This window comes from Blennius ocellaris, assembly GCF_963422515.1.
Source record: "Blennius ocellaris genome assembly, chromosome: 7".
NCBI classification, from domain to species: Eukaryota; Metazoa; Chordata; class Actinopteri; order Blenniiformes; family Blenniidae; genus Blennius; species Blennius ocellaris.
Window position 1 is genome coordinate 8,665,029 of NC_137656.1, and position 144,179 is coordinate 8,809,207.

Genomic DNA, 144,179 nt, shown 5'->3' on the forward strand with positions numbered 1-144,179 from the left:
TCACATCCATGTTTTTGGATCATGGGAGAAAAGGATCATGGGTATTTGAACCCAGATCTTCTCGTTGTGAGGCAAGAGTGCTAGTCACTGTACCACCATGCAGCAACTAGTAATACTTATGGTACATTAATGTTTTGTTTGTTTGTTTGTTTGTTTTTTACATACATTTTGCTTTTGATCAAATAATTCTGGGAAAGAACAGTCAGAAACATGAGCTTGTACATACAATCCATCGTATTCTGTTTTTTAAATGCGCTTCTAAGTGTTTAGTGTCTCTAACACTTTAAGTGCTGTTGTGGTGATTTTGTTTGAGGTTTTTTCTGATTCAGTTTTGTTTTGTTTTGTTTTGTTCTTTATATGATTTTGTTGTTCCTTCACTCCCCATCTTTGATTGGTTTTCTACTTTTTTTCATGTCATTTTTCGTTATTGTCTCTGATATTGATAATTGTTGGATCTCTGTATGACTGCTTGTTTTTAGTCCTGGTTTTAAGCCACCACGTTTTGGAGTTGTAGCCACACTGTGTCTCCTTGAGACTGCTGCCATCTTTTCTGTGTCAGATGTAAAATAGTTTCCATCATAATTTAGTCTCGTGTGTTTTTGAACTTATTTGTGGGAGCCTTGTTTTTCTTTTGTTATCTTATTATTGTTATCTTATTTGTTATCTTACTATACTATATAGATAAAAAAAATATCAAATAAAAGGTTGCATTAGGTCATGTTTATGGCTTATGTTTGATATATTTCAATTGCAAAAGTGTATCTATGAAGTTTTGCCTTTAAAAAGGGGCACGGTGGATTTTTCTGCTATGCTGTGCTTTTGCCACTAGATGACAGCAAATATTCGGTAATACACTGAAAAATAGGCTAGACCAGAATAGAATAGAATAGAATAGAATAGAATAGAATAGAATAGAATAGAACAAAATGCCAAAATATCAAATACAAATTTAAAAAAACCCAAATAAGTTAATATACAACATTAAATATGCACAAGGCTTAACAGTGACTAATGCATACATCACAACAATACATCGAAATACACCAAATTATGAACAATCAGCACTGTGTTCATCCAGGCAATAATGTAAAGTTTTTGATTGTTGGTGCTGCACTGCTTTAGTACAATTATCAGACACATCACAAGATTCGCAACACTGAGACGTGGATTGAATAACTAAATGTTGAATAATGTTGTCATCAGAACTAGCATATTACGACATGAGCAGATCAACTGTGTGAGGATGCATTTGTGAAAATATCCACAAACACTGCATAAATCTTGTATTCTGATGAAAAAAAGGCTTAGTCCAACATAAGGGAGGAGAATGTGTCAGAATGAATATTTTAGGTTGCACTTATTTGCAAAACGATCTGCATTAGATGCACGTTCTTTTTGGATTTATAGTCATAATCATTTGCTTTAACAAATATGAATTTTGCTGCTGTGGGTGTTTATTGATTATTATGCTGTATATTTACTTACAGATTGTATTGAACTTCAACTGACAAACTGAACAAAAGTCAGCTGGATAGAAAAATACAAGGAACACTAACCACAAGTCGGACTGACAGCTCACTACAGTTATGCAATTAGATTCCAGCATGTTGTTGTTATAAGGCTGACATTTTTTTTAAATTAAGGAGCATAAAGAAGTGTAACATACACAGCAACACCTATCATGTCTAAAATACTGAGTTTCTCTATGGAACCTGAAACGAAAGACACCTGTATAAACATGCACGTGCCACAAAAACCGGAATAGTGGTGCTTGGTTTGAGTTGTCCATGTCACAACAGTGGAAAAGCGGCTATTGGTTTTAGTGAGTCGTAAAGATTAAAGCTTGATTGTCAAATGACATATGTAGAGGAAAGGTTTGTTTGAGTGGTGGGAGTGTATTCAGAGAATGTGGTTAACACTGCACCCAGGAAGGCTTGCCGTGACACGAGGCCGGCGCAGACTGTACGCTACAACCAGAGGAACAAAAGCCAGTGTTTCATACATTTGATCTGTTTGCAGATTGATTAGGCAATTATGTAACTGCAAGGAGCAGACTACTACCGTCACAAAGCGGAACTCAGTGCAGCTCTGGAAGACTCCGGGAAAGCACTGACGAAGGGGATCGATTTCCTGAAACTGTGATGAAGATGTGAAATGTGTTGTTTGACTGTAAGAAGGCAGACAGCACATTGGAAGAACAAGATGTCTATCCCCCAGTATTTAGATCACAAGTGCAACTGTGGCCACAAACAATTATGATTGTTTCACTTTGGTGCAGAAATACAGAGCATTTAAGATCTGCTTTCCTAAAAAAAAAAACACACAAAAAACAACTTTTCAATACATTTAATTTAAGTGAATCCACATCAGACACAATTCAAATGCAACCCTTTGTCCATGTGTTGAGTTGTCAGGCTATATCAAGAATTATTAACTCACTCATACTGGAGAATAACGAGTTTGAAACAACTCCAGTTTGGTCACCTTTCTGTATATGTCTCAATTGAATGAATACAACATGGTGTGAAGCATCAGTTCTTTGAATATGTCGTGACCTTTTTTTGTCACATTTTTGAAGATATCAAATGAGCGATGACTACGCAAGCCAGCGAGCAACGAGATCTGGATCTGTAAACATCAGGTCGACGGCAAAGTGAAAGATCCATCCATCCCCACTTTATCCAACATATAGGGTGACTCGAAGCTGGAGCCCATGATGAAAGGCATGGGATGAAAGGCCTGGGAAACCCAGGAGAGGTCACCAGTGTGCCACAGGGTTATTATTGAGAGAGACAATGAACCACGCACACACGCACACACACACACACACACACACACGCACACAAACACACACACACACACACACACACACACACACACACACACACACACACACACACACACACACACACACACACACACACACACACACACACACACACACCTCTGACCGGTTTTGAGTCACCAGTTGACCTCACACTAAAGTGTAAACCCCACACAGAAAGGCCATAAAGCTCTGAATTGAAAACAGTGGCCTCTGAATTGAGTGACCACTGGTGTAGCGGTAGGTGGGCGGGCGTTTTGTCTGGTCTCAGGTTGTAAAAATCTCATTTTGAATTAGAAACCCATGAAGACACTCTTTACAAAATGTAGAGAGGGAAGTCAAGACCTCGCTTTGATGTTCAAGCTTTTTAGTTGCACTATTCAACACTGGTCTACACATATTTATCTGTTTATCTTTTATCTGCCTTCTTATCATCATCTTCTTTATTATCATTAATGTCATATGCTGTGCTATTTTCATTCTGTGTGTTCTAGATTCTTATTTGTATTCTTCCATCCCATAAAAAAAAACTGTTGTTTCGGTGCGTAACAGGTGCTTCAAACATGTCGATGCACTTTTTTTTTACTATGTATAATTGCTGTGTGTGACGAATAAAAGGCAAATTAATAATCAGTGAGTTCTCTGCTGATATTCTTCTAAGCAACAAGAGGTAGATCCAGACAAAAAAAAAAAGGTGAAGAACCACTGTCCCACACCAGAACAGGGCCCGTGACTCAGCGCACCCATTTAAAAATGACCACAGCCAGACACGAAGTAACCACAAACCTAATAAAGAGGTTTATGTGTTCTCAGGGAGGTGGCCTTGTCAAAAATATCCCACTCAACTGGTAATCTGGCTCTTGACTCTCATTGAACGTGCTTCAGCCGCATGTGTGCGTCTGGTTTGACTAACCCTTCCATTAACCCTTTATTAGCCAAGTGGCCATATTTGGCAACTTCCTCCCTTCGTCCTGTTTCCTCCAATCAACGAAGGCTTAGCAGCAGCCAGAATTGGGGAAAAAAATGTTGTGTATAATATGACACTTGATCCATTGACATAAAGACATTTGTTTTTGCCCGTTTAAATTGATAAAAAAAAAACAACAACAATTCTTTAGTACCCAAGGTTACCTGATTTAGTGTTGAAAACCTGATCAAACGTAAAATATTGTAACACTATATTTTAATGCACATTGGGGAGTTAAGTGACCCTGAAAATACATTTTACTGTGTATTTTTTTAAAGTATTTATGAAAATGTGAAGAATACTTGGACAATAATAATAAAAAAAAATGTTTAAATGTGAAAATGAAATAGCCGTTTGTGATTTTTACATCTGCTGCCAGGAGCTTGTAACGTCTCACATATGGCAATGTGTGATCACAGTGTGTTTAGACTCCAATAAAATAGTCTCAGGTTGAATTGGGTGGTGGAGCAAGAGTCAGTTGTTCCACCCAACCATTGAGTGAATGGAGCGGTCATGTCTCGACAGGCCTCAGTATTTAAACAAATCAAAAGGGAAATGATCACGCACACCAGTGCTCCTGTGGAGGATTTAAACTTCAAATATACTTTGAAGGGAATTAAGGTATTGGTTCAATATGGAAACATTTAGTCCGTGAGATATCTGTGGGGTTTCTATAGTTCGGTGTTTTTTGTTTTGTTTTTCCTCAAAGTATTCGAGAATACTAATACATCCGAGGTTGATGTTGGTTTAATTACCGACCACACGACCCCCTCCTCCCTCTCTCCCACCCACCGCTGTTGACTGGCTCCTTGGGTTATGTAACACATTTATGCATTACGCACGTGGCCACGCTCATAGTAGATAGCAATATTTAGACGGATTAAACATTGCCTTCCACACGGTGGTCACCATCACGCACGTTGCGGATACAAAAAAAAAAAAAAGGAAAAAAAAGACTCATTTTCCCCAAAACAAGAAATGACTGCATTTCTCCGCTCGGTTCCAGACTGCACCATTGAAAGGGGACGCAGCAGAGAATAGATCTCAGAAGGCACACTCACTTCATTGTGTGATTTGTGGCATTTTTACAGAGGTAAACTGGGGGAAACTGGGGAGGGCGAAACACAGGAAAAGTTCAAGCACTGGGGGGAAAAAAAAGAAAAGCTTAATCACCGGTTGATTTCTCAAATATGCAACGCTTAATATGATTAAAAAAATACACTGCGCAAAAGCTAAACTTTCACCTTGTTTTAATTCAAACACCCCTATAATAATAATAATAACCCCCCCCCCCCATATGGCGTCACCTTGCCCTTACATATTGACCACTATTCCTTTCTCTCTCTCTCACTCTCTCTCTCCCTCCCTCCCTCCTTCACTCCCCCTCCATCCCTCCCCCTCCATCCCAAAGCTGTCATCCCAGCAGTGAAGAGTCGACCACTGAACGCCCGGATGAGAGCAGCGGCAGCAGCAGGCGACATTCAAGGCAACATGGTCGCATGAGCGCAGGGTGGACCATTCCAGGGGGGACCGCCGCCGACAGCCACTGCTGGAATCTCACGGTTTTTCGACGCAGCCCACGTTGAGCCGTTCTGGGAAAATACGGTCCGGAGATAGAGGCGTGGAGGCGGACGGGAACGGCACATTTCACCCCCCCCCCCCCCACCCCTTATTTGCGGTGTCCTATTTCGTCGGTAAGTACATTTCGTCTAGCAAAAGAAACGCGCAGCCCATGTGTGTTTCCCCTCCTCGCGCTGTCCACTCTTCTCCACCTCGTGCTTCTTCGGGAGCAGACTTGAAGCGAGATCAGGCCTGGTAAGTGTGAACGCGGCGTAAGAACTGACATGTCTGTATTTAAATCAGCTGCTGCGCCGCTCAGACGCGCCGTCTCCGCTATTGTATTTACGTCGCCCCCTGGCAGACATGTTTTCTTTTTCTTATTATTATGTACTGTTAAAATATTCCATTCACGGCCTGCAGGTTGTTGTTGATGTTTTTTTTTTTTTAAATGTCAGTTCGCTGGTTACGTTGTTGTCACACTGGTCGCACGCAACTGAGCGAGTGAGTGGAGTGGCTGCACGTGTGCGACTCTCACAATAGCCCCGTTTCACGCGCGCGCGCGCGCTCCGGTGGCCTCTCCGTCGGCGGTGGGCCGGTGTGGGGACGCGGGGGCAGCCGGGGGAGAAGCTGGCGCTCGGCTCCCGGAGCCGCTTTCAACCAGGGTTTAGTCATTTGGGTTTTAATCACGCGAGTTCATTTCCCTCCGCTGAGCTTTTTTATGAGCGAGACACTGTTTGACAAGGCGGGTCGACACCGGCGCATGCGCAGTGCGCCACGCCACTACCACCCCGCCGCCCAATAGTGAAGGATTTTGGGACAAGCCAATCCCAAATATTTAGGAAGTGACTGGAGGATCAAGCCGCCCCCCCTCCTCCCCGGGACAACCATCCCAACCAGTCCGACAGACATAAACAAACCTGTTGATATGCAGGTAGACGTACGTGTGTTGCCAAATATTGTTTTTTTATATTGTCACGTGCATCATGTTCCTGCTCATTGGAAGCCTCATTGTCTCCATGGGTGATTACAGACAGGGAAGTAAAAAAAAACCAAAACATCTCCCTGGATATGTATTGCAACGGTGCACTGGACTAAAAGGGGGAATTATAAATAAAACACCATGAAATCTCTAGTAAAAAAAAGTAACTGCGATTTGTAATCACATTTATGATCAATAACACAGTGCATTAAGGTGGAAGCTGTTGATGTGGAATTAAAAAAAACTGCATGTAAGTGATATACCTGACTTTATTATTAGATTACCTTGCGCTATATGCACTGCAGCTAAATTGGATTATTTCACCTACAGCGGAAGGCTGAACGTTCCCACGTTCATGAGTAACTGAGAGGTGGGCAAGGTCAAAGTGGGAGTTTGTTTTAGTGCACACTGAGAAGCACACCTGGGTGATGAGGGGAAAGGGTAGAAATGTACTCTTTCCAAGCCCAGAAGTTATTCACAACAGAAAAGTGTCAAGTTTTAATATTTGCTTGATATGATAACAAACAAACAAAGAATGTTTGTTTTTTTTAATCTCAAAACAATAATATTTACATTGTGGATGTTGTTGTGATGTTATATTGTCCACTGGATTTTGATCTGATCCCGTTCAAACTTTATTAGTACAACTACCATTACGCCATAATATATATATATATATATATATATATATATATTTACTGGAGTTGTGTCATCTGTAAGCCCTCTCAGCCTCCAAGCTGCCCAAACAGGTTAATGATTAGACTGAATGCTATGATAAGACACTGAGAAAGGAGAAGAATGTCTGATTCTCCCTTCACTTCACTTGTTTCGTTTTGCTTTGGTTTCTTTTTGACAGAAATGAAGAGTAGGAAAGCGTTGGGCTTTTAAAAATGGCAGGAGTCAGTTAACGAGACAGTGTTCCACTGCTCCCACACTCAGATTTATTGAATGTATGATGAAGCTCTGCAGAAAGCCAAATAATGAGCCGAATCATTACTAATGAGTGGAATCATTACTATCAGGTGTATTGAAGTGAGGGTACAGTGAAATCATGCAGGAATGCGGCCCTCCAGGACCAGAATTGCCCACCCCTGCTGTAAAACCGATACAGTCAAACACATTGTGATTGTTGTATCTCGTCTGGCCTTTAAAGATTATGAGGCTGACACGGAAGCTTATTACGATAAGATTTGTAGATTAATGACTACCTTCCTTTTCACACACGACTACTTGAATGAGAGCATTAGCGCCTCTGATGACAGGATGCCACATCCTAAAAACATGTTCACGTAATGATGATGCACACTGTTTTTGTTTACTTACAGCCCCCCCCCCCCCCCAACCTTGTTTTTGTCTTGAAAAGTTGCCAGCCAGCCTGCTGGCCGACAATTTGTTTTGCAGGGATTTATGAAAATGCAAGGTTCTTCTGGTAATCTGGTGGTTTGCGTTTGAAGCTGTCTGCTTTGCAAAGTCCACCTTCTTTTCCCAGCAACCTTGCTGCTGAACCTCATCAGGTCTGACTGCAGTGATTGGTTTTTGCCAGCAGGCAGCTTTGGCAGAGGGGAAAACTATTACTACTGTTGTCCTCCCTTTTTCTTTTTTTTTTCCGACTGTGCCTTAATGAACGATTTCCAGCACTATCTTGTGGACTGAAGGTGGGGTCACAGGAACAGCATGGATTGATTTGAATTATATTTGACTGTACTTTGACCTGTCTTTTGTACATGTAATCCTTCAGGGGGAGACAAAAAAAAAAGAAAACAATCAAGGCAGAGTGATTCACACTAAATTGCCAGTTGTGTGGCGACAGGGTGCAGCCACAGCTTCCATCACACCGTCAACAGAGTCTCTCTCTTCTTTGCTAAACCATAAATCCAAGCGCTTCATAACAGACACCCAGCTCTGCATGTTTGTGGCACGGTTAAGTCAGACATTGAAAGCTTGTGTTTTGGAAGTTGTGGGTTGGGGCTGGCTGTCAGTCCACGGGGTAGGGCGGCTGTTTGCCGGTTCAGAGCAGGTATTTGTACATTGTGTCATGTTTTAATGTTCAACACATTGTCAAGAGAGAAAACGTTCTTTTTTTTTTTTCTTCATCTGGGTGTGTCTTTGTTGCTCACATGCAGTGAAAGTTGATGAAACGTATGATTCACGCTTTAGATGCGGATCGGTGTTGGATCCACCTTAAAGGCACAGTGTGTGCACTGTGAAGAGATATAGTTTCAGGAATTGGATAGATTACTCAAAACTATGTTCTGATTGGATAGACTCTGAGGGGGGGGGCTTGGCCTATACATTTGACAAATGAAGGATTCTTCTTTTCTCTTGAAACGAACAATCACTTTGTTTACATTACTTCAGAATAAGATCTGAAGACCCCTCTACCCCCCCCCCCCCCACCGCGGTCCGCAATGTCAGCAAATAACCACAACAACCAGGGACTACAATCAAGGTGGAGCTGCAGGACAAGCTTGACCATAGACCTATAGAACTAGAGTTACATACAGTTTGCAGGAATCTACTTCTACATTTCTATGTGCTCTGTCTTCTGCGTTTTTGGTGTGTTTGGTGAAAAATTTCTTACAAATCTCTTGTTTTAACCATATTAACAGAACTTCACTTCCAGAGTAATCAATTATTGTTGAGGCAAAAAGTGGATCAACAGTTATTGACAGTGTTCCTCGGAAGGAATAATTTCCCCTACGAGATCAATAAACGATGCTTCCTCAACACCTGAATGCATTGTCTGCGTATTTATTAGATGATTTATCTGTGTTGGTGTTAGTTTTGAATTTCTGTACAAACCCTTGGCTTGTGAGCTTGTGGTGGTTTGTTACTTCTTCTGTTTTAATCAAGGACATATCGGAAAAAAATGGCAGATTTTAATGAAATGCAACATGATTTAAAAAAAAAAGCTGCTGGCTTGACCAGTGGCAAGATTCTAGTTATAGCTTAGAATGTTTCATAGCTCCCCACTGTATGCAGACGGCAATCTTAATTTCATTATTTTCTTGAGTGAAGAACTGATGTTGACCTTTCGTGAGTCAACATGAGTGGGAAGGAAGATGAGATGTATGGGAAAAGGCGGCGTAGCACGCTCTGCTTTCCATGATGGTAGGGCCCCAGTGCCGGCCGGCCCCTCGCCAGTGGGTGTGTCTTCGTCTCTGTGGGCGGAAGGGCACTTGGCATCGGGGGTTGGCAGTGTCGCAGTCGGAGAACAGACTGTCTCTCTGATCAGCCCACCTCGCCCCGCGAGCACAATTACCCCGTTATGTCTGAGCCCTCCCTCGCCATGGCAACATCACATGATGGCACAGAAAGTGCGTGAGTCGTCATGCTGTCTGTGTACGTCCGCAGCCCGTGTGCTCGTCGCGGCGCTGATTAATCCCATGTTGCCGCCGCAAACTGAGATAATCTTGTCATCCACCTCGATCAGACGATAACGCGTCTTTACGTTATTTTATGAGCAACGGCCAAAACAATCACCGCGGACAACAAGGAAACGGGAAAGGTGGGGTGTTATGGGTGTTGTTATTGTGAGAGGAAACTGAGACGAGTGCTCATTTAGCAAGCTGCTGTCCGTCAGTGATGGACAAGAGAAGCTGAAAACAAATGGAGGAGTTGCACAACGGCTAATTTTTGCTCATTTGATTTAAACGTGGCTTCAGGCCAACCATTTCAAGCCCCACCTCTCTTTACGACCACCCGTGCAGTTTGTATTTCTGCATTTCGCCAGAACCTGGTTATCTGGACACAAACACCCAGAATCCATTTATGTAATCAAACACCCTGTGGATGGCAGACATGTATGTACATGCAGCGGGTTTTTTGGAGAACGCCGTCTACTGAAAAACATAAAACCAATAATGTTGTTGTTCTTTTTTTGCTGGTTTGTCTTTCTCTTAGCACTGTCACGCACCCCTGCATTCTTCTATCGCCATTAAGTGAGCTTTAATCGCTAATGAAGTGGAGGTTATGTACCGTCATGTTTACACATGATCATTGTGGTCATATTTTTTTTTTTTTTTTTCCTGTTCTCTTGCTGGAGATCAGCCTTTGCAGCTTTCACTGGCTGTTTTTTTTCTTCTCTAAATCACGCCTCTGGCTTTAGGCCTCTTGTTAGTTTCCCCTATTTCGGTTGCTTTGAAGCAGAGGACTCACAATCTAAATTGTAGAGGGCGACGCTTACGAGAAAGCCTCCGCTCTCGTAAGTCATTGCCTCTTCAAAGACAAAACCTCCGAAATTCGTTCCCATGAAAAAGAGAAACCAAACCTTCTTACAATGAAACAATTAGCCATTTATTACCCCCAGTTAGCGTGTCACTGTTGTTGCTGATGACATCGTTTCCCTCTGACCCGTTGTGTGCTTTTGGCTCCGTCGGTGCACTCCACTCAGGCCATGAGAGCCGGTCTCTGGGCTTTCTGGTGGCCTTCTGTGTGCGGTAGGGTCTGTATCAAAGCTCCGTCACACAGTGCGTCTCTTGTTTGGGTGCTGGCCTGGTGTAAACTATGCTAATGACAGGCTTACTGCTGAACTATGGGGCCTTGTGGTTGTATTTGTGGCCGCTCGAATGGTCATTATTTTATTGTTCTGGTCACCCACGTTTGTCTCTGAAGCACCTTGGTGATTGTCAGACTTGAGTGAGTCGTAATGCCATTGACGGTCAGTTTGGGGGTTAGGAAAAAGCAAGTAGAAGGAAAAAAATAGAGAAAAAAACGTTGGTTCTGGAAAAAAATACTAAAATAAGCATGGGAAAAACTATTCTTAGGGGGGGGTCATCGCCAAATTTAGTTATTTTTCAGCCTTTCAGAAACACACAGATTCAGTACAAAGTTTTAAAGAAGAAGCCTCTTTTCCTTCAGGCTGAGATTGGCATACACGTATGTGCTCCACTGTACTGGAAAAAAGTCTCTGGCATACCTTATTGTACTGTTTGAGTTTGGTGTTTAGCACTGCCCAATTTGAGTTTTCACAGTTTTACTTTGCGTTACCGCGCAGCTCGGCGGAGCAGGTGCGAGATGTGACTGACCCGACCTGTCTGCCGGAGGCACGTCGAAAATATTACAGCTTATTTGCATTTGACTGCGTGCATGGGGCAGTGCTCCATGTAAGGATGAGCAGCTGGCTGACTGGTCACTGCACACACTCATGTGACACTTGCTATTTCTAGCCAAATCATTCCTCCTCCCCGCTTACCTTTAGCAACAAGAGCAAGTGGTGGATATATGACACCTCGGAGAAGGTGGCGGGGCCAGTTGTCAGTCTGCGCAGGTATCTGTGCAGAGGCCGACTTGTGGAGTGGGGTGGGGATAAACTAGGCAGAAGAATGGCATTCTGGGCGATTGTTCGCAAACGATTGTGCTCTCGATAAGAGCGAAACGCTGGTGTGCGTGCTTTTGGAGCTCTGTCAAGCTGTTGCAACACTGCTGTTCTTTCTTAAATATTGTTAGCCCGTTTCTCAGACTGGAAATAAACACGTGCACCGTTGAGTGACATGCTTCTGTCATGGCGGGTGGGAAGGTGTCAGGATCATAGGTGGTATTGTTATTGCAAAGCAACTTCTGGCTTGTTTTACGGGTTAAAAACATCTGTTAAAGTGACCTCACATTGGCAAATGAATTGAACAGTTTCAGGGCAAAGCAAGATAGAAAGGATCATCATTTTTCCTGGTGCAGAATAAATGTCCGATAACTTTCTAGAAAGTGCTGACCTTTAATTTTTTAATCAGTTAAAACCTCGTCTCAGAAATTACACATATAAAACTATTGCATAATATTCAAAATGTCAGCTTTTTTTTTTATCTAGTCATTGTGCTCAGTAATCTATGAACTCTAATGTACCGAGTACAAGTATATTGCCCTTCAATCCTCCCACTTACCTACCCCTAATTTATTTGTTGAATTACCATTGATATTACATATGATTGCACTGAACAATGCGGAACTGCCTATTACAGTATTTGTAGGCAGCTTTTTTTTCTTTTCTTTTTTTTTTTTACTGAAGAATTAATCGGGGTATTTAAACTAAGTGGAGGGTGTTATTAGTGGTCTCATTGCCCTCACTTTTAATAATGGTAAATTGTTTAATTGGTCCCTTTTAGATCTATGATGGAAACAAGAGCCCTGTTTGGAACGGAGCCTGGAAAGTGCACAGGCACCGAAAATACTCGCGTACAACGAGAAACCCCAGGGAAAAAGCCAGAAAGTGGTGCGTGCACAGGAGGAGGTCTTCTCCTCCGGCGAAGGCGCTTTTTCAGGGTAAAGTCAGAGCAGCGACCTATGTGAGAGGAGCATTAAATATTGTTGAAAATCTCCAGGGTTCCCTTCACTGAACAGGTGATGACATCTTCATAGTGTTTCACACATTCCAGCCCCGCTTTGGCTCTAACACTAACCCCCCCCCCCCACCTCAGTAACACTGAGAAGGTCTTCCCAGCTTCAGCCAGAACTGCAGTCAACAAACCTGTCGACATAATCTTTGCGCATAAACACTTCTGTTTATGGCGTGCAGAATATGCGATAGGATAAAAAAAAAATTCCACTCGAGCTTGAGGGCTGAAATGTTAATTACTGTTGAATTGAAAGTGTGATTTTTCTTGGTGCGCCATTTAAAGACTTGAGCTTAAATCAATTTGGGTGTCCTAATGAGCTGCTGTGCTATCGGCATTGAGGGAAGATTAAGGCTTCAGGAAATGTTTTAGCTGCTCATGAATAGCCAAGAGAGTTGTTTGTCTTTATGTACTCAGGCTGTAGACACAGAGAGCGTTAAACACTTTAAAAGTTACTATGAAATTCTGGGGGTCAAGGAAATGCCCTTACCCAGCATGACATTATAGTTTGAATTTTAAAAGATGAAATCATGATAACAAAATTATTGAGTAAAATTAATAATTTTACCGTGCAAATATTTTTAAATCTTAATTTATTATAAGTGCAATGCAATAAACATACAAATAAAATGAATGTTCTCCAGTTGCAGACTTAATGTAAAGACCTCTCACATAATATACATTAAAATCAAACGTGAGAAGAGTTGTGCTTTCTAATCACTTAAATCTCTGAATGTAAAACATACTAGGAAATGCAGCATTCAGCCAAAATTATTGCGATGAACTGTTTCACATACAGTTTCATTTCTAAAAATGAACGTGCATGTTATTCGATGCGCTGGTGGCTATTTTTAGTGCGTGCGTGCGTGTGTGCACGCATGGTTTTAAGTGACCGTTTTGGGAATTGATCCCGATCTGGTGGAATTTACACATCAAGCCCAAAGTCAGAGCTCATGCCTGTAGGCCCACCTCCAAACCCCATCAGACCAAAAAACAAACGTACAGAGAAACCCTCATCTCCACCTTTTGTTTTTTTTTTAGAGAATACCTTATCTTTGTGAAACTTGAACATTACATTTGAACCAAAAAGAAAAGAGTTACCAGAGTGGACGGGAACCTTCACATCATCTGTCCCAGCAGCTGTCGTCAGAGATCAATGTGACTTACAACAACATTGCTATTATCACTTTATGGGGATTGTTTCTTAGTTGGAATTATATTTGAACCCTATTGGATTATGTCTAAAGTGCCATTAATGTACTATGAAAAAAAAAAAAAAAAAAATGCGACGCATTTTTCCTGCTCCTTTTATGGCATAGAAGCGACATCGAAGTCAATCTTGGATTTATAATTCATTTACAAACGAGACATGTAAGTATGCATATTTATTGAACATATATGAAAATATGCCAGGTCATGGCGAGTAGCGTGAAATCATCCACTACAATACAACTTTAAGAGGAATGGTAGAAGGAAGAACTATTGATTTAAGACCAGAGAAGGTTAAAGAGGACCCAAGGTATTCACATAAAACCACATAAAACAGAACAGACGGGGCCTCTCTTGCTGGAGACACTGATCTATGTAAAAGTACAGAAATAATGAAATTGTTATAGAAGCATGTCGTTTGAAATACAGGATGTGCGTGTGTACATATAAAACCGTGGATTGCTGTAGCAAGTGGCAGCGCGTGAAGCTTACACAAGTCACGCAAACACAAACCTACAGGGACAGTCCTAATGCCAAGCTGTGCCAGATGTGGCATAATCAGTACTTTTGACTTTGAATGGAATTTCTAGGAACCAACTGAAACCCCTTTGTCCGCGAATTAGAAAATCTCACAATGTCTGGGGCCAAAAAAACAAAAGGATTTGAGCTTCATTGTGCCCCCTCCTGGTGGGGAGAGCTCATGCTCTGATTTGAAGCGATGGGTGGAAAAGTTCAATGAAATGATTTCGTCCAAGAGGATTAGAGGTGACCCATGCAAAGTCAGCCTTTCTCTAACCACCCCCCCACCCCCCACCCCCCACCCCCAACCCCCGCTTCTCCCCTCCCTCCATCACCGGAACGCCAGCAGACCACTTGTCACAATGACTTTCCTTCAGCGTCAAGCACTGAGCGACAGCGTCCAGACACAAAGAAAGTAGCACATGCCACACACAGCCTCAAAGGATACTGTCCCCAAAAATATCTCTCCCTGGAGTCAGTACGACAGCTGTATTAAAAAGACTGCATGTAATGATCTGAACCGCCTCCACTTCATCGGCAGGCATTTCAGGGCACAGCCGCCGAAGCTGCCCCCCATGTTCTGTCTGTGGAGTGGATTAATTACCTATTTCCTTTGTTAATCGACTATGAGCATAAACACGGCTTTGATTGTATGGAGGAGACATTTCCACACACATCTATATTTATTTTTTTTAATAAAATGTGTGTGGAAAAAAAAACCTCACATGCAAGCATGGAACAGCACTTCTTAAAGTTTGAGAGTACTGTGTGTGTGTGTGTGTGTGTGTGTGTGTGTGTGTGTGTGTGTGTGTGTGTGTGTGTGTGTGTGTGTGTGTGTGTGTGTGTGTGTGTGTGTGTGTGTGTGTGTGTGTGTGTGTGTGTGTGTGTGTGTGTGTGTGTATGCACCATGTGCTGCAAGCGTGCAACACAACCTGCAGACATGTGACAGATAACACTGGTCACACACTGTTTACACTGTCAGTCTGAGATGAAGCAATTTAGTCTTCAGGACAGAAATAAAGCCGTGTCTTTACACTGTAAACACGCCCAGGATTCACAATTGTATTTTAGTCGGTACACACACACACACACACACTTGCCTGGCCACTTCATTAGGTGTTCTTGCGCAATCTAATTGGACAACTCTGCCATAAAATTACTTTACAAGGGCAATAAGCCTTGTTTTGCTTGACATTGTAAAAGAGCTTTGACTTTGTTTATTTTTGTAGTTCGTTAGTTAACTGCTGCAAACAACAGTGTCAACAATGGACTTTCTACATTAGATCTTCTCAAAACTTAACATTTGTCCCTTTGGAAAAGGCAGAAATATGACACAACTGTTCTAAAGGTGCAGTGGCTGAAGTGTCCACTGGATTTTGTTTTTGGCATCATGCTTGTGGGAGGTCAGCAAATTGTATCACTGAGACTGAAACTGTGTGCTCAGTAGTGTTATAATAAATCTTGGTTCTTTCTCTTTCTCCTGAGTGTGCAGGCTAGTAACCAGGTAGTTTTGAACCTGACGGTTTATTGGGATCGTACACATTGTTGGTACAGTTCACCACCGAGGGTGAGGATTTCATTTTGACATTTGACTGTCTGTGTTGACATTGTCTGCTCCGGCCAGCTTTACTCCTGCTTCCTTTCGTGATATTTTCAAAGTGCAGCTGAAGGTGTTACTTATTTTACAAACGTTCAGAGATGCAAGAGAAGAGCACCGAGACACTTATTTGTAAAGTGCCCTTTTCTATCATGTCACTTGTTCAGAAGTAGTCCCTTGTTTTGCAGGTTTGTTTCTTCCTTTTTGTATCAGTAGCAGGCTTAAACAATACTCCGTAAACTTTAAAACAAACATCTCCCTTTTGAGACCCCCTTGATGCGATTAGGGCCTGGTGCTGAAGTCGTCATGTGAAATTCCCTTCCCTGTTGTGACCGCTCTAAATGCCTCGCTTGCAAACTCCTTCTGCGGCCTATGGGCCGCGGCGCGCGCTAGCAGTGCTTTTCAGAGCATTACTCTTAGTTTTAACGTAGAATAACAGTGCCGGGGCTAATCCGCTGAGTCACTGACATGCAGGCCTAATCCACGGCGGCCCTCGTGCCTTTTCTTCCGCTGTGCACAGGTCGGTGTGGTGGGGGGGTGAACTTATGGCTAATGAGTGTGTGTGTGTGTGGAGGCCTGGCATTCCTGTAAAGTGGCGGTAGAGCAGAGGGACCCCGTGTGCCCCCCCAGTACGTACGCACAGCAGCAGGTCTAATCAAAGCACTTCATAATACTGTTAGCTGGGTCATGTGCTGGACGCCAGGATTAAGAGCAGGAGGGCACAGGCCACTAGATCCAGCTTAGGAGGGTCCAGTCCCTCTCACTCACTATTTTTTTTTCTCTCTCCCTGTGCCTGATTCTCTTTCTCTCCTCTCTGTTCCAACATCCCTTTAATGCGACGGGCGCACAATGTATCCCAAATTAATCGTCATGGCAATATCAACTTGTTTAATATCGAAATTGCAAAACTTAAAATATCTTTCCATGTCCTATATATTTATGCTATGCAAATTCAAAATGGCAGAATTTTTAATATGAAAGATGAGTGTGATTAATCCACAAAGACAAAAGCACAGAAATAACAGCCAAATGAATAAATGTAACAACAAACCAAAGTTCTGAAATGATGCAGGCTGGCGATGTAATGCGGGGGGGAAAAAACACCAAAATAAAATTAAACACAGCACAGTCAAAGAGAAATAACAGTTATTTTGGACGAACCAGTTGTAACGTACAAAGACATGAAGAATTTGAAGAAGTGTTTATCGCAGATGATATTGTTTTGTATTGTTGTATTTTTGATGACATTAAAAATCATTTTATGACTCTATATTACTCATCTAATTTTTGTAGTTATATTTTCATATGTGAATAATCTGGATTACTTCCCTGTTAGACCTTCAGCTGTTGGTTGTTTCTTACACCAGACACTCTTTTGCTGCAAACTCAGGCCCTTTGAAAAACTAATGTGTAGCTCTCTCGTCAATCTCAACATTCCAGGTAAGAACAAAAGAATGAAAGCCTTCAAAAAATGTTCTGCTAACTCCTTAAATGTAAAAAAAACCCAAAAAACAATTGTCTTGAAGAGCATTAGTGCCGATTTATATTTTTACCCGTGGAAGCCCAAATAATAAAAATAGCCTCAATAAACTCATAATTCTGGCTGTATACAGTTGCTCACTGCTTTTGAACATCTGGTTTTACAAAGGATTTGTTTGTTTTCTAAAAGTCCCTCACATATAGCCTATGGTTCAGTGGTAGAATTCTCGCCTGTCATGTGGGAGGCCCGGGTTCAATTCCCGGCCGGGTGCAGAACCCACTCAAGAGCAGGTTCTGCTCAGTGGGTTCTGAAGCACCGGAGCTGTACAACAGCATTACAACATTGGAACGCGCTTCATGTACAGCCATATTGAGCTCTTAACTCAGCAGTTGTCAGCGTTGGGTGTGTTTGAACTTGGGGGCTTAAGCTCTTCAACTGCAATATAATATTACAGTGTTTACCCCAATGGCAGACCCTGTTTTGCTCTTCGATGGTTGTCCAGTTTCCAAACTTGACCATGTGACCCTCGGGTGTGTGAAAACCTGTACTACAGCTGAAGTGCCACACTTTCAGAGCATTCTCTTTGAAGCACCCTTTAATTATTATTTTTTGGGGGGGATCAGTCTATTACCGAGTGTTGACGGAAGACCAAAACCGATATGGCAACTTGCATTTATTTCCTTTTGTGTGGCAGCCACAACATCATTAATTGTGCTGGTATGTCTCCCTCCTGGTCGTCTCTCGCCTTCTTTGCTCTGCAGTTTCAGCAATCACGAATACCGGCACCCACTTTGCTCCAGTAACACAGTTTAATACCGTAGAGCATGCCAACACGAGATTACCAGTCTCAGCAGCGGAGAAAGACGTAGGTGGGTTGGCGGTCCTGGTAGGGCATTGTGATCACAGAGCCAGATCAACATTTCTGTGTTTCCACTTCTAAGAAGAATAAATCTCGTTCGGGCCGGGCATAGGAGAAAGGTACAGCGGTGGGGAGGGGTGCTGGTTGTCTTATTGGGTACCAATGCTGATTTGTCGAGGGAACTGGAACTGTCCGGCTGGATCTGAAAGCAGGGAGGGGGAGAGGGAGGAGAGAGAACAAAAACAGAGCGAGGGTCAAGGGTAAGATGACTCCTAGACTCGGGAACATGGACGCAGATGGCAGACGGATAATAAAGCTGGACCACAACACCAGAAAGCCACAATTATCGGTGGGTACCAAACCTAATTGTGTCAGTCATATGATGTGAGGCTGAGCTAACAATATCGGGCCCCTCAGTGCTGATGAAAAAGCATTTGGCTGCAGGCTCATCTTTGTGGCTCAGTTTGATTGGTCTATTAAGATCCCTGTTGTGAGCATTGGGTTATTCTCAGAGGTGACTAATAGTTTCTGCTCTCAAAAAGTCTTTATTCCCGAACCTTTTGTGTTGTTTCTATTTTATCCACAGTGGTTTTCATGCAGTGAGTGTGTATCTGTACTCATCGGATTCCAGAAAAGTGCTTTAAACTCCTCATATGTAAAGTCACAAGGTCAAAAAAAAAAGTCCAGTTTAAGTCATCTGAATGTTCAGGTCTTTTAATCGCCTGATTTTGCCTGATCGAGAATTTAGACGCGACTATGAGGACAGATGAGCTTGCGGACCGTGCACGGCAGTGTGTCTGTCTCAGTTACTTAAAACAGTTGCGCAGACACTCGGGTAGGGAGGAGTTGCTTCAGTCACTTTGCCATTTCGGGGCCGGGGAGTCAAACCCGTGTACAGTCTCCACTGAAACCAGAGAGAGCTGACCTTAAGAGTATTTAAACATAAGCCTTACACAACACTGAAAGCCATGGGAAGCTAAGGGGGGTTCTCAATTGTTTGCTGTTGTTCCAGAGCTTGGTTTCGTGTCGTTAAAAGTTTGGATATTGAGCATGGAAAATGTGATTTAACGTTGTCTTCTCAAAGGAGGAAGTTAGAAGTCTTTTGATTTTACACATTTGTGTCTCTGTACATGATGAAAACAAGTTTAAAATGCCTTTTGTGGCTACAGACGTAGCTGCTTGAGAGTTCCAATAAGGCTCACTCGTGTCATGTCACTGGAGGTAACACCGCTGAGGTTGAAGACCGCAAGAAAATTGGCTCATCAGCCCATTGAAACACCTCATCCCTGGTTGAAGCAAGTGGCTCAAGGCTTCTTGAGCCTCTGGCCACACCATAGCCTCGATCTTGTTGTTGCATTGTGGGCAAGGTACTTATCGCTGTAACATACTTTTCCTTAATAATGCGTGGCTTAGGATTCCAGCAAACAAGTGTTTGAAATGATGTTGGTTAACTGGATTTCAAGTGATTTAACACAGTTGGTCATTTACCTCCATTGCTGGTGGTGTCCTACAATCCACTGAGCTATTTGCTTCGACGTGTCTTTAGATGGTTATTAACACACTAATTTCTAGCGATAGGTAGTGTATTTTAATATAGTACTACCAAACAGATTGACAAATATTCCTTAGTAACTCTTGTTTTGTCACTATTTGAAACATGTGGAGAGTAAATCACCAAAAAAAAAAGGGGTACTGAAAGCTATTGATTTAGCTTGCAGGCCCCCATGAATTTTTGACACATTACTAGTGTGCCTGTAATTACCTTCAGAGGCAATCTGAAGGATTACCAGTTACTCGCTTCTTGACAGCCTGACCGAGTGCTGCAATGCAGAACAGAAAATAGCACGAGTGAGACGATTTATGGAAATGTGCACGTGTGTGTGTGTGTGCAAGTGTCCACACACAAGGAACCTTTGAAGATGTGGCGTTGCGAGCAACGCGCCCCGTTGTTGTCATTCTTAAGAGACCCCCCTCCTGCCCCGAGAGGTTGATTTGATCCGAACGCTGTGTGTGTGTGCGCGCGCGCGTGTGTGTTTGGGTTTGAAGAGACAGCGCCACCCTGCTGTGAAGCACAGAGTCAGAGGCAGCAGGTGCAGCTGACGCAGATTGGCCTTTCGCAGGCAAGGGCCAGTTGGGGGACAGAAAGGGAGAGAATGAGCGATAGAAGAGAAGGCAAACAAACGGACGATCAGATGGGGTGAAAGGACCTTAAACCTGAACGGCACAAGTGGCACGAGACTCCGGCTTGACCTGAGGGCATGTAAGTCATGACAGCTTTTCAGTTTGCCGCTCAAACGATTTGCGCGAGGCTCTCAAGGAAATTGTGCAGGGCAGGTATATAGTGGCCGGAGTCCGATCACTTGTCGAAGATGCTTTAACCACCGAGAGCAAAACTGCATCGAGTTTCTCTTTAAAATCACGTAGAACATTCTGTTCCACAGCTGAAGTAGTCCCGATGTCAAATGTCCATCCCCTCTCTTCCCTGAGCCTCATCAGTGAAGGGTTGAGGAATTGTGTAAGAGACTTGAACTGTGTCTCAGCTTTGTATTTTATCACCCACAGCAACTTTTCATAGTGCTGGCAAGGGCCCCCTATCTGAAGTCCAGTGACATAAAGACATACTGTTCACGGTGTCTCTGAAAGAGGACAATCGTGGCAGAGGGAGAAAGGCTGGAAAAAGTGCTGAGTGGACCGTAGCCAAGTAACGCCGTTGAGCTGGTGCGAGTACTCGTGTGACGGGCCTCTGTGCCGCCAAGAAAAACAACCCTGTCTTAGTTCATCTTATCATGCTGGCTGCTATGCAGTAACAGGCATCGCGCACATGATTGCGCAACGGGGGGGCGTCCCCTCGTCGGCTCGCTGCACTGTTGCTTCCTTTGTGTTTGTCTGCATTGGCGCTTCGGAGTGTGCGTATTACATTAATTCATCTTTTGTGGAGGCTGGCTCAACCGACTGAATGCTCCGAATGTCCTTGGATCTACAGTATCTGCATGCTTTCCGCTGTAAAACACATCGCAGAGGTTCACCTCCTCTCCCTCGCTTGGCTTCCTCCCCTCCCGCGGTCATTGGCCGCCTCGGATGAATCCGTCCATCCTCTCCACACGCTGACAGCCAGTCAGCGTTACGCCACAGCTCCTCCGACATTTGTCATTGGCTCGCATGTGTTGTGAATGCAGATACATTCCTTTAAGAGGCAGTCTAGACTTGACTCGTTGCACTGCTCACTCTCTCTCTCTCTCTCACTCTCTCTCTCTCTCTCTCTCTCTCTCTCTCTCTCTCTACCCCCCTCTCTTTCTCTCCCCACTTGCGTGCTCGCTCGCTCCTCGCCTCTTTTGCAACATCACCACAACCTGCTGCTATCTCACTGAGGCTCCTCTGCTCCTTCCCGTCACTTCTCCTCTCCTCCTGTCATCAGCCGTTCTTCCTGCCGTCTGTCCTCATAATTTGATTTCCCATCCATCACACGCTCACCACCCGTTGTCTCATTCCCAGCCCGATTCCTTCTTTTTTTCCCCCTCTCCTCGTTTCTCTCCCAGCCTAGCGCTCCTCTCTTAGTGTTTGTAACACTGTCATTTCGCCTCTAATTCTCCATCACTTTCCCCACCTTCTTCCGATGTGAGAAGACATGAAGGTGAGTGGAGTTGATTTCCAGGCATATAAAGCCTCCGTATGCACATGTGTTTGCCTTCATCGTCCGTCTCCAGCCCCTCACTCTCTTGTCTTCCATCGAACTTCCAAAATCATCTGTTAGCTGTGAGCACCCTGTGCCGTGTCCTTGGCGGCACTGGCTGCAACTGCGTATGCTCCAGGTGTAACAAATGATCCAGCTGTGGCGGGCTGCTGCCGTGAGTCATCATCTGACACTGCATGTATGTTCTTGGCTGTCCGCTCTCTGTCGACGGGATAGTTAATGTGAGGAGAGAGAAAGGAAGGTGGGTGTGTGTGTGTGTGTGTGTGGATAGTGCAGCCGCGTGTCAATGCAGACTGTAGCTCGTGACACAGTGTTTTGCACCAGCTGTGGTGCAGTGGCATCCCAGGCAGATTAATGAGTAGCGTACAGCAGAGACGGCAAACAGTTAGGAGTAATCACAGTGAGTAGTTTTTTGCGCACACGTTTCTTGCCACCACAGGCTGATGCTGTAACAGGTTAAATGGCCAGCTGGGGCCGGGATGAAGCATCGTCGGAGACAAAAATGTTTTGTCAGTCAAGACGTGTATTTTACCGAAAGTAGAAAGTGATGATCATTCGACAGAGTGAGATACAGTTTTCTTCCCAATGGCTCATTGTTCAGTTCGAACACTCCAAAACACTCGCAGGGTAAATTTGGTTCCTCGGGACAGCTGTGAAAACTTGAGCCCAACGCTGTGTTGCTTCAGCGTCAATGTCACGGCGTGGGCGTGTGCGTTACTCCCATCACAGGACGTGTTACGTCAATCATGGCGAATTGACATCAGCACGTGTTGTGATCAGCCCCCCCCCCTCTCTAAATGCACCTCGTGACGTCACACGGACGCACACACAGAGATGGGGATGAATGACGGAGCTCAACAAGGCAGTGTGGCTCACACTCACAAAGTGGCACAACACAGAAAAGAGAAGTCAAGATTGTCCGAAAGACAAAGTCGGCAACTCCTTGTAGCGCATGACAAAATTTCTGCTGTGCTTGTAATAAAGTCTTTTCATCCACTTCACTGGAACCCCAGAGTAATCCTGGACGGCTTATCTGACCAGCAGATATATCCCAGAGCGAAGCTGCCCTTTTCAGACTCGAGTGCAGCAGGTGAAGACAGAATTAAAAATTTTTTTATGCAACTCAGAAAACTGATAGGAGATTTTACTCCGAATTTTTAGGAACTTCACATGTTTTTCTTTGCCTGACTGCAGTGGTCGGGCCAGCTCTGTGAATCTGAACCTCATTAAGTGAGAAACTGATGTCCAGGCATCGCCATTACATGTAATGTGATGTTCAACTGATTCGTGTTGCTTCTCGGCTTTCTCAGCGTGGAACATTTTCAGCATCATTTGTGTGCTGGGTCAAGATGACACCGTGTCTTGTTATAGAAGCACTGAGCGCTGATTTACTCCCCAACAAAATCACTACAGTCATATCAAAATGAGTTATCCTTTCAAACAAAGCATTTGAAATTATCTAATGACAATTTGTGACACATCTTGTAGTATATTGTGTAATTAAAATGAAAAATCACTGTCAGATTTTTCGATTATTGTGCGGGCATAGCAAAAACTTCCCCTGCCTTTTATAGACAGATGTTCTCACTGTATAACTCAAAGATGAGCATTTTGCAGATCCTAATCTATGCGAAGACTAAAAGCTGAGCTAAAATATCAAACTGCACTTGATTGTAATCAAAAAAGAAAAAAAAAATTCTTGATCAAGTATTACACATTTGAATTAGATGGATTATTTATGTGAAAGTGTCCTTTCACATAAATAATCCAGTTCAGCTGACATGAAGCCCAGTTTAGTCCATTCGCCTGTGGTTGTTTTTTTGTTTGTGTCAGTGCTCTCATTATGTGTTGTATTGGCCACCTGACACCCACTGGAGAAAAAACAGGTCTGCCAGAAATAATCCTCAAGAGCAGGCTTCTTTATAGTGTATGTCACTTCCAAGTGTTTTTTTATTTTATTTTTTTCCATTTTTAGTGCAGCTTTCTTAGAGGGCCTCATTACACTGCGGCTCTGCGATGCTTTGTTTTGCTTGTTGGGACCAAGAAAGTGTCGTAAGACAGTATGGAGAGAAAGCCTGTGGCGCTTGCATCGTATGAAATGATGAATTTAGTGAAATACGGAAGTATCAGCATCCGAAACAGAAGCCGTATCCCAATTTTTCAATTTGTTTGTTCATCGTTCAATTGAACAAAGGCAAAAATCATTATCAGAAATTAAAATTGGAGACAATTTTGCCAATTGCTTATATTTATTAGAAATAATACCAAAAAAAACAGTCCGATCAGTCACACGTTGCAGTTGATTTCTATCTGGTTCTGCCTGAGAAATTAAGACATTTTAATGAAAAGATGGGACTCAGCTCTGTGATGCACTGCTGACCTGTCCAGGTTTCAGCCTCCTTTCAGCCATAGACAGATGACCTTGATAGTAATAAAAGATGGATGGATTATCGCGCTATTAAAGTATCAAAATGTGGGATTGTGGCGAGGTCCAACCTCACCAGATGGACCTCGCTTCTGAAATCCAGGGTATTTTGCCGCCATCGTCGGCTGTCAGGCTCGCTCCGGTCAGGCAATTGGACTTTTTGATCGGCACTCGGCCTCCACAGTCATACGATCACAATTCTAAGTAGCACTGAAGTAGCTTTTTATTGAAGCATTACACTACAGGAATTGGATCGGACTTGGCCTGTGTGTGAGTCTAGCCTGAGAGAGGGGGGAAAAGGAGTTATGTCCTGTCGTGACAGGAGCGTAGCAAAATCCACTTGTAATAATCCAGCCAGCTGAGAGGTCTCCTGAGGTGGACACATTCATAGGTGTTTTTTGGTAAGTCTCGCTATGTACACACTGGACATATTACAATACATTATATGGACACAAATTGCATAATACACGCACAGATTTTGATGAATTTGTATGTGTATCAATTAAATTTGATCAATTTCAAGTTTGTACACAAATCAAGATACACACACACACACAACTCTCTGGTACTACCATAACCCTAAAATCTTTAAATGTCTAAAATTATTTGGCAGGACCATCCAAAATAGGCAAGTCCAGGTTAAGCCAACTATAACCACTGACTGTAGTATAGATATTCCTCGAAATGCTTCATTGAATGTATATCTGGATCTCAGGTTCAGGACCTTGGACAGCAGCTGTGATATATTTATTCTTATAGGTTATACAAAATTCCCCTAAAATGAAAAGGGCGGTACCATACTGTCGACTGATCTGTTCGGTTTCACAGACCATTTCATGAGTCAGTGAAGCTCCGTTAGGTCTTTAACGTCTCCAGGCTGATAAATTCTCATTAACCTGAGCTACCTCCTCGTGAAAAAGAAAACCACGCTGGTCCGCCATACTCATCCTCCCAAACGGCCGGAAACAAAGTCATTATTTTATTTCCGCTGCCACAATGGTCTTTTAAACAAGCTTTATTTTATAGTGTGCTGGAAATAATAATCAAGCGTGAAATTCCTTCTGCTGGGTCATGAAAGCTGCTGGCGTACAGCGGGTGGTGGTAAAAATAATCGCTGCATGTTTGTGTCTCTCTCTCTCTCGCTCGCTCTCTCTCTCTCTATATATATATATATATATATATATATATGTATCTCGTAGAAGTCTATCCTGCTGCATGCTCTTATAATTTGATCAAACAGGTCTGTGTTTTCTTCTGATGCTACCAGTTTTTTTTCCAAATTAAATCAACAAATTCTAGTTACACCTCTTTTTTTTTTTTTAAATAAACCTCAACAGAAACCCAATCACGTTAATGGTCGCTGCACAGGCAACAGCTACAAGTGAATCTGTGTTAATTTGCTGCTACCTCTCTCTGCTGATGCCGACCAAGTTGAGTTGAATAATTAATTTTTCAAAACCGAAGTGCAGAGAAATGACGTTCAAAGTCGCGTCACAGTATATGCAACTTATCTTTGGTTTGTTTAGAATGAAAACCAGCGAGGACTCTAAACTGAAGGTCATATACAGTCTGCCTGTCAGGAATCCATTTTTCATGGGAGTTGGGCCTGGTAACGCGCGAGGCTGAAATTGAATCTCTGCTCCACACTGTACTCTGAGTCAGCTGCGGCATGCTCGGATCAATGTGTATTACAAATCAAGTCAGGACAGTTGACTTGCAGTCAAGGTCATCTGTAATAATTTCCAGACTGCTTCACAATGTGACACAGTCGACATTTTGAAGATTTTTCAAATCTCACTGCAAACTAAACAGACGCCGCGAAGAACGGCTTCAACGCAATCTGTTTGTATTTAGGCTGTCCGGGTGGCGTCCTCAGGTTGGGCGTTGATATGTTTGATAAATCGAAGTGTAGACCAGCATATCGAAGCTAAACAATTTCCTCAGGGCGTCAGTTTGTGGCATCAAATATTCATTTCATTCATTACCATTTGTAGAGCATGAAGGGGGGAAAAAAACCAAAACACTTATCATCCAAGCTGTTCGGCTCCCATCTCTTCCAAGTAGAGTCGTTATCTGTTGACTGTGATTTGTATTTCCAGCATTTGATCATGTGCCGGACAAATTTTACTGTGCATCAAGAAAAATGCTGCCATTCTGTCTCGTTGAAACCAGGCTACTAAATACTGAAATATGACCCGTCACATTTTTCATTTTTGTACCACTTTTACAGAAAACTCATCTATACAAGCTCATACCAGCTCATTACTGCCAGGTTTAAGACGCTGGTGTAAAATTCCATGCACGTAAGGCTATACATTCAAATATAGGTTTGAGATTCAGGATTTTTGGAAGCTGCTAATGTAAAATTTCTGACTTGGTGTTAAAGTAAAGAGACAAGAGCAAAAACTAATTTTTTTAATTAATTATTGTGCACAATTATTGCTTGTTGATATATCTTTTGTAATCATTGACCTCCAACTTTAATTTTTCTGAGTTCTGCTTGTCTTCTAAACCAACACGTTTCGTTCTAGTTAAGCTGTAAACATCATTCAGAGATCAACCATGACAAATACTTTTTGTCAGAGGAAAAAAAAAAAAAAAATCAATAGCTGGTACTTCTTAACCTGAAATATCTCGTCCTTTTTCTGAAAGCTTTTAAACTCGGGATACTTATTCTGACTTCATCCTGTAATCCTGACTGCCTAAAGCTACAATGGAAATTGAATCTAATGCTTGTGCTTGCTTCTGAGGTGGAAAGATTACTATCCGAGACGGGTGTTTTTATTATTATTATTATTATAAAAAAAAAATTTTTCCTTCCATTTTTCTGCGAGTAACTAGTCCCACACCAGCAAACTGTTTCCAAATAAATCCCCCCCCAAAACAGTGAAGAAAATGTGAAAGGGAGATGGAGGAGATCAAAGGAGAAGCAGACAGACAAGCTTTCCTCTGGAATTTTCTACTTTTTTAATGTTCTCCTCAAAACTGCTTCTTTATCATTGTCACCGTTGGAGCTTTGGGCCTGTGGGAGCTTTAGGTTGTCTGTGCACCACTGGGAGTGGCAGTATGTAAACTGGAGATCACGTCCAGCGGGACGAGAACCACGTGTCGCGGCAGCTGTCGCGCTGAGTTTCCCCGTTTAGAAGATTGTGAAGTTGATTTTAAAGGGCCTTGGTCGGGTCGCGCCCACACTCCAGACACACTCCTCTCTCTCTCGTTTCTCTCACACGCTTGGGCTCAGGGATGGAGGATGCACCGTCTGCTTGCGGCTGAGTGGTGTTTGACCTCTGTGGAGTGTCGACTGGCTTTTTGGTGAAGAATCGTATTTGCTCTTGGTTGCGTTGGACTCGAGTCCCCCAGAACAAACGTTGACACAGTGTCTCCTTAGACCTTCAAACTGAGTTCCTGACCGCACACTAGCGATGAGGTATATTTATAGAGCGTTTCTGAGAAGTGACGACAAACAGAGCTATTGTTAAATGACAGTCTGAAATTGTTCCATAAGGGTTCAAACGACTAAATGTAATAAAGAGTAAAAGGCTTTTGAATGTTTCTGCAGACATTGAAAGGTTCTGATCAGCTGAAATGCCTCTTTGCTGCAAACGTATGTTTAACCAATTAAAGAATCAATTCGGACGACTTTCAGACAGAGATAAACCCCTTTGATTGCATCGTTAGGCTGATCATTAAATATTAACGTGGCCATATAGCGATTGTGGCAATGGACAGAGGTTTATAGTTGACTGACGGGGCTACAGAGGAATGGCTCTTTGCTCTGATCCCTCTCAGGGGAGAGGTCGATGAAAAGGGAATTTCCTCTCAGAGATCAGTGACGTATCGAGACGCCCCGGTGATGCAGCAGGTTTAAAGCCCTTGTTACGCAACAATGTCTCCAAGGGAAAAAGGAAAAGCTTTGCTGTGTTGACAACGGTGCTCAGAGCCACGGAAAATGCAACTTTTTGAAAAAGGGCTTTCAAAGTTGGAACTTCTGACACAAAAACAAGTTTTCTCTTGAAATGTTGTCATGCAAGCAGGACCTAAGTCTTGACCCCGAGTACGGAGCGGCCTGATTTGAATCTTGACTGCGGCAAGAAGGGAATCCTGCATAAATATTTGTAAAAAAGTAAAGGGAGCAGCTGAATATATCAATGAAATATCAAAATACCACCACCGATTGTAGAACATGCTAATTCCACTAACATCACTGTGCTACCTTTTGGTTTTTATTTAAAATAAAATAAATAAAATAGAACATGTGCCTCCTCTTAAACTTTAAACTCTCCAACAATTCAAAGTGGATGACTGGAGGGAAAGTCTTGCGGCGATCTGATCGAGAGACAAATGATCATCCCACTCCTCTTTGTTTACATGCGTGTTGTGGTTCAGTAAAGGACAAAGGATAGCGGTACGTGACCTCAACTGTTCCAGATGGAGCTGTTGGTCGGAAGGAGGGAGCCATAAGAGCCTGTGGGCTGTTTGGAGAAGGAGCCGTCTGCCCCCATGCGAGGAGGCGCACGCAGTCGCTTCACGCCGAGAGAATGTACTAGCTCGGCCTCCGAGCTGTTTATGTTCAACGCTCCCCATTACCAATTGGCCTCACCGTAGAAGGAAATGTGCTGCCATTAAGTCCTATGAAATGACTCTGATTATGTGGCACGGGCGGATCAAACAGGGGACTGAGAGGGATCAGACCACCTCGTCTGTGGCTTTCAGCTTTCTCCGGGACCACCAGAGGCCGCTTTGTTGGTGGGCTCAATCTCTGCGTTTGAAGGCAAGTTGTCATATTGTTGTGATGTAACTAAGCCTGGCGGGGCACCACTTTATTGAGACTTTTTTTTTTTTTTTTACATATTCACTCAACGGATTTGATCTGGGTAATGTTATTATGGCGAGTTGATCTGTGTGCAGCGAGAAAAATCTCTTTGTTTCTCTGCATCTGTGCTGATGTGTAAAAGTCTCTTGTTTATTCACCCCGGGTGTGAAACAGAGTTTTATATGACAGGAGAGAAAGTCAGTGTTCACTCACTGGAAACAGAAGTAATGTTTGATAGAGCTGCACTCACGCTCATAATACTTCTATTTTTAAAGTTACCCTCAGTCTAATCAGTATTCGTAGCTTACCGAGAAATAATTTTTGTGCTTTCTTGAAAGAGTACAAGATAGTTCAGTAAAGTTTTCTCCACTATTTACTCTCTAAAGTGTGGTTGTGTAAAGTATTGCCACCTCGAGCAGCAGTACATCACTGATTCTTACTGCATTGCAGTGTTAACTTAAATCCACGTTCCCGAGCTGTTCTCTCTCTCGTGCCGCAGCAGAGCCTTCGATTCACTTAGAATTTGCACGCTGGAGCTTGTTACAAAGCTCTTGTGCCTTTTTTTCGTCGTGTCGCCAGGCGAGCACTGCTGCAGTCACTCCGCGGCAGCGAGAGCCAAGTTTAAGAAGGCAGTTGAGTCGTAATCTGTCGCACAAACATCCACGAAGATGTCAGCAGGACCGCTTCTCGCGTGAATATATCAGTTCTAGAGGTATTCACTCCATCACACCGCTTCCAGCTCGTTTGCAGAGCTTTGATGTGATTCCTTTAACGTGGGTAATTCAGCCCGTCGTCAGCGTTGGCGGATGAAAGTAATCGAGGATGGGTTTATATTGATGTGTGGCAAAGGCGAAAGCTGTGAAACACAAGCAGGTTCAGCAGCGCGCCAGCTGCCGTGTTGGGGGTAGGATAAGGTAATGCACGTGGAGCGTGATGTTTGGAGGATTGGTCACCTCTCACTCCGGGCACTGTGGTCTTTTTATAGTGTCAAGCGCTGACGGCGTGCCCTCTCCACGATCCGATTCGATTTCTTTGAAGTGCAGACTGTGACTTCCTATTGTGGCTGTGGGAGACGCACTCAGCTTTCAGCAGTACGTTTCATCAAAGCCAGTTCTGCATCATCAACGTCAAAATCCTGCGGGGTTTGTTTTCCGTTTTTTTTTTTAATTGATTTATTTTTGAGTTTTGATCTCATATAAGTTTTGATCTCTCTCTCTCTCTCTGTCTCTCGCACTCGCTCTCTCTGTTTTAGTCCCTCCCCATCTTTGTTTGAGTTCTTCTAGAGAAGTCCTGGCGAGGTGTTGTCAGACGAGGGCTGCTGTTGAGAAAGGGTAATCATGGCTCATGACACTAATCTGTTTCTGTGTGTTCTCTGTCTTCTCTCCTCTCCGGCAGGTGGAAGAAGGTGCAGACAGGCTGCCGCACACTAAGCTATGGAATGCTCTCTGCTCCCACCATCACTAGTCTCCAATCTCTGGACTGAGCTCCACACTCTTAGTTAGCAGCTGTGCTCCTCCCCTCGAACTCTTTCTAACTAGGGGACAAATAAAAGGAGCGGACTTTCTAAGTCCTCCGCTAAAAACGCACAGAGCACTTCTTCTTTTTTCAACTTTATTTTGAGTATTTAAACCCAATTTTTTGGGTATTTTTTTTTCTCCCTTGGATATTTTTCTGACGACGTAGCAAAAATGGAAATGGATTCATACATGTGGATGGTCATTCTTGGCTTCATCATTGCCTTCGTCCTGGCGTTCTCGGTCGGCGCCAACGACGTGGCCAATTCTTTCGGTACGGCCGTGGGGTCCGGCGTGGTCTCGCTGAAGCAGGCCTGCATCCTGGCGTCCATCTTCGAGACGCTGGGGTCGATGCTGCTCGGAGCCAAAGTGGGAGAGACGATTCGGAAGGGCATCATAGACGTGCAACTCTACAACGACACGGTGCCCGTGCTGATGGCGGGAGAGGTCAGCGCCATGGTTGGTAAGTGGAACGGCGGCTTGCACTTCCACTGCGCAGAGTCAGCCGAAGTGCTCTCTTACCAATTGATTTTCATTCCTTAAAGTAACATGTATCTGTTCTGAAATGTACTCAAGTACACATGTGTACGTACAGTACAAGTCTCAACACACACACACACAAACACACACACAGTACTGTGTTTGTCACCTTTGATACAGCAGTTTCAGTTATGAATAGATCATGCGTCATGTTTGACTCAAAAAATGTTAATGAGTTTTTTTGAAATGAAAAGAGGAAGTTTTGACCTTCAACCGTTCATGAATGAATTTATCACTTTTAAATGAATAAATTCGAAGCTTCTTTGACCCACGAGCTCTGATTCATCATCCAGGGATTTTCATACAAGTAACGGGTGATAAAAAAAAAAAAAAAAGAAGTATAAACGGTACCGATATTTGTGTTAAATTCCAGTGAATTTGGAAGTAATGAATGTCACTTCAATATGGAAGTACAAATACTTGGTTACCTGTTGCTGTCATTTAAACCTCAGTTCAGACATGTGTTCATTGATATGGACTTCAATTATATAGCGCTTTTTAACTATGAGCAGTCCCAAAGTGATTTTTTTTAATCATGAATCACATTCACCCATTCACACAGCAATGGACGCTGCAGCGTCCATTCATTGGAAGGTATTGTAAGAGTTTCATCAGATCAGACTAGGTCATAAACATGTAACTCTTTTATTACCTGACGATTAGGATTAACACGCTAACAGACTTATAAAAACAACTTCAGTACGCCTGTATAACTAAGATAAATAAACCTACTAAACCTTACAAAAGCTGCCATTTTTCACTGCTTTTGCTAAAGACAGGAACTGGAAACATGTGGTGGATCTGAAACAATAAATCTGTTTGCCCAAAGATTAAAAACCAGTTAGTGTGTTTTACTGTTTTGATATTGAATCACATATTTCAATAGACTTCTAAACAAACAATGAGCCTAAGGAACATTATATTAATAGGTATGATGAAGGTCATATTTGCACCCAAAAATGTTTATCATTTTGAAGTGTTTTATTGCATAATCCCCAGGACTACTACAAGGTTGAAATTCTAAAGAGTCATAAACAAAGGCGGCTTCAGCAGGCGTCATGGGCTTTAGTGAGTCTTGATTCTCGCATTGTTCATTCAGTGTGGGATAACATGAAGAGACCGTCTTTCACCCGTTTTGCTGCATTCAGGAGGATGTTAAATGACTTATTTAAAATGAAGTAAATTACACTAATAGACTCCCCGGTTTACCTTTTAGTGTGTAACACTGTTTAGTGGTGGATTTATTGCTTGCATCTTAAATATGGTGAGTCGTTTCTCCTGACCAGTGTTGTGCAGCCCTGCTGTCTGCAGCAGCCTGATAACAAGCAGTTTGTTTGCACCGGGCGGGTTGTAGCTGAGAGTTGTTCAGCAATCGTCCCCGCAGGATTCGGGCCAAAGAGTGTGTGGTTAAAAAGTAGTGAAAGGCTTTCGTCTCAACTCGACTACAAGCCAGCATTTCTGGACGAGAGTTGTTAGAATATAAGGAATCAACAATGGTTCCTGTATTGCTGTTTGTCAATTTTCTCATCACTTTTCCTGCACAGTTGACAAAAACTACACATGACATTCATCTTTTCTCTCCACAACGTCACGTGAGCCGCACTTGAAATATGCACAGCCTCTTGTAAGACAATTGTTGATCCATACAATGATTATAAAGAAGTCTTAGGAAATAGCTGTGACATGATGTGCATGATCATAAAGCTTGATCAGATTAGCGGCAGTCTTAAAGGTGTTGTAACTCAGAGAAGGGCAACTTGTAGCACATGTGCGGCCCCTGTCCCCACGCTTTGAGACAATTTTGAAAAGTGGTTGTTGGTTTTATGAGTAATATTCATACTCGTACAAATATTTAAACTAATTGAAAATCATCCATATTACTGTACTACTGAGTTTATCCAAAGATGGTAAATATATATATATATAAGATGTATGTAATTTGATTAAAACTTGACAGGATTTTTCTTTTCGATAAATTAATCCCCATTATTCTCCTGAACCCTTGTGTTAGATTTTACTGTGGGAGAGAGGATGAAAGCTTTCTCTCGTTGTAAATATTAAGTGCTACAGATTGTAAGCGTTACAATCTCTTCATCATAAGCTGATGAAACCTTGGAGAGTTGGGAAGGGAACCCCCCCCACCCCCGGCCGCCACCGCCGTTCTGTGAAATGAGAACACACTGCTGTCCTATCATTGAATTACACTGACGGCGAGGAACAAGCATGAATTGTTGAGCTGTAGCAGCACAGTATGAACTGTGCAGAGCAGCAAACAATGGGTCTCCCGTTGAGACAATGCCATTTCCATCACAGAGTGACATGGGAATCCCCCGGTGACTAATGCCGGTATATTTATCACCATTTCCCAGCAGCCTGAGGGAAAAAAACTCAGACGTGAACGCTGAGAAAACATTGGAAAGGCTTTTTTTTGTAATCTTGAACAGGAACTATTTTTCACAAGTAAACGGTTCGCGCAGAATTAAAGGATGTTCCCACTTGTGGATGGTTGGAGTTAACAGATAATGTACAGTAGGTTCTGTGTGTGCAGTTTGCCTGTGATTCAGGAAAAATAAAACGTCCTCGCCTGACAATGGCACACTGCAGTCTTTATGATCTTTTATCTAAAAACAACAGCAGCAAAGTTTACCTGTGGGAAAACGTGTGTTTGCAAACTCTTTCTTATTTCTGTCATTGATGAATGGACTATTATTCTCTTTTGTTTTTTTTCTCATCACCACCTGTTTACACAGGGACGTTTGCAGCAGTTCATCTTAAAATGCCCCACATTATCCACCATGTGCAATTACTGCATAACATTCAGCAATTTTGAACCCGTCTTTGTTTATACTGCGCTGCAGTGTACCGTGCACTTTACACGATTGAGATAAAACTCAAAATACTGATGCCAAAGTTTTTAAACAACGCAAACCTAAATCAGGCCCTTCAAATCGGTCGCATTTAAGATGCCACATGTCGCCGTCCTCCAGGAGAGTAAATAAACAGAACCACAGCCTCACGCAAGTCCGTTCACAAACGGTTTCTCTGCCGTTTGGGCTTTCTCTTTTATTTCAGAGTTTCATTATTGATTTGATGAGTAAATGGGTATAGACAGTGAGTTTTTACTATTGTTTTCTTTTCTTTTCTTTACAGGGTCAGCTGTCTGGCAGCTAATCGCCTCCTTCCTCAAGCTCCCCATCTCTGGGACTCACTGCATTGTTGGCGCCACCATTGGTTTCTCGATGGTGGCCATCGGCACGAAGGGCGTGCAGTGGATGCAGCTCGTCAAGATCGGTAATGTGGAAAGGTTGCATGAGTCCAGTGTGTGTGTGAGTGTGTGTGTTTGGTCTCTGTGAATTGTTGTGTGTCCATCATGAATACGTTCTTAAAGATAATGTGTTGGAAAGAAGAAGGAAAGAAGAACAAGTATAATCTAATTTAATGTGTTTATTTTATAGATTCTGCAGATTTTTAAGACACATAAAACATTGAACATTGAGGAGATGAAGGCTAATGAAAGATACGACCACATACGTGTCAACGCAGTCCGTTTTAACGTCATTTGAAATCACCGTTTTAAAAGGGAACCTGAAAGAAAAAGGGGATAAAGGCAAGTTTCAAATACTGCAGTTAATTTCTGGGAAGGCCACATGCGAAGCTCGGACTATTGTGAAGGGCTGAGTCATAACTTCTCCTCAAGTGTGCACAACATGAACAAGAAAACTCTATTAAAAACTGTCCCTGCTCAAGGTTTCTACTTCTTTTCACGTTTTGTAAGATATTGGTGATTCAGATTTGAAGCATTCAAGTTACTCATGGAATTAAACAAAAACCAAAAAAAACAAGGCTGCTACCTATTTAATATGGAAGAGAAGCAGCTGGATTATATGCATACTCATTCTCACTTAGTTGATCATTTTCAATGACCCCTTGCTTGGTGGCCCAGGTGGGGGGGGGGGGGGGGGGGTACAGTAACATCTTTTATTCTTATTATGGGTTTAATATCCCAGAAACCTATGGAGACCTTACATTTTTTGTTGTGCTGTATGGCCTTGGAAACGCCCTGCTGTTTCCTCTGTGAATGTCTGGCCATATCTGCTGCACCCAGTGTGTCCTGTGCTGCTTCACTGGTTTCCTTGTAAGGTTGGGGTCGGAGTCAGGGGTGCTGCGCCCTGGGCCTTCCTCCGGACTTTGTACCAAGCCCACCACCTCCGCCACATGCCGCTAAAACGAAGCACTTCTATGGGGAGTCATTGAGTTTTGCAGGATCCCCGTTGGATGATGTACTGGCCCGAAACACCACCTGCAACATAAACCCCAGCAGCAGCACAGTCTGTGGAGTCTGAGCTCTGTTAAAATGAATGAATACACACAGCAGCATCCACTTGTGCACTTCTGGACTTACATGCAAGTACACTCTTCAATCCACACAGAAATATGTATGATCACATGTAACATTTAGTTACTCTGATACTTAGAGGAAACTTAAGTTGTGATTTTACACCATTCTGCAAAGTCAGATTTGTCAATATCAATTTTTTTTTTTTTTTAATTTAAAAAACAATTCCTTAAATAATGAAGAAATAAGAGGGTGTAGATCAGATGGCCCTTTACTACATGAGCAACATAAACTTAAGAAAGAATGAACATTGTCTTGAAAAAATTAACAAAACATATCTGATGGAGTTGACAAAAGACTTGACAAAAAAAATGTGTGTGCATTACTGAATAACATAACGTGTTTTTAACCAGATGGAGGAGAAAATTGATAAGTAACTGCCATTTTTCTTGTATAAAATATATGAACAAATTTCATGAACAGGCATCGGACATGCTCACGCTCTGTGAAGTGCAAATGTGACTGTCTTAACCTTTATATTTACATTTCTGATTGTATATTTACAATATGCAGTAACGTGTGTGCATGTGATCCATAAATTATTTGTAGTATTGAAATGGGTCTCTACTACCATGTTCCTTTTGTACGTTTTGCATTTATACGTGATCATAAATATTTGTGTGTGGATTGAAACATATTTTTGGAAAGACACAAATTTATATGTGAATCCTAATGTGTATTTTTGAGTGCGTCTGCGTGCATTCATGCTTTTTGGTCAGTCTTCTTGCACCTCTGGGTATCCAACTCTCATCCACCCTGCCGAGGGAGCAGGCAGGAAATTGGGAAAAGTCACAGTGGATGTCTGCCGTTCATTACTTTCTGCAGCGCGATGCACAATGACCTCTCAGGGATTCCACTAATGGATTCCATGCGGTTTCATTACAACGACTAATTAAAAGTATATCGTCGCAATACGCCTTCCACAGGCTTTACAAGTTAATGTCGAGGAACGAAGTGAACACTTGAGCCATGGAGTCTTTGCTCAGCAACGATGTCGTATCTCTGTGATGATTCATGTTTGTTGGCAGGCGTCCCGCTGTGCTTCACTAACCATTGTTTTCTCTCCTGCTCCAGTGGCGTCGTGGTTCATCTCGCCGTTGCTCTCTGGACTCATGTCTGGACTCCTCTTCATGCTCATCAGACACTTTATCCTCAGCAAGGTGGGCTTCGCTCACTCCCTTTGATTTCATGACAAATTATGTTGTGATGCATTTGGAAGTCTTTCAAGGTTGCAATGTACGTTTTGTGAATATCAATAGTGTTAGATCTACAACGTTGTCCACGTGTAAAGCATGTCGTCAGTCTGTGACTTTAATTACTGGCGTTCATAAAAAAAGACGGTCGCGTGCAGCACGCAGCTTTTATAGAGCGCGTGGAAAGATAAAATCCGTTTGATTTGACAACACTGGCAGATCTGCTGTTATGTAACGGGCAGTCTCTGGCAGACTGGAGAGGGAAGTGTCGTGGATCATCCTAAGGTCATGACTACAGGATTATGTATGAATGAGTCATGGGCCGAGTTTTCATTTGGAGGTACTGCAGAGACGGGTCAAATCTGGACGAGTTCATTTGTGTCTCTGCAGGCTATTTGCATAAACTCACTCAGAGTGATCTGTCTCTGCAATGTTTTTTTTCATGGGTCTAAATACAGCTGCGAGATGTTAGACTTCAACAGTTCAGCCATATTTCACAACAAAGATGTGAGACATATTGTGCAATGCTATTTAAAATACTCAAATGTATTGTTGAATGTCAAGTCTGATTAGAAACTCTTGTTAAGCGTTTAAGTCTTCATCATTAAAATTGTGAAGTCGTCAGAGAAATAAGGACACCTGGGTGCACTGTGCTGCGACACGCGAGCCCAGCGGTGGATAATTAGTCATTTAATAAGACAGTTCACTGAAGCATAATGCTGACACAGCAGAAACCTCAAGAAAGTAGATTGGAATTAACAATTGCTAAAGTGGTTATATTCTGTGATCACATCATCATAACCTCATCACACTATAATTTAACTTCCTTTTTTTATATTTAGATAGTAAGTGCATGTGTCTAAGAGCAGCATGATGAGTAGTTGGTGTTGCCTCACAACAAAAATACTGTGTTCGAGTCCAGGTTTGGAGGTTTTTGGATATAATTATATATAGAAAACAGCATTATATCTTTATTCATTTTTTTGTATATTTAAATTAAAGGTGAAAATCCAAAATTAAAGTTTCACATCATAATGTTAGTTTGTTCATGTCAGCAGTGTTCTTATATAATATTGAAGTTTTTGTTTCCTACCTTTGTTTTTGCACAGCAATCTAACACTCGGTGTTAAAAATCTTTGTCCAGTTGAAAGAAAATGTCTTTCGCTGTCTCCTACAGCCTCTGACAGAGGCTTGCTGCATAAGCAGTGCGTGCAGACTCCTGTGTCATCATGTATTTTGCGTTTCCTCCGCAGGATGACTCTGTCCCGAACGGCCTGCGAGCACTGCCCGTCTTCTACGCCTCCACCATCGGGATCAACACGTTCTCCATCATGTACAGTGGAGCCCCGCGTAAGTGCCGGTTGTTGGAAATATCATCTCACCGTGTTTAGTCTAACACAAAGCACGACGAAAAATTATCTCCTCAGGCTTAAGCGGTGCCTGTCACATTTTGTTTGCTCGCTGGAAATTGGGGAAAGTTTTGTTTTTCCAACCGGCGTGTCTTCATTAACCGCAGTGCTCGGGTTGGGAGAGCTGCCGGTCTGGGCCATCTTCCTCATCACCTTGGCCGGGTCGTTGGTGTGCGCGGCTGTCGTCTGGTTCTTAGTCTGTCCTTGGATGAGGAGAAAAATAGCAAGTAAGTATTTGTTGTTGGTTTTTTTTGTCTTAAAGCATATCCGCCCGGTCATTCTTACCCTCTCTAAAGCCCCAGTGTCTAACAGCAGAGCCTCAGCCGGCACACTCTGTGCTCTGACACCGAAGCCAGCGGATGTGTTTTCTCACTGCCCTCTGCCAGACTTGCTGCAAAAAAAACAAAAAAAACAAACCCCGGTGAACCCTGTCCTGCTCCACTTACTCAGATTCTTGGGTGCACGGCTACTTGGCCAGATAAAAGGGGGGCGAGGATCGTGGCCCTGCAGTGCAGAGAGCTTTCAGAGGGAGGTTAGGAAGTGTTTTCCTGATGGGAAAATCAGCCTACAGCAGCTTTGTGCAGGATAAGTTGGACCGTCTGCTCCCTGCCACAAAGTAAAAACAAAGCGACAAGCTGTTTACCATGCTCTGAGACAATGACTATCTGACTTGATCCTCCTCGAAAGGGTTCGACTTTACGAAACTGAAAGGTGAGGTTCTTTTAATAGACTGTGGACAGAGCAGTGATAGCCACGAAGAGGCTTTAAATAGAGGCTTTAGCAAAACTTTCCCAGCACACGTGTGAGGCCAACTTGACCTGTTACTCAACGTGTCGGTGACCTCTGAATGCCTGCGGGGATTATTGGTGATATTATCGGTTATAATCTGGATATCGCCGCATCCGTTAGAATGAAACAGGTGGCGACTGAGATTGTTTACTTGTTTGTACTGGGGCGCTGAAGGAGTGGAGGGGCAAATCGAGTCTATCAGCGCCGGGATTAGTTTGGATCAGCTGACGGCTGCATGTGTTTGAGGAATGTTTCCACAGAGTTTTGTCTTTTTTTTTTTCTTTCTGGGTCGACAACAGGCTTTTGCCCCCACTCATTCATTGTTATTGAGATTAGTACAGCACACAGTTTGCACAGAAACAAACATTTATTTCACATCTTTGGAACTCAATTTTACTTTAATCCTGAATTCATCAACGTAAAGCCGTACTGGGAATTATCCTGGAACTTTTCCTCACGTCCGACATTTGCTGTTTACACGTAAATACAGTTCTGAAATATTCGTACGTGTGAGTCCATGATGCTTTCTTGATATGGCGCTACGTCCCTTTCAGGTCGTTTAAAGAAGGAGCAGGCTCTGTCCAGGATTTCCGATGAGAGTCTGGACAAGATCCCTGAGGAGGAGGAGGAGAGTCCCGTCTTTAAGGAGCTACCGGGGGCGAAGGGCACAGACGAGGCGGTGTTACCTCTGACCGGCAGCAGTAGTGACCGGGCCACACGGGATTCCAGCGGAGAGCTCACGAATTTGGCCAATGGAGGCACCATCCTGCCAAATGGCAGGGTGTACGGTAAAACTGGGGAATTCGGGGGGGGTCAATCTAATATCCTGAGAGGGGAAGGGGTACATCCTGTCATCTTATAGCTGTTTCTGCTTCAGCATGACTTCTCTTTGTCTCCCAGGTCGAACTCACTCAATGACGAATGGCTGCCTCAAGTCGCCCGTCTCTAACGGCAGCTTCAGCTTCGACGGCCACATGCGCAGCGACGGGCAGGTGTACCACACGGTGCACAAAGACTCGGGTCTGTACAAAGACCTGCTTCACAAAATCCACCTGGGCCGCATGGACGACAGCGACCGCTCGGGCTCCAACTCCGGCCCGCCCGACAACAATTACCGCCTGCTGCGCCGCAACAACAGCTACACCTGCTACACGGCGGCGATCTGCGGCATGCCCGTGCAGCCGCTAATACGCACGGAGTCGCGCGACGACAGCGAGAAGTTGGTGGGCGAGGGCGGCGGGAGGAGCAACAGCGTGTCCTACTCCAAGAAGCGGGTGCGCTACGACAGCTACTCGTCGTACTGCAACGCCGTGGCCGAGGCGGAGATCGAGGCGGAGGAGGGCGGCGTGGAGATGAAGCTGGCCACGGAGCTGGAAGGGGTGGAGGAAGAGGGAGGGGCGGCGCCGATGCCCCTGGAGGACTTGACGGAGGAGGACCACGAGGAGAAGGACAAACCCGAGGTGTTCCTCCTCTTCCACTTCCTGCAGGTCCTCACGGCCTGCTTCGGCTCCTTCGCCCACGGAGGCAACGACGTCAGGTGCTTGCCCACGCGACAGATATCCACCCATACGTGTGTGCCGCGGGTCAAAACGTGGTTGGTTCTACTTTCGTTGCTTCGAGAAATCACGCTCTGCCGGCTTCTGTTGCAGTAACGCCATCGGGCCCTTGGTGGCGCTGTGGATGATTTACGACCAGGGAGGTGTGATGCAAGACGCCGCCACCCCCATCTGGCTGCTGTTTTATGGCGGTTTGGGCATCTGCGCCGGCCTTTGGGTCTGGGGCCGCCGCGTCATCCAGACCATGGGCAAGGACCTGACCCCCATCACCCCCTCAAGGTGAGCGAGCCGCCTCACAGGAGAGCGAGCGGATATGTTTGTGCGTGTTTGTTGGTGGGTGGGGCTTTTGGAAAGAAGAAGAGCACTTGTGGCAGAGGTGAACTTTCCCCCCCCCCCAACATGATTGGTTTCACTAGCTCCAAAGAGCCTCAGCACGCTGACACAAACAAAGTTCGCAGCCGCTGCAGCAGCCTGCTTGGTGAGTACTCGCATGCACAACAGCTCCAATGTCAAAGCAAAAAAAAAGGTCTTCCGGGCTGGAACCAAGCACTCAAGTGGTTTTTTTCCAATAAGTCGCAGCAGAGTGCACCGAGCTGAGGCAGCGCCGGCGTGTTTCCGGCGCTGCCGGACGGCCTGGAGCACGACCTGTTTACAGGTACAGTGAACTTGTTTCAGTCGTCAAGGGCGTTCGTGTTGAGCAGGCGCCATTTTGCTGGCTCTGCTGCAGGGGCATGTATTGCACTGCTCCACCCACATGTTTGCTCGGTCTGTGGCATCTTGAAAGGGACACGCTGGATGTGACCTTCAGAAGATACCTTTGACTTCAGAACAGGGAAATGTATGATTTTTTTTTTTTTTTTTTTTTTAAAGAAAGATTTTTCTTCCGCCGCACAAACTGGTGACAGTTCTTTGTGATGTCACTATTAAACGGAGTGAAATCAGTATTTCTTTACATCCATATAGGAGTGGCATGGTCTGCGCCCCCCCCCCCCCCCCCCCCCCGACATCTTATATCTTATTGCATAATAACAATGAATAAATAAGTAGCGCTTTGGACCACGGCGAATAAAGCCCTAGGGTTTGCTTTGTCCAATATCCTCGGCAGCAGACACGCATCACCACTCGCTACTGCTCTGTCCTTGACTTCAATCTTCCTCCTCCTCCTCCTCCTCCTCGTCCTCCTCCTCTCTCGCTGTCCTGTCGTCTTCCCACGCATTAGCCGAAGAGTGCGCGTGCATACCTCTGGGGTGTTTGTGTGTCAGGAAAGCTGAGCTCTGTGCCTGCAGGTCGCTATGTGGTGGATGTACTGTATGTTTGCGTGCGAGCATGCATGCATGCACGTACATTAAGGTCTAATTGTTCCAGCAAGTCTTTTCTTTTTTCTTTTTTTTTTGAGTGTGTGTGTGTGTATACGCTCTGTTGCCTGGCAGGAACATCACACAGGTTACACAGGAAGCTGTTTGGCATTCTGGAATCTGGATGGAGAGAAGCAGAGCAGGAGGTGGTGAGGGAGGGGCAGAACCAGTGAGAACCCAGACCTTCTCCTGCCATAGTGAGGGACGCCAGCCTGACTTTTTCTTTTTTAACGCTCTGTCGTCCCCATTTCTCTTCTTCACCACCCTCCTGGTGATCTGTGTTTTTGTGGTTCCCCCCCTCCTCCCTTCTCTTTTTCCCATTTAACTCTTCCCCATTCCTCTCCACACCGCTTTGTTTCTGGGTTTTTTTTATCTCACCTCAAAGGCTTCCTCTTCTCTCCACAATCCCCCAGTTGTTCTTCATCCCATTATTTTTCACTTTTTCTTAATTCCTCCTCTCTTTTTGTTTGCCCCCCCCCTCTCTCTCTCTCTCTCTCTCTCTCTCTCTCTCTCTCTCTCTGTGCCTCCTTTTCTTCCTTAATCTCCGTCCTTCCATCACTCACTTGGTCTGCTGCCAGAACCCAAAGGCAAATTTGCACTGGTTCACAGTTGGAAAGACTGCCTTTCCTCCGCTGTCTGTTTCCATGCATCGGTCTGACAAAGAAGTTTGCTTTTGGGGGGGGGGGGGGGACTGGGAAGTGTGTCTGTGCTCAGTGTGCCTGTGCGTCCATTTGAGCCACCACAGCAAACACCTGAACAGAGCAGTGGAACACTCAACAATCCCAGTGACAGCCCGCTGCAGGTGGAACTCAGCGACTCTGCTGAGCGGACAATCCTCGGCGGCACACTTGCGCAACAAACCGGTTATCCAAAATGTTTAGGGTTGTAGTTAGAGAGTGACGTCTGCCTGCTTGCAGCTGACTTGACAACACGGGACTCCTGCAGGACTCCACGACATTCCACTGTCTATTAAGCTGCTCCGCTTTTTTTTTTAAAGGAATCACCACAGCAAGCCATTGCAACTTGCACTGCAAGACTTCCCACCAGCAGCGCTTCAGAACCAGAGTAGTTTGACTTTGACTTTGTCCTTAATTTTTGTGCCCAATTGCCAACAGGTATGAAATTATTTCTTTGGTTTTTTTTTTTTTAAATAGCTAACTATGCAATTCTTGTGAATGAATTGCAATTAATCACACATTTGTTTCCATATTTAAAATTCCGTCACTCCGAATTGGCAGGGCTTGGATGCACAGTGCGGAGAAACGCAAATTGTCACAGTTCAGTCAGTCCTTTGTGATATGTACATGACACATTGTAATATCCAGATGACTGTGATTTATTGTGCAACGCTCTTCTAGTTGTCTGTAAATATGGATCGGCTGAAATCATTGACACTCTGCTGTGACATTGATTTGCTCCTGCTGCTTACAAACTCCACAGTATTGATGAGAGTGGGATTTTTCAGACGGTCAAGAAGCGTCAGGCGTCAACGGGATGTTTTTCACTTCGTTCAGAGCAGCGCATGGCTCACGTTGTTTCTGTTAAATACAGTAAATACTGTCATTCGTTTGGTAGTGGTGGTTGGAGGCCTCGTCTGCAACAGTGCTCCGAATAGAAAAACCTCCGAAACACGTCCCAGTGGAGATAAAGTTGTCATTTGTATGCAATGTGTTGGTCCGTCTCCGGCTGCTTCCATGTGATTGTGTTTTACGTGTTTCCTCTCGACTGTCGACGGTCAAATGTTCCTCTGTGATCAAATGTGGTTGTTGGTGTGGCGGCGCCATCAGCAGCACCGTGCCACACATGACAATGAAGAATGTCTCTTTGCCTCCCCTCCCTCCCTCCCTCCACCTCTTCCTCCTCCTCTCCCCTTCCTCCCTCCTCCACAGTGGATTCACTATTGAACTGGCTTCTGCAGTCACAGTCGTGTTGGCTTCCAATATCGGAATCCCTGTCAGTACCACACACTGCAAGGTATGACCGAGGGGCCTGTCTCCAGCTGGCCTCTCACGCCCCCTCACCCCCTTTCACAGGCGACTCCGGGGGTCAGGGCACGCACACCGCCTCCCGGGGCACCGGGGCCGCTGTCACAAACGCATCACCCACATCTCAAAGCAGCAGTTAGTCGTGCAATCGGTATTAGCTGGTTCCCCCCCTTTAGTTGATTGGTTTGTAAGCTTGCCTTTCGAAACTCTTGTTAGGTTATTAACACCTAGTGATGTTTGGCTCACCCTCAAGAAATTGTGTTGCCCTTGTCCAGGCTGATATAATTGCTGAGATCTGGCAACACATCAGCGTTGTTGCGTGTTTCACTACCAGGAACAAGTCAACATTTATCAGTCTACAGGTGACTCCTCCTGTTTTCCAAATGCTGTCTTTTTAAATGCAGGCAGTCTATCCAGGTGTGCAGAAAGATGATAAAAGTGGTTTTTTTTTTAAAGTAGTGACTTTCAGAGCTTTTTTGTTTTTCAGCTCTCTGCTTTTAACAGTGTATACAGCCTGCATCGCACCTCTAATGAGGGTAATGGTTATTTATTTTGCTCTCTGGAAGAAAAAAAAACAAGCTTGCATTAATAGTTTCTGTCATTATGTTTTACCGTTAATGAGGATTTCCTTTGAACAAATGTGTAAATCATGCCAATAAGGTCCCCGAATTGTTGGGAGACGAGAATTACCCTTTAATGATCTAAATCTGACAATCTTGTTCTGCATAAAAAGACAATCAAACAGTTGGATCCAAATCGGGATTGTTCCCCAAGGCCCCGGGCAGCAGTGTGCAGCCCCCCGCCCCTCTTTTCTTTCCAGGAACGTCTGATCCAGGCTGGAAGACACAGCGGACCCCTCCGGTCCCCTTCAACCCCCATCAGCATGATGACTCATCGTCTTGTTTCATTTCCACCATCTCGCTTTCTTTTTGCCCTCTCAGCACTGGCATGGTTTGGTGTGTGGGTCCTCCACCCTCCTGTGCTTGGCTACAAACAGACCTCAAACAAACCCCCCACTCCTCCTCCTCCTCCCTCCCCGATCCCACCTGGTTTTCCACTATTTTTTTACCTTTTCCATCTTTCTTTGTCTTTCTACTCATCTGTCTTCGCAGCGGATTTTGCATTGAAGTAATGAGTGCGCTAACAGTGCTTGTTGCGTCAAATGTGGGCGTCCCAATAAGCTCCACCCACTGCAAGGTATTGGAGTCGCTGGTAGTGAAGCCGTGCTAGCGAGCCGCTCCGGAGCTCCACTTCACCGCTTCACCTGTAGCTGTCAATCGCCAAATCCAATCACAGCTCCTGAAGTTGAAGTTTTGACCTCTTGTGCAGTCCTCCTCTGGCAAACAAGCAGCTTTTAATAGTTATATTAAAAAAAAAAAAAAAAAAATTTGTGAGTGTGAATGCTGTTTTCAGTTAATCGCAACAATTTCCATCTCTAAAATCTAAATTAGTTTCTGTGTCATCGGGTGCCTCTTTTGTCCCATTTACCGCCAAATGAAAAGGAAATATTGTTCTTTTGTTCAGGTTTATTAATAATGTGTATAAAAAAAAAAAAAAGGTGTTTCAGTTACATGCAGCCCCTCACGTCTCCTCGACTGGAAACCAGCTTATTTAGCTCAGATTCTCTTATTTTTAAAGCCTCTCGTCCAGCATCCTTCTCAGCGTTTTTTTCTACCAGTATGGAGCGCTGTGTACTTGTAAGTTTACGCCAGCCTCATGTTTGTTTTTCTGGCTGCTGCTGCTGTGTCTTCAGCAGATGACCATATCAAGAAAACTTGGTCCCCTTAAAGGAATCGACTTTTATTTACTTTGGCTGCAGAGAGTGAGATTAAGGTCCTCTGTCAGTCCTTCCACTAAATACTGAGCTCCATTTCTCTTGTTTAGTCTGCAGCAAAATTGAATTAAATTATATATACAAGAGTAGCATCAATCACTTTGTCTTGGGGGGGGGGGGGGGCATCATTAAGCTAAATCCCAGTGTGTATGTCTTCAAGAGGACACCGTTTTATGGAAATTATACTCCCACACGCACGACATCCGCTGATGAGCGACTGCACAAGACTCAAAACAGGTTCAATTACTGATGATCAGTTTATTCTAAACATCAACATCAACATCCATACCTTATTTTCACTACTCACCTCCAAATACCCGCGTCTCCCCTCCCTTTAAAAAAACCCCGATAATCAGCTGCTGCTGCCAAACGCTAACTCTACTCATCGGTAGAGTTTCATGATCCCGGTGATAATCTGAATGATTTTTTTTTTTTAAATTTTTTAGTGATCGTGTCTGGAGACTTGCAGATGTTGTTGTTCAAAATCAAAGTTCACATTTTTGTGACGGTTCCATTTCAATTTTGACTCAAAGACGGTTTGTCTTTCATTGAGAAATTCGTGAGTGAAAGGCTCCGCTTTGAAAAAGCATGCGACAACATCTGCCTACATCTCTGACGCGCGTGTGTGTGCCTGAAAACACTAATGGGCATCAATTTGGTTCCATCAGTCGTCTCGGCTCTTGTCGTCTTCACGCAGGCCTTGTTTTGTTGTTTTTTTGTTTTTTGTTTTTTTTGTGTGGAGGTCGAACCAAATTGACGCCCCGCCCTGGCGTGTGTGGGTCGCTGTGGTGTGATTATGTGCAGTGACTCGTTGTTTCAAAAGCTCCCTCGTCTGGACAAACACCGAGGTCATGCCGAGTTTGTTGCTGCATTTTTGAGATATTACGAATGCCTGTAAACACACATCACTGCCACGAAGCTGACATCTCTGCTTTGTTTTTGTGTTGTTGCTGTTTGTTTTTTTTTAACTTACATGCAAACCCAATGGAAGAATTTTTAGACTCGGCGCACTCTGAAATCACAGTAATGATACTGTTTTAGTGAGGCTGACCTCTGGACTCGGACCCTGCCTGGTCCCCGTTGACCCGGCTTTCCACATTTAGTCCCAGTCCTGACAGAAGGCGTCTCGGGTTTCCTTGGCCGTAAAAGACGAGGACGCAAAACGGGGGGGCTGGAAGCAGTCGCTGCACATGTCACACAGCGGCACTCACACACAAGTGTCTGAAATGAATCACGTAGCGAGTTTTTATGAATCAGTGTGAGCGGTGGAGGCGTGATGTTTGCAGATGTGTTTTAATATAAACGTCTACATCTGCCAATTTCACATTTTCACTGGTAAAAAAAAAAAAAATTAGTACGGGTATATACCCGTCTTTTAACATGCTTGCTTTGACTAACATACTTTGATTTCGAAGAGCTGAGGGTTGCACAGGCTTTTCTGTAATATCACATTTTTGTCAATGGTTTTGAGACCTTCTTTACCGATTTAATGTAACCGTATCACATATCTGTGTAGAGATCTTCAACTTATGTAAAAAAAAAAATAGGAGGTTTCTGAAATACGTAAACTTAACTCTTAAGTTTTTACTATGATTTTTTTCTCACAACGAACGATCCTTAAATTTAAAATCTTCTTTAGTAGCCCATTGGTTGGTTAAGGGAAATCACATTTTTGTGTTTTTGACACACATATTTTAGATGTATGTTTCCCATGTAAGACAAAGTCTACGTTATAAACTCTTACACCCCCTTAAGGTACCAGGATTGAGTTAGAAATTACACAACATGAACTTGGATCATCTGAAGCAAATGCTTTACTTCTATTGGAGTCCCTATCTTTCACTTTATCTTTACAAGGTCTGTTTCCTTCTTGTCACAATAATTTAAACAACGACGGCTCCTCGACTTCTCAGGGACACAAACCTCAAACAAGCCACAATAACTTAATGAATCTGTACGCTTGAGCTCAGTATCATAAAGATAAAAGGTAATTTTTAATTGCGTTCCGGAAAGCCACTGCCCCGTATGGATCGCATGAAAGGATCTTTATCGCGATCAGGAGCAGAGACGGCACCTGAAGCATTGTGGGTAGTGACTCCCTGTGACCACAGTTGGACATTAATAGCGAGATATTTTTAGCAACACTTAATATCTGGAGAGACCACCCTGTTGTTTTTTTTTACACTCGTGATAAAATGGGTCCAGCTGTTGAGACATTTCATAGTTATATAGTGTATAAATGTTAGGGCTTTTTTACTTGCATTAGCCTAATCAGGCGAACGTTATTATTGCTCACATTATCCACCACTGCGCCAAAGGCCACGAACATTTTATATGAATTTATTTCATCAGGAGTCCATTACAGACAAACAGCAGCTACAAATAACTTCATGCACGAAGCAGGCAGCGCAGCAGACGCCTGATAATCAGTGGGAAGCCTGTCCAGCCTTCAGCTCGTCTCTCTGAACTCTTTTGCACCGCCGCCGCCGCCGCCACTGCTGCTGATTTGTCTCCTCCGTCTCTCCCTCCAGGTGGGCTCCGTCGTGGCCGTGGGCTGGATCCGCTCCCAGAAGGCAGTGGACTGGCGCCTCTTCAGGAACATCTTCCTGGCGTGGTTCGTCACGGTGCCCGTGGCCGGCCTGTTCAGCGCCGCCGTCATGGCCCTGTTCGTCTACGGCATCCTGCCCTTCGTCTGAGGGCGCGCGGCTGGGAGGAAGGGAAGAGAGAGAGAGTCAGAGAGAGAGAGAGAGAGAGTCAGAAAGAGGGAGGCTTGGGTAAAATAAGAGCTCGAGTGCCAAGGGGGAGGGGGGGGGTTTGCAGATGAAGGAGGAGGTGAGAGGAGGAACGAAGGAGGAGCTGCAGAGGATACAGATGGGACTCGGTTGTACTGTGGAAGTGAGGAGGGTTGGTTCACATGCTGCGTGGCGCCGTGATCCACAGATCTGTTCGCCTCCTTTTGAGTTTCTGATCGTTTTTTTTTTTTTTTTTTAATTTATTTGATTTCATATTTTCCTTTTCTTTTCGGGAGAGCGGCGCATAAGAGATTGCGCCACCGTTTCAATCTGCTGTACATACGACAACAATAGGGAGCTTTCAAGTAACCTTTAACAAGAACCTCGGTTTGTTGGACAAACGGCAGCAGTCGTTTATTCAGTCTCTCCATTTCGAGAGACGCAGTTTTTAAAAGAAGCAACGCAAGACGGCGAAACGATCAAAGTTGCGGCGACTTTTGCTCGACCCCTCCCCCCCAAGCGGCGGCCCGCTGTAAACCCACATCCATCTGCGTGCTATCGTACGTAGCATAGTCGGTCAGGTGCTCATCATTGCTCTAAAATGGCAGGAAGAGAAAAACAAACAAAAAAAACAAAGTGTACATATCGTCCTGCAGGAGCGAGTGCGATCTGTCGTATTGCGGCTTGCTCGAAAATGTCGTCAAACAAAAGAAGCGACTAAAAGAAAAAGAAAAAGTGCGTGTGGTCAACCAACCCGTCCCGTCATCTCACTCTCAAACACAAGCAGGTACAACTGGGGGCCAAAAAGGAAACGCACGCCTCGGCGAGCAGGTGGCGCTCACTCTGCTTCTGTTTGGGTATTTCTTTTTTTTTGAAAAATGTATTTTCCACATACCATAGAAACCTAATTTACTAAAGAGTTCATTATTTGTCAAGAGCTCCTGTATGTTTTTAGAGATGGATCTCATATTTTTTAATGATGTATTATACTGTAATTTGTACTGTAAATACTGTCCTTTAAGAGTTTGCCAGTGGGTTTGGGAGGGGTGGGGGGTGGGGGGGTGTCTTGATTTGTCTTTTCAATGTTATATGTAAGGGGGAGGGGCTTTTCACCTCATTACGATGTCATAATTTACTGGATGTTTCATCCCAGCGGCTCGTAGTCGCCTGAACGCACACTCATGAACACATGGGGGGGGGGGGGGGGGGGGGGGGCTGTCCGGCTTAACTCTGCAGTATCGACAGAAAGTTCTTTAAAGAAGAAGGTTCCCGCTCTTTCAAGAGCAGAACCATGCCAAAGTGTGTTTCCAGCACGCCAATGAGAAGCAGGAAAAAAAAAAGAAGAGGTTTTTCGATGCAAGCAGATGCCAAAACACTAAAATAGGAATCGCACACTGACAAGTTCCCAGGAAGTGTTCATCCATATCTTCATCCATATATGCCTTCATTTCTTTCTTTTTTTTACATGCAAAAAAAAAAAAAAAAAGCTCCCAGGAGTCACTTCCTCATATCAAAGGCTCCCTGCCAACCAACGATGGACCTCGTCACCTCCCGCGGGGTCGGGGCTGTGTCTCTGTCTCCGCCTCGGACCCCGTGGGACAAATTAAGAGGCTCGTCTTTTTAAAATAAAGACCGAAGCTGAAGCCTTGTCATGTCAGACTACGTGTCGTATCAGACTCTTCTGCCACTTATGCAGACGCGGAGCAGGAGTTGAGGCTCGGAGCTCGTCTGGTGGTTTTATTCTTTTGTGGGGGGGGTGGGGTGTGGGGGGGGGGGGGGGGGGGGGGGTCTTTTGATCAGCTATGGTTCAGTCTTTGCTCAACGCCACGAGGTCGGGTTCATATCACAACGGGGGGAAGAGGTGGTGTCGGGCGGGGAGGGGCGGGGTTTAGAACTGATCATCACCAGCTTTTTAACAAGGTCACCTGACCTGTAGTTGAACAAAGTCAAAAGCTTTTTTTTTTTTTTTCCCCAATTCTATTTTATTTGAACAAACCCAATGCCAGGTGTTGCAAATATCTTTTTTGTTCTCGTGAGTTTTGTCTAATTTCAAGTTTTGTTGTTTTTGGTTTTTATTTTCCGTTGCTCTTGAACAAATCTATGCTTAAGTAGCCACTTGCCTTGTAACATTGTGTTTTACTTTGTGCAGATACAGTTTAAAAAAAAAAAAAAAAAAGTCAAAAAGATTAAGTACTGTGGTGTTTACATCGTAACCATATTGTAGAGTATCTGTTTAAAAAAAAAAAAAAAAAGTGGGGGAAAAAAACAACCAACAACAAAAAAAAGTTGCCTAATGCCAATGAAAGACAAAATATTAACCACGAATTTTTAAGTGCAAGTAAAATAAACCTGAAGTGTCTCGAGAGAAAGAGAGCGAGAGCAAGCGTATGCGCGATGATTTTGGGGGGGGGGGGTTTGTTTTGTTGTTTTCTTTCTTTCTATTTGTTGGTAGTAGTAGTAGTGCTAATCATGATCCCTGTCACTTTACACTGCTACTACAATACGTTTTAATACGACATGTATGGGTGCAATTCAGTAATGAAAAGAAGAAGAAGAAAAAAAAGAATAAACTAGAGAAATTTCATCGAAACTATATATTTTTCTACCATATCTGAGTTTTAACCTGGGTGAGCTTCCTGGCACTTGGAGGACACACTGCGGGGGGGTGGGGGGGGTGAGGGGGTGGGGTGGGGGGGGGACCAGGACGAGATGTGGTAAGAGCACAGTCTTGCTCTTGCTGGTACCGTGAGCCGCGCCGCCCCCTCAGCCCGGGTGTGTCCTCCTCATATTTAGACTGACGTGTCGGTTGCCAGTAGATCAGATTTTAAATTACCATTTTTATTTTTGAATGTTAGAATGAAAACACTTTGTAATTTTGTTTCCCTACTGCTTTGATCATGAGCCGCGAGAGCCGGACGGCTGCTTGCTGGAGGCGAATTCTAGAAGCTCGGTATTTGTAGGTCGATGATTTTGGCTCTTCAACGTTTGCTCATTCGGCGGGGAGAAAAACAACAAACAAATAAAAACTGGACTGCGAGGACATTGGTTTCCTTTTAAAAAAAAATTTAAATGGCAGGGTAAAACTCTTACAGCTCATGTCCTTTTTACTCTTTTACAGTCTGTGTGTTCCACTGAGAGCCGGTGTGTTCGGATGATCTGTCTGTTTGTTTGTTTGTGAGGCACATTTGAAAAATAACAAAAAAAACCTTGTTCGTTTCCCAAAACGCCAAAGTTCTCCAGCCGTCCACTTGATTAATTTGTCCCCTGATCTGAAGAAGAAATACATTTTCTTGTTTTAAGTAATTACAGATTGGTTTGAAGCCATTTTAAATGTAAAAGTAGACAAAATGAGGAAATAACCGCCTGATAAAGGTATTTCTGCTCGTCAGCCAATTCACTGATAAATCACCCTCCAGTCTTGTAATACTAGTTTTCTACCACCAGGTGGTGTGTTGAGTTACTCTGTCCGTTCTGGTGCGTGTCCATTGAGGTTTACCTAAATTACACTTGAACAACTCGTCGTGCGTTCGATTACGTGATGAAGCTGCAGCAGCTGCAAACAGAATTGAACTGAATACAGAAGTCCAATTAGCAAAAGCATCTTATCAAAGATTCTCTATTTGACTGCAGGGAAGCTGAGCAACGCTGTGGCTGCTTGCTTTTCACTCGAAGTAGATTATCAGACAGTCTCCTGCACAATGAGAGCAATAAATATAATCAGAGTAAAAGTAACATTTACAGCTGGTTTAGTGAGATTGAATTTAATGCAAAAAATTATAATGAATACTGCGTCTCATTTGCAGAGACATGCATATTATATGTAGGTCGTACTTGTCCACGGATCGGCCTTAATAACTATTTTCCTTTTGAGAACAATGGAAAATCTACAATAAAAACCAAAAATGTCCAGCTGCTTTATGGCATAAGTGAGAGTTTAGAGTTGATGTGTGAGGTGACGGCTCGGCTTTATTCACATTTTGAAACGGATTTTTCCAGTCTGTTGTCTGGACAACCGTTTTGTCCAGTCTGTTGGTGAAGCAGCTTTAATTTCTATGCACCAGAGGTAAATTGCCCGAGGCTCAAAAGAGGGATTTCCCCTCTTGTCCTCTCAAATCAGTCAAACTGTTTCACCGTTGAGGCGTCATGAGGTCCATTAGTAAACTGGCACACTGCAGACATTTCATCAGGACATTGTCTCCAAACTCTTTGCTGGCTCTCTCTGCAACTCACACTCTTTGTTTTTTTTATTATTATTTTTCTTTCCTGTTAGTTTTTTTCCCCCATGCATTTTCAGTCCTGATAGGCCAAAAGGGATGCACTGCTCCAGACGGGGAGGGACCGTTGACTTCACCCTGTGGTGGCAGCATCGAGCGTCTCTTGAGAACTTGCTTTTGGAAAAGATTTGGAACAAACGACATTGAAGGATTTAAACAAAAATATTCCCTTAATCGTCTCAATTGAAATGATTCTGCATTTCCTCACAGCGACAAGTGCTTATGACACGGTTGCAATCTGAAATAACCCCAGCCAATTGGTAAATGCCTGTTAAATGAATGTTTTGGTTCGGGATTTAAAATGCTGAGAAAAATGAAAAGACCCAAGTGTGTGCAGTTCTTAAGGCAGCCACTGGAGGGCGGAGTTTGACCTTTCCTCCTGAGAGAAGGACAGTATTGAGGACCAGAGTGTTTATCAGCTGGTCAGTGGAAATCAGTGGGTGCTGTATTTGTATTTGCCATTGGGGGAGTTACTGTGCTTCAACTGCATTTCTAAACTATTTCAATAACCTTTTTTTTTTTTCAATCTCTGTTTGTTTTTTGTTTTTGTAAAAAAAAAAAAAAAAAAACAGAATGTGCCATTTCTTCCTCCCTGAATGTGCAATACAAGCTGTTTCTCGTGGAACTACATCGCTGTCATGTTGTGGTCATGTAGCTCCACCTGCCCTGGTGTGATAGCGCCCCCTCCTGGAGGGGGCATCAGGTCAGACCTTCATCTGGATGTGGCGTGCCGTCTCTAGTTCTCTGGTCTGTTTCGTAATCAGAATGTGCTCCTCTGGCCTGCAGGCTTTACAGCTCCGTGTTGTCTTTCTACTGTTTACTGCTACTTAACTGTCCAGTCCTTCAACGGTTTGAAAATACAGCTCTATATGAATATAACTGAGAAAAAAATAAATAAACGAATAAAACAAAACAAAAAAAAATCAAAAGAAAATGTAGCCTGCTTCTCCGAAATCTTAAAGCTCTTCTGATTTGCATATATCGTACTGTAATGTTTTATTTAAGATTTTAGTGAGAAAAATGTCTGCATTTAAAACTAAATTATGGGAATTAAAATTACAAAGAATACCTTAAAACTTCTGAGTTGTGTCTTGGTTTTCTTTTTCTTTTTTTTAAAGCAACAACGACATTCACATTACTAACGCATAGCGCACACCTTTTTTGTGGATCCATATCATATAGTCAAGGACAAACATGCCGGGAACATTAACATGATATTAAGACCCGACAGATGGGGGGGGGGGGGGGGGGGGGCTAGACACACAAACATTCCATTCATTTTAAAACTGCAGTCTTGGGTCTCGGGGAATTACAGAAAACGGGTTGCTCGTCCATCACAGGACAGAGAAGCACACCAACAGGGCATTTAGAGTCCACAATTAACCCAAAACACACAGGAAGCACATGCAAACTCCAAAGAAACTCAGATTTTAGAGAGCGACCCACAGACTTACACCCACGCTGTCACTGTTTGGAATTATTCTCATCAAAAGCCATTTAATTATAATTATAATGTAAGAAAATCTACTGGAGTAAATAATCTAAGGTCCAAAATGGTAATACCACTTTATAACATAAGATGGTGCAATGAGTCTTACTTTTCCTGCAGTCAATGAAGATGAGAAGAAGAAGCAGGACACACATACACACACGCACGTTAAACTTGTATAGTTTTCATCTTATACAAACTTCATGTGCTGCAGGATCCTATACATTGCCCCCCCACCCACCCATACATGTGGTTTCCCACAGCAACAGACTTCTTTAAGGACTGCATGAATCTGCCAGGTCCTTTCAGGCTTCCTCCTATTTAGAGCTTTTCGCCGCAGATAATAATTCAGGGATTTGGCTCTGAGGTTTGCTCTTCAGGTTCCCAGCAGTCCGTCTGTGTCGGGTTCCTTTAGGAAGGAAGTCTCTCTGGTAACGCTTGAAAATGCCAGCCTGGTGCCGCGGCGCTCTCAAAGTGGTACTATTCAAGGTGGTTGAATCAGTAACCAGGAGTGGAAACCTTCACCTCTCTGCAGTTCACTGTGTCACTTACAGAGGCCATAATAAGGATATGTGTTCTTATATTCACCAGAAAAGAAAAAAAAAAAAAAAAGAAGCTTGACAATGATCACTCCATGTCACTCCAGCAATGTGTTTCAGAAAAGTTGGGACAGTGCAAATGGGACTAGAAAAGAAGGGAAACGTTTTAGGATAGCAGGTTCAACAGGTCAGGGTAAATAAATAAACTGACGTGTGTCATTTGTGGCAAATGTAGAAAATCCCTCCTCGCCATCAAAGCATCCATTGACTTTAAATCGTCTTGGGAGCTGAAAATTCAAAGTCGCTTGAACGTTTCGTGAATCTTGACCTCTTTTACATGAGCCAGATAAAATATGATGGGATGTTTTTTTTTAAACGTCTGCTCTGCTTGTGCTCACTGCAGGGTCCACAGGGGGCGCCAGAACGAAAAGGAAGGGGCATAAAAGAAACTTGATGCGACCGCTAACCTTTATAAAGCTGAGGCGTTATATTTGCTGTGGAACTCCAGAAAGGACACTTCACATACCTTTTGGTAATAAAAACTCCAAATGGAGCCCTTAATCGTGTCGCATTCTCGCCAGGATTTAATTCAACGGTTTGCCGCCGGGGCGACGCTGTGAATGACGAAATGCATCAGGAGATGGACTGAGATTGAACTTGACCTGTAAGATAGGCCTTTATTGTCAAACCAGATTCTGTACATGCTCGCCAAGACGTTAGCAAACCGAGGAGAGAAAGTAAAAACACAAACCACAGGGAGAAAGAGAGAGAGAGAGAGAGAGAAAGAGAAAGAGAAAGAGGGATTGGGTTAGTTCATTTCCATCCAAAAACATGTTTATTGTCCTCCGAACTGAAAGGGGTTACCCTGTGATTTGACTCCGCCGCCGGAGCCAAACGACATACATTGCATTTCTTCAGGTAGCAGTGGAGGCTTACAAAGATCTTTTGGACTGAGAGAAATTCTTGGGGAAAGAGCAATACAGGGGTTCTCTCCTTCAAGTCGACATGAGTATTGTTTTGCATTCGTGAGTAATGGAGAGAAGAGTCGTTTCAGAACACAGGAAGCTGAAGAAGTGTCACGGCTGGTCTTCTGTGAAACAAACAGGAACAACAAAAAAAACAAAGAAAAAGAGAAAAGCAACTTTGTGAAGACCAGCGTTGTTTCTTCCTTGTTAGAAAAACAAACAAAAAAAAAAACACAACAGATTCTGTCATCTGCGTTTGCCTCCAAAGTGTGTGTGTGTGTGTGTGAGACTTCACCGTGGAGAGCATATGTAGTGTAACACAAACGGACACCGGATATGCAAATTCAAAACCAAAGTGCCCGCAGTCAATATAAAGCAAGGTCACGTGACCCAAAACAGGTGATGTCACACAAACGGGAGAGAGGGAGACTGGACATGGAGGAAACCAAAACATGGCCGTCACTCTGTGTGTGTGTGTGTGTGTGTGTTGAAGTGGCAGCAGCCTTCGGCACTGTTCATTTACAGTTAGTCAACAGTCGGAACCGAAGAGCCCCCCCCCCCCCCCCCCCCAATCTTGTGACTGTGCAGTTAAAAAATGGGCACATGGTGATTTAAGCTCATGCTTAAGTTGTGGTAAACCATCCAAGCACTTCTTTAATTCAGAACTATAAATACACAGCAGCGGGTTGTTTTTTTTTTTATTGTTATTTTTTTTTTTTTTTGAAACCGGAGAGGTTTGAGTCTGTGTGTGTGACCAACTTTTTGCCTCTTCATAAAAAAAAAAAAGGCTTAACTACGCTTCGCACGTCTGCTAGAAGAAACACGGGTTATGTGGAGCTGATTATCGACTTTCATATAAATTTTTTTTTTCTTCTATAATATATTTATATAGTTTAGTTGTTTTTTTTTGCTTTTCTTCGCACTCACCCACCACACGCTTTCGCTTGCTCTTCACATTCTCTCGTCTCACTACTTTTATTCAATGTACACAACATAAAACATGGGGTGGAGTGGGGAGCGACAGAGCTAAAATGACAATCACTTGAGAAAAAAAAAAAAAAAAGCCAAAAAAGAAAAGAAAAAAAAAAACAAAAACAAAAAACTGCAGTCTCTTTTGTCATCCATTGGCAGTTGGACCGACTCGGCCGTCGGCCAGTTTACAATGGTGTTTTTTTTTTTTGTTGTTTTTTTTTTTTAAAGGGGAGGGAGCGGCCATGTCATCAAAGGGGCGGCGGCGGGGGCTCTTTCTTCGCCGGCGCCGGTTTCGTCGTGGCTTTCGTGGTCTTGGTGGGCGGGGCCGTCTCCTTCAGGTTGAGGTTCTCCAGCGCCACGTCCAGGGTCATGACCTCCACGCAGCCCATGGCCTGGAAGTCGGCGAAGTTCCGCAACGGGCCGTGGCCGTCGTCCTCGTCCTCATCGGAGGAGGCCGAGGCGTCCTCGTCGGGCAGCAGCGTGGACAGCAGCAGCTCCGTCACGAACAGGCTCCGGTCGGCCCACTGGGCCTCGCACGCCTGCCGCTCCGCCTCCGACAGCCGCGGCTCGCTCAGCCTAGGGGGGGGGCAACATGGCGGAAAGGTCAACTCAGAGGGCCTCAACCGGACACGTTTTTAAACAATCCGACGCCGAATAAACCCGGTGGAACGGTTCAAACGGGAAACAGGTAGAGGAATGAAAAGTTTTCCGGGACTCCCTGCGGTCGGCCTCACCTGCTGAGTAGGAACTGGGAGCTGTGCGCAGGGTGCTGCAGGGCGTTGGGCTCCGCCGGCCCCGGGTTGGGACTGGGGTTGGTGTTGTGGTTGGCGCTGGGGTTGCTGGGGTTGGCGGCGGCCGAATTGGTGTTGAGGATGGCGTTGGCTCGGCTGCTGCCGCCCCGGGTGGCGTTCCGCGCCGTCTCCAGCTGCTGGCGCGCCGCCTGCGCCTGCTGGCGCTCCAGCTGCAGCTGCATCTGGAGCTGCTGGAGCTGCGAGGCCGACGGGCCCGAGCTCAGCTGGCCGCCCGCCGAGCGCCGCACGCCCGACAGCTGGGACAGGAGCTCTGCGGGAGACGGAGCGGTTTGGTTTGAGTCGCTGGAGAGCGGAACTGCACACGAGTAGTTTAACACAAGTATTGCGATTCTGACGACTCGACAATTCTACAACGCGAGTGGATTTTGTTTATCCTTCCCAAATAACGGAGCTCAATCACACTCGTCTTTACTTTGTGGCTTTTAGTAATTTGGACTTCCTGTGCTAGGTCATTTAAAAACAATTAAATGAAAGAATGCGTTGTCTCCACAGCGCAGTCAGTCTCCACCCCATTACTCACGCAAACTCTTTTTGCGTATTTGTATCGCGAATGCCGACATCTCGCTGACAAAATCTGCGGCACAAAGACTATATGGGTGAACAAATGTAGCCGGAGCACGGCCTTAAACGTCAAATGAATCAAAAGGACACACGGCCCAGTCTTATTATTTCTTGAAGGCGCTTGGATCTGAAGCGCTGCAGGTCATTAAAGTGGCGGCTGCTGCTCTGTGCGTGAGGCCAGGCTGAGCGGCGACTCATTACGGCACAGCTGGAGCCGACATGGCGAATGCCAGCCACTGAAGCAGACTCAAAATCGAGAACAAAATAAACACGGAAACAAACTGTGCCCGCACATGACTGCAGTGTGGAGAAGACTATTAAAACTGCACGCTCAAGCACAAACGGAGGATTTCATATCCAGGCTGCTGCAGGAAGTGTGGGAATCTATTAACACTGTGTGTGTGTGTGTGAGACCTCTTGTGGTTGCTCCTCGGCGACAGCAAAGTAATTGTTTCCTGTGAGACCTGCGTGGGGACTCACCTGCTATGGGGTCCATGGCCTCTCTGCTGTAGTTGGAGCTCTGCGAGGAGCTCTGGCTGGTGGAGAGCCCCCCTGTGGTGCTGCTGGTGAAATGCATGTTGGACCTGCGGGCTCGCGGCCCGCCCAGCCCGCGCCCCGGGTGGAACATCCTCCGCACGTGCCGCACGCCGCTGGACTCGTCGTGAAGACGGCGGTCAAGGAAGACGACGGCTGCGGTAACCTTCCCGATCACGAATAGCAAAAAAAAGTGTGACTGCCCCCCCCTCCCGGTGACCGTTTTGTCCTCTGGACAGTCAATCGGAGTGTGTTAATCAGCAAAGATGGACGTTAACAGTAAAAAGCTGAAACTCTCCGGCGCCACTCGTCTGGCTGCTCCACTGATTTGCATGAAACTCAAGCGCGCAGAAAACTGCTGGATACAAACTCAATCCTTTGAGCCATCGATGCCTTTGCTCCATCTCATGTCGCTATGTTGGGTTGTGTTTTTTTTTTTTTTTTTTTACATCCTTTGTTTTCTGCACTCATTCAAAGACTATAAATAGCCCGGTGAGCTGCTGTCGTCAAGTCAATCCTACAGTTCTGCTCACGCCGAGACTTTCAGCTGCTTTCTGACGGGCAAAGCGCACAAACAGGTTTTACCCAGTTTGGCTGAGCAAACTGATCGATCGCCGACGTGTTGAAAACTTAAAGAGGTTCAATCGTCCAGATGCGTTACGTCCACACCTTCAGCATGAAGACACTGTGCTAAACACACACACACCCACACAAACTCAATTATGTATGAAAGTGGTTCTAATTTAAAGCTCGGCAGTTTTCTGAATCGTTAAACATGAATAAGCTCTCTTCTTCGGGCCTTTACCTGTTGAGTGAGACGTGCAGCGGCGTTTTGAAGAGCTCGGGGGCATTTGATTAGAAGGAGATAAAAACAATGGAACTCCCCGAGGGCGTATTGATTCCATCTCCTCCCTGCAGACGAGCTCAGCTCTGGTTATGCATTCAATGCTCCCCCTTTTTCAGTGATCTTCCCTCGGTAAATCTTATAGACATTAAAAAACTATAAAGTCAGGCTAATGGCTGTTTGGCCAACTGAGATTGCATATATGTAATTTAAAGCACTAAACAGAATCATTCCGGACCGAGAGAGTAAATCCTGGCAAAACCTTAAGACTGTGGCTCCAATAACTAAATACGTTAAAACATCCTGCACTGCCTTTTTAGATTTACAGCCGACTTAGAAACAGTTGATGCTCCATCATGTCCTAAAAGCTTTTATATCTATTTATTTCGCCGGCGACATGCACGCTACAAAACAACCTGCCGACCTCGTGTTCCCACCGTCCCAACCTGCAGCTGCTTCCGGACTCCTCTGTGGAGGCGGGGCCACCGCGTGAAAAAAGGATATCAAGTCTCTGGGTGCTCTGTGTTCAAGTGTGAGGTGAGCGGCGAAGTCGTCCGTCACGTGGTTCGGGTCGCCACCTGGCAGCGCCGCACATATGGGGCAGATCTGGAGTGACGGAGCGGAAACGTTAGTATCGACACACTTCACAGCGGGGAGAAAAGAAAAAAAAAAAATCTGCTTTCCGCAGATCCTTGTGGACAGAGAGGGACGCGACGGAGTGAAAGAAAAACGAAGACCGAGCGATCGTATTCGACTTTCGTCCAACAGGGACCCATAAACACTGAACAGCACGAGCTGCTCCCCGCAATTAAAACCACGAACGACACAGTCGATCGCTAACAAGTCCTCTCTGGAAGACACAGGACACCGACTCGGTTAAACACGTTTCCTGCGATTCAAAAAAACCCCAAAAAACTTGGCTGCATTTTAAAACTGTACGTGCAGAAATGGGCTTTCAAATGTTCAAACCAGTGTTCTTGTGTTGTCAGAACAAATTGAAGGAGCTCCTCGAAACTAAAAAAAAAAAAAAAAAAAAAGGCTGCACTGCCTACCTGACATCACTCTGAGTTTAGCTTCCCTGCAGTAGTCACAAGCTGACATCTGAACTACACCTCAACTCTTACACGGGGGAGCGGGACGTATTAGTACAACATCGAAACCTGCAGGATAAAGAAGCCTCCGACATGTCCGGGAGGAGAAAAAAAAAAAAAAACGGTCAGTCTGGGCACCGGCGTGGAGTGAAAGGTTTCCTGGGTGGCGGTTGGTGGTCTTACCACTTCGGTGGAGGTCTCCGTGTGCTCGGCAGCCACATGCTCCTGCAGAGACATCTCCGTGTAGCCCATCCTGCCGCAGTAGGGACACGTGAAGGCCTGGGGCTGCTCCACCGAGAAGGCCTCGCCTCCATAGTACAGGTCTGTGGGCAGAGGAAAGATGACCGGTAAACTCAAGAACTCCTCAAAAGATGCCGACAGTGCAACTTTGTCCCTCCCCGCAGGGTCGGTAACATATGTTCTATTCTGCTTGCGTGGCGAGGTCCAAAACCAATTGTTCGGCACAACAAATCGATTAAAAAAACGCTTTGACACCGACGACGTGATTCATTCCGGCGACGTCTGTGTGGAAACGAGCGTGTTCGAGGAGGGCAGCGCTCAGATTGCTCGCTGCGTACGTCAATGTGGTTTGTTTCAAACAGCACGTGACAGCAGACAGTCACAGACTGTCCCAAACATCAATTGCAAAATGTGGAGAGAGAGAAAAAAAAAAAAGTTATTAGTTGTCATATTTAGTTTAGCCTAGTGGCCATATGCCGCTCAATCGGATTGCTGGACGAGTAACTTGATGTCATAATCAATCGCCTTTGTCTGACTTCCAAGAGGAATAATTACAAAAAAATCTCTTCACCAGAAAAATTCCAACAGAAAAAAATTGGTGAAATTTCAACAGTGAGGCATTTCTACTGCTGCGAAAAATAGAAGGAAATGTCAAAACGAAACAAATTTTACAGGAGAAGTTGTGAAATCTCTGTTTCTGCAGCCTTCGGTTTGCATGTTTTTACACATCTACCCTTCAAAGCATGGCTCTGTCGGTTCCATAGCAACTTCTACTGCTGCAGCCCTGACATCTGGCCTCAGGTTTTACTTTGTTCATGTTGACTATTACCAGTAAACTCGTTTGTTGACACGTTGATTTTAACAAAGTGCAAGTTCACCCCCGTCGGCTGAAACGAGGCGGATGTTAAGACAACCTCAGTTTAAAATGTGAACTGGGCTCTGAACCTTCAGGGAAATGCCAATTTCCTGCCTCGATTTCAAGATTATGTCGGCATTTTATGACACTATTGGTTTTCCTATCAAGCTTAATGAAGGCCTTGTAATGAAAGTTAGTGCTTTATCGTCATTATTGCACACATGTTAATACTGAAAGGTAAATCCAATCAGCTGCTTGTCATAAAAAACGTGAAAATTTGACTCACGGGATGATCTTGTCAAGTTTAATTATAACCCCAAAAACTAAACATTAAGTGAACAACACATGGAGGGATCTACAACCGCTCAGAAGAAAATCAACAGGCTCAACCAAACAAACAGAGATGAAGTTGCACCTTCTGCTGTGTTGTCAGCAACAGTTTTTTTTTTTTTATTATTTCACCACACTGCAAAAGAGCATTTTGAGTGTGTGAAAGGGGAAATACAAACATATTTCACTGTGCCAACACACAAAATAATAGCAGGAGCCGTCGTCCAAAAGCAGTAGAAAGGCCGACTTAATCAGCCGTGATGACTACACTCGCTATGATAACACACCTGCTGTATTGCCAAAGCGCCCAATTACAAATATTAACCGAATTTACCGCATGTATGGCCTGATCCCACCGCAGCCAGAACAAAATGCTCCACTTATGACGGGATAAATCAAACCCAGAGGACCAATAACGCACACAAAGTGTTCCGAGGCTCTAATCCACCACTGCTGGGCCGTTTGAAAAAAACAAAACAAAACAGGAATGAATGGCAGTAAAATGCAACATCCACCATTTCACATGATGTAGGTTGTTCATTCACCTGAAGGGAGGTTTCTAGAGATGTTATTTCAATGACGACTACCCAAGTTCTTAAGAGCTTTTGCAGAGTAACTGGTGAACTGAAAGGTACCGCCATTCAGGAGATCAAAAATCACAACCGCAACACTCTGATTTGTTTGGAAGCATTCCAGAAATGAGATGATCTTCTTCAAAAATGACTCTTTGCTTTAGCTGTGATGAGTTTTCTTTTTATGCAACATGAAATATTTCCCCTCTTTACTCCAAAAGTGGCTCCTCTAACACTTCCTGCTTGTCATGTTGTTTTTGTCTCACCTCCAGTTTGTGACTATGTCACTTTCACAATGAAATCTACCGGACCGATGTGCATGCGTGCACCAAGACGTCCGAGGATTTGGGGGAAACCTCGGTCCGTTCACTTCCATCTGATAAAGCACATCACTTATTATTATGCTGTTTACATGATCAGCTGAATCATCTGATAACCACGGAAATTGGATAATGATGGGATTGTTAATGTGCTGGTGTGTGTGTGTGTCAGTCTGACAAGCAATCAACAGAGATGCTGCAGCATCAAATTCAACATATGCCCTTAAACATCAAGTATCTACAGTCACGCTTTTGAGAATTTCCACATGCAGCTGAATAATAATAATAATAATAATAATAAAAACTATACTCACCGAAGTCGACTCGGGTTAATATACACTGCATGGGATGCTCTGTCGTGTGTCTGGTTGTGGTGGCACCGCTCTCGTAGCACGATGCGCACAGGTCGTAGTCGTAGCATATTAAACATTTGTATCGTCGGCCTCTGAAGTTGCCTTTTAAACACGCGTCACAGCTCACACCTGAGAGGAGAGAGGTCAGACAGTGTGTCAGCCATCCGAGAGGAGGACATGTTGAGCAAGCTTGAAGTGGCAGTGAATCAAAACAAAAACAAAAAACATCCAAGGTGCAAATCAGAATTGTGATTTTGTGTTTAAATGTTTAGTCTCGTGATACATTACACAGATAAAAGTTCTTCAATACAATACAACCCATTGGGATCTATTCAAGTGGATGACCACATCGAATCCCCCACATTTCTGGGGCTGCAAGATGTCAAGTCTGTCCAGTAACTCCTGTGATAAATCCACGGTTCTCCCTTCAGGCTTAAGCAGTGATGCCCCCCCCCCTTGTGTTTTGTGGCCTGTGAGTTCAAGTCCGGGCTGCTGCTGCTGCTGGTGATTGACTGGCACAGTCGTCCGGAGTGTCTGTGACAGCAGATCATCTAAACTCCCTCGGATCTCCACTCCCAAGTGAGAAGCAGTGAACCCAACCCGGCAGCAGTAACACCCCCCCGGCCCCTCCGTCCCGCAGAACTCGGCAGGAGAAGTTGACAACAACAACAGGCGTGGAGAACAGAGGCCGCCGGGGCCCCGACTCACCTTCGCAGCTGGTTGCATGCACCGAGTGAAGGCGTGCTAAACTTTAGCTTCCCGGGTGAGCCGACAGGCTCGTTTCAGCCGAGCTGGACTTTTAGTCAAACTGTGAACCACAACCGCGAAATAAAGAGTTGCTCCACTCTGACAACACGTCCAACAAGGTTGGCCGCAAGGACGCTAAATATTAGCTTGCGAAGCCGGAACGTGCGGGCCAAAGTGAGAGCAGGAAGGGGGCTAAAACGGGCTAATAGGAGGCGGGTTCGTCCAGGCTTGGGACCCGTGAGACTGTCACCGTTCTTACTCTCGGAGCTCCGGTCGCTAACTCGCCGGTGTTAACCGACATTAGCGGAGAGCTGACAGGCTAGTTAGCTCAGCCGGGCTAACGCCGTGTCGCTTCTTCCGCCTGTTCGGGGAAACCGACACGGAGCGCTGGATGTTTCCCCAGAAACACAACCATGCGACACAAGCCCCGTCACACCGGGGGCTGAACCATCGGCCGCCATGGCGCGTCCCGTGGGGAATGTTACCACAACCTTGCTGCTAACGCTAGTTCATCTTCACCCGTGGCTAGCCAGCGCGAGCTAGCGGTGCACTGTCAACGTCAATCTCGGAGCGGGGCGAGCTTCCGGGCCGCCGCGGCTCCTCACCTTCATGACGGGACATCCTACGGACACTCGCGCGGCGCCCTGCTCGGGCTCCCGGGCTTGCAGGAGAGCGATATTGCGGGTGAAGAGAAGAGGAGCCGGGGCTGGCTGGCTGTCCCTGGCCTCTTCCCTCATGAAGGATCCGGTCTGGCTCACTGCCCCCCTCCGCCTCCTGCTGTGTCACCGCTCCGGTGCGACGCCGCTTCCGCCACACGGGGGCGCCGCTGGACCACTATTGGAAACCGCCGACAGGCCGCAGTGGTTGGAGCTTCTGCGCCATTGCAGGAAGGTCGCGGGTTCGAGTACCACAGTGTGCATAAGTGGGTTGTTAAAAAAAAAAAAAAAAGAATAAAAACTCGTGACTCTAAGTTGCCTGTGTGTGCATGCCCTTATACATCACTGCAAATCATATCAGAATGATGCAATATAAATAAATTTAACATCTGTGTGAGTGTGGCTGTCTGTTTATCTGTTTGCTCTGTAAACTACCAACCTCTTCTGTCTTTTGCCATTGGTGAGCTGGGATCAGACCTGGAGGAATCAGTGTAGAAGATGAATGGATGAACTAAATGGCGAATTGAAGACATGCCATCCTTCCATCCATCTTCTATTCTGTGCAAGGCCAGAGGACGCTGGAATCAATCCCAGCTAACTATAGGGGAGGGCAGGATAAACCTTGGACAGGTTGGCAGTCTGTGCATTGCAAACACACAGAGACAGCCAACCACAACTCACATCCTCACCTACTGTATATCCACACATTTAATTGATAGAGGATTTCAAAAAGTACTTTATCAAAGCCAAGACAACCTACAAAAGGCGAAAAAAAAATGATATATATATGGAGCCATCTGGAAATAATGGTGCAGTAGTCCCTCTGACTCTTTTCACAGTGCTAAAACGTGCAGCACATCCACAATCACATCATTTTGTTTTGTTGACTGATTGTGAAGAATCAGCTTCCAGATTGAGCTAAAAGTGGTTCTGAGAAAAAAGGAGAGTCCAGAAGCCAAAGAAATGAGTGGCCTTTCTGAAGTGATCCGCCACAGTCCCATATGCTGCAACCAGTCTTCAAACTCCAGCTGTAAGCTATTTTTTGCAGGATGGACATGTCCAAAATGCAAAATGAGACACTTTCTATAATCTGCAGCAGGCCTGGGAAGCTGAACAGTGTTATTTTGAATGCCTTTTGGGTCAGAGGAGGTTTGCCTGCCAGTGTTTGGCCCAGACCTTCACGTTTTGGCAAACATTAGATCTGAGAGGGGGTGAACAGCTTTTCAATATATGGGGCACTGGTGGACAAATCACTAATTGTATGAGCACATCTAACAAACGTGAAAAGTGACACTAATAAGTGATAAACAGGCTTGCTGAACAATTTACAGACAGTTATACTAACACACTGCTTTTATTACACACTATCAACTCTCCTTATTGATTGTACACATCCTCACACATGGGAGCTGAGATCCTGATACCTTATCGAAAATAAAGATTAGCTACCTACAGTAATATATGCACATGGTGGAAAATTTTACATTCAACACAAAGAGAAGTGGAATTGGAAAAACTATTTGACAAACTGTTGCTGCCCACACACCTGAAACTCAGCGTTTTGCAGACACACTGCAAACTTTGTTCTGACTACATGGCTCGTAAGTGAAGTTTTTGACAGTAACTTCAGGAATGAGTCATGGCTACACTAGATAAAGACATGGAAAAGCCTCCCTTTCCACCTCTCCGCTCTCCACCACAGAGTCAGCCGACCTGCCTCCACCTGATTGTTTAAGTATTTCACAGTGCTCCATTGTCGGCTGTGGTCGGGCAGACTCCGTGGAGGATGGGTCAGCGCAGTGCAGAATCAAACTGGCACCCTCACACTGTGCAGCTGCTTGAGGCATGTGGATGGAAAGAACAATAATGCCTCAGCACGGGACACTACCTGTAAAAGCCAACTGTAAAAACCAGAGTCTGACATCAGGGTGATTCTGGGAAGGGTTAGACTGCACACTTTTTCTGAGGAACTATGTATGGTCTTCTTGTTACTCACATGTTCAAAGGAGGAATAAAAGTAGTTCATTGTGACGTGGGTGAGGAGATAATTATCTTTGAGCAGAAATAGGAAGCTCATAGTTTCCGATCACAATGATTCAGGTTTGACAAATCTTTAAAATGTCACTTTAAAAGTTATATTCAATTAATTCTGTACAGCCATAAAATCAATTTTATTCAGCCATTAAAGAACCAGGTAAACGTTTCCATACATGCACATTTGACAATGATTTCTCTTCATATGAGAAACCCCACAGAATGAATTAGACTGCAATATTTTCATAATGACTCAAAATGTTGATATTTCAGGATTATTCTTTAGATTTCTGTGTCAGACTCATTTATTAATCAATGTCTTGACAATGTGTAACCTCAATGGAATATCTCCAGAAAGACGTAATAAACCAGCATGTGACTCTTACAGTTCTTACGGAGATATAGTTTTGCACAGAAAAGCTTTGCACATTTTGGACCCTGTAAATCAGAAAAGGAGATGTTATTTGTTCAGAATTTTTATTGCAGGTCATGAAGAAAACATCACAAAAAAGACATGATTCCTTTATTGGAAACATGACTAATTTTGTTAGTTGCTAACCAGTCACTTTGGATCATATAGCTGCTAGAAAGTAGTGACATTAATGTGCAAGCAGTTCGACTGCAATGTTCCATTGCGGCTCTGACCTACACATTGAATTATGAATTTCATTTGTGAATCACAATGAAGAGTACACAACAATAAACTCTTCCACTGACAATATAATCAGGTAGTCAGGGGGAAGTGATGAACCTCACATCAACTCACTATTTGAACTGTTGTGACCTCCTGAAATGGGTATCATACACCTTCCACTGGGTTCTCAGCTATACAGCTATTAATACAGTGTCTGCTAAAAATACAGTAGGACAAGTTAATTTGAATATTACTTGTGTCACACAGGGTCAGCCCCCTCCTTTGAAAGAGATTGATGAATACTTGAATGATCCCGGAGGAAATTCAACCTGTCAACAACTTACAGGTGAAATTATGTAAAATAAACTTCTAAATCTAAATACAATATAGAAACATTAACCTCATGAAATAAGTGTATACAATTGTAAATATATGCAAAGATCCCATACTGAAAGAATAGACATCAATATAGAAGAATAGGGTAAAAGATACTTCTGAATTGAAATACGCTGCATTAAATTATATATTCAATTGAACTTTATTTATATAGCACCAAATACAACACAATCATCCCTAGGTGCTTTTAACAGAGAAAAGAGAAAAACCCAACGAATCAACATGAGCAAGCAGATTTATTTGTAACTGTGGGAACATGCATTTTCATTAAGTTTGCTAAATGATGAAAACTCAATCGATTATTGAAAATGACATGAAAGAAACACGTGAATCATTTTCCTGAGTCATAGTTAACCATTGATAATGTGTGTCGTATGTTTCTGTACTCTGATGACTAATTTGTTCTCCCGCCGGGAGAATATCAGCATTATCAGTATTGGATTAGAACAGTAGGCTACAGTTGGTAGATAGATAGATAGATAGGGAACATGATATTAAAAAAAAGCATGACAATAAATCCAATTAGACAGTATTTATGTGTCTTGGCAGGTCTGTTAGATCTCCTGACTCAGTGGACAACATAAACAGCACCGGCAGCCAATAAACCCTGTTTGCAGAGATGCGTAAAAGCTGTTTGGGCGCCAAGTATACCAGGAGCTCCCGGGGTGGCAGGTGACACTTCCTACGGCTGGACGTTGATGTATGTACACAAAACAGTGGTGTTATTGTAGCGGGAGACTCTTTGCGTGAGTGCGCCCATTCTTCAGCTCATCAATTGAAACTGGATGGTGAGCTAAGCTGATGGATTGGCTGCGCTCCAGGCAGGGGACTGGCTCTTTCAGAGGATAAGGGCGCCTCGCCATCTCCCTCCACTCACACAAGCCTTTTAAATAATCCCATAAAGGAGGGAGAATGTTGTTTCCCTAGCAGGATGCTAAGCAATTGGATTTTAGAGGATATTGGGTTTTTTTTTGCATAAAAGAAAATAGATAAATAAATACTAGCAATAAGAAGCAACTCCGTTCCTTAACGTGTCGAGGATTGTTTGTTGATTATATTTCTGACTTTGTGTGGATCCGGTTGGACCACAAAAGTATTGGTTATATGACCTTCGTACCAACATAAAGCTCCGAGAGGCTGCTTGCGTCAGACGCACACACCCCACAAGGGTTAACACGCGCAACGTGAGAAGCCTACTACGACTTCATTCAACTTTGCCACGCCTTCAACGTAAACAAATGGGGGCTTGACCAATAAGATTCGCGATAGATCAGCCGATGATCAGATGACTCAAAGGGGGAGACTATTTAAAACTCTAATGACACTCTCGGATGCAAGTTTATACATTTGAGGAGCCGTAGTTTCACAGGCGCGCACCAGAACGCACCGGCGGCTCTTTGTAACCGCTGGATTCAAACTTTGCCCTTCGCACCACGCTACCAGCTGAAGCGCAAACCCCGTTTTAGATTCTCAGGAAGCTTTTAATTCCTCCATACTCTTTTGTGACTGAGAGATGAATCATAAAGGTCTTTTACTGTGGATTTTCCTCCAGTGTGCTTCTGCGCTTGTCTCGTCCGCCCCCGAGGAAAACCCTGTTCTTGGAGGTGAGAAATGCCTTTGTTTCTATTGTTCATTCATTTGTCATTTCACTTGTAGCCTCAAATGGAAAGTGATCACACCCAATATCACATATTCCCAACAATTCATACCACGGGAATGTGAGAATCCGTGAATTATTTATACTCTCGAGCTCTCAAAGCTTAAAATATCTCGTCATATTTGTAGATCAGTGAGCGTTTTTTGTTCCCCCCCCCCCCCCCCCCCCTTTTTTTTTTTTTTCGACCATTTGAGGCTAAATTGGAATTGCAAACAAGTGTGGCGGGCAGAGTGATCCAGAAAAGCGGGGATGGATTCAAGAGAGTGCGATGTGTCCTTTTTGGGAGAGCAGCGGGAGTCTTGAAGTGGAGGACGCATATAAACGCCACGTCTGTGGGAACTCTTTGGAAAGATGTTCTGCTGAATCCGCGTTTTACCACGGACCGCTCTGCAGCTCCTCTCTTTTACTACCCAGTCATTTCGGTCTGTGTGGCCCGCGACCAGAGGCTGCTGAGTTCATATCGTGATCCACATATTGCTTGCGCTCTTTGACGCAAACGCGTGAGGCCGGTGCGCGTTATCAAAGCCCGCTTCACCGATTAAATCTGGTTCTGGTTCTGATTCTGAAGTCGTCAAGGATTAGACGACCCAATTAAAATGTGCAATTTATGAAGAATTCTCTCAAGAATTTTCGACCCATTATTAGGACACCGACATTTTCCGCAATTATGTTGTTTGTTTTATTTTTATTCGATTTAAGCTGTAAACCGCCAGCATCTTTTGAGCGCTTCAATGGGACTTGCCTGCGTCAATTAAACGTAATTGTACAGATTTGGCCTCAGACCTGAGAGCTGTGCGTTAAAGCCTGCCATAATTACGAGCTCTGGTTGCAGCTGTGTGGAAGAGGGTGAAATGAAAAGAAGTGTGGCGGTGACATTTTGGCTCCGGTTCGGCCTCCTCGGCCCAACTTGCACTCAAGGGGCCTTTTTTTGTTTGTAGTGGCTGTTGAGTGGTCAGGTGATTGCTTTTGTGTTTTGAAAGAGCGAAAGGTTTTGCATTTGGCTGCAAAGATGAGTGGCAAAATAAAAATCTGAATCCCCTCTTAATTTCACTCAGTGGCTTACAATGTTTGTTTTTTTTGTTTTTCTCCCCCACAGGTGTAGATAGTGGTTTGGAAGACTTGTCAACAGACCACAAGGTTCTTGATGGTGCCATCAAGTACAACATGAGGAAGAGTTTAGATCTGGAGCAGGAGGGCTGCTACCTGCAGGCCGGCAACAAGGACTGTCTCTTGGAGTGTGGCTTCAATGCTACAGCCAAGACGATCTTCATCATCCATGGCTGGACGGTACAAATGCTTTTAATATTATCTATATAGTTGTCAATCACCCTTTTATTTCTGGGTCACTTGGTTTTAAAGCAAACTTCCCATCACAGCGAGGTCGAGTGTTTCCTCAGCTTCCATTGTTGGAATGTGCCATGTTAATGTGGAGGAACTGTGAGAAGAGTGTCAGAGAGAGGTCACCAGGTTAATGTGATTTCCAAGAATGAATGACTTATCTCCTGTTGTTCCTGTCCCCCCCCCCTTCAATCTCAGATGAGTGGAATGTTTGAAAGCTGGATGCACAAGCTGGTCTCTGCAGTGATGCAGCGTGAAAACCAAGCCAATGTGGTGGTGGTTGATTGGATATCGTTGGCACAGCAGCTGTATCCCGACGCGGTCAACCACACTCACAGCGTTGGCCTTGATATCGCCACCATGCTCGATTGGCTTCAGGTGTGTAGAGGTTTTTTTTTTTTTTACTTCATCACTTGCTTCAGTTGATTTCACTCATTTGCATTTCATTGAAACTGGGAAAACAAATGATGTGGCTGTGCTGCTTTTACACAAGTCAGAGAAATGAAACTCCTCTTCAATCAGCCAAATGTAATGCTCCATTGAACACCACAGAAATGCCCACAGGTCTCACTCTTGGCTCCATCCCATTAAAGTGTCTGTAGTATGTATGGCGGGCGTGTAAAATAATTATTTATGTGGACGCCTGTCTGACCTCAGCATTGTGAGCAGGTACAGACAGCAAGAGGTGACTGGAAAACTACTGTGTATGAATCATTAAAATCTGCCTCATTGCTCTTCAAATATGTGATTTATATTTAGCAGATATGGAGAAAATGCGACATCATAGAAATTTGAACGATTAATCCTACCTGTTTAAAAAAAAAAAGTAGCAGCTCTAGAAATGCTGTCCTCAGTTTTGCATTCTCTCTATTTTTGAGTACTTATTTAGATCAATGCTCCTCAGGGAGCCTAATAAGAATCAGTCCATTTAGCACATCGGAATCAAAGAAAACTGCTCCCATTCATCAGGACTGTCACAAAATTGGACCAGTGAGCGAGGATTCAGGCTCTCTGCCATTTAGTTGTAAATGCAGACAAAGAGTATTTCACGGAGACAAACTGAGACAGATGGTGGAGGCGCTGTTGCATGGAGGGGACTGTCTGTAAATTGTGTTTGGGTTAACCGAGTTTGGCCCAAATGGGGGCACAACTTGTCACGAGTGGCTGAAATCCAGAATTTGCCTAGTGTTTGTTTATGCTAATGGTGACAGCTGCTGACAAGAATTACATTTTAATTTTTTTCCCCCCTCAAAACAGGATGAGCTCCAGCTGCCTCTGCAGAATGTCCACCTGATTGGCTACAGTTTAGGTGCCCATGTAGCTGGCTACGCAGGAACGTTCGTGCGAGGGACCATTGGCAGGATCACTGGTGAGTTCGGGTGCAACTTAAATTGACAACCGCCCCCCCCCCTCAAAGGAGTGCAATAGCCTTACCCTGTATTCTTTTTTTTTCACAGGTCTAGACCCAGCAGGTCCAATGTTTGAAGGCGTGGAGGAGCAGAAACGCCTCTCTCCGGACGATGCAGACTTCGTCGATGTGCTGCACACATACACTCGAGAGGCTTTGGGCGTCAGCATCGGAATCCAGCAACCGATTGGAGACATTGACATCTACCCCAACGGTGGTGACGTGCAGCCTGGCTGTGCTTTGAGTGATGTGCTGGCAGTGGCAGGAAGTAAGTTGTTGAGAAGTGGCTGCATGTGGTTTGTCTCTTTTTTTGAAGTTGCAGAACGGGTAATAAACGCCATCTGCTTTCACCGAGAAAAAGGCACTTGTTCAGTTGCCCTTGATGAGTTGATGTTACCGTCTTTAACGCATTGCTCTCAACTTCTGTAGATTTCATGGAGGTGATGAAGTGTGAGCACGAGAGAGCCGTGCACCTGTTTGTCGACTCCCTGATGAACAAGGACCACATGAGCTTCGCCTTCCAGTGCACCGGCCCCGATCGCTTCAAGAAGGGAATCTGTCTCAGCTGCCGCAAAAACCGTTGCAACAACATCGGCTACAATGCCAGGAAGATGCGAAAGAGGCGCAACAGCAAAATGTACCTGAAGACACGTGCGGACACTCCCTTTGGAGGTGAGACAAAACATGGAAATGTACTGCGGTCCGTTTTATCTACCGCCATGCAAGAAGTCTACCGTTATCTCACTTCAGTTATCTTTAACCCCAAATGACATGTTTTATGGTTTCCTCTGTAAACTAAAAAGAGTTCACACTTTCCTACTGGATCAAACATTAACTCCGTCTGCTCTCTTTCAAGGTTACCACTACCAGATGAAGATGCATGTGTTCAACAGGAAACAGTCAGACAATGCAGATCCCATCTTCTATGTGAAGCTGTACGGCTCCCACAAGGATACAGAAAATCTATTTGTTGATGTGTAAGTTCAAAAATCTAAAACTCACCTAAACGTAACAATACATGGACAAACACTGCAGTGGATTGACCCGACACCCTGTTACACACACATTCACACAGCGGCAGCTGCACTGCCTGCATGTTGTACAGTGAAGCTGTGATATAAATTTGGAATTTGAACTTCAGCCTGGTTTCTACTGACCTTTTTCAAAGTGGCATTCGCATAGATGGCAATGTACATTGAGCCGGGACTACGGGAGGAACCCTAGTGTGTGTTCTAGTTCATGTTCCTATAATTGTAGACGCACTTCTCGGCTTTCGGGCTGTTCGTAATGTGATGTCCCTAAACAATGCCCAAACAGTTGTTCACTTGGCTGCTAGATCCTCTGTCATTTTTCTGGATGCCAGACTAAACCTTGCGTCTCCCCTCTCGTCATACAGCTATGACAACACAATTGGCCTGAACCTGACAAACACCTTCCTGGTGTTTACCGAGGAAGATATTGGTGATCTGCTGAAGATCCGCCTGAGCTGGGAAGGACAATCTGACTCTTTGAACTCCATATGGAGAAACTTCCGGAAGTCGTTTTGGGCCTGGAACAGCAAGCCTCCCAAAGCTGTGTTGGAAGTTCGTCGAATTCGCGTGAAATCTGGTGAAACGCAGAAAAAGTAAGTTTATGGGGAGACCTGTGTTCTCGTGTTTAGAAAGATGGGTGAAGAATTGGCTTGAATTACTTTGATTAGTCATTCATTAAGACAATTTGTTTTTGGATTTTTTTACAGGTTTACCTTCTGTGCCCAAGACTCTGCAAAGACCGAAATCTCACCAGGGGATTCCATCACTTATGTAAAATGCCGTGATGGCTGGGAAGTGAAGCCGAGAAAAAGGTATGAAATCAATTTTGGAATAAACCATTGAACATTTGATTGAACAAACCCAAGTTAAATTCCGCTCTCTCTGATCAACAGACTGCCAATGTAGGTCCACTTTTTCAAAAACCAATGCACCGTCACCATGGGGGACCCAACGTGGATTATGGAGAAGCACCGCCTTCTCTCTTTGAGCACTTTTTCATAGGAGTATTGATCGGCGCACGGTGGAAAGGGGGCTTCAGGTCAAGGACTCTGGGACGTTCCCATTGCTTTTACGAGAGGAGGACTACGGTTTCTGTCCGCCATACGAGACAGCTGCACAGTGGCTGGCTGGCAGCTGGAGGCAGTCGCGGGCGCGTTACGACTGCCTGTGGAGTTACTGAACGTTCCTTTGTGTGGACTAGTGAAGTAGAATACCAGATCTGTGCCAGTGGACACACACACCAGCAATTGTAGTCACTGTACTGTACATTTTTAAATATTATTTATGAAAAATGGAAGCACTGCAAGACCAACGTTATTTATCAGAGCACATCCCATAATGAAGCATGTTTAATGAATTTCTTCCAGATGCAGTATTTGTATGCGTGTGAGTGTTGAATTGTATGTGTGTGTCTGTAGTGACCAAGATGTGTGCCTTTCTGCTGAGAGATTACTGATACACTGTATAACCTGAAGGAGATACCCAATCTCGTTACATGCAAGTGTCTGAGATTTTGTGCATAGCGTAACTGTATGTTGCTTATTTTTGGGGTGTGTCTGCATATACTGTAAATATCTCTTTTTGAAAAAAAAAATAAAATCAACCAATATTTGTAACCTTTTTGAACTTTGTCAGTCTTTTTAGACATCTACTTGGTGTTGAACTGTAGTGGTATTCACCCAACGTTTTGAAGTTGATTGACCATAAACTGGCTACTCGTGTGTCGTCGTGCATCTTTGTTTTTACCTTGAGATGGACTGGTGGTCTGTCCAGGGTGAACCCCATCTTTCATAAATTATCAGCTGTAATTGAGTTGAGCCCACCTAAATCAATTGCAAGGTGTTCTGTGAATCCCAGCTGACTGGGTAGGATTCACCCTGCATGTGAACAGTCCATCACAGGGACAGAAAAAAGTGAGACATTAAGAAATAAATGGAACATCAGGACAAAATGTGCAAACTTGGAAAGGACCCCCTCGAACTATCTTATTTTAAAGCACGACTATCAAATGTATCCACATTGACTATAGCTGTGATCTGATGCTGCCCTCTCACAAGAGGAGCACGTAAGAACACGCTCACAAATCCCTCGGATGAATCCCATGCCTTAATTCAAAGATGTGATTATTGTTTGATCTTCGTCTTGTCTGTACTGGATGAAGGTTTATTTCAGCGGGCAGAAAACATGCCAGGGTGTTCAATATGTCCACCATTGTTACACAAACTGCAAATGAAGCCTGTTCCACTACAATTTTAAGCTTTTACAGGAATCGATGTATAAAATGGTTTTTTTTTTAGCCTGACGTGAGTCCAGTAGTGGCTTGTAAATTAAGTTTGCTTTGTCATCTGTCTTCTGAGCTGGAAGTGAGCCCTGCTGGTGCTCAAGGTCCACAGTCCTGCATGGTTTCACGTCTTCTTTCTTTAACATATGATTGTAATGAGTGGCCCTTTATCAGGCTTTCTGCAGAGATCCATGATGACACTTTTATTAAATTCAGAAGAGTTGGATCAGGAAGACACATCTACTCCAAACAGTTGAGTCTCTCCTTGAAAATACTTCCTTGGCACAACTGATAAGAATCAGACCAGTTTCATGGCTTAACCCCAGGCTTCTAAGAACAGTATTCTTCATGCTAATCCTGTCTTTTAACATAAAGCAAATGCGCTCTGCAATCTCTCTGTGATTCGTCGAATGCGTTTTAAGTAAAAGTAATTCATCACCGCACCAAACATTCCTGAGTTGTACTGGCACATCTGTATTTGTTGATGCATGCTGAAGGAGTGAAGTGGCAACATCCTCCCCTCCCACTCATTCTTCCCATTTCTGCTTTAGAAATCTTCAGCTACGTGCAACTATGTTGTCACATCATCCTCTGCTGTCTATTTGCTGCTCAGTAATAAGAATAAGAATAATGCATTTTTATTTGTATTGCACTTTACATTTGTGAATCTCAAAGTGCTCCGTCTGTTTGAAGTCCACTTGTGTTTTTTCCCCCCGTATGTTTTTCCGATTCTAACAATCTTTTTAGATTTCACTTGATCTTGTGCAAAAAAAATCTGTCCGTGACCTATTTTCCCCCCTTTTCAGCAGCCCAGCAAGTCTGTCTGTGGTTCAGCACTGACCAACATACCACCATGTGTTGCTTTGGTGACTCACTTTAGTCATGGAGTATATTAACACCCTTAATGTCTTCTGCCTAGCCCCATATGAGAAAACCACATTCTCGTTAGTCACCGTCTGGCAGGGCAGCAAAGCCTTAGCTGGAACTTCTGAGTATTTCGCTTTAAGCATTCCTTCTACCGTAAAAAAAAAACCAAAAAGAAAACCCCAAAAAGCATCAAAAAGATGGCATGCATGTTCGAACAGTTCTATCCACCATTCACCAGCTTTTCACTGAATTCTCCATGACCACATAATGGGACAGTTTAAAGATAAAATCAAGACAGTTACATGTTTTCCCTCACCCCCCATACGTCTTGGTGTTAAGTGTAGGGGACCAGGCTTTGATTAGGAGAAAAACTGTCAGAGTCTACAGTGCAAGGCGAACCTTAGAATGGTGAGATTAAAAAAAAAAAATTGTAAACAGTGTACGACAATCATTTATTTAGGATATAGACAAACAACCTCCTGTTCACTCTCTGACAGGCCAGCAGTTCATCACAGGACAGACATCAAGTCAAACAATCTCTCACACACAGACAGGCAAGCCACAATCACTAACTGACCCCACAACATGCATTTTGCCTGCACAAATCAGCAAACAGCTGCACCCGCTCCAAGTCCAAAAGGAACAAGATCTACTTGCCAGCATCCGAATTTCTCAATGAAATCATCACTAATTTCATTAAATACTGTGAGAAGCATGGAAGCATGTCACTGAAGTTAATAAAGCTCAAATAAAGCGACTGCCCGGTGGGAGAACTGTGGAAAGTTCAGGTAGTTGGACACAAGTTCATTGTACAAATGTGACCAGTGTTTAGGTTTAAACTGGCATTTTTCCAGATGATTCAATGAACCTGCTTCTACGAATGAGCCTCCTCTCTTGGTCCAAAGTGTACAATCCAGAAAAAAATGGAAAAGAAACAAGTGTCATACCTACTAACCTCTGTGTTAGTAGGTTTAAAATCACGTCACTTCAACCATTTCAATGAAGCAAACTTACATTTTGACATGACTATACATGCATACATAAAGTATAAAAGACTTCAAATTTAACCTGATGTGATGATAAACAATCAGTTTTCTGAAAGAAAAAAAAACACATTAAGAACAGTGTTTAATAGCAGAACGACATGAGTGAAATATGTTCAAGACAAGGATCTTGATGCGATAAAACAAATAAAAAAAATCTAAATTGCTAAAAAAACAAAAAACAAAATGAAGAATCTGAGTTTCACCTCATAGAAGATGGGAATCATGACTGAGAATTGATAAAGGCATTGCTCTTTTTTCAGGCGGACACGTCAAAGTTCAGTTCATGATTACACTTGTTCTGTTGTCTGAGTTTTAATTAAGTGACTCCGTGTTGTTTTCTAAAATCAATGACCTTATCTTTCTTTCTTTCTTTTTTTTAAAGAAGTGTTTAGTTGAAGGTAGGACTCCTCATCCACTATACAAAGTCATCAATAACTGGACCCATGACTGGTTTCACCCTCTTTGATTGAGCTGACAACAACAGAGTCATCTGCATGTGATGGTGGCCTTATTTACATATCAACCCTGACATGTGTTTGCATAGGATGAATTGCAGAGGTGACTTAAACTCATGAGTACAAATATTTGAGTTTCAGGGTCGTGCGTCACACGGAGTCTCCATTGTTGGTCCAGATTGGTTGTTGCAGTCTGCGAAGGAAGCATCTGTGTTGCCGGTTGACCCAGAGTCACGTGCCCTGCAGATTAAAAGTTGCATACAATGCCTTGCGGATCAGGAATGAAAAAAAATAAAATAAAGGTGAGCGGGGGCTGTGGAGGAGCGGAGGATGAGGTCACCTCACTTGATCCCAGTGGTCGGTGCGTGCAGCTGATGGCAGCCAGGGAAAGCAACCACTTGAAGGACGTTTCTCAAATGGTTCGTGACGTCACGATGGCCGCAGTGGAAACACTTGGAGCAGAGATTGATGTTAAGCTTCCAGCGGCCTGCGCGCCACTGTACGGTGAATGTGATGTCAGCTGAGTGGTTTTGGCATGCCAGTTAGTATCTGGCAGCAGTATAAAGCACAGATGTCATATGGGCTCACACTGAGACGTTCCCGGATTTTTCTCATAATTTTCCTCATAATGAAGGTGGGCCCGACTTTTGTCTGCAGGGAATATGTTCTAACATGTGATGATTAGAGCAAACTATTTCCCTGACGTTTGAGATCTGAGAACAGTGTTTCTTACTGAAGATGTGTTGTAATAACCAATGGCTTCAGGGTGGTGCTGCCATGGAATGATCTCTGCTTTGAGAGACTTATAAGAAGAAGAGAAACCGTGAACGCCACTTTTACTATCCTGTTTAAGAAAGTCCTGACAATCACAGTCAAACCATTTCTGCAAATTAGCGGAGGTGACGATGTGATACTTGCTTCATTATAATGAGTTTGTGTGAAGGAGTCATAGTTGAATGTCTCCGTACTTCCCTCAAATCCAACTCTTTCGTCACACAACTGCAAAAGTGTTGTGATGAGTGGCAGCCGTGGCTCAGTTGGCGGGGTGGGAACCATGCCGAGGTGACCTTGGGAAAGACAGTGAATCCCAAGTGTCTCCCACTGATATGCGTGCACCTTGTATTAGTCGATCATTAGTGTGTGAAGGCATGTGTGAACGTGACTGATGACATAAACGACTTTGAGACGGCTAAAGCTGTAAATTGTGCTCTACGAGTAAAGTCTATTAAACATGGAGAAACAACAGCTCGTTCATAGAGACTGTCCAAAACTGCGCATTGTCCCTATATATGTAAAATCTCAAACATCCCCTAATTTAAGGACAATATGAGGGAATTTTAATGCTGACCCTTTGTTGAGGCCCTTCACAGCTCACACCTCTTCAACTTCTTTATTGACGTCTCCTTCTCTGATTTATTGTCACCCCTCGCATACGATCACCTTCTTTATATATCTGTGGGATGTGGTGACGTCAAAGGGAACACAGCAATCAATGATCACATGGATACCAACAGTGTTCTTTGTGGTGGGGACGTCTGTGATCCACTGTGTCATCCTATCATAAAATAGGCCTTCGGCATGAACATCCGATCGGCAACCACATGCTGTGTTTGTGATTTGTACCTGCACGCGATGTTTGTTTACAGGAGGATATATTTACACCGTAGTCCCCGTGTAGGTATGTTTTGTCAGTGTGAGAGGGAGGACGATTTTCCACCGGACCCCTCAGCCCCCTATTGGCGCACACGTCAGTGCTCGACACAGCTGTCACAGCGTCACATTTTTGTTGTTTGTTCTCTGCCGAACTGTAAAGAGAGGCCGGCGTTGTACCATGTTATGACTGGATGAGAGACACGTGGACGTCACAGCTGATTTCTGACGCAATCGTTGTTTCATCATGTTCAGGGAAGAAAAATCGAGGTTGACTTTGTGTTCAATGTATTTTCACAGTTTGCTGTGTCATAGTGGACAGAGATCATTAACAAACCTCCTCAGACCGTCGTGTATCATTTTGATAAATGGATGTGATATTTGACGATGTGACGCAATCTTATTTTTCTTCACAAGCTTTTCATGTGATCACTTGTCTCCATTAGGAAGGACTATGTGACCATTGTGTACGATCGTACTGGGTAAATCACATACATCCGTTTTAATCAAATGATATCATGACAGATATCATGTGTTGCACATATACTAAATATACATAGTTACATGTAAAGTACCAATTTAGATTTTAAATGGACATACACATTATATGTGCTCTGTTACTTTCATGTTTGTGTGTTTGCCTTAAAAAGAGAAGGGACCGTACCATCCGCCCAGCTTGGCTGACCCCAGCAGTGGATCACAGTAAGAGCATTATGGTGAGTATTTTAGGAGTGTCAATAAAAACAAGTTGTAAATCACATGAACAAGCTTTCAGTCTAAACATGGCAGGGAGGTGCTTTCTGGGTCAAGTTACGTGCTTTTGGCTGATGTTGGTCTCCCATTATAAATACAAAACCTTTATTTCAAAACGCCATCAAAATAAGACGACTTTGTCAGTCAGTGTTTGTGGTTTTTGCTTTCATTTGCCACATTGTGTGTGCAAACAAGCAACATATACACTTGATCCATGATGAATCAATAAACCTGGTTTAAAATATCTTCACACAATGCAATACATAAGAACGAGTGAGTGGTGTGAGGACACTTTCATGCTGCAGTTGAATACGTTTTGCTGAAATGTGGTTGACCCATGTAATCCAGGGCAGCTGAATGATCACAAAAAGTGATAGGGTTCAATGTCCACTGAGCAACAGGTTTGGTTCATTCATTGATTTTAATCTTTTGTATTCAGTCAAATCTGTTTCTTATATTGCAATGGAATTTAAGCAAACACCAGAATATTCATGTTGGAGCCATATGTTAGGAATTATTGTCCCACACAGCTGCGCCTGGACTTGGTCCTGACGTGTTCACTCTCTTCTGTCCTCGGTGACCCTCCTTCAGACCGGAAGTTACTGTATCATGCAGCATCGAGCCAGGACCACACACCAAACCAAAAACATGCCTCGACAGAGACTAGTGAGCCAGTTAGGTCGAGGCCAGGGCCTTCCTCTAGACCTCGCTATTTTTCCAGTGTGTATATAATTAGAACTAGTTAAAACAACATTTTGGAACTGGGCGGTTTAATGAGTGGATTCACACACATAATCACAACATATATTGAAATCACTTGTTTTAAATATGTTAATATGACCTCAGTAATTTTTGAAACTCTGGCTATGGCTCCGCTTGAGGTTGCCGTTTTAAACTGTGTTCGTCCAGGCAGCTGTGAGCATGAATCAGCATCAGTTCTCACTGGGCTTTTTTCTTCTTCAGAAATCTTACAAGAGCAGGAGAATAATCTGTGTCCTGTCCGAATGTCACATAGTTGCCACGACACCAGACAGAAAAGTCATTGCCAGTCTTGGAAGGACATTCAAACCGTGCTCAGGCGTAGGATACTGTAGCACAATGTGGGAAAACTGATTTGTTCAGCATCAGCTTTTTTCAGTTCATATGTGTCATGTTCAACGTCAGCTTCATCTCATGTAGTTCAAACTATATGCTATATACCGTGTATTTGTCATTTTAACGCCACAATGTTGTGCAACTGTTGGTTTCTTACAGCATTACAGGTTGTTTAAAAAAAATATATTTTTCCATTCCTAAACTAATCACTTAATCACAAAAGGACAGAAAAAGACCATCTCAGTGTGGGAGTCTTGGTCCAGATGACCTCCCACACAGCTGAACTTCAGCTTTGCTCTGAGTTACTCGCTGTGTATTTAACAGTTCACTGGTTACATCTGTGTGAGGCCAAGGTTAAAGGTGCAAGGTTACTTTACTTATACCCGTGGGTCGATTACTTTTTTGCAGGAAGTGGTTGCATTTGGCACGCCATAACGGGCAAAACACACACTGAACCAGACAGGCAGATACTTGATGGAGTGCGATACACATCAGGTGAAGTCAACTGAAAACGCCAGACGGCGAGTGAGCGGACCAACTGCTGTGAACAATCAAAACTATCCACTCATTTTGTGACTTGGATTCCACAGTCGGTTTGCTGGCATTTCTGACACTGCCAATAGATTTCACGTCTCACTGTATGACAGAACACCACCAGTTTTTTTAATCATGGCAAGAGATGGAATCACAGCTGCTCCTCTTTCTAAAATAGCACCGTGTCTACCCACCTGTGCCTGTATTATCCATGTTGTTGTTATTTCTCAATCTTACATTACTTTTTTCTTTGTTTTTGTTGTTATTCTTTTTTTAATTAGTAGCCTGTTGTGGTTTTTATGACTCGTGTGTTGGAGCAGGTTGTCCTGTTCTTCCAGGGTTGGCGGTTCACATCTTGACAAATCATGTCCACATACCAAGGCTGGGATAAGATAGAAACAAATTGTAGCCAATGGCTGTGTGGTGTGTATCTGACGGAAATTGTAAAGTGCTTTAAAGCCGCAGAGGTGAAAAAATATCCCTTCTAAAAAGCAATCTGTTGGTATTAACAACAGAGATTTGGTCAACTAAAACTCAGGTCATTCATGAGTCGCTCTATTACTTCTGCTCATCCTAAAATCAAGTCTTAACCTTCAATGAAGTGCAAGAACACAGAAGCTTTGTTTAGTTTAGTTTAGTTTAGTTTAGTTTAGTTTAGTTTAGTTTAGTTTAGTTTAGTTTAGTTTAGTTTAGTTTAGTTTAGTTTAGTTTAGTTTAGTTTAATTTAGTTTAGTTTAGTTTAGTATTTTGTATTTTGCATTTCCCAAAGTAACACAGAGGACATCCCTGTTCAAAGGAGAAATGGTCTGAACGATATGATTCCCCCTACTGGGACACACACAGCCTCTGATGCTGGTCGATTCTCCTGGCATCAGAAGTGTAGGTTGAGACTTTCTCATGGGAATGAGCCAGACGAGTGTGAGGAATCCGGAGAAATGCCCTTTTAGTAGAAAGAGTGTGTGTGTGTGTGTGGGGGGTAAACTATAATCTGCTGACAATAGGATTTATGTAATTCTCGCAAAAGGGTAGCTTCAGCCCTCCGTCTGTGGTGAATTATTTTTGAGCAGTCACAGTGATTTAGCTTAACTTGTCAAACCACGCAACTTGAAATCAGCTTATGCATTTACAGTAACAAATACAGTCTGGGTATGAGAAAGCAGGTCAGTATATAAGGATCAGTAATGGGATAAATAACCATTCTAAGTGTCTTAGCAATGCTTGTGTTCCTATGGAACACTAATTTTACAGTCTTGTGATACTTTAAAGGGAGTTGTGTATTTTGAGAGTGATTAAAAATGGCAAAAATATTTCTGTGCCAGTTCTCTAAACCTGTCAGGAGTTTCACGGGAAATGGCTGTGAACTCACTTGCTCTTTGGGTGCGGTTGCACTCAGCACTATCTAACGGTTGTTTGCACACTTCCAAGCAACTATACAACTTCCTTAATGACTTTGCACATGCACTATTGGTGGTTTAAGGCCAATTCTTCAAGAAGGTTTGGATCTGACCTGACCGCCGCAAGATTACGGCACTTTAGCCTGCATAACGCACTAATCAGCTTTATGAGGAATGGATGAACCAAAAACACATACGTGTTTGTGTTTGAAGTCGAATCTGCATGTGATTCCCAGTCTACGCATACATATTTCAGTGCAAATACCACATTTACTCTCAGATATAGTAATCCTTGCACCTGAACTTATGCAGCAACGATTTGGGCCGCTGCGCTGAACCTAATCCGTGAAGCGTATATGAAGGAATTTGGCTTTGATGTCACATGGTTTGATTCAAATGATTTGAAGATTGACGCTGTACAGTAGATCAAACACACCGGAGTGTCTACAGTCAGCAGCAGACAGATCCCACCTCAAAGGGAACTTCACTTTTCATCAGACCCACACTGCTGTAAAATGAGGATTTACTGTTAATCTTTTAATACCAATACCATGTTCCAAATGCACAGTTTTTTTTTCTCATTGGAGAAGACAACAAAGAAGGCTACTAAGTTCATCACACACCTGTAAAACTTTTGCATGGACCAAAGTCAACCATTCAGAGCTATTTATAGACTGTAATTCAAACTTTTGCGAATCTTTATTGTGAATGTAAATGAAAGGATTCCACTTGACAGCACTATTCTACTGATTCATCAACCCCCTAAACCTCTTTCAATCATGTTCACCCATTCACACAGACACAACAATGCACAGAGTTCAGTCCATCCATTGGGAGCCACTGGGAGTCCAGTGTCTTGCTCAAGGACACTTTGACACATGGGGGATCAGACCTGCAGCATTCTGAATGAGCGGCGACTCGCTCTACCAACTGAGTCACGGTCACCAGAAAACATCTCAGCCAGGTGTCGTCAAGAACCTGGGAAGTGAGCTGGTTTTAAATTATGTGCCTTTTGGGCATTTTGGAGCATATTGAAATGTGTTTGGAGCAAAAGTTGGAGCGATCGGCTCCAAAAATACTTGAATCAACTTGAGCAAATCTGTCCCAAATCAATCCACTCCACTTCAGCAGCAGAAACAAATTAAGAACACAAGAAAAAAGATGTGCAGATAAAGAAGAGACTGGGAATGTAAATCAAGAGGCTTTTACGACTCTTTCATGCCTGCAGAGTTAAGTTATTTGAAGCAAATTCCTGCATCTACCCTCTGGGGCCTGCCTGCACCTGCTGTTCTGCAATGCTGTGTTGGAGGACTTTTTCAAAAATGTTTTACAATACATTAACTGATTTATATGTAAATGTTCCTATTTAAAAGATGTGTATTCATTAACTATCAGGTGGCTCAATGTGGAAGACTTGTGCTTGCTTTCTTTTGTTTGATGTGCAAATACCAGAGCAATATCCCATCAATAAGCCACTGTTGTGCTTCACAGGGAAAGATTTTACCCAAACGTGACAGTGCAGTTAGCAAAATAGCTAAGTCCACAAACAGGTTAAATGACGAAAAACAATTGCCTGAATTTTTGTTGTTGTTGTTGTGGGAGATGTTCTGTGAAGGAACCACATTAAATCCTTCCTTCTGAAGCAATTTCCTGGGAACTTGTAGAAACGCTTACGATCTTCAGTTGTTTTCAAAAGATGGATCGCCAACTTCCTTTAAACCTGGTGACACAAGAAATGATTTCAATCCCTTTGCGGGCCGATGAGGCACACATCTTGTGAGTTTCCGCCTGGAACAGTAATGCTACGTGGGTGAATTGGAAACAACAGAATAGCCAAAGAAAAGAATCAATGAAGATCATTTGGAGGACAGCACTTGAACAAAAGGGACAACAATTGTCTGAAATAGAAAAAAAATAATCACGCATCTGCTCTATATTAGTGAGATAAAGGCAGTTGTAGCCTTTAGACTGCATGTTCTGCTTATCATAATCAGAACTGTTTGAATAACACTTGGTCTAACACAGACGCAATCATATACTAACATTTAATATGCACTATGGCACGCGAAGCTATTAAAACATGTTTACTATATCAATTTAGTGTAAATAGTCTTCTCTTCTCCCAGGTATCAATCTCAAAATTATTCTCTATTTGTCTGTGAAGGATTTAAAGCTGTTTGTATTGTAAAGAGCAAAAAGCAAAGGAAAGAAATGCTACAGCGTCCGACAGCAGTGTTTTTTCCTGATGTTTTGATTGAATCATCTGTTTAACCTGAGGCTATCCTGGAAAGTGAAGGAACAGCAGGTGATGAGTTTTGGCACTCGATTCCTGTTATGAGAATACATTTTGTTCCTTTGGAGATTGTTTTAACAAACGTCACCTGGAGAAGCTTTGGGAATGCAGTCACTGCACTGTGGGTCCCTCTGATCCTGATAAATCATCTTCAAGCTTCGGGTGCCACCAAGAAAGCCACTGTTGGTGTGCTTTTAATAATGTTTCTCAGTTAAGGATGTATCATCAATGTACACAAGCTGTATATTTTTATTCGTTTTTAGCACTTCGATGACACATCAGCTGTCAGTGTTGTGTTAATCGATCTGATGATCAATTCTTTCAAAAAGCTGCTATCTGATCACTTTGTTGGTTTGAAATATGATGAGATGAATACCAAACATACAGATAGTAGCAGATGGTGCAACATTATCTGGAGTGAACCAAACACACAGATTCAGATTTTCAAGATGTTACTCGACATGCTTTTGTATTCTTAAAATAATGTCTCTCCAACAATTCGTTGCACAAAACAATTTAAGCTTTATCCAAGATTATGTTTCTTTAGCAGAGAAAGACAAACTATATCAACTAAATAATAAGTAGGACTTTTTATGGGTAAAAATGCTTAAATTCTTAGGGCAGATTGGAAGCAATGGTACCGTGACACTTGATCCCATTTGATTTGAAAGTTCATGGCATTTCAAAAGTGTCCTTGACGTCCACACAGGATGTGAAACATGTGCATGTCCAAGAAAAAGAATAAAACCCCAACCATTTGGCCACCCCATCTCAGCCAACTTTCATGCATCAAACATGCTGTGAATAATGATAAATTCCTCAGTCAGATATTTTTCATGTTTAAAATGCTCAAAATAAATGATCAGTCAACAGGAGTCACAGTGAACGGTAACAGAGAGCAGTTTGGGATCAGTCGTTGAAAACGTTGTACCTGTTTTCCCAAAGTAATGAGTAACTCACAGAACCTTGTAGTTGTCGCTTCCATGATAATTTCATAATGGTTGTAAGATAATAAAACTTACTGTTGTATTGCTGCAAAAGGCAGTATCCAGTAAAGTCAGCTGCTGTAAAGATTTATAAAAAGAGTCTGGATGCTTTATGGGTGTGATGCTGCTTTCTACAGGAGAGAGCATTTAACACATATTTCCCTCTAGAAATGGTTGGAAAACAAATTCAAACTAATCCTAAAAACTTTTCCATGAGCCTATACGTTGAAGCACTAAACTGTTTACTCATGCATTAACCCATGAATGTGTTGCAGAAAACTATATAATGAATCCTCAGAAGATGCTATTAATCCCTGGGCAGCTATGAGCAAACACACTCCTTCTGCGTCTCCAGGAAATCAACTTTGCTTCAGTTATTCTAAACCAGGATGTTGCAGACTCCTGCAAAATGTTTCAGAGGGAAGGTGAAAAGAAGTTCACATGAAATCAGAACTCACAAAAATATTTATTTTTATTCACAGAATTCGTGCACAATTCAAAGATCCCTCGATAAAACGCACAATAAGCCTTAAGATTAGTTAAGATTAACTCCTGCACGGCAGAGATATAAAGCAATTTTACCGCCTGTGCATTTAATGAATCCGAAAAATCCTTTACAATGCTTTTTTAAAATTTAATCTTTGGTATGCTGAGCATGCCGGCTCCAGAGGATATGAGAATACGACCTGTAACAAAGAGCCCGAAACATAAATTTAGCCTAAATTATCACATGATCGTGGTCAGCCGATGTCTGCCGTGGGCTTAAGCTTAGTACTTTTAATCACCACATGTGAATGCAAGGAACAATCCATTACAATATGGGTGGAATTTTTTTCATGTGTTATCGATCATTAGAAGGCTATTTGCCTAAAAATGGGGATTTTGTTTTGGGACGGAGGCATTTAACACATTTCTCTCATGTTGTTTTGTACAGTCCAAGTGCACAGCTTCTGATTGGCTGACAGACTCAACCCTGATCATCGAGGGACCGCAAACAAACTTCCGTCAGAGCAACGTATGATCTTTACAGTCAAAACATATGATCACCGACATGTCGGAACAACAGAGTGGCATTCGTAACATAGCACACGAGGGATCGAGAGACATTTGTGAAAAAACAAAAAACAAAAAAGACAAACAAAGATGGGAATATGTCGCTTTTCAAACTGTAACGGGGAAACATCATCCACAAGCATGGTTCTTTGTTTGTACGTTGAAATATATTAATCAAGAAAAGTACACATTTGGTCTTGAAAGTTTTGAGAGAAATGGTATGAGCATGGTTGGTATGAGCTGGATTCCTTCAGTTTTTCTTTTCCTTTTTTTTTTTTTTTTTTTCTACGAATACTTGAACGTTGGTGTCATTCAAACATAGCATAATAAAAAAAAGAAAGAAAAGTGCTCCACATTTGCATACTGCTGGTATGTGTTGCCACTTGCCCCGGTGATCACTTACCTTGAAAATATACTTGAAATATAGGCCGCCGACTGCTGCGCTCTTTTAAACGGGCGTACATCATTTTTATGTTCTCTCATTTGGCTGCTGAATGTTTTTCAAGTGAGAAACTTATGGATGGGATCATTTCATTCCCGTGAAGTTTTGAGAGAATGTTCCTGAAAAGCTGAGGGTTAAAGAGGAGTGAATTGAAAATCCTTCTCCCAGTGACAGACCTAAAATAAACATGAGCTGACCTGGAGGAGTGTCTGACTGATGGAGTTACCTCTCACAGTTTACTACAGGTCATTCCTCTTTCGTATTCAGCATCAAATTGAGCCCCAGTGTTTGATATTATACAGTTCATTTTAATGGATGTGGATGACCTCAGTGAACTTCAGGGTGAAATTGAAATGGGACTTTTACAAGTGATGGCTACTCATTCCTTCATTTCCCCCATTCTGTTATTTAATTAGTCATTCCTCTCTCATCTCTTTTGCACCCTGTTTATTCTGGACAAGGAATTCCTGCTCTTGTTTTTTTTTTTTTTTTTTTTATTCTTGCGCTTTGTCCTGCTCTTCCCCGTAATGCACTTTCTGAGGAAGTGCAGTCCTTGGTCGTACAGATCTCCAAGGAGAACTCTGGCTAATTAGCTGAATTTGAAGTGTTTGCTTTTGTTTGTAATCTATTTTCATTTTCTACACCGTCTGTTTTCCCTCTACATCAGAATCTGGCTGTACACATGTCCTTCAAAAGCGGTTTCGGTTATGTCATCAGACGTTCCTTCAGTGGCTTTATTATGGAGAGTTCACCTTCTTGACCTTTGCTCCCTCCGGTACATGTGGGAACGGACCCCCCCGAGCCTGACTGCATGTTATGGTATTCTGTGGGAATCCACACTGAGTAAGAAAGAGAAACAGCCGTGTCTCGGCTTGACATATATTATGCAACTCCTGATGTCATATGACATGATGAGTTCGCACCTCAAATTACACTTGCGGTGGGACATCTGCGCACATACCTTAACCCAGTCACGCTCATGTACAGCGTCCAACCCAGCAAAGCGGAAGGAATCGAACAAGCCTCCGGTGCAATGTGCCTCTGCGCCGCGCCGACACAGCCGTGTCACCCGTGAGCAGAGACAGACTTGGGATGAGGGATTTCCCCCGGTATTGTTTGTTTTGTGAATGAATGAGTAGCATACAATGGCGTGGCACAGAAGCTCAAGAGACACAAGGACGTGAGCTTTGGGAGGAGAAAAAAAAATGCCTGACTGGCGCATAACAACAAATGGTAACCACTTCCGCCTCTGGGGGTTGGTTGTTACTCATGAAATAGTATTTCAGAAAGAATGAAAAGAAACCGGGGAAACTGAAAGGGAGCGGGGTTGGGGAGAGAAAAAAAAAAAAAGCACAAACGTGTTGATTGGCTCAGGGAGGGTGCCTGATTCTAGGCCCATTGTGATTGGCTAAGAGGTATGGCCTCACCTTAAAAGAGGGTTACTGCAGTTCATTGACGTTGAGATTTCCGTTTGGGTTTGTTGGTGCGATTGCAAAACGTGCGTGCACCACAAGGACATGCCTTTCTCATAAGTAGCAGTCATTATGGCATGTACAGACACCAATCCGTGCATTCCTGACCCCCTCAGTCACTATTGTACAGCTGCCTTACATTTTACCTTCAAATTCAGGAGAAACAGTGACATTTTTGTTGATTGCCTTTCTTGAAAGTTCAACAGCTATTGAGCCTGGATGGTTGTTTTAACAGAAATCCACAATGCATCCATATAGATATCGATTTTTTTTTTTTTTAAAACACCAAAAAAAAAAAAAAAAAACCTCGGCACCAAAGCAGCCAGCTTAGCTCTCAGTGGCACCATTCAGGCATTCAAATCTGACAGGCCGTGTGTCAACATAATCAGCAATGGCAAGGGAAGTATTCACTTGGAAAACCTCAATGAGGAACCATAAAATCCGCATTCAAGCTAAATTCATTTGTAGGCATGTACACATTCCCACTGTGTGTAGTGAAGCCACCCCCCCATGCCAATTCTAACCTTAACCCTGACCCCTTCCTCTCTTTCACTCTCTCTCCCTCTTCTCTCGAACAAACCAAAAACTGACCCTAATCTGTGGGCCGTGACACTGTGCTCCTTTTGAATGTTAGCCACTGAATGTGTAGCACTTAGTCAAACAAAGGGACTTTGTGTCAAATCCAACTTCAGCGCTCGGTGGGAAAGTGGCCGCGATGAGTTATTTCCCCATCAAACTTCACTTTGATCTCAAACTTAGTGGGAATCATTCGTGATGAGCCTTTACTACTCGGGAAATGAGTTCAACAACCAGTCACCCATTTTGTCCTGCCGCTACGTGAGCGCCGCAGTAGATCAGCGCAGCCTGCATGTGGCCGAATTACCAGCAACAGCGCTGATAGGAGGTCCCCTCAGTTCCCACGTGAATGCAGGCAAAGTCCACAAAGCTACTTTTGAAACGGATCCTGACACAGTTTCTTCACTGTGACTTTGCAGCTGCAAACCCCCTCCTGAACCCGTGAACAGCTCAGACGTTCACAGGGTGCAACGTGCCGGATAGGATGAAAAGGATACAGCTTCCCATCCCAATCGGACTGAAGCTGCTTCATCAACCGACCAGAAAAATCACTGTTGCAATTCCCTACTCTGTAACGCTGGACACATAGTGTCCAACACCAAGCTGTGCATTTTGGTTAAATCCCAAAATTCCTGTATTTTCACAATGAAACACAAAGTGCTGATACAAAAAAGTCATACCTCTGCATGCAACTGATAACTGAAAAGGATTCTGTAGAATTGGTGCTGCTCATACAGCCAACATGAATAAGCTTTTTTTCCCCCCCTCATAACCACATAACAGCCACTGAAATCATGTGTACAACCTCGTGGACAGTGGCAACCTCGAGGTTTGCTCATAAACTCGACTCCTTGTTTCTTATCAGAAAGGTGATATGGTGTGTCAAATCAAACAAGCGGATCACATGATCCATTGCCATGATGACTCCTGAACAGCTGCCAAAGTGATACGTCGTTTTTTTATGTGTCTGTATATTCCGCAGATCAGAATCTAACTGGAGGCCCAGTTCACAATGAATTAAGGTACTGATAAAGTAAGGACATCTGTAGCTCTGGGTGTAAAACGCATTTCTTCACTCCTAAAAGCATTTAGACATTGTTTTCTTAAGTTTGATTTAATTTAAGTGAGAGATACAGAAAAATTAATCCAACTGAAATCCAATTTCCGCAGATCGATCCCAATAAATCTTCCACTCTGCCCTTTCGAGCGACATCACCACCGGGGAAGTGTGGAAATCCAGAATGTTTCTGTGAATTTTTAAAACAATACAAGGCTGTCATCAGATCGCCTGCTAAATCTCCTATAGTTTGTCTTCACTGTAGGAAGCGAGGCTGCTTGTAAAGTGAATCTAAAACAACAGATTTGGCTCAGAGGTCTCAGAGTGCGTAGAATCGTGCCAACAACAACAGAAACAGGATTGATTTGCTGCCCTGCAGTAATGATTTGAAAAGTAACTCGGTACAGTCAGAATGAATGTGAGCAGGATTTGCATGCTGATCAAGATATGCCTGAGGAAAATGCTTCATTTGTAGCATTGATGTCATCTTGTCAACATTTAATATGCATTTTAGGTCATTTTCATTAATTCAAACTGTGGTGTTTGATGTAGTTTCCCTATTAACATATCTTTATTTGTTATTACCAAAAAAAAAGTGTCTTTGGGAATGTATGATCAGTGATGATGGTTCAGGTTTATTTCCACTGAAAACTTAAAACTATTTCTCAAAGAAACCTCCTGTACGCAGGTTAACAGTTCTGCACTGACTCAACCTGCGACACATTTGTGGATGAGGCTGTGAGGAAGAGAAAGGCAACAGAGGTTTATAACGTGCGTTAAGGGAAGTGCAGATTGAGCTGCTCGACTCTTACTGAGCTGCTGGAGAGCACGGCTGTCCAACTATCTGTAATCAATGTTCGTACTCTCAAAAGACACAGAAGGAGAGATTTAAGCTCAGATTTGGGGAAAATCAGTAAACATGATTTTCACATACAAAGGCACATAATTTATACACATACTGGACACATTGGAGTTTTTTGTTCTTTTCTCTTTCTTTTATTATCTTTCTCTGTTTTTTCTCTTCCTTTTTCTGTCTTCTGTGTTGCAACCATTTAATTCCGATATAAAGAAGCTTTGAACTCAGGAATTTGTGATTATCTTTCTGTTGTCAGTTTTTCTTGTGAATGATACATATTGGAAGGTTTTTTAAAAAAAACAAAAAACTAAACTTTTTAATAGTGTTTTTCAGCTAATAGCAACAGCAAGACAAGTTATTGTATTGGCGAAGAAGAATAAAAAAAAAACCCAACTTCCATTGGTGCCGACAATGCACGGTGGCAGCATTCATAAAGGACAGCATGAAATGCATTGCCATGGAATTTATTTCAACCATATTTTCTGATGTTTTTGTTCTCTGAGAACCAACTGTTCCATTTAGTATGTTTTCACACTTCAATGCCTCCAAAATGTGGATTTTTTTTTAATTACTTTTGATTTGACACAGACGAAAATGGAGAAGATTAATAAGATATCAGTATAATTGTTTGAGCTCCTAGCAGTATACTCTTTCTGCACTAAAACAAATCAGGAATGAGAACTTTCATACATTTAATAGGACACACTGATAACCTGGACCCCAATGATTGCCTCTCAACCTGCCTACAAATGTCAATGCATGATAAAGCATTTTTACCTTAAAATGCGTCATCGAAAATCCAAGTTACATTGGCTGCTTCAGTCTCGTGACTGTCAACTTGCATTTAAACTGTCTGTAGCATATTTTCTGGGATTCATTCTTCAAATTAAAGACCCTTATGGGAAGCGATGCAGTGTCTGACACCCATGAAATATAACCCTTCCACTATGTTTAGTCAGATCAGATCGGGCTACATGCGTATTTCAGTTCACACTGTACAAGCTGGCCTAGTTCTCACAATGTGACAATGAATGAAAAATGATCCGTTATCATCTAAATTGAGCTGCACGCTTCACTCTCCTTTATCAAAAATGAAAAGTTAATGATGGAAATCTGCAGGTAGTTGGCGAGTGACTCATGCCAGAGATGAATTTACTGTTGAAACAAAAGCCAAAAGCTCAGGTCTGATCAATAAATCATCACAGAGATTCATCTCAGGCTCTTTTTGAGAGACAATGAACCTTTTGACATCAATCGAAACTTGTCATACTGAGAACCTTCTCCAACAGAGCAGGTTACACAGCCAGCTGAAGACCTCCCAGTTGTCTGGAGCATAATTAGAGGGTATACATGTACATTATCACGGGGAATTCCTACAAGTTGCTGCATGTGCTGTAGCAAATTAATGCTAATGCTAAGAGCTTACCGTTATAGCAAGAGAAACATTAATTATATAATAAATATATTATAAACACAACCTGTCTGACTGAAGGAGTGAGTTTTTTTAGGTCCATATTTACTTGATTAAAAAAAAAGTCATATCGATAGTTTTCACCTTGGACAAAAAACAAACAGCAAGATAGAGTGATTGTTAAAAAAGTATGCAAGATACCGTTATTGTAAAAAAAAAAAAAAGCATGTGAAATAGTATTCTTTATTCAGGAAAAGGAGGGACTATTAAGACCACACTGTTCAAGGCTCTCAGTCTGTAGAAAAAATGCCCCACTGGGAAGTTTTTCACCCACAAATAAAACATTTTGTGCTTGATATCATTGTGGTAGCAAGAGGGGGGAGGAATGCCCTCATCAGGTCAGACTGTTCAGAAGCTTTGGCGTGATGAAGCTTTTGTTCTTTGTGACACAAAGTTTGGCTGCAGCTGAGACTTATCGGAGCGATTGTGATGCGTGTGTGGGAGAGAGAGAAAGACAGACAGAGAGAGAGAGAGAGAGAGAGAGAGAGAGAGAGAGAGAGAGAGGGAGAGACTTGTCTGCCGCTTTGCGTGGCAAATTAAAAGCCAGACAGACAGGCAGAGTGGTGTGATATCAAGTCTATCTCTCCGATGGCTGAACTCACACACGCACACACACACCACAATCACCTCATATGCATCACACCATTTCTCACCAATTGGATGTCAGGAAGTCTCTAATAACAACCTTTTTTTCTCTGTGTGTGTGAGAGAGAGAGAGAGAGAGCGAGAGCGAGAGAGAGAGAGAGAGAGAGAGAGGGAGACATTAGTACAGTAGCTGACATATGTCTGCCTACTTTGCTTTTCTTCTGAATCCAATTTTATATTATTTTTCTCAATAAAATGTAAATTTCTTCATGGTGACACCGTCACCTGTTCCCACGCAAACTCCATCTCCATCTCCACCTTTCCACTTGTGCATAATCTGCTGCAACACTTAATTTGCTACTGATAGGAGACATGCATCTTACATGTCTGTATTATTATTTTTTTCCATCCATCCAACCATTTGGACTGTAGGAGGAAACCGTAGTACCCAGAGGAAACATGCATGGAGAGAACATGCAAACTCCACACAGGAAGGCCCTGGGTCAAACCCACAACTTTCTTGCTGTGAGGCGAATGCGTAAATGGTGTGATTTCCCTTTCCACAGGGTGGGACCCCTGAACTACGGAAGTATGGAGACGATTGATGGGTGGATGGAGCAAGACGACTTCCTTGTTGCCATTATTGTCCAACTAAGTGTCTCTCCTCACCACATTCACAGACAACAATATGAGCATTGTCAGCACTCTCTACAATGTGGACATGTTTTGTTGGCTGGAAGTTTGCATTACAGAAGATAAATGTTTACTATTTGTTTTCAGTAAATGTGCGTTTACCGTCATGAACATTTTTGTTCAAGAATCCTTTACAAAGTCACAAACCAAATATCCAGTCACGGATTCTGTTCAGTATTTTAAATGAAGCATTCCTCTGTAATCATAACCACTACATATCATTTAGCCACACCCCTTCTTAGGCCGAACGCCATCGATCCTTATGTTAGAGGGAGGGGTTGAAAGTGGATAAGATGTGCTGGTGGAGGCAAAGTGAAAGAAAGTGGATGCACACAATGACAGGACGAAATCGTAAAGCTGCTGCTGGAAGGCAGTTAACGATGAACTGCGTGCAGCCAATGTATAATTAACAAACATTTGCGAAAGGACCACAAAACATTAAGAGAGGAATGAAACAGATATGCCAAGTTAAACTGTACAACCTGTCCTCAGCAAAGTGTCTCTGATTACAGACTTTATTCACCTCAGATAGCAAAGACCAGACAGGTTTAATTGTTCCAGGTTGCAGTATTAAGGGAAGGCTAGCTGGAATCATCGGTTACGCATTGAACTTTCCAACAGAAGGGAGTGGAAAAGTGTGTGTGTGTACAAAGGATTTTAAGTAGGGAATGAGTAACAGGTATGCGGGGAGGAGCAGGATCAGGTGATGTGCTGGGGCGGAAACGCGGCAGGATTACTGACAGGAGACCGTTGAGTTCCTGTTTCTGCTCATAGGAGACGTGTCCACGTTAAATTACACTGCAATAAAACGGTTTTCTTCTCAAATAGCTGTGCTTGTGTTGTTACTTGGTGCTGATTATTCTGTTTGAATGGAGGTTCTGTTTGTGCACTGTTTTTTTAACCAGGTAACCAGATATCTTTTTTTTTTTGTAGCTTAGCTGCTCTGTTGTGTGTGTTGTTGTTTGTTTTGTTTTGTTTTGTTTTGTTTTGTTTTTTTAATAGTGAAACACAGTTGATTTGAAGGCAGCTGAAGTCCAGAAAGCTCAATGTTACTGAATGCAGAGCTTAAGAGGCAGCTGTAAAACAAACTGGTAGAGTCGGCGTGGCTCTTACTGGTTGATACCTTCTGCTTTCACAACAGGTTTTAATCTGCCCTGATATTTTGTGAGTAGATTGTCTGCATTCTAAAGTGCACTAAATGTGAACTAAAGGGAGAATTTTTTGATTAGCTTATTCACTTCATTTCAGTCTCACTCCTGACATGAATTTGCAGCAAAGTTTCTCTGGGGAGCTTAAGGAAAACACTGAATTGGGTCATTTTTGTTGCTTGAATCCTGATGCAGGAAGAGACACAGTAGGTGTCATCAGTGGAGAGAGTTATTATAAATGCAGTCTTTCGTTGCTTGTTGCGTCGTGACGAGTCCTGCTGATGTTTGTTGCTGTGTCGTCGTACTGCAGCTTTACACTGAAGTGATGTGAAAACTCTCACTTTCAACCTTTGTCTGAGGGGAAGCGGAAACATACCTCTGTTTCAGTTCTGAAACAACCGCAGAGTGAAACAAACAGCTTGCTTCCCCTTCAAGTGTTGTTCTTCACACGGGATACGCTCGTACTGAACCATCATTTGACACCAGCGACACCCTGCAGAGTGTCTGCTATCAGCTTGCTCTCGGGTTTTAGTCTTAAAATATGCATTCCCATTGTTTTTAAGTGATTACTTTTTAAGTTAAAAAAAAACACCCAAAAAACATTTATGTTTCACCTATTATTGAGATTTGGTTCATTAACTAAAAGCTTACCCTACTAAAACAATTTGACTGCAGTTTCCTGTTGTCCGAAACACAATTTATCTGCGCTTTCGCGTTCCACGTCGATGTCCAAGTCATCATTTTTAACACCCCAAGAGCAATTATGACGCTATTAATAGGGTCATACAGTCGATCTCATTTTACATTTACTATTTAAGCCTTGAGCTGACACCCATCCAGGACAGCTTAAGTGACAGAGAGTCAGTCTAAACATCAATCTGTCAGTATGACGTCTATCTATCCACCAGGGCGCAACACTAAAACAACAAAACAGTGTTTGATGACTGTGTCATGTTCAGGTTCGTTTGAGACTTCATATTTTATCAAGGTGTGCAGTTCATTGGTGGGCTGATAAGTGATTAACCTACGCTGACAGAATTAGCAAGCTCTCATCATTTGCATGATGAAAACCAATTTACATGACTGGCACCTTTCATATGTCATTGGTCGTGTGATAATAGAGAACGAGGCTTCGTGTAACGTCAGTTGGAGTTTAATTACAGGTATGCGACAGACAAAAAAAAACACACACACAGGTAAGAGTCCTCGAAGTCAGATATTTGTTCTGTGAGTTTGCATGTTATTACTGTGTTCATCTTCATCCTAAAATCCGGAGACATGCTCATTTGGACCGGTTTCCCTGAAAAAAGTAGTAAATACAAACAATACATTTATAACTAAGATTATTTCATACTCTCCCAATAAAAATGAAATGAGATTGCTAACTTTAGCCAGACTCCAAACAATCACAAAATTCTGCATGATACAGGAGATTGTGTTCGACCATTTCCCTCTTCAGTTTGACTGTGATAATGGTTAACGATGTCGAAGTTCTTTTTCTACCCTTTTGAAGTTGGCTGAGTTACGTCTTGTTTGTGACCCTGCCAGTCGTGGAACGCTGCTTAAACATGAGCTGGCCCAGCTTCCTCCTTCTCTAAACTGAGGACATGCTGACCTCCGTCTACTGTACATGTTGCGCCCACGATCCTACAACCCCACTTCAAATAACCCAAATGAAATCAGACTGTCTGATCTCAGCAGGGAGGTTAAAGGATACTTAAAACAAGTTCCTTAACTCATTGCACCTGTGAAACTGTGTGTGGCAACTCAAAGGATTCCTTATTAGCAGAGACCATAACGTCCTGAGATCAGATGATAAGAAATGTCTTCTTGTTGCAGGGACTTTAATATGAATCATTGTGCATCATGCCTACTGGAAAGTTATCTCTTTGACTCATGCATATTGAAACTTCTGAGAACCAAATGTCTAGTGTCACTACTTGTACTGAACCCTTATCTTGAGTGAATCACTTATAACTTTGAATCACTCACAGTGAAACTCTGTTTCTGGTATGAAGTATTCCACACACTTCATTAATATACTTTATAGGAAAATACAGTTCACGAATACATCGGGTACAGTTGCAGATTAAAACTCTGTGAACAGGACAGAGTGTCCAGATTATGTGACGTCACATTTGATGTTACACAGCAAAAGATTATGAAAACATAATAACATACAATGCTTGGCCTTGTGTAAATGAGGAGGGGGAAAAAAAAACCAAAGCTTAGAGTAACCTTTAGAAAATGTGTGTTACAACACATTTTCTACCCCGATTAAATAGTTACCTGTGCTTTAAGGTTTTGCAATGTGCTTATGTAAGATTAGGCTGCGTGTTAATCTCCATTACACAGTGAAATACCAGCAGTTTCCATTAAAAACATGGGACTTTGCAAAACAGAGAGCCTTTGTGACTGTGACAATATTTCTGTCTCTACTCACGAGAGAGTACGTCTTCCCTCTTGGATTAGAAATAACGTATTAACTGTTCATGGGAGGATAATTGACAACTTACATCAGGAGACTCCTTATTGTGCTCATGCTTTTGCACAGTTAACCACTGGAAATCACCAATTCAGATTGATTAAGCCAGTATTTGTCCAAGTATGCCCCATATACTCCCCCTTGAACTGCAACCTTATCGTGGTGGGGGAGTTTGCGCACCCGAATGACCCTCGGAGCTATGTTGTCGGGGGGCTTGCCCCCCCAGTAGGGTCTCCCAAGGCAAACAGGTCCGAGGCGACGGGTCAGACTAAAAGCAGTTCAGAAAACCCCCATGGATACACGCAAGAGGAGCAAGGTGACGTCGCCCGGTTTGGCGCAGCCGGGGCCACACCCTGGAGCCAGGCCCGGGGTGGAGGCTCGCACGCGAGCGCCTGGTGGCCGCGTTCTTGCCCGCGGGACTCGGCCGGGCTCAGCCCGAAGGGACGACGCGGGCCCCTCTTCCTCATCCTCCTGTGGACCCACCACCCACAGAGGCTGCCGTAGGGGTCGGGTGCAGCGTGGATTGGGTGGCAGTCGACGGCAGGTGCCTCGACGACCCGATCCCCGGACACGGACTCTGGCTTTTGGGACATGGAATGTGACCTCGCTGGGGGGGAAAGAGCCCGAGCTTGTGAGGGAGGTTGAGAGATACCGGCTAGATATAGTCGGGCTCACCTCCACTCACAGCTTGGACTCTGGAACCCAGCTCCTCGACAGGGGCTGGATACTCCACTTCTCTGGAGTTGCCCGCGGTGTAAGGCGGCGGGCTGGAGTGGGCTTGCTTATTGCCCCACAGCTCAGCCGCCACGTGTTGGAGTTCACCCCGGTGAACGAGAGGGTTGCGTCCCTACGCCTACAAGTAGGGGACAGGTCTCTGACTGTTGTCTCGGCCTATGCACCGAACAGCAGCTCAGAGTACCCAACCTTCTTGGAGTCCCTGGGAGGGGTGCTGGATAGTGCCCCAACTGGGGACTCCATTGTTCTCCTGGGGGACTTCAACGCCCACGTGGGTAATGACAGCGAGACTTGGAAGGGGGTGATTGGGAGGAACGGCCTCCCCGATCTGAACCCGAGCGGTGTTCTGTTATTGGACTTCTGTGCCAGTCACAGCTTGTCCATAACGAACACCATGTTCGAGCACAGGGGTGTCCATAAGTGCACATGGCACCAGGACACCCTAGGCCGGAGGTCAATGATAGACTTTGTGGTCGTGTCATCTGATCTCTGGCCGCGTGTCTTGGACACTCGGGTAAAGAGAGGGGCAGAGCTGTCAACTGATCACCACCTGGTGGTGAGTTGGATGCGCTGGACTGGGAGGAGGCCGGATAGACTCGGCAGGCCCAAACGTGTTGTGAGGGTCTGCTGGGAACATCTGGCCGAGCCCTCCGTCCGCGCAGCCTTCAACTCCCACCTCCGGGAGAGCTTCTCACAGATTCCGAGGGAGGTTGGAGACATTGAGTCCGAGTGGACCATGTTCTCCACTTCCATTGTCGAAGCTGCTGCTCGGAGCTGTGGCCGCAGGGTCTCTGGCGCCTGTCGTGGCGGCAATCCCCGAACCCGGTGGTGGACACCGGAAGTAAGGGATGCCGTCAAGCTGAAGAAGGAGTCCTACCGGGCACTGTTAGCTCATAGGACTCCCGAGGCAATCGACAGGTACCGGCAGGCCAAGCGAGCCGCAGCCCGGGCTGTGGTGGAGGCAAAAACTCGGGTCTGGGAGGAGTTCGGAGAGGCCATGGAGGAGGACCTTCGGTCGGCCTCGAGGAAATTCTGGCAAACCGTCCGGCGCCTCAGGCGGGGGAAGCAGTTCTCCACCAACACTGTTTACAGTGGAAGTGGGGAGCTGTTGACCTCAACTGGGGACATTGTTGGGCGGTGGAAGGAATACTTCGAGGACCTCCTCAATCCCACCACCACGTCTTCCATTGAGGAAGCAGAGACTGGGTTCTCAGAGGTGGACTCGTCCATCTCCCAAGCTGAAGTCACCGAGGTTGTTGTGAAGCTCCTCGGTGGCAAGGCACCGGGAGTGGATGAGATTCGCCCAGAGTTCCTTAAATCTCTGGATGTGCAGGGACTGTCGTGGCTGACTCGTCTCTGCAACATCGCGTGGCGGGCGGGGACAGTACCTCTGGACTGGCAGACCGGGGTGGTGGTCCCTCTCTTTAAGAAGGGGGATCGGAGGGTGTGTTCCAACTACAGAGGGATCACACTCCTCAGCCTCCCCGGGAAAGTCTATTCCAGGGTACTGGAGAGGAGGGTCCGGCCGTTAGTCGAACCTCGGATCCAAGAGGAACAATGCGGTTTTCGTCCTGGTCGTGGAACACTGGACCAGCTCTATACCCTCCGCCAGGTGCTTGAGGGTTCGTGGGAGTTCGCCCAACCAGTCCACATGTGTTTTGTGGATCTGGAGAAGGCGTTCGACCGCGTCCCCCGAGATGTCCTGTGGGGGGTGCTCCGGGAGTACGGAGTCCGGGGTCCCTTGTTGAGGGCTGTTCGGTCCTTGTATTCCCGGAGCAGGAGTCTGGTTCGCATTGCCGGCAGTAAGTCGGACCTGTTCCCTGTGCACGTTGGCCTCCGGCAGGGGTGTCCTTTGTCACCGGTTCTGTTCATCATATATATGGACAGAATTTCTAGGCACAGCCGGGGGCCGGAGGGGGTCCGGCTTGGGGACCACAGAATCTCATCTCTGCTATTTGCGGATGATGTGGTTCTGTTGGCCCCATCAAGCCTGGATCTCCAGCGTGCACTGACACGGTTCGCAGCCGAGTGTGAAGCAGCTGGGATGAGGATCAGCACCTCTAAATCCGAGGCCATGGTTCTCGACCGGAAAAAGGTGGCTTGCCCCCTCCAGGTCGGTGGAGTGCCCTTGTCCCAAGTGGAGGAGTTTAAGTATCTTGGGGTCTTGTTCACGAGTGGGGGAAAGATGGAGCGTGAGATCGACAGGCGGATCGGTGCAGCGTCTGCAGTTATGCGGACGTTGTATCGGTCCGTCGTGGTGAAGAAGGAGCTGAGCCAAAAAGCGAAGCTCTCGATTTACCGGTCGATCTTCGTTCCTACCCTCACCTATGGTCATGAACTATGGGTCATGGCCGAAAGAACGAGATCCCGGATACAAGCGGCTGAAATGAGCTTCCTCCGTAGGGTGGCTGGGCGTACCCTTAGAGATAGGGTGAGGAGCTCAGTCACCAGGGAGGAGCTCGGAGTAGAGCCGCTGCTCCTCCACATCGAGAGGAGCCAGCTGAGGTGGCTCGGGCATCTATTTCGGATGCCCCCCGGACGCCTCCCGAGGGAGGTGTTTCGGGCATGTCCCTCCGGTAGGAGGCCTCGGGGCAGACCCAGGACACGCTGGAGGGACTATGTCTCTCGGCTGGCCTGGGAACGCCTTGGGGTGCCACCGGAGGAGCTGGAGGAAGTGTCTGGGGCGAGGGAAGTCTGGGCTACTCTGCTCAGACTGCTGCCTCCGCGACCCGGCCCCGGATAAAGCGGTAGCCAATGGATGGATGGATGGATGGATGCCCCATATAAATTAATGTCTGGATCACAGTTTCTTTTAACAAAGATGGTTTCCCTCTTTACCATCAAAATGTCAAATTTAAGAGAGCGTAGGCTTGTATTGGAATAAAATGCATAATAAGAGATGCCATATAAGTAATTAATTTCTCTGGAGGTTTATTTAAATTCTTGACCCTGGAAATGTATAACATAAATTAGTAACATTAACGTTTAAAAGCAATCACACTGGAAATGTACTGTACATATAACACGTTGGGAGGGAAGTTGAATCCCTGGAGCTAAAAAAAAAAAAAATACAATCAGATTATGGAGCAAATATTTGCCATTTTAAAACAACACCCAGAGGCAAATCCACAGTCCAACTTTAACGTCTAACCAAATATATTGGTCCCAAAACTTGTTTTATTTTAGTTTGTGTGCTCTGGGCCACAGTCATACCACAATGCACCATGGCTCCATGCATGAGTCTTTTTTGCAGATATAAAGTGTTCATATTGAATTAAAGCTATCTTGTTGCTGGGTAACCGACCAAACAGACTCACATCACGGCCTCAACTGTGATCCTTCTTTTGGTCTTGATGATTTGAGGAGACAGATAACTGAGAAGTCAGTGACTTCTGAGGTAATACTTTATCAGTTCCTGACTTTCACATCCAGCTTAGGCATTCCTCTCATTCTCCAAACGTCGGCCTGATCTTCAAATCTGCCAGCATCATTTTCACCGATAATGATGCGATATATTGTACACCGAACCTGGCCCTCCAAAACCTGCTCTCTTTATAATATTGTACTACTATTTATTTGATATTCATGATATTTTAAATGCATCGTAGGTCTTGGATGCACCGTCTTAAATGTGCTTGATGAACTATTCAACTGAAGCGTTAGTTTTTTTAATCCTGAAGCAAAAGGAGGCCCCTCCTGCACCTGAATGTCAGCATGCCCGGAGCGCAGCTCAGTCTGTGACATGTCTCTCATTGTTACTTGGCTTTTTCCATGACAGTGTAGATCAAAGAGTACAGTACTGCAGAGTTGTTAACTTGTCCCCCTCCGCAAACTTCCCTGAGGTTTTGTTCCCATGGGGTTTTGAAAGGAATCCAGTAGCTGGACTAACAAACAGTCATGCCCAGTTTGAAGAAGTGCGTGTGAGGCCTGTTTGAAGGAAAAGCTGGGATAGTTCTGTAGAAATGAATACCCGTGTTTATGATGAAATTATCCTCTCACATTTTTGTGCTTAAAGAAAAAATATCAAATACATTATCTCACCTCAATTCGAGAAGGAATGTTTATGTTCTTTGGAGCCACACTATTTGATACTGGCGCAGTTGTGAGAGGAATTATCTTAGCTGGATACTGCACACAAAGAAGTGGAAAGCAAACAAAAGGTGCTGAATTAAAACATACCAGGATTCAGCTATAATATATCACTCTATGAGTGTGCGTGTGTATGCGTGTGTAAGTAACTTTAAACCAAAAGAAATTCACTCTTGAACATTAGTGGTCTGTGGAGCAGAACCTGGATCCAAAACCCAGCGTGATGAGGTGAGAAGTGGAGGTTACCCTCAACAGCCTATTATAAAACATGCAGACCAGAAGACTTTAACTCGCATTCAGACCAGGCACATTTAATGACCAGCTTAACCTCAACTAACTTTAAATTTTGCAACGAGAGTGCAGACTCATTTGAACCCTGAAGGTTGTGAGTTGTGGAGGGGTGACATTTGGGGCTAACAGTAGCAATAACTGTAAAAAGGCCATCAAACGGAAAAAGAATAATATATTGAGACACTTCCAAAGCTGCAACAATGAAGTTTCAGTGACTGTCACGTCCAATTTGGTTCTCCAAAAACGCAATACAGAGAGAAACTGCTCACAGAAGAGGCTGACTTGCAAGTTTCTGGACATATGAAGGACTCAGCAGAACACAATGTCATGCAGCTGCAAGACATGTTGCAGTATGAGCACAGTGTGCAGACATGTAACACACAGCTGAACTGTCAGCGTGAGTCTATTTATAATGTGCAGAAGGTGAGCTTTTGATTTAAAGCAGTTTGGACGTTTTCGATGAAGACTCTGAGAATTCCCGGTAACACAACTGAGAGGAAATGACCGGTTTGAAAGCAAGCGGACCATCACATCTCACACCATCGAGGGTTAAGAATGTTGAGGTGGAGTTTTCCCTGAAAGGTGTTGCTTGATCAGGTTATGTTGGCGTCTTTACTCAGGATATGTGTTTAAGCAAAGCAGAAAGGTCTTGTACACTTTGCATGTCGTCACATAATGGGGATAAGTGCATTGCTTGTTGTGTTCTTGCATAACAGGTATGCAGAGTTGGAAGAAATACTTAAGAAATTGTACAACTGCTGTTAAATTGTTTAAATTGTACTGAATTACCAGTACGTGTGGCCGTACCAACTGACCGCAAGATCAAAAAAAGGAAAGAAACGAAAAAGGTTGAGCAGTACCGAGGATTGAACGAACAGCTGGAACAGATGTAATAGTGGGAGCTGCTGCAGATCCCATGAACATCTGAAGCCTCACACCAGAAGAGTGCAGTCTGAGGAACAGCTAAGATACAGCTAAGACCCTCAAACTCCCAGGCCTCCAAATGAAATAGCAAAGCGCTGTGACTGACATGAGTAATATTACATACTTGAAAACAATAGTTTGTGAAGTATCCCACAAATATGGCTTAATTACAATTTGTGAATCACTTTAATTTCACTTCCACCACTGCAGATAAGAAAAACCTCTTACAAGCCTTATTTTTGTAACGTCAAAGCTGCTTAAGGTGATCTGTAATGGCAGGATATGAATATTCAGGATTTTTTTTTGGGGGGGGGGAGGCTGTGCATTGCTGGACACCTCTTACCTTCTGTTGACTCAGTTAGTGCTGGAAAGAGACACATGACGCACTGAAACTTGACTCTTGCTCTTTGCATAGACCCGGTACTATATAAAGACGAAACTGTTAGCAGGGAGGCTCTGAACCCCCTTTAAACTGTGCACACGCACGCATGAACAACCTACTTATCATTTATCTGCTTCATCAGTCTCCCCATCAACTGCCTTATCTTGCCAAACTTTCCCGGCTGTTTTTTTTTTGTAAAGAATGCACTCTCGAGCATCCTCTCAGACTTGTTAGCATTCACCCAGTGCATTTGACAAGAATGGCCACTCTGTTTCTCTCCAATCAATCACCGGGCCTCCTGAAAAACCGCATCCAACTGAACGCCAACACCTCTGTCTTTTGCTCCTGTGGCGTCGGAGGGACTCTGGGTATGATTCCGGGCACTGGGATACCTTTGGAACTGTGGCTTTGCGGTCAGTGCCAGTTTCCATGGTCCCCCTCCTGTCAAAGGGATATTCTCTCTGGGCCTCGCGTGTTTGTGAAATCTCCGTGAAAAGATGGCTCTGTGTCTGTATGTCCCGTGCCCACCAAGAGCCGAATTCCTCTGTGGCTCCGGTTGAGTCGGCGTTACGCAGCACAGCAGACTGAAGGGAGAAGTGGGGCAGAAAACAGAATGTTTGGGACCGGCTTCAATGCCTCACATCATCGCACCAACTGGGCCACAGTGGGGTGCTATCAGAATTTCCACCAAAGCTTTGCTTTTCTCATATACCGTAGACTCTGGTTACATTCAAGCACTTTCAAAACAAGCATATGCAATCAGAGCAATAACCACTGGGTGTTTCTCTCTCTGTAAGCTTACATATACAGAGCTGTCTGGTGAGGCATTGTCGGCGTTACTGCGAGATTGCACGCATAAAATCTTCTGCTTTGATCGACATAATCGACATTTTGTGACAAAATGTGGAGAATACATTGGAAAATACATTTTCATATTTGGTTGTAATGTGCCAAACTTTTTGTCATATTAAAACCAAATGTGAAAATGTATTTTATTGGGATTTTATGTGATGGATCAAGACAATGTGCTGCATAGTTATGGAGCAGGAGAAAGTGATTCATAGTTGTACAAACAAAATACTGAAAACTATTAAGTCTCTTTGACTCTGATACCATTAAGATAAAATCCAGTGACTTCAGAAGTCACGTGATTAGTAAATAGAATACAGCTGTGTGCAATCTAATCTCAGTATATTTCCAGCTGTTCGGTGAAGGCCTCAGACATTTAATAGAGAACATTTGTAAACCACCGGCATCGTGACAACCATGAAACAGACATCAGACGGGTCAGAGGTGAAGTTGGGGGGAGGTTTAAAGCGGGCTGGCCCTCCACCAAAACTGACAGTCAGGTCAAGGAGAATGTTGATCAGAGAAGCAGTCGAAAGACTGACAGTAACTCTCGACAAGCTGCAGAGATCCACGGCTCAGGTGGAACAATCCGTCCACAGGACCTCTATTGAAGAGTGGCAGGAAGGAAGCCATTGCTGACACAAAAGCCAGAAGAAGTCCTTCTTGCAGTTTGCACAAAAAGCCATGTTGGAAACACAGCAAACATGTGGTGGAAGGTGCACGTGTCTCATGAGACCAAAATTGAACTTTTTGTAAATGTGTGGGTGGAAAACTAGCAATGCACATCACCTGGAACACACCATCCCTGCTGTGAAACACGGTGGCGGCAGCATCATGCTGTGGGGATGCTTTACTTCATGAGGGACAGGGGAGGCTCTGCAAAGTATCGACTCAGGGGGTATGAATACTTTTGCAGGCCACATGCCACATATTGTGTGAGAATAACACACAAAGCTACAATAAAACACATTTACTTTAATTCAAGTTAGAGTTCAGAGAGGACAGACGTCACAACATGAGAGTGTGAGTCATAAAGTTGTAAGGCATGTAATGATGTTATAACCGTGAGAAAGACACACGCAGGCACGCACACGCACGTGCATGTGCTTTTGCGTGCACATGTGCATGCACACAAATCGAAGCTACCCTCACGAGAAGCTGCACAAAGCCACAATACCCAGCTTTTAGCCATCAATCTCACACTTCAAAAGACTTCCAGAAATACTTTCATATTTCTACAATGTTTCTGACTCATTGCTCTAGAATCCTAAACATCTCCACACAGTATGCACACACAGCTTCTGTTAGTTGTGGAGCACCCAGGCTGACTCACCATCACCGGAGCCAGATAAGGATCTTGTGAAAGATTACACACATGACATCAGGGGCTGGGTTCCCCATGTATCTGTCAAGTCTTGTTAAGATGAAAACAAATAAAGACACCAGACATCCTAGTAAAGGAAACAAGATGAACTGATAAAGCCACTTGGTTAAGACACATGGACACGACTCCAGTTGACCTGCTTACTATGAATAGACACTATCTCATGCATAAACAGCAGTATTTTGAAATCTATGATGAGTTTCATCTTCTAATTTCATATTATGTAAAGTTTATGAGAGTATTATAATTAATCAATATGGAATACTTGCATTGTTTCAATGGAATGGATAGAGTTGTAATGACATTGTTATGTTTTGAATTGACAACTGTATTTGTCCCGCGGCTGAAAGTGTAATAGAGTGTGAAGTATCTGATTTCAAAGGCACAGCCCATACCTGCCTTCCCAGTCTTGGAAGAAAAAAAACAAAAAAAACTCCTCTGACTCAGTGCTGCTCTACAATAATGAACTGTACACGCCCCATAGTTTTATAGTGGTAATCAATGTTTGATGTGGTTGAAATTCACCTCCCTTTTAATTCATTATTTACTTTTGTTTAATCATAAATCTAAAGGGGGGGGGGGGGGGGGGTGTCAAGGGTGTTTCACAGTTGAGGGAGGAACATTTACATCACGAAGCCTCAAGTTTGTTGGTGGCAACACAATGAACACTGGCAATGTCTTACTTATCAACTTGAAGAACTTGAAAAAGCTGTTTCCCTGCCGTGGAACGGCCATTTTGACAAAGACTGTAAGCAAACCGTTGGTATATGGAGCTGATCCCGACTGAGTGAGGGCAGGTTACACCCTGGACGGGTTATCAATCCATCACAGGACAAACCCAAAGAAAGATCTCTCTCTCTCACACACACACACACACACACACACACACACACACACACACACACACACACACACACACACACACACACACACACACACACACACACACACACACACACACACACACACACACACACACACACACACACACACACACACACGCACGCCAACAAACAAGTTAGAGTCAAAAATTAACAAAGTGTGGCATTTTTCACATGAAAATGAATAAATGAACTTCAGTGTTCGGAATGCTCTTTTGAGCACAGCCTGCAACACTAGTGGTGGCAATCACATACAAATATACATTTAAATATCCATTGCATGCAACAAGTATTTTTAAACGAAAGAAATGACATTGATAACGTTGGTCGAGTACATTTAATTTGCAGGATCAACCAGGTGGCATTCAGGCATTTGCTTCAGGGATATGTCCGAGAGATGAATGGTTTTCCTGCTTTCCTTTTGAAGGACATGTTTTGTGATGCGCCCTTGTATAGCGTCAAAGAAATCACTGACCTGATTTGTTTGGAAAGGTTCAGAGAGCAAAAATAATATGCTGCACGTGACATCTTTACATTGGTTTCGAGCATTTGTGAATTCACCGTACATACTTGCCGTAATAGTGACTGAATACAATCCAGTTTCTGCTCCTTACAGAGGATATGGGCTCTTGTGCGTCAAATGGGATTATGTAAATAAAACTAGGCATTAAATAATTCCATTGAGAATGGTCTAATTGTTAAAGGGGAACAGGAAAATGTTATGAATTTTAACCACAGTGTTCAGAATGAGCTGACTGGGCTCTTACTGCCATCTGAATAGCTCATTTTTCACTGCATGGCTTTGTTTCTGCTGTGGCTTCTTAAAAAAAAAAAAGAGGCACCTGGGACTCCCCACATCGTGGCAGACGGAGGAACAACCACACACCCACTCAGGGCTGGAGGCTTCGCTCTGTGGGGCCAAACATAACAATAACCCTCTGGCTGGTCAGCGCCTCCACACTGCTTTGCTTTCCATGAATCTGCAGTGCTGAATCCAAGGTTTTCTGTGGTCAGGGCTAATTGAGCCCCTGTCCTCCCCCTGTGAATTTACACAGAGTGGTTTATATTTGTGGGATGGCCATCAAGAGAACACCGAGGTGTAATAATTGGACATATTTGTGGGGCCAGTAGCCCAGCTAAAACAGTTATAGTAAAAAAAATATGCATGTTTTAGCCTATAAACTCTGGACACGGTGAGAGGACCAGTGATTCGGCCTTTGCACGAACATTCCTGCTTCAAAACTTGTTTGCCAGTGTAGGCTGTACTGTGAAGAGTTTCCATGGTATTTCTTTGCTTGCATGACTTTTCTGCAACAAGAGATGTGGAGTTTAACTGGTGACTGTACTTTGTCCATGTGTTGCTCTGTTAGTCCTGTGATGGATTGGTGAAATGTCAAGGCTGTGCCTTGGCTTTTCCCCTGGTGTCAGCTTGGATCGACTGCATACCTGTAACCCTGAATACAGTGGAGATGGGGGTTGGATTACAAAAAAATCAACACGGACTAAACTTCAAATTATACCATAAAGTGTTCATATGTCTCTGGTTTTGACAAGAATTACAATAATAATAATACATTCTGATTGCAATTACGTTTGGTGGTTAAATCACTTGCACTGGTTTATATTGAATTACAACTTTACTTAAAGCTTTTTTTTTTATATAGGATTAGTTTGTACAAATTGTTTAGATGTCATTTGCTGATAACTTTGCATTTAAAATTCAATGAAACTGCAAATCAAAAGAGTTCTTTGTCCCTCTGCTGGACATTCACTGGTACTGCCGCCAGTCAATAATTTCAGGTTGGTTTGATGATTTTACCTTATTATCCCATACGTTTTGTGTTATTGTAATTATTAAAGTAATTTGAGTATTTCAGAATTTTTTTGTGTGAAAATCTTTAATTATCTTTTAATTAATCTATGTATTAATATGACATGTGATTATATTATGATGTTAACATGTGTGCAATCCCATACACTCCACCTACCCACATACCTATAAATACAAATCCATATATAAATCTTTTAGTGAAAATATAATTAATTAAAGATACATTTTATGAAAATATATTTGGATAAAATAGATCATCCATGTTTTACCCTGAAACACACATTAAAAAGTGAAGATGAAAGGATTGAGCAGAAATCAAAACTTGCACAAATACAAATATTATAAGCTTTCCTAGTTTTTACAGTCACATTTTCAGGGTGGCTCTCTCTGCTGACAAAGCCCCGTAATTGCAGGCTGAACCGGAGCTGGTTTAGATTTTTTTCAGTCAAATGACAACCGGAATTTGTGCCGTTACCGTAACCCCGCTGGGTTGCCAGATCTCACTGAAAGTTTCCAGTCAAAATCAGGACAAACGCTGTCCAACAAAAGAACAAAACAGCACACATTATAACAGAAATTATAAACAGTTAATGTTTTCCTTGAATTGTTTGCTTTAACAAAAGGTTGAAAAGCAACCCAACATTTTTATTTACCGGCATAATTAGTTTTTTTTTTTAATTAATAAACAATGAAATACACAATCTCGTAGAGGTCCATACACATGAAATAAGGGATGTCTGCATAACATGGGGATTACAGACATAAGGCAAACGTTATGGAGCATGAGAAGAAGCTCAGAAAATTATCATACACCAAACAAAAGAAGTTGTATCTACTCACATAATGAATGTGAGTAAAAAAAAAAGCGAAATATATTGAAACCAGGTTAAGCACAATCTCTTCCAACCCGGCAACATTGCATGGTGCCCCTTGTTAAGCATTTGTTTCCGGGGTGTAAAAACAAAGATAAGTACAACAAGATAAATCCCGCCCCCACTTCCTGGTGATACATGCCCGATTCCCATTTCCGTGCCTTCTCCAAGTCTATTTATTTATTCTAAATCCATGAACACAATGTACATACACGGTGTATGATGGAAAATTACATTCTACAGTTTTCATTCAACGTTATTTTAACATGAATATGATGTGTCCGTCTCTCGTTAGGAAACCGGAAGTCAATGACAACGATCCTCTTGTTGTCACTTGTCGTCTTCGTGAGCGTCAGACGAACACCGGGGTACGGTCAGGTGAGGTGGTCCTGACTCCTGACTGGCTCCATCAACTCATCTCACACAAAAATAGGACTATTTGTTACCGGTTTTCAGAAGAACTTCGACTGAAATCAAGACATGTAACTCCGAATTGGGTGTGGTAAACTCTTTGTTTCCCCCCCCCCCTCGATAGTATCGTTTTCTGACGAGGATATAAGCTACTATTAGCTTTACTTTAAGCTGTGAGACATTTACAAACCATGCAGTGAATCTCTGAGCCTCGTCTGTATTCCTGTTTGTGTATTTTAATTTGTTCGAACTGAGGGGGTGGTCCGATAACTTCATTCGGGAAAATGCGGGTCACAGGGCAGTTATGCTGTAATAGCAGCTGTATTGGAATATATCTAAGAAATATCAGTAAAATGCTGTGAAATCGGTGGGTTTTGTTTGTTGTGGGAGACTCAGTTGATCCTGGATTAAACAACAACAACAACAACAACAAAAAGCATTTATTATGACGTTTTTAATTCAGCTTGATGGTTGTAGAATCCCACTTGAGGGCGCTCTAGATTGCATGTGATGGAAATAAGGTCGAACTTTGTACAAAGTTTATTTGATATATATAAATCATTTACTATGTTGTGCCATGTTTCTCTGACTCTAATCATGTCGTATAAAAAGTCTTTGTATCCATCTATTATATTACAGCAAATCCTAATACAGCACCTCAACTCACATCTATATAGGATTTAAAACAAATACCAAGACTTTAGTTTATTTCGCATCAATGGGAATAAACTGAAGTCTTGGTATTTGTGTGACCAGGATAAACAGATAAGAGGAAGGAATATGAATAATTGTCTACATGTGATTTTGAGGATGAGCCTTTTCAGAGAATCTCCAAAGGTTGCAGACCAATTGGACTATGTTTTAATTAAGGTTGTGATCTAAGTCTGTGCATCATTATGAAAAGTGACTTGTTAAAAGGTTCTGTAGGAGACGTTTCCTGATGAAAAGAACAGCGTGAAGCTGACCTTGTGACCTGAGCTGAGGAAATCTTTTGAGAAAAATCCAACTTAAAATGGTTTTATTAAAAAAAAAAAAAGGTATCTCTCTATAAGCTACAACTACAATACACACACTGATAACCTTGATAAAAAAAAACCCATCATGTTGTCCTGTTTCTCACACTCTGTGTCCGTATTCTCCTGATGTTTGCAGGTAAAACAGACGGACTGAACCACAACATGTAAGAGACACAGAAATACTAAATTTTTAAACCAGTTGATATTGCTCAATATAATTTCCTTATATATTTGCACTGCTGTGTGAGAGTTTCAAGCAGGTGTTGCTGAGTATTTTTTTTCTTTTTTTTTTAATTTAAATGATTGACTCCTCTGTTTCCTGCACCAGGTCTGGGATGAAGTCTCAGTTGTCTCTGCCTGTGGCGGTGGGTGTGCTGTTGGTGGGCCTCCCTTACTCCATCTCTCTGGCCGCTCAGTGGCTTTACGGCTGGCCCAACAAGCCCGGTTATAAGAAATACATAGAAGCTCTAAAGCCAAGGTAACCTTCGCATCGGTTCACATCTGTTATTGGTTAGAACACTATAGTGCTTGCTCTGAATTATTTGTGCTTTGTACTCTCATTCAGGCGGATCTACTGTGTGACCAGAGCTGTGCTGGAAAGTCTGAAATACCTGCAGTATGGGAGACTTTACATTCAACTGAAGTCGTGGTATAAGAACGAAGACAATCGAAAGCACTACAAAAAGGTGTGTTAAATGTGGGCAATATTCGCTGAGCGCACAAGTCTGTGTCCAGTCACAACACAATAAAGGTGTTCTTTTTTTCCCGGAACACTGAAAAGGGCATCACGTTTGGCCGCAGAGGCAACAAGTTGGACCTTTACCATCCTCCAAACACGGACAAAGCTCGAGACGCTCACGCCCCTCTGGTGGTTTTCGTCTACGGAGGAGCGTGGGGCTCGGGTGAAAGGTCCATTTACTGCTTACTCGCCAGGCAGATGGCTGAAGAGCTGCAAGCGACTGTCATTTGTCCTGATTACTGGACATATCCGAAGGTAAGACCGTTACAGAACATATGACGCATATAGTTTGTCTTTGATAAAATCTCCTCTACGAACTCAAGGGAACCGTCCGTTGAATTTTACTTTGGCTTGACGCTCACGAGGGATGTGAAATCTGAATAATGCTGGTACGGATACTGACGGCTGGTTAATTCCCGTTGTCAGGGGAATGTTTTAGGGATGGTCCAAGATGTTGCCGACTGCTTGGTTTGGGTTCGCGAGAATGGAGAGAAATTCAACTTTGACCAGGTAAGAAATTACCAAAGTGCTGTGTGTGAACCCTGCGATAGAATATCAGTTGTTATAAACCCTCCAAAGAGTGAAAACTGACTGCATCCATAAATAAAAGTTTAATTCGCAGTTGCATTGATCTTAGTTAAATGCTTTCTGTTGAAGTCATAGTAATGCAGCAGCTACTGGCCGGTGAAACAGTATTAGCATGAACAATTACTATTTTGTTTTTTTTTACAGGAAATATCTGGTTGATCCTATTAGACCGGGTCAGATACTTGTTTGTTTTTTTTACGCTAATTGAATCTAAATATTTACTGCATGTATTTTTACATATTTGCAGCCAATTAAAAAGAAGTATTGAAGGTGTCACTATGTAAACACTAGTATGCTCACTCTCAAGCACAGCGCAGGCAAAGATGCTTTCGGTTGACTCCGCATGGTGTTGTCACATAGTTTGTCCAGCGGAGTGCACTGCAGCGCTTCTCTTTTACAGTCGTCTTGCCTCTGGTAGAAAAGACTGACATGCTGGGGCGGATTCACTTTCAAATCGCCAACCAAATGCAGCAGAGGAAATAAGAGAATTTGTGTTTTGCGGATTGTACCTTAACAGCCGCTCATCCCACGAACGCATGCGTGCATACATGTGGACCCATTTAAAAAAAGGAAATAAAAGGGTGCTCTCACAGTGTAAGGTTTAATGCTACAAGGCGTTATTACAATAAAGAAATAACCTAATAATAACATTTCTTTTCTTCTGCTTCATCCAAATTAGGGTCACAAATCTCAGTTGACCATTAATTAATTTAAATTTCCGTGATGTGCGCAATCTAAATGTGATGTTTTTTTCAGTTTGTCAAAGCAAAACTTATTATAAAGCTGTTTTTTGGGGGGGTTTTTTGTTTATTTTTAGGGAAATGTTGTGTTAATTGGCCACTCAGCAGGCGCACATCTGTGTGCATTGACCACACTATTCCTGATTGATGAAAGAGAAGAGCTTTTCATTGAGTTGAACAAGCAGCGGGACGTCACACAGTCGATCAGAGGAATCATTGGTGAGGTTTGATCCGCAGCCACACATTTACCGCATTGATTACCCGGCTGTTAGCGCATCATCAACTGCAGTGATTTGTTTGATAACTAACAGTTCAATCCATATCGCCACTTCTTTATGAATCTCGGTTTTAAATAAAGCGTGCTTTCGTGTCTTTCAGGACTGAGTGGCGTGTACGACATCATGGACCATTATGTACATGAGCAGAAGCGTGCGGTGGAGTACATGTCCACCATGCACAAAGCCATGAACGGAGTGGAAAATTTCCCGTACTACTCGCCCACGCACTTACTGAAGAGCCTGAGCCCGGACAAACTCAGCAGGTCAGACAGAAGTGACGTTTCTGAAGCTTCATTGGAAGCACAAATACAACACAGACACATTTTCCTGACATTTTTTCCCTTTTCTTTCTTTTTTGTTCTGTCAGAGTGCCTCAGATGGCTTTACTCCATGGCACAGATGATTTGATTGTTCCTGTCGAGTCGTCCACAAGGTTCTCAGAGCTCCTCACCTCGCGGTCTCTGAAGGCGTCGCTCTACCTGCTCCCAGAGGTCAACCACACCGAGATCGTCACCGACCTGATGGCCTCCGGCAGGCGCTTTTACCACCTGATCTACAGCTGCGTCAAACAGGAGTTCACAAAACTTGCGGGCGCCTGCTGACAGCAGAGGAACGGCGGCACTTCACTAATACTTACCTACTGTGCCATAAACCCGCTGTGTTTACACACAGGCAGCTTAGTATCTGAATCTGATACTGCAGCAGAAATAATGTTTTGACTGAAATTCAACTCAACTTATACATATTTGTTTTAAAGAATTCGTTATGTGATTGTGAGTGACTAAATCCAGTAGATCTATAGTTTGTTGTTGTTGTTTTTTTTTTTTTAAGAACTTTTCTCATTCTGTGACCTCAAAGTTTAAACATATCAACTTAATGTTATTCAGATGAAATGAAATGAGTAAATGTGAAGTAAAATCAGTGTTTTGAAGAAGGAAACTTAAGTGTTGTACGATGATGAAAATCGAAAGTTTTTGTGGCCATGATCAAGTGAAACCTTTTTCTTCGATTATTGTTTCAGCCATTTTTATTTCCTATTTATTGACATGAAGTGCAGACTGCAATAAACCTGCATGAAGAAGTGCGATGAGTCTTTTAGCAATTCACTATGCATTCAGTCTCTTAAGTGTCTTTGGCTTTTACAACCACTCGCAACACACACGGTGTTGAACAGCGATTATTAAAAGCAATTTTATTATTTATGCATGAAGAAAAGAGTGTTTCTGATGTGGCACACACTAAGGTGTTTGTGCTATTTTTATCTGACACACACTTGCACATAACACTGCTTTTATTTATTTATTTGTTGGTCCAGCGTGGAGTTTGTGATCTTTTTGGAGATCACATTCGAGCCTTTACCTGCTCTAATGGTGTCAAAATTACATTTGCACATCTCTTTTTTTTTTTTTTTTTTTTTAAAGGACCTACGGCAGAACTGGGAACAAAAACAGTGCTGCTGTTATATGTGTATGTGTGTGGATGTTCAATTTAGTCATTTTAAACACATTTCAGAACATCATGGAAGGATTTATTTAAGGTCAAATACAGTAAAAATATTTAGTTTTGCAGGTGACATTTTATAAATTACAAATATCCGTTATCACCAACAATGAACAATAACACATAAGTGATTTTGCTTTTTTTTTTTTTAAAGAAATAAATCGACTTTTATTTAAAAACGAAATTGTTCTAACCTGAGAATTTCTCTTCACACAATGAAATTAAAGTTAAAAGTGCAAGGTTTCTCAAACTGCGACTGTTAGACAAAAAGTTTTGAAAACAGATTTTAATATACATTTTTCATACAAATTTGCTACAAATTTAGCATCTCAAACACAAAGGCTCCTCTGTGTGTGTGTGTGTGTGTGTGTGTGTGTGTGTGTGTGTGTGTGTGTGTGTGTGTGTGTGAGAGAGAGAGAGAGAGAGAGAGGGAGAGCGAGAGAAAGAGAGAGATTAGAAAGATGATTGGAAAAAAGTACATTTATTCCCTTGAATTTGAATTCTGACTTTAATCTCAAAATTCTAACGATTTTTATTTCTCAGTAATATGACTTGTTTCTCACAGATTTATTAAATTTTTCACAGAATTATGACTTTTTCAGGTTTATCGTGATTTAGTTCCTCTGAATAACGCCTTTATAACTTTTTTCCTCATAGTTACAAAATCAATGTAAGATTTAGGACTTTTTCTCTGTGGAAAAGAAAAACAGAATTCTGAGATTTTCTGACTGACTCTATTCTCGTCAACATATTACAAAGATTGAGAGAACGTCTTAAATATTTTCAGAGGCTTTAGTTTTCAGCCTCTGTACTTCAGGCGTCTGTTGGAACAGTTGGCTGCAGTCACGCACGCGCACACGCGCACGAGGCGGAGTTTGGAGGAGTGGGGTGGCGGGTGGTGGGTCGGTGGAGCTCAGTCCGGGGGTCTGGGACTGTTGCTGCCCGGTACTCTCTCTCTCTCTCTCTCTCTCTCTCTCTCTCTCTCTCTCTCTCTCTCTCTCTCTCTCTCTCTCTCTCTCTCTCTCTCTCTCTCTCTCTCTCTCTCTCTCCCTCTCCCTCGCAGTATGTTTGTTCTGACGGTCGCGTGAAGAAGCGGAGCGGACCGTGAACATGTAACTGCACGCGCGCCGCCTCCTCCACCAACATGGACCCCGCCGGGAGAAGAAGAAACACCCGCCGCCTCGACCACCTCGACCAGCTCCACTTGTGGCTCCGCGGGCTGCTCTGGTGGTCGCTGCTGCTCCAAGTCGCGTCCGGAGGTAACGAGCAGAACTAGCAATTCATTAATGGAAACTCGGTGCCGTTTCTGAACAGGAACGTCCACCTGGGTTAATGTTTTCCTCGCCGCCGTAACTTCACCCTCACCCCTGCAAATGAGTGCGTTTTGTATTGTTTCCCTGCTCTCTCTCTCGCAGACGATGGTTTAAATGTTTCCCTGCGCGTGTTCTGGGGCCAGTTTTAACAGTTCACACCTCACAGGGGGTAAAATATGACCTGCGGTGTCACCATCACTCTGGGCGAGTCACATCTTTTTTTTTTTTTTTTTTTAAGATTTTTAACAGCACAGACACACTATGGTTTCTTTTATTATATCACAACACTTGAGAGTTTTTATTTTGCAAAAAAAAAAAAAAATCCCCTCAAAAACAACCCAGATGTGCAGTAGTTTTGGACATCTGCACACATGGATACACAGGGAGGACTCTCCCACCTTATCAGATGAAGCAGCAGCAGCAGCAGCAGCACAAATGGGTCTGCGATGTCCACTGCACTGGAAGAACTATCTGACTGTGACAATTGCACATTCAAATGAATTCAAAGAAATGGACATGTGTTGCTGAGAGGGCGAACTTATTGTCGGCGTGCAGATGTACATTATTTACATCCATGTGGGCATTCCTCGGCCTCTCCCGGTTGATTGGACCGTTGGACATGTGTCACCCGAATTGAGCCTGCGTCCAGGCCCGTGCCTCTGGGGATAATCAGGAATTGCTTCACAGTGACTCACACTATCCTTCACTGGAAATCACCACAATATAGACATTTGCTTTACTCCGATGCGTTTCTGGCTGAGTTCGTCCCCCTTTTTTTTTTTTTTTTTGCCATTTTGTCTTACGAAACAAGCTGAAACGTCCACATACCGGGGTTTTGACAAAGCGTCAGCAACAAAGTGGCACCGCTGTCCACAATAGGTTCACTTCAGTCAGGTTGCATTTCTGATATTTCGCTATAAACTGAGCACACAAGCAGTGACAAGCGCCCTCAAATTATGTGTTTACCGGTGTTCACTGAAAGGTCACCCGCCTTTGTTGTTGTTGAAATCTCAATAACTGCACAGAGAGGAGCCCCGGAGACATGGAGATTACAGTACAAGCTTCAAACACCTCCTGCTGTGTATTGTTTTCTCCCCGTGCTCTCTCATTTACCTGCCTCAGAAATATTTCTGCCTGTCATCGCTCTCATATGTCAGTCAGCTGGAATCACGCCTCCTTTGGCGGGCACTCCCTTCATCTTTCCAAGAATCTGTCTCCGTACGGGCAGGATCTGCAAGGGAACGCCGTCTTTTTTGTTTTAACCCGACGTGACGTCTACAAGCCGACCCACCGGAGTACGATCGAGCGTGCGCGTCCGTCCTTGTGAATTTAAGGGGGAAGAAAAAACTGTCACGGCGCTCCTCCTTGGCCAGCTTTTTGGAGAATGCTTTAGTCCCTGTTGTGCTCGTGGAGCAAGGTCAGATGAGCAAACTTACAAAGGAGAAAGAACAAGAGAAGAATAAAATACTGAGTCAGATTCAGTCAGGTGAAATAACACCTGGACACTGTGTGACTGTGGGCCAATCAATTCTGTTTACTTCAAGCTGCGTTTAACAATTTTAACACACTATAACAGTCACTACACCTGGATGGGGTTTTATCCTGTGAAACCACACAGTCCAGTTAGTGACCGCTCATTTAAATTAACACAGCAATAATGACTAGAAATTACTTTTTTTTTTTTTATTGGAACAAAGCAAAAACAATTGCTTCTACGTCATATAATGTCTTCAGTTCAAAATTAACTAACTGGAAAGATGCATTGTGTACAAACATATTGGGAAGTTGTTGTTTTTTTTACAGCTCGTTTCTGCCCGTATGTGATTATTCAGCCACGTTTTAGGGCCGAACACGTCAAGCCTCTCTAATGGGGAAATATTGGGAAACAAACCATGTGGAGTTGTTTTCTGAGAGAGAAAACAAAAAAGCACCGCCCGGAACCATCTAATGATGGAGCAGCTGCATGGTTTTTTTTTTAACAACAAATTTTGTCTTGAGGTTAGAAGCATATTTGTTTTTCCATCAAGTGGGCCTGTGAACATCCCCTGTTTGGTTTAGTGTCATTCTAAAGTGAAAAGAATAAACCTGTGTGCCAAAGTAATGGGACAGAATACGGTGCAGAGATATTTCAGTTTTAGTGAGCCGTGTGTCATAAGCGGTTTCCTTTGTTTTCCTCCAAATTGGCCTGCTCGAGTTCCTTTAAAAAAGTCGTCGTCGTCGTCGTCGTCGTCGTCGTCGTCGTCGTCTTCTTCTTCTTCTTCTTCTTCTTTTAACATGTACAAATCACATTTTGACAACTTCAGAGCAGCAAAGCCTCGAGCCCCTCTGAGAGGGTTTAGACCTCGGGTTGAGAACCAGTACAAACTAAATGAAGCCGTTCTGGAATTAATGAGACACTATTTTGTTTGTGAGTTCGGAGAACAGAATCAGAGGAGTGTAAATACAGTTTTGTTGAAGGGTGGCATGATGCCCAATGTTCAGTCATATAATTATATGAACATTTGTTTTTGCACGTATTTTAATACAATGAGAGTTTGCAGTTTAATGTGATAGAAATTGTGGGCGGGTTTTCACAGTACATTAATAGTATTGCGTTGTCATTATGTGTGTGATACAGTGTCCTCTAGTGGTCAGATGTGGTACGCATCGTTAAAGTCGCTTCTTTTATAGTGGAAAGTGCATGACCAGCCTAACAACTTCAAGAAGAAATGCGATTTATAGTTTGTAAAATACAGAACATACATTTTTAGTTATGTATGTTGGAAATTGTCTATTTGGATTTATATTAGCAGCTTTTAACGTTTAAAGCAACTGTGTCTTCAGGAAGAGATACTTTGCATTATTCCTGCTCAGCATCAAGAAGAGTACTCTCCCATTTTTCAAATTATTTTCATGTTCTCATCATTATTCTCCTGTGTCTTTTCATTATAGACGGGATTAGCCTGTAACATGACATCCCGCACTGGCACAAACAATAATTTAATTTCATAGCTTTGATAGACTAATAAAGAGCTTAAAGGATCATTTGTTCCCCTTCGTTCCTCACACAATGTATGTTAATGTAAGTGAAAATGGTTCTAAATGTGCAGTCCGGTGTGAAAAGCGGAAAAATCTACAAAATGCAAATCGAAATGCAGAGGAATTCTTAATTTAATCTGTTGTTTAGTCATATATTTTAATCACAATCACATTGTCTAATAGAGTTAATATCTGCTTGATCTGACTGACTCCTATTTCCCAGGAATTTCTAGCATAAAATATGGAAGTGGAGAGATGATGATGATGATGATGATGATGATAAAATAATCTGATGAAATGGGCTGTTTTCTAGTTGAAAATTGTAATAAGCACTCCTATTGTCATTTTTAGTTTGGCATGTCATATTTTCAACTGCTCTGTGGCAGTGTAAACGGTGAACTACTCTCATATAAACAAACTTTTTAACTGCGTTCATTGACAATGAGGAAGTATTTTAAGTTTAGTATGTGTTTTATCAACCTGTGTTTTATTCAATAGCTCGCGGTGTGCAGTCAGTTTAGATTCAGCCTCGAGTTCAGAGAAGCAGATGTGTCATCTCAGTCTCACAGATTCAGATTTAGTTTGTTTAAACAGGAAATTAATCTCGATCATTTATTTGTTTGTGAATTCAGAAAGCATGAGAATGAAATATTTGGAATTATATGAAGGTATTATTATATAAATTGATATAAAATAAGTCGTTTTGTGTTTTCTCTCTGCAATCAGCTCCTGTTGACTGATTCTCCCTTCGGGCAGCAGCGATCAATATACACACTTTATTGGATTAGCTGTGTGAATGTCTACTGCTCAGTGTTGTACCGACAGACTCTATTTACTCAAACTGCACATTAGTGCATTAATCTCTTACAAAGTAACAACAGAGCTCGAAGTGTCTTTTACTTCATCCAGCTTTGCCGGTGACTCACCGCGGCCCATTATCATCGGGCCGCTCAGCACCCCGGGGTCACGCACCGCAACCAGAGCCAACCGCGGAGCGGCACGTTTCTCCGCCGAGGCGAAGATGTTCGTTAACCTTTTGAATATGCGTGGGACTGTGGAGCTCATTAAAAACGGGGCTGGTGGTGCCCGGGCACGGCGGCTCCGATGAGAACGCTTCAGAGCGCGTTAGCCCAGATTACAGGGCGATGCGGAATGGCAGGGAGGACGAGGTAGAAGAAACAGCTGGGTCCATCCGCCGAGCCGCTGCTGGAACACGGCTTCAGACAATGTGGGGACGTCAGAGCCTTTCATGTTTAGGTTGAAAGTTCCTGCCGGGGCATGGGGCAGGCCCCGACGTGTCGGACTCCCTCCGAGCCAGCTCCACATCCACCGCCAGACATCCGCCAAGTCTGCGTGTTACTGTTAATGCACAAAAGTCAACGGCTTCTATAATTCACACGTGTCGTTCTTACACCTTTGGCCTTTGGGCCGTCAATGATCAGTTTTCTCGAACTATCTGTGGCGTGAACCTGCAGTTCTGCATGTTCTGCTTTGGCTTGGGTCTTGTTTGATCCTGACAGTGGTTGTAATTATTCAGGCTTTCAAGCTTTACCTGTACAATTACACTCTTGCCCTGCTTGAGTTCTTGTAACTCATTAAAGTTGAGAACATAAAGTAGAAAGCTGACGGGCCCACGATGACAACAACCTTAGAAGCGCTGTTATAAATCAGTGGAGGTATAGTGTGTGTGTTTGTTCTTTCGGTAGACGAACTCCGCTTTCCTCCTAAAGACCAGCCAGGATGATAATTAGCATGACTTTTATGTCTAAATGTCACATGTTGACTATATTAAGACCACAATGCTTGACTGGCTCTGTTTCCTTTCATTTGCTCAGCCCCGGTTTGAATGTTTGCGTCTGTGACAGAAAGCGATCGCCAACATTGGAACGTATACACTCCCCCTCCAGTTCTCCTTTCAAACTCCCCCATTCTAAATGTTTTGTCTCATCCAGCTTCCTTCTATGGCGATGGCTTTGTGCAGCTCAAGGCGGCGGAGTCGTCCGACCATAACGTCCTCCGCGCTCGCTTCCGGACCTCCAGCACCACCGGCCTGCTGTTTCTCGCCGCCGGCCAGAGCAGCTACTTCCTACTGGAGCTCCACGCTGGTCGCCTGCAGGTGGGTACATCCATGTCCCCAGCACATGAGCATATGTGTTCAAGCATATATGAGTGCACACACGCACGCCTTTGTGTGTGTGTGTGTGTGTGTGTGTGTGTGTGTGTGTGTGTGTGTGTGTGTGTGTGTGTGTGTGTGTGTGTGTGTGTGTGTGTGTGTGTGTGTGTGTGTGTGTGTGTGTGTGTGTGTGTGTGTGTGTGTATACGCAGATGTTTTTGCACCACTGCGTGCACACGCCCGCACACAGCAGCCACATGAACGCGGAGCTCTGTGAGCCGAGGCGTCGTCTCCGATGACAGTGTCAGTCTTTCAGCACGGTAACGCAAGCAGACAAGCCGACGTGCTGCTAATTTAACTGCACCCGCTTCTTGTAATGGTGGAAACTTGGAGGTTGTTGTTTTTTCATGTTTAAGTGATGAAGTATTGGAGGGAGATTGCATTTTCTGCAACCTCATTGGGATTTCCTCTAATAATTTTTCTCATAAATTTTGAACTAGCTCTTGAAACGCCGTCTTTGTTGGCTGTAGTCCTCTGGTCGCTCCCTCCGACAATCTTGAAACGTGCGTGAACGTTTTATTTTCTGCGTTCATGGTGTGATGGGCTGTTGATCAGTCTCGGGTCATTGTGTATCCTCTTTGTCTGAGGTCAAGCAAATCTCGAAGAATAGTTGAATGTAACGTTTTTAGATGTTCTTATTTGTCTAAGGTGCAAAGCCAAACGATGAATTGCAGGGCATATTTAGAATAGATGTTTCCTTAATACTGATATGTATGCATTCTTTTTCCCTTTTTCTTTCAATCCTAGTCATATGGTGATGACCTAGTGGAATATGTAATCAATACAATATGTATTTCCGATGTAACTACTCCTTTTAAACTGATTTATTCCACATAAATGGGCTCATCTAGTTTCTATTTTAGGACGAATGGCAGTGTCTGTAGCCACTACTGACTGTGACTTAAGTAAAAGTACAAAACCAACGTTTCATTAAAATTTTGCTGCTTTATAAGGTAATTCCCATTGGACAATCATTGTAGGAAAGTCAATTATTTCAAAAAAGAGAAAGCACAATATAAAAAAAAAAAAAAGGTTCATCCCTTCTTTCCAGTGTCATGCACCATTAACATCTGGGTAATGATATTATTATGCATTACATTTAATTTGCTTGCAGTTATCCATCCATGCATCGTCCTCATCGCTCCACCCAACTCTCAGTTGCCCAAATAATGACTTGGTGAAAACACGCTCACACGTCGATGTATTTCAAAGGCTACAAAAAACGTTCAAGCATGTACAAGAATTTGTGTGTGCGTGCGTGTTTATTTTGGACATGTCTGGCAAAAAGCAGCCGGGTCATTTCATTGGTAAATACAGTTTGTTCTCTAATGCTGCCTCTGGAGCATCGTGTGAGCAGCTCTGCCGGGTTAAATCAGAGCACCGAATGGACAGATGCACTCTTGATATGCAGACAATTCATTGCAAACAAAAGAAGCCCTGAGATGCACATTTGTAGCTTTTGAGCTTTAATGTTTTCACATCCCTGTGACTGAGCTTCTATTTGTGTTTGACTTCCGCTCATACGAATGACTCACACTGACAACTGTGTTGCATTGTTGTACTTCAGTGAGCACGAGAAGTGCGCATCCCGAGTCTTTCAACGAGTGCTGGTAACAAGGAGAGGAGAAAAAAAATTGCACCCTTATAAATTATCCCCGGGGTCGGGGTGTCATCCCATGTGAGTCAGACATGAGCGTCACTCCCTGGAAGCCCATGCATGGATAGCAGCGACTCGGCAGTGAGCTTTGACGAGCACGCCATCCCAATGCGGCGATGGTTTGAGATGGTGACATGATGCTCCGAGGGCATGGCTGAAGGCAAGGAGATAGTAGTGCTCTTCCTGCCTTCACCTCCGTCACAGACAAAGCTCAGTTCTCAGAACAGGCTACACCTCACTGAAGAGGAAAAACACCAAATAATGTGTTTGTTATCCAGAGTGTTGCATGCATTGTAAGTGAGCATATTTTGTCTGATGATTAAGTGCGGTGCTGTTTATTTAGTGACAGAGTTCTTTTTTCTTTTGTCTTCTCTCAGCTAAAACTGGACCTTGGATCCGGGGAGCATGTTTTAGAATCGGACCGAGCCACTCAGCTCAACGATCTGGCCTGGCACTCTGTGGAGGTCCACCACGCGCAACTCAACGTCACTCTGACTGTTGACAAAAATTCACAAACGAGTGTAAATCTGCCGGGTTCCCAGCACAACCTCAACATTGCAGACGGTCTCTACGTCGGAGGCTCTGGCAGCTTGGACAGACTTTACCTTCCCAGAGACCCCGTTGGCTTTCGAGGCTGCATGGAGGAGGTGACCTTCAACAAGCATGATCTGCTGTCTTCACTGAGGCCATATACCGGATTCAAGAATGTCCATGAAGTGTCTTTAGGCTGCAGTCCTCAGTTCTTCGCTACTGAGGAGGATCCCATCAGCTTCTTCAGCTCCAGGGCTTATGTTTCCCTTCCAGCCTGGAGTGTCCAGCAGGGCGCTGCGTTCGAATGTGTTGTCCATACCTCAGCCAAAGAGGGAATCCTACTGTACAGCTCAGCCAGAGAGGGAGACTTTGTGGCACTAGAAATCCAGGAAGGTTTACCGGTGGCTATTGTTGGAAAAGGGGGAACCAAAACTGAGCTTCGCTCGCTCACATTCATCAACGACAGGAAATGGCATTCTCTCAAATTGCGTTTCAGCCCCAAAAGTCTGGAACTGGCAGTAGATGGAGAGATGGTGAAAAGCAGCATTAGCTCTCGGTCTAAGGGGTTTCAACCTAAAGGTTACCTTTTCATAGGAGGCATCGACGATGGCACCAGATCAGAAGTCAGGAAAATGGGTCTTGTCTCTGTGTCTGGAAAGCGAGTCAGAGGAGGCTCCTTCAAAGGATGTTTGAAGAACATTGAAGTCAACCGAGTAAAAATGGGTCTCTCTAATGCCATCGTTACCAAAGACATCTCAGTTGGTTGTGAGCCAGAGAAAACTCCAGAACATTCTACCACTGTGAGTCCAACAAGTGTTCCTGCATCCCTTTTCCATTTGGTGACGCCAAACCCGTCGCTGTATATGTCCACTCTCGCGAGGGGCCTGGATAGAAGGTACGGCTCAGATTTTGTCCAGCTTAAAAACCTCATAGTGCCAGAGGGTAGTCGCGCATCTCTTGACGCCAAACACATCAAGGTTCTATTGGACTTTAAGAAGCTTGGCATTCGACAATCTCAAATTATCTTTCGGATTCAGGAGCAGCCAATCAGAGGTCAGATCAGACTTGATGTGGATCAGGACCAAGAGGAAAACACCTTCAGCATGCTGGACCTCTGGCACGGGCGAGTCATGTACATCCACGGAGGCTCTGAGGAACCAGATGACTTCTTCATGTTTTCGGTTTTCACCAGTAGCAGAAAGCAAGTTCCTGACTACCTGAAGGACAACAAACTATACCGCTACAATATTTCTGTGACGCCCACGAACGATGCACCTGAGTTGAGCCTCCCCGAAGGAAATCTCTTCATTCTGCTGGAGAACTCAAAGAAACACCTCACCACTGATGTTCTGAAGGCCACAGACATTGACAGCAGCAACAATGATCTCCTCTTCTCAGTGCTGGGGAACCTGAATGCCGATGCAGGATATTTGGAAGTGGAAAGCAACCCTAGCAAGGCCGTGACCTCATTTACATATTCAGACTTGGAGGAACTGAGGGTGTCCTACGTTCACACGGGCGTTCGAAACTCGAGGATAGTGCTTCGGGTTAGTGATGGGGAAAAGGTCAGCAACACGGTAGTTTTAAGGGTGATGGCCATAGCACTGGAGTATAAGATTGCCAACAACACGGGGCTGCAGATCACTCAAGGAGACACAGCTATAATTGGGTCAAAGCAGTTGGCTGTGCAAACCAATGCTGTAAAACAAGTTGTGGACATCCGATACGATATTATTGAGCCCCCGCAGTATGGGGAACTCCAGAGGCTTCACTCAAGTGGTGAGTGGAGGCCTACTGACTCGTTTTCACAAAGGCTTTTAGAAAAAGAGCGCTTGAGATACATGAGCACGTTTCAGGATATCCAGACCTCCAATGCCTCGGATTACTTTAAGTGTAAAGTGAACGTGGCTGCGAGGGAAACGACTGAAATCCTCTTCCCAATTACAGTGAAGTGGGTGAGTTACCGCCTCATCAAGAACAATGTAATAGAGTTGGATAAAGTTAGACGAGTGACTCTTAGCTCGGAGCATCTGTTTGCTACAGCAGAGGGTGCGATCGTTTCAGAGGGTGAGCTTTATTTCCGCGTCCTGACCACGCCAAAGAAAGGAAATATCTTGCTCAACACCGCAGTCTTGAAGAAGAATTCAACCTTCAGTCAAAAAGATGTGTCCAGTCTCCGAGTGCATTATGAGCTGGTTGACAGACCTTCTGAAAATACAACGGACAGGTTCAAATTTCAGCTGTTTTCCAAGCATGCCCAGTCACAGTATTATGATTTCCAGTTTGCCATTAAAGCGGATGTCAACACCGTGTTTATAAAAAATGAAGGACTTGCACTTCAGGAGGGGGAAAGTAAAATTATCAGCAAAGAGGAGCTGTTTGCTGAGACTTTGAGTACAAAGGACATGTTCTACACAGTCATCAGCAGCCCTAAACATGGAAAGCTCGCCCGTATTAGTCAGTCGAATTCCAATGCGAGTTACGACAAAATTTTGACCTTCAGTAATCAGGACATATTAGATCAACGAATCATGTACATTCACGATGATAGCGAAACGACCACGGACGAGTTCTTTTTCATTGCCTCCACCAGCCAAAACTTCAAATCTTTCATTGCAGAAGATGAAATTGGGTCCAAAGGAGGAACGTTCAACATTTCTATTCAGCTAATAAATGATCACAAGCCAGCGCGCGTTATCGATCAAATCTTTCATGTTGTGAGGGACGGACAAAAGTTGGTTACGTTGGAAGATTTGCGATATCACGATGCAGATTCCGATTTTGATGACGGCCAGTTAGTTTACACGCGACGAGGAATCCCAATGGGAGACTTGGTGCTGGTTAATGACACCACGCAGCGATTGTTCTCCTTTCGACAAAAGGATCTGGAAGAAAAGCGAGTGTTGTTCACACACAAAGGCGTGAGCACCGGCAGGTTTGTGCTCTTCGTCTCGGACGGAAAGCACTTCGTATCGAGCCTTTTGGACATCAGTGCACACGACCCTTTCCTAAAAGTTGAAAATAATACAGGCCTGTTGGTTCAGAAAGGACATTCAGTGACACTTTCCCGCAGCAATTTCAGTGTCTTATCAAATTTGGATATCCGAGATGACCAGGAGGTGGTGTTCAAGTTGGAGGAGCCTCCCAGACATGGAGATCTTTACAGCGATGCGGCCAAGGTGATGTCGTTCACACTGTCTGACCTGAAAGATGGATTCATCTCCTATCGACACGATGACAGCAAACACCTGGCGGACTTTCTCAACCTCACAGTGAAAGCTAAAGGCGCTCAGTTCACAGACAGGATCAACGTGAAGGTTTACCTGGAGAGTCATCAGCGGCCGCCCATCGTGCAGCATCACAGCACGTTGCTGGTGGAAGAAGGAAAACCAGTGAAGATCGATGAAGCTGTATTGGAGGTAAGACTGTCGGTGAGAGATTTAGAATCTATAAATAACAAAAGAACATGTATTTGATGAGTAGTTCTACAATGATATGAAGCAGTTCTAGCTCTTGTTATTTAGACGTTTTGTTTTTGTCTTTTTTGACAACTCATTGTAAATTTTCTGTTAGCTATTCCTGATAAATGGCCTCATATTCTGACACTTTTAGTGTCTGATTGCTCTGGTTGTGGGTTACATGCAGCCGGAGTAGCAGCTGATATTTTATTATTATATATAGTGGAGACACTGAAAATAGGTTCTTACTGCAGGCAGAATTAGGAAACTCACTCCACAGCAAAACAACTCATCAGGGTTTTGACTTGTTTCCCACAAAGAAAAAAATAGTTTGAAGTGGAAATATACTCCAGTATTCCCTTTTTGTTGGTTCTATAACACAGAGTAAGCAATTGATAAAGGGCAAGCCCAAAGACGAATAAAACTGAAATAGTTTCTTTTCAAAGTGTCTTTAAAGATGATGTGGAAAAAAACTACTTTAAGGAGATGAAATCATTGTTTTTGTGGTCTTTTTTTTTTTTTAAGAACTTTTGAAAATATTAAAACTAGGCCAACCTTTCTTTTTTACATTTCACAGTTATGTCACGAAGAAGTAAATCTTAGTGACAAATGCAACATTTCCGACGTTACCACCGAATGGTTTCTGATCTTTGCAGGTCACACACGAGGACAACCTGCCATCCGAGATCGTGTTCACAGTTCAGGTCGCCCCGTCTCACGGCTTTCTCCGGCGTTTTGTCAACGCGGACGAGCGTTACATCGGAACCAGGCAGTCTCCTGTCAAGACCTTCACCCAAGACGACATCAACGGCGGCAACATCCAGTACGTGCAGGTGGAGCCCAACAAAGGCAACGACACCTTCGTCCTCGACGCCACCAACGGGGTCACTGACGTCAGCGGCATAAGGATGTCGGTGGACGTCATCCCGCGCCTCATCCCGCTCCGCGTCTCCAACTTCACGCTGAGCGAAGGCGGCTCCAAGGCGCTGACGGAGGACGTCCTGAGCGTCACCAACCGCCACTTTGTCGGAATCCACTTTTTCTATAATCTGACCCAGCCCCCGCTGCACGGCCACGTCGAGCACTCTCGCCATCCCGGTGTTCCCATCACCACCTTCACCAGGAGACAGGTGAGACGCCCTGACGGACACTCTTATTAGCTGCAGTTGAATATTTAAAGTACCCTTTATCATTGAGCATTAATCTGAGCCAGTAAACCTCCTTGTGCATTTATACATTAATCATCTTTACTTCTCTCCCACCTGACTCCATCTCTAATACCTTGTTGCTTTTTTTTATTATGCCTGTGGGTGGTCTCTCAAAGATGCCTCCCGTTTCTGTTTTGTCATTAAAACCTTGTCGTGACACAAAGAAGCAAGCGCTAAAACATGCGACGTGTATGTCGTGGTTTTGAACCTCCCAACATTCTCATGATTCCTGTTCCTGTGATCTTTAACCAGGTGGAGCACGAATTCATTTACTACGTCCACGACAGCAGCGAAACCTTAACCGACAACTTCACTGTGGCGGCCAATGACACCGGCCTGAGGAAGCACAGCGCGGCCCAGACGGTGTACATCCAGGTTACAGCTGTCAACGACGAGCCTCCTGTTATTACAGCCAACAGGGTCCTCAGGGTGAGTCCTCTATATTTAAACTCCCAGCACTTTTTTTTTTTTATGCGCATGTGTCTGGCACCACAGCTTACTGTCAGAGGATTTTCGTGTGGGCACTGCCGCAAGTTGCCATGGATCACTGGCTCACTGAAAGAGGGGGAAAGTATGTTTGCTATGTGGGGGAGGGTCCAGGGTGGCCGGCAGCAAGGAACAGACGCTGACACACATTCAGAGGTCTCTGGGTCTTGTAGGAAAGTGTGTTTTGGCGCTAAGGTGTTAAATCTTAGCAAATTCCCCATGTATCAAACTCCATTATTCAGTGTTGGTAAGTGTGATCTGTGTCGACTTCCAATGAAGGTGCCTTTTTGAATACGAAAGTGGAAACCAAATGGAAAGTAACTCCCAGGCATTGCACGGACGATATTTGAGTGGCATATTAGCTGAAATTGAATTGAATCCATTCCAGATCATCTGAGTGCTGATTGGCACAATGCCACGGCCCCGAAATAGAAAATACTGTGGCCACACGGCCTGAGCTCGGTTTCCTCCGCTTCACTTATCTCTGCACACATATTCGTGTTCAGAGAAACCACTCGTTAGTCGCCGCTGTCTGAAAACAGTCATTACCTACACACATCCTAATTATATATGTTTATGAAGCGCCGCGGCAGTCGTGTGTGTTCATGTGCCGTGCAGCGCCGGCTCGCACGGCTCAGTAATGCAGCTCCGTCAGGTCCCGGGATAAAGATGGGTTGAGGTGTATTGTAGGTGTCTTTTGTCTTTCCCCCAAATGCCTCAAATTCCTCTGGGAATCCTGTCGACTCTGAGAAGAGCGTCTCAAATTGGAAGCACTCATAGAGAATCATCGTTAAGTCAGAAACGTAAAAAAAGGACTTATTATTAATAAATGAACCATGTCTGGTTCATTTATTTCAACATGAATCACTTTATCATGCTTTCCTTGATTCTTAGTGGAAAGTAAAGATTCTTCTCAGGAACTGATTTCATGAAGGCCACCAGGGGGCTCTCTGCTACTGCCAGTTGTAGTGTGACACCCCAGTTACAGTAAAACATTCAGCATTTACATTCAAATGTTTGTCAGGAGTGAGATTTCAGACTGATGTCTTGTTTTCTGTCTTTACATGACACCTCATCATGGCCAAACACAAACTGTCTAATGTCTCTTTTATAACACAAGGACACATACAAAACAGAGACGCATGGGTGACGTCAGAATTTTGTAAAAGGAAAACATTTGAAGCTGATTTTCTTTTCTGATTTGTCAAGATTTAGAAAAGTTTCAACAGATTTTAAGACAACATACAACAAACAGAATCAAGTGTCCCTGATGGTCAGACTCTGGAATGCTGCTAAAATGAATGACCCACTTTCAGGTTGGATGGTTTATGTCATTTTGGACACTTGAGACACTCAAAAACCATTAATTACACTGTAAAAATAAGATGGCAAAGTAAATCATAAAGGCCAGCATGTGTTTTAATGAAGAAGCTTATCAGTTCTATTGAATGTCCCTCAACAAACTTCAGTACTGACATTAATCCCACCAAAGTGCATCAAACATACACTTGTGGTGAAGCTTGTTTTGTTCAAACTCGTCCTCTCAGTAAAACTGCATCCCGCGGTGCCGAAGACCCCCGGCAGCCTTTGAGGAATCGATCCCGACCTCAGCGGGTTGGATGTGCAAATTGATCTCATGTGTGTCTGTTCTTTGAATGCGGTGAGTCACCGTGCTGTTGTTCGTCGGTCCTGCTGGGTCTTCCTGGCAGACAGGAGATTTCCGGAGAATGTAGTCACCGCCCACCTGCGGAGAGACGTTGCTGCTTGCGTGCAGACGTGCAGTGTCTTGGAGCCCCGTTGCATCTCCTCCTGTGGTGTTTATGTGTACTAATTGCCAAGATTGCCGACACTCCAGACACCTCAGTGTCGTCACCGATCCGTCTGCACGACTTCCAATGTTTTGTGCCGTCAAGGTAAAACTCATCTGATCAAACTCTTCACTTCTGCTGTGATGTTTCTCATATCAGTCAGCTCCCAGGGAGCAGCAGGTGGGGGGTTAACAGTTAACATGAAGCGAGCTGGTTTTGTGTCTGAAGACAGAAGCAGAACTGTGTTCACACACTGAAGCTGCCACAAAGGATTATACAGTAAGGTACGTCTGAGGTGTATGGTAGGCGCTCTTTTCGGAAGCAGGTTTTTTTTTGTTTTAATGTTAATTTTTTCAAACGTTATACATGAAGACTGAACATTTGCGGGCCGGGGTAATTACAATTATAAAACAGTACTTGTATCACTATGCACAGGCGACAGTGGATGGCTCAAAGTCTAATATACAGTTTCTTAGGAGACTTTTTCTCCGGTATTCCTTTTACAGTCGCAGTGTAAAAGTCAGTCTCCATCCCGTGAATCCAGTTTATGATGTAGTGAATCCCACTGTTGGCAGCATTTGGTTATTGCTTTTTTTTTTTTTTACTTGCAGCCATAATTATTCTGAACAGATAGGACTCTCTTTTATGTAGACCTTCAGGAGCTCGTTCAAGGTACAATGGCACTAAAGAAAAACCCAACACTATACCCAAGCACCCTGCTATTAATTATTCCACCTTCTTCCTGAAGTCTTTAAAATTTTGGCACGGCATGTGAAAGCAGCCTGCAGAAACCGTTCCACACCTGTGAACGGTGCTCCATCTTGATTTGCAATTTGGGGTAATAAAAAAAAAAAATCTAATAAAAAATTTTCAGCAAAAGTCTACAGTAAAGAACTTGTCGTTAAGGATTTCTTTTTTTTTCCAAAGTTGCAGCCATACCTCTTCTGAAATTACTACATTGGCGTTTTTCTCCCAGTTCTGTCTAATATGATCAGTTGAGCTCCTATTGGTGGACATTAAACCTTTATATGATTTGCCAATAATGCTTTTGTGTTCTTTTAGATTCATAAGGCTTTTTAAATACTTGAATTCTATTAGATCTTCATTAAGTCTACGAGTCTTAATTACTTTCACAAAAAAAGTTACGAATCTGCAAATATCAGAAAGTGATATGTCTATATGTCTACTAATCCACCAACCAGATAGACAAAAAATCCTTGTATTTTTTGGACTTTTTGCACCAGAAGATTTCATTAAAAAACAGTTTCATATTGAGATTGTAGTAATTTTCAGTCATAATTGTTTTGTTTTTGTGAAAATATAGACATTTTCATCACAGATACGATGGGCCATGGGTAGTGTGGCATTATTTTGCCAGTCCAGCCCACCCAGGATTAGATTGGACTGTATGTGACCCCTGATTTTAAAAGGTGTTGGACACCCCTGTTCTAAAGCCAAGGGGTCCTGTTGCATTAACCCTTGACATGGTAACAACAAAACAATCACACCAGAGCTTTAAAACTATTACTAAATGTTTAAAATATGTTTCAGATGCACAGTAAGCCAATAATGGACTACATTGTAGATATGTAATCATTAATAAAGCCTAACTTATGTGAAGTTGTCTTTAAAGAGGCCTTCAACATAGAGAGGTAAATATGACACGAATAACTCAGTTCCATCGTCCCTTCACCGTTACAGGTGAAAGAAGAGCCGTCATCACCGCTGTGCATTCACGTAACTTGTCTCCCAGTCTTGCATTAATGTGTGCTCAGCAACCTGTTCAGAAGGCAATACGTCGTCATGTGATGATTCCTCTGGCGTCGAGTGCGGAAGCGCATCCTTTATTGTCAGATGTCTGCACGCTCCAGTCCTTTTTGTTCTCTGTGTGTCAATGAGTTCCTCTGTTACTGCGTGTCGGCTCGAAGCGTTCAAATCCACGCGAAAGAAGGGGATTCGCCGAGCCTCTCCGACACCGCGCCGCTGTGTTTTCAGTCCGTTGCGGCTATATTTAGTCCTGAGACGTCCTTGATTCGAGTAATGCTCAAGTGACAGTTTTCCTTAGGTTGTTATTGTCTTACCATGTTGGTGCGTGATGTGGAGATTTATTTATTTTCTTCTTTTTTTTCCTATAGCAGCCATGCTTCAGTGGATAATGTTTTCTACTGTGGGAAATAAGGGGAAAGAAAAAGAGTGAAAATATGTTAAAGCCTTGGAGCTGCACTAACACCAACAGCAACCTGCGTCCATTGTCTGAGGGCCTGAATGACAAGGACACATCAGCTTGTATGAAGCTCCAGTCCGTCCCTCTGTGGTCCAGCTTTGTGTGGAGAAGGTGCACGTTGCATTCTGATAAAGTAGATGTTACCTTGTTGAGAGCTTCAAACTTTGCATTTAGTATTTTTTTTTTCTCACCAGCTGGATTGTGTGAATTTATCCTAAAGTCTCACATCCGCGAAATGGAGACAGGCTTTTGACTTGGCGAGTCTGTAACCAAATATGGTGGCGTTTCTTTCCATCTATGAGAATAAATGTCAAACCGGGATTGAGCTGTCAAATATGGTTAACTTCCCCACCCTGAGTCGTGTCAAACTAAATGTCCAGAGTCCCTGCAGGTCTCCGTTTGCATGCCGATCTCTGATGGCAGCTGTTGTGTCCTTCACTGTCATGTGTCCAGGTTTGGGTGTCCTCTGTGACAGAAATCAGGGGGGAGGATCTGAGAGCGCAGGACCTGGACACGCCACCGGAGGAGCTCCACTTCATGGTGACGCCGCCCAGCAACGGACACCTGGCACTGAAGAGCGCCCCCATGAGGCCAGTGCTCAATTTCACCCAGGTTCACATCGAGCAGGGGCAACTGCTGTTTGTCCACAAAGGTAAAAAAAATAAACATCAACCAGTTATCAATGACAACAATCTTAACATCCTAAGTGTGTATAATATGTAATATATAATATACTTTGTGCTGCACTTTTCATACAGCCTGAGTTTATTTCAATAATCCATGTGTATGTAGTCTTGTAGTTCCTTCCGCCTCCACTAGGAGACACTGTTGACAGTTGCTCCCAGTGTACTGTGTTCTTCTTGTGCAGGCTGCTTGTGTGGTGTATTCATGTGCAGCAACATTATGCAACTCCGAGCTGTTAAATGAAGCTGAGCTGAAGGTTGAGCTGCAGGTAGTCGTGCGAGCTCAAAGTCTGCGAGCTGATGGGAAATACATTGTGTTGACATGTGACTCAGATCAAGTTCCTGCTTAATGATCTAATGTTCTGATTCCTAGCTACTTTTTTACTTTCCACCAGACAAGTTTGTAAAAAAAAAAAAACAGAGTGAGAGGAGCTCCACCCCACATGGGTTTTTTTTAAATTTTTTATTATTAAATAATTTACAACCACATGCACTCATTTATTGAGCTCTCCCTGCTAGGAAAATGAGTTGCAGTTGCAGTTTTACTCTTGTAAGAAATGCTGATGAGGTACCTTTTGTGTCTGTTTAGCAGAAACAAAAGGTCCCAGATTTGTTTTTATTTTTTGTTTTCAGCTGAGAATAAAGTATAAAATCACAGACTTTAGTCAGTGTAGGAGAAGGATTGTGTCCTCAGCTATGTATTTCACGTTCACTACTATTACTCCTTTTTTTTGTGCTTTTTCTAGGAGCCATGTCCGGAGGATTCAACTTCCAAGTCAATGACGGCGTTAACTTCACTCCCAGGCAGATCTTTAGCATCACTGCTAAAGCCTTAGTTCTCAATTTGGAAAGAAACCGCCCTCTGAAGGTTTTCCCAGGTAACTCTGATCACCTGTGAAGAGAAATGTCAATATAAATATCCATTATTTTAACAAATGGATTTGTTACAGTTTCTGATGCTTTGTGTTTTTGTTTTGTTTTTTAATACAAAAAAAACATATTCATGATCAATATTGAATATAACTCTTGTTGGGGTTTTTTAAACCTTGCTAGAATATAATAACACTGCAATGTTTATGCCTTGTTCTTTTCCACATCAAGTGCTATAAGCTCACAATGGAATAGAAAAATAGCTCCACAGTGTCCAATGAAAATGGTATTGTGTTTTTTTGTTGTTTTTTTAAAATTCATATCAAGACACTTTCTATAATCCCGAGTCGATGTGGGAAAGAGATACGTTAATCACAGGAAGGGAAGGCAACTCCTTTATTATTAACACACTGGCTCAGTGTGTAATCATCCAAAAACCTTAAATTATGGAAATAGGTTCCGCAATAAATTCTGAATTCCTAGACTTTGTTCCCAAAATGTTATATTACAGTATACATCCCCAATTTTCGTTGTACTCCCCGGTACCATGACAAATAAAGCTATCTATCTATCTAGCTAGCTAGCTAGCTATCTAGCTATCTAGCTATCTAGCTATCTAGCTCTAGATTATTTTAAGATGTCATTATTCTTGGCAATAATGAGACACATCTTCATTACTGTGTTTGAATCATGCTCGGCTTACACGGACTCTGTTGATATCATTTATGATATAATTTAGTTTCATTATTAGTTTTAATGTGGTCATGCCAGATAAAGAGGGTCTTTCACTGAACTTCATCTTGACATCATCAGAATTTTTGAAGTGTAACTTGTTTTTGTTTCGTCTGGTTTTGAGTCCGACACAGCTTATTTCTGCCATCGACTCTTTTGTTACAGGCTTTAATGAGCCACATGGAGAAGTTAGAAATTCCATTTTGATATTCACGTCGTTGCTTTGGCTGACCGGGTGTTGCCTGTGTCTCCGAAACACATTTTCAAGGGTTTCTGAGCTTTTCGGTCATCCGCTGTGTGAATTTAGGGGAGTAGACATTGTGAGGGCAGCGAGCAGCCAGCTGGCACGCTCTGCTGGGCCTCCCAGCCGCAGGGTGAGTGGGTGCTTGAAAAGCCGTGCCACTGTCTGTCTGAGGCAGCCCCGTTTGCGCTTTGTGCCAGGCGGGGCTGGAGAGAAAGGGCGGGATGGGAGCACCGACTGACAATGAAGAGTTTTGATTGGCGGGGGGGGGGGGGGGTGACGGGGGGACATGGAGCACTTTCACACTGTGGAGAGAATTAATGTTTTCCCCTTTTTGCCTGAAGAATTTCTCCAGTGTCTGTGTGCATGCTGAAAAGCCGAGCTGAGACTCGCTGCGTGTGGTTCATTAGGGAAGCATTGACCTAAAAGCAGAGGGACGGTCAGATATTGTGGTGTTGCTGCCTGTAAATACTGCAAAAAGACTCTTTTGGGGACATTTTGAATTAGTTCAAGCATGCTTTTTTAATCTCATTACAAAAAAAAAAATTGCTCCATAGTTGTGAAATGAAATACTGTGGCTGTTCTAAAGCAAGATGCAAAGAAAAAAAGAAGGAAAAATGAAGATATTTGATCCTGTAGAAAATCAGAGTTTTCATTGTGAAAAGACAGGAAATTTCCCATGAGAAGCAAGTGAGATGGGAGCGTTTCCGACGACACGTGATGAATGAATTTCACTGTGGCTCGACCCCTTTTCCCCCCTCTCTATCATTGCCTCTCATCATTTATCAGCAGTCTTTCTCGGGATCCTCGCCATATTTACTGTCAAAGTCTGTTATTTATCTCAAGAAGAGGAGCAGCTCTCAGTAGACTTCAGGGATCACGCTCAGTCGGTGTTTCTTTTTTAATTTCACTTTCCCCATGCGGGAAGATTCGCGTCTGCAAGGAGCTGATCCACTTTTCATTTCTTGTTTGGATTTTATGTAACACCCTCGGTGCAGTCCGACGGTGCTGTAAAGAAAAGCCTCTGATGTCTGCGGAGCAGCTTTAATTTGACACATCAAACGACTCTCGTCGGCCTATTCCAGGCCTTATTTTGCATAATTCACAGTCAAAAAGATGCGAAAGACTTCCGGAGGGGGAGACCTCGCAACTTCTCGTGCGGTCGCACGTGGATTTCAACAGTGTCGTCGCAGCGGCAACTGACAAACCAGAGTGGAATGAACACGTTTTGTTTACACGTGCACTGATCACTGCATCACTGATTCTCTTAATCCGTATTCCTCCAGGTACCTCGAGACCGATCACAAACGAGCATTTGCAAATGGTCACCAATGACATGAGCAACACGTCGAAGCGCATCATTACGTTCAACGTGCTGCGGCAGCCCAAACTGGGACGTCTGGTAACGAGACAGCCCGACAACTCCACAGCCGACGTCTCCTCCTTCACGCAGGATATGGTGAGTGAGGAGCTGGAGGCTCTGTCAACACTTGTCTCTCATTTCACACAAGTGGATTTCTAAAATGGGACAAGTGATGTGAGCCCGAGTAAGATTAAAACATTCGGGCTCGTTCACCCATATGGAAGGTTGCCAGATTCCCATCACATGAATAAATCATATTCTGCATCCCCCATTCAGGAAATTGACTGTCCTCCCGTTAGCTGAATGGGACATATAATGCTTTTATGTAATCAATTATATCTGATGGATTATGATCCGACGTTCAAAACCCGTGATGTCTTTGCGCCATTTACTGCTGAGCAGAGCATATTCATTACACGTGGTCTAATGTAGTCTCGGTGGGAGATTTATCGGGGTTTTTACAGTTGACTGAGTTCACTTGATCTGGAAGTTGTGCAAATTTGTTGACGTCTATTTTGGGTGGCGGTTTTGTCTGAGGGTCTGCTTTCTTCCCGTTTCGCAGGTGAACAGGAACGAGGTTGTGTACGTTCAAACGCCCGTGGAGTCAGTGGGCTGGGCGGCCATGGACTCCCTGACCTTCTCCATCGCATCTCCGCCTGCTTCTTTGGACAGCCAGACCTTTAAAATAGACATCTCCTATGAAAACACGGGGCCCAAACACAAAACGGTCCTGCTTGCAAACACAGGTACGAACAAAAGTGTGGTGTTATGCAAACAGCTGACTGGGGCTGGAGTTATAACATACTGGAGTTTTGAGTTGGGTATTAACAAAGGCACACTCACTGGAGCAGCGTTGGCGTGATGCTGAGTGGAAGGTATTTCTTTTAACATGTCAACACTGTTTGTAAACAGAAGAAGCTTTCAGTCACGCAACCCGTTACAAGTCCTAACATTTTTTTTATTTGGCAGTGATGTCCAGCCAAAGTGATTCATCTCTGAGAAGCATTCAGATTTGGAGTTTCCCAACACCAACAAGACAACCAGTTATTTGCAAATATCTAAAAAAAAAAACGTTTCCACATCCGTGGCGACGCAACAGACATTTAAAGTTTCCATAGAAAGTGCTGACAGTCAAAGAGGGAGGATCTGTCTGCATCAGATACACAACAAGAGGACACATTCATGTTTTTAGCGACCCCGGGGTAACACTGAAAGACTGACGTCTTCACATCCGCAGCCAATTTAATATATAACACAATTTATTATCATTGTTAAAGAAATAGTGAAAAAAGCAAGATTACCAAAATAAAACATGGACGAATGTGCAAAATCCACAGAAAAATGTCATTACCTGGAATCAAACCTTTATGTGAGGTGACGGGCTCAACCACTCCAGCATAGTGCCCCACATGATGTTTACCCTTTCCTGTATTTCTCCAAAATGCAAACTACAGGTGAGGTAGTTGATCCTCTGTCAGCATTCAGTGAAGTAACTAATCAATCAGATGGTATTTTGATCATTTCCAAATGTTGAAGTTTAATGTTTAGAAAAATGCTAAACTGATGTTGCCTTGGTAACAGGCGCCGAGGTCACCGAGGGGAAGAGCGTCGTCATCGACGAGTCCAAACTGGACGCCTCCAACCTGATGACCAAGCTGCCGGCGCCGGAGCGGAGCTCCCACGAAGTCTGGTTCCAGGTGACGTCTCTTCCCCGACATGGCGTCATCGTGGTGGGCGAGAGAACCCTCACCAAGGAGAAGCCCAACTTCTCCCAGTTCATTGTCAACAAGTACGGTATCACCTACAAACACGACGACTCCGAGACGACCCGCGATTCTTTCACGTTCAGCGCGTGGGTAAATTCCAAGGGCAAAACGGCACAGCGCCCCGAAGACGACAGCGACGTCGTGGAGGGTTTTAACATCACAGTCACGCCCGTGAACGATCAGCCGCCTGTGCTAAAAACCAAAGCTCCCAGTTTGAAGGTGGTACGGGGAGATACTGTGGCCTTCGGGCCGGAGAACCTCAAAGTGGAGGACTTGGATAATGTGCCCGAGGACATTACGTTTTCCGTGATTAGCAAGCCAAGTAATGGTTATTTAGCTCTTGAAGGAAGCTTGAATGAATCAATAACCGCCTTCACACAAGCTCAAATTGATAACCGAAGTGTTTTCTTCATCCACGATGGAAGCTCCGCCTCGGGGGTGTTTTACTTCAGCGTCACAGACGGCCACCATAAACCGATATACAAACTTTTTAACCTGGAAGTTACAAAAATCACCATTAATGTGGTCAGCCTAACTGAAGTGTCACTACGACAAGGGACCACTGTCGTATCGCTGACGCAGGAAAACCTGTCTGCTGAAACCAACGGGAAAAATCTGACCATTCACTATCAGATTACAAGGCCTCCAAACTTTGGGAAAGTTCTGAAGGACGACCAAGAGGTTACACATTTCAAGCAGGGCGACGTCGAGGCTGGAAGGTTGTCCTACCATATGATCTCCCTTTCTTCTGCGGAGGACAGCTTTGAGTTCACCGTTTTCACTTCTGAGGCCAACCTGACCGGCCAAGTCCTCAACATAACCGTCAGACCTCTGGTCCAGGTGGGCAAACACCTGAGGATTCCCAGCGGTGTTAGAGTAAAACTCAACGCTGGTTTTCTTAACGCCTCTGAACTGGCGAAAGTCAGTGGCAGTGACCCTGTTTTTGAAATATTATCCCAACCTAAATATGGAAAAGTTGTGCAGACAAAAGGGAAAACGTGGAGAAATGGCGTCCCTGCCGAGTCCTTCACCTTCCAGGAGGTCGTGCAGGAGAAAGTAGCTCTGGAGCTGAATGCCAACATGACTGGAGTTCAAGAGCTGAATGATTCACTTGTGTTTGTATTGAAAGCCAATGACACCCAGCCTGCGAGAGGGGAGTTCCACTTCGCCGTCGTACCGTATGACCCACTGCTTTTTCCAACCACGGCGGGCCCTGCGCCGACCACATCATCCGCTCCTCTGACTCCAGTCAAGACCACGAAAACTGGAACTGCCTCACCAGTCCCATCTACAGTCCTCCACTCCACCCAGCAGCCCAGCAAAAACCAGCAGAGACACAAGGGGCGCAACCGCTGGGGGAACTCCAACAGAACCGGCGTTCTCGGCACGACGCTCGGCAAGCCGTCTCACACAGAGGAGTTCCCCTTCAGAAACACTCCGGTTCGTGTGGAGTCCTACCCCCAGAAAACGTCCAACCCGCTGCTGGTGATCCTGCCGCTGCTGGCCCTCCTGCTGCTCGTGATCATCTTCGTCGTGCTGGTCGTCTACCTGCGACACCACAGGCGCAGGAAGCAGAGCACGGCGACGCCACAGGAGCCGCCCCCCGCCGCCCACCCGGGCGGCCCGTCGTACCAGGGCGAGACCCAGAGGAGCGCCACGGTTCCCACGGTCACCGTCACGCCTCTCAACCCCACCTGCCCAGGTAGTCCCGCCTTCGACGGGCCGCTCGCAACAAATCACAGCTCGCCGTATGACACCATCGACTCTAATATGCTCATCAGTTCTTGGAGTAACAATTCCCCGGCAGCTTCTTCACAAATCATCAGAACTGCCACTCCAACACTGCGGAAGAATCAGTACTGGGTGTGAGCTTCCACACAAACGCCCATGGGGAGTTATTGTTATTGTCACGTGTAAAGATTCGCCCCCAGGTACCGCGGGTGACGAGCCGCTCGGCCTCGCTCGGCGTGTCGCTGTTGTGCACAATTCTATAGTTCAGTCTCACCACTCTCATGCCCGTTTCGACAGACGTCACATACAGCCGTGAATAACTGGCAGAGGAAAGCACAAACAAAAGGCCGGCTGCACACAAAGCTTCTCATTCACTGGACGTGTCGTTTCATAGGGATGTAGTATCGACTGTACCCGGAGGTGGATGTAAGTGACAAGTCCCCAGAAAGTGTTGGTGTCCCCCTGCTGGCTGGTGGCAGCACACGTCAGAGATAATTCGCCTTCCACGTTTGCAGATGGGCCATGAATGGTTGACGGCATGCTGATAAAGCTGAGTACATGTGTGTGTGTGTGAGAGCTCATTACGGTGACGCCCGTGTCGGGGTCATGTCGCTTCCGTCGTTCCGTGTCTGCTGCAATTTCATCAATTTCAGTCACGTTTTGCCCCCAGTGGACAAAAGTTCTCACGGAATTGTAAGTCTGACTGAAAGAGAGGAACAAACCGCAGCTCTTTGCCACACATCAGTCAGAACCAGAACCAGGACCGGCTCTTCACCACAACATTGACAGAGTGGCCATCATCACTGTAAATTATAAACAATGTTTGTGCCTCGTCCATGTTGTATCACCACTGTTAACTGGTCCTGCATGTTGAAATTCCTTCCAGACTGGGAGACGACGCCCGTACCACCTCGAAACTGTGAATTACTGTGACTAGCGCAGCATTTCGATTGATTGTGCACATTTTTTATATCATTTCCATGTGGTATGATAACAGCATTTCTTTTTGTGAACTCAGGTATTCTGTTAACAGTCACGTTACCTTGATTGGAGGTTGCACGGTTATTGCTACAAAGTGAGACTTGATAACGCCGAACTGAACGTGATGAAATTGACAGTTTCTCAGCATGACTATATGTTGTCGTAAACAAGTTGTGTGTCAATGTTAGAACCACCGCTTTTTACTGACTTGGTCAAGTTATGAAATATGTTACTTATATGCAGTATTTTTCAATATTAAACAAATATATACAAGAAAACTACAGCACTGATTAAAACTAAATCTACTCACCTCATATTTAGTTGAAAGTTTTTTAAATCACCAAATATTTCCCACACGCCTGAAGTTTCAGTCATATTTAATTGTATTTTACCTGTTTATCCTTACAAATGAGCACAAATCCTTTTGTCAAAACACTGGTTTTAATCATTTATAACATAATATACTGGAACATGTATAAAAAAACAAATACAGCAAAAACTTTGCAACAAATTAATGAATAGCCACATTTTCCCCATTATTCACATGATTTAATCACTGGGGTCCAGATGAAAACATGTTTCCTGTTGATCTGAACTACTGATGAGTTGTTCCTGAACAATCTACTGACTGAAACAAGTGCTAGTATTTATATTAATGATTATCCTATTTTTAACCGGCGTCCTGAAATAATTGCTGAGTTTCACCACGATGGTTTGACACTGTATTGATGTATCTGCTGTAGATGAACGGTACGACTCAGATTTCTGGAAAATATACGAGCTGGTGGGGAAAAAAAGAAGCAAACTACTGTTATCGTTCATAAATAAATTTTGTACTGAAGAGAAATATCTATCCACTGTATTCCAGTCTCATCTGAATGATGTAATCTACTATGTAATAGGAGTGTCATATTTATTTATACTGTATTTTTAATAAACCACTTGAAAATATACACTTTATCCTGTTTTGTTTTGTCATCCAGGCTTTTTCTGTGGCAAAGAAGAAGAAGAAAAAAAAACAAACTGGCACCCAGATGGCTTTTTGGCAGCTTCCCTCAATCAGTGTAATTTACCTTGTCCCTCATATTAATAATATGTCATTGCAACAAAAAGGGGTTTTCACCAAGCAGACTAATTTTATTCACTGATCGCTGAAGCAAATGTGATTGAAGAACGCACAAGAGTCCACTCTCTCTTCTTGTTGACAGCAAATGAGCGAAGAAGCAGTGGTGAGGAACAGCATCACATGTGAGCTGCAAACTTTACACAATTATGTTAAACCACAGAGCCGCCAAACATCCAGCTTCACTGGGATCCGGCTGGTAACTCATGTCTTTCTGCTGTGAGATGAAACGTCCACCCTGAACTCGACATTAACGGCTTGATCAGTTCACCATTACCACCACAGTGAGCAGAACACATCCAGCCCTTCTGGTTTCTGGGGGTTTCTTCAGTAAATCTAATCTAAATCTCATATCGAATGGTGATAATCGTGTCGCGTTTAAATGTAAAAAATAGAAATACACTTATGTTGGCTCAGACGTTTGTGCTCGCAGCCGCATATTCATCATTGAGGTGATTCCAGAGTCTTGAACTGCTTCGAAAGCATGTAAAATCTTTGTCGCATTATTTCTGCTACCACCGCACAGTTTATCAAACTGAAACTTCTGACATCAGTGAGTATGATCAGACTGGACACATGTAAAATCAGAAGCTGAGTGGCGACGTCTAGTGGTCATAATTCTGATGATTAGAGCAATAAATAGAGATGGATAAGAAACAGCACTTGACGACAAGCATCCAAAGTGAAATGATAGATGAAATGTTAACAAAAGTAACAATTTTACTATGTTTTTTGAATGAAAATGTACTTAATATAGCTGTACATGGACGTTTTCCTTTAAATGCATAAAATTCATAAATTTTATTCATGCACCAGAGTAGACAAGAGCAGGCTCAGTACTGCGGGCTCACACGCAGGTATTTTCTCGCTTCTATGTGGAGCTTTGAAAGAGCTCCTTCCCTCCTC

General features: G+C 43.7%; 5 protein-coding genes across 9 annotated transcripts; 4 read left to right on the forward strand and 1 right to left on the reverse strand.

Moving 5' to 3' along the window:
* Positions 1–5,239: 5,239 nt before the first annotated feature.
* slc20a2 (solute carrier family 20 member 2) lies at positions 5,240–48,626 on the forward strand. Of its 5 annotated transcripts, none has more exons than XM_080499716.1 (11): positions 5,240–5,485; positions 30,645–31,226; positions 34,454–34,594; positions 36,774–36,859; positions 38,146–38,242; positions 38,409–38,528; positions 39,645–39,878; positions 39,991–40,627; positions 40,740–40,925; positions 43,891–43,975; positions 48,352–48,626. In XM_080499716.1, the coding sequence occupies exons 2-11, from the start codon at positions 30,938–30,940 to the stop codon at positions 48,514–48,516; spliced, it is 2,040 nt and encodes a 679-aa protein (XP_080355842.1). In that variant the 5' UTR covers positions 5,240–5,485; positions 30,645–30,937; the 3' UTR covers positions 48,517–48,626. The 5 variants fall into 5 exon arrangements, with proteins under 5 accessions (XP_080355842.1, XP_080355841.1, XP_080355843.1 ...); XM_080499715.1 differs by lacking the exon at positions 5,240–5,485 and adding an exon at positions 5,486–5,606; XM_080499717.1 differs by lacking the exon at positions 5,240–5,485 and adding an exon at positions 18,580–18,669.
* A 7,777-nt stretch (positions 48,627–56,403) lies between these two features.
* LOC308132690 (E3 ubiquitin-protein ligase KCMF1-like) lies at positions 56,404–64,780 on the reverse strand. The gene is made up of 7 exons (XM_080499870.1): positions 64,657–64,780; positions 63,266–63,433; positions 60,817–60,956; positions 60,047–60,148; positions 58,645–58,825; positions 57,526–57,853; positions 56,404–57,367 (listed from the first exon to the last, which is right to left on the reverse strand). Exons 1-7 carry the CDS (start codon positions 64,670–64,672, stop codon positions 57,040–57,042), a joined length of 1,263 nt encoding a protein of 420 aa, XP_080355996.1. The 5' UTR covers positions 64,673–64,780; the 3' UTR covers positions 56,404–57,039.
* A 4,353-nt stretch (positions 64,781–69,133) lies between these two features.
* Positions 69,134–74,821, forward strand: lipg (lipase, endothelial). The gene is made up of 10 exons (XM_080498971.1): positions 69,134–69,375; positions 70,525–70,715; positions 70,965–71,144; positions 72,024–72,135; positions 72,224–72,442; positions 72,604–72,846; positions 73,031–73,151; positions 73,571–73,798; positions 73,913–74,017; positions 74,099–74,821. The coding sequence occupies exons 1-10, from the start codon at positions 69,285–69,287 to the stop codon at positions 74,109–74,111; spliced, it is 1,503 nt and encodes a 500-aa protein (XP_080355097.1). The 5' UTR covers positions 69,134–69,284; the 3' UTR covers positions 74,112–74,821.
* A 36,195-nt stretch (positions 74,822–111,016) lies between these two features.
* Positions 111,017–115,487, forward strand: LOC308132009 (uncharacterized protein). Its single transcript, XM_080498944.1, has 9 exons — positions 111,017–111,132; positions 112,199–112,226; positions 112,391–112,540; positions 112,628–112,748; positions 112,844–113,056; positions 113,228–113,311; positions 114,207–114,348; positions 114,508–114,670; positions 114,775–115,487. Coding segments are annotated over exons 2-9 (1,110 nt in total). The 5' UTR covers positions 111,017–111,132; positions 112,199–112,224; the 3' UTR covers positions 115,010–115,487.
* A 1,500-nt stretch (positions 115,488–116,987) lies between these two features.
* Positions 116,988–143,010, forward strand: cspg4ba (chondroitin sulfate proteoglycan 4ba). The gene is made up of 10 exons (XM_080499623.1): positions 116,988–117,166; positions 122,191–122,354; positions 124,446–128,018; positions 128,714–129,187; positions 129,518–129,694; positions 134,237–134,435; positions 135,213–135,344; positions 137,596–137,768; positions 138,235–138,418; positions 139,254–143,010. Exons 1-10 carry the CDS (start codon positions 117,052–117,054, stop codon positions 141,305–141,307), a joined length of 7,245 nt encoding a protein of 2,414 aa, XP_080355749.1. The 5' UTR covers positions 116,988–117,051; the 3' UTR covers positions 141,308–143,010.
* The last annotated feature ends 1,169 nt before the right edge of the window (positions 143,011–144,179 follow it).

What these genes read in the sequence shown, in the direction of transcription:
- slc20a2 (XM_080499716.1), top strand. Translation starts at nt 30,938, where the DNA reads ATGGAAATGGATTCATACATGTGGATGGTCATTCTTGGCTTCATCATT. An exon ending in AGAGGTCAGCGCCATGGTTG is followed by an intron (nt 31,227 to 34,453) that starts GTAAGTGGAACG and finishes TTTTCTTTACAG; the next exon opens with GGTCAGCTGTCTGGCAGCTA. An exon ending in GATGAGGAGAAAAATAGCAA is followed by an intron (nt 38,529 to 39,644) that starts GTAAGTATTTGT and finishes CGTCCCTTTCAG; the next exon opens with GTCGTTTAAAGAAGGAGCAG.
- LOC308132690 (XM_080499870.1), bottom strand. An exon ending in ATTAACCCGAGTCGACTTCG is followed by an intron (nt 60,957 to 63,265) that starts GTGAGTATAGTT and finishes CTCTGCCCACAG; the next exon opens with ACCTGTACTATGGAGGCGAG. An exon ending in ACAGAGCACCCAGAGACTTG is followed by an intron (nt 58,826 to 60,046) that starts ATATCCTTTTTT and finishes CGCCGTCTTCAC; the next exon opens with GACGAGTCCAGCGGCGTGCG.
- lipg (XM_080498971.1), top strand. Translation starts at nt 69,285, where the DNA reads ATGAATCATAAAGGTCTTTTACTGTGGATTTTCCTCCAGTGTGCTTCT. An exon ending in TGTGCTGGCAGTGGCAGGAA is followed by an intron (nt 72,443 to 72,603) that starts GTAAGTTGTTGA and finishes CAACTTCTGTAG; the next exon opens with ATTTCATGGAGGTGATGAAG. An exon ending in TCTGGTGAAACGCAGAAAAA is followed by an intron (nt 73,799 to 73,912) that starts GTAAGTTTATGG and finishes ATTTTTTTACAG; the next exon opens with GTTTACCTTCTGTGCCCAAG.
- LOC308132009 (XM_080498944.1), top strand. An exon ending in ATAGAAGCTCTAAAGCCAAG is followed by an intron (nt 112,541 to 112,627) that starts GTAACCTTCGCA and finishes ACTCTCATTCAG; the next exon opens with GCGGATCTACTGTGTGACCA. An exon ending in AGCCCGGACAAACTCAGCAG is followed by an intron (nt 114,671 to 114,774) that starts GTCAGACAGAAG and finishes TTGTTCTGTCAG; the next exon opens with AGTGCCTCAGATGGCTTTAC.
- cspg4ba (XM_080499623.1), top strand. Translation starts at nt 117,052, where the DNA reads ATGGACCCCGCCGGGAGAAGAAGAAACACCCGCCGCCTCGACCACCTC. An exon ending in TCGATGAAGCTGTATTGGAG is followed by an intron (nt 128,019 to 128,713) that starts GTAAGACTGTCG and finishes TGATCTTTGCAG; the next exon opens with GTCACACACGAGGACAACCT. An exon ending in CAGCCAACAGGGTCCTCAGG is followed by an intron (nt 129,695 to 134,236) that starts GTGAGTCCTCTA and finishes TCATGTGTCCAG; the next exon opens with GTTTGGGTGTCCTCTGTGAC.